The sequence below is a fragment of the Oncorhynchus clarkii genome, chromosome 6 (assembly GCF_045791955.1).
Source record: "Oncorhynchus clarkii lewisi isolate Uvic-CL-2024 chromosome 6, UVic_Ocla_1.0, whole genome shotgun sequence".
NCBI lineage: Eukaryota > Metazoa > Chordata > Actinopteri > Salmoniformes > Salmonidae > Oncorhynchus > Oncorhynchus clarkii.
Genome location: NC_092152.1, coordinates 31,263,905 through 31,385,800, shown reverse-complemented (window position 1 = coordinate 31,385,800; position 121,896 = coordinate 31,263,905). Strand labels below are relative to the sequence as shown.

Genomic DNA, 121,896 nt, shown 5'->3' with positions numbered 1-121,896 from the left:
TTATGGGACATATTGGAGTGCCAACAAAAGAAGCTCGTCAAAGGTAATGCATGTTTTATATTTTATTTTTGCATTTTGTGTAGCGCCTGCAGGGTTGAAATATGCTACCCTCTTTGTTTTCTATTCTGCTATCATCAGATAATAGCTTCTTATGCTTTCGACAAAAAGCCTTTTAAAAATCTGACACGTTGGCTGGATTCACAACGAGTGTAGCTTTAATTGAGTATCTTACATGTGTGATTTAATGAATGTTTGATTTTTATATAATTTTTGGGAATTTGTCACGCTGCATTTTCCCTGTTTTTTGCCCAAGTGGGACGCAACCGCCCCCTATACCATAAGAAGTTAATGGTATGGAATGACCTCTGACTTCTGTTCTGACTTTCTGGTTTGAGACATTGGGTGAGATTTAAATGTAATATGTAAACACTGATATTTAGGAAGAAGTTTATAATTTATCAATAGTCCTATGTGTGATTCGGACTACGAGAAGGAGAGAGAGAGCACTGACCCTGAATAAAGGGACACCTGTCTCTAGTCTAGTGCTTTACTATTGCCTTATGGGATACAATTATTTCCTTATGGAGTTATCAAGAGTTGTCATTATAATTTGATTTGTTATTCTAATTATTATTATTTTATTTTTTTATTTTTTGGGGGACGAATGAATCACAGTGTGAGTCATCTGTCCAAAGGAGGATAAGGAGTTTCATATGAAGAAGTGTAGTGTATGTTTGTTTTCTTTTTGTCTTGCTTCAATACAAATCTCACCAGATTGGGTCTGCTGGATGGTCGGGATTTCTCCTTAAGGATTAGCCCTATAACTCCCTGACCCTGTAACTCTGTGGTGAGATCGCCAAGATGATAAGGGAGTATAAACCCCCCAAAAATGGTTTCAACTGTGTTTTGTTTTTCTCTTTGACATTTGTCTTAGAAATCTGAATTAATAATCTTTTTAGTATAATTTATTTGTAATACAACAAATAATTTGTCTGGATTTACTGAATCAGAAATGCTAAACTAAACTGTTCTGGTCTGTCCGCTCTTGAGGTTATGGTGAAGGTGACCACAGATGGTATCTAGATGCATGGAAGGGATAATTTGACCAAGAAAAGTGAGCCTCGCCTCCTCCTCTGAAGTAATGGGAACAATGGCGTTCACCACTTCTACCTAAAATCTGAGTCCGAGCCAACCTGTACACAGCATCCAGTCGAAGCTATCAACTGCCTTTTCTCTCACGTCTTTTATCTCAGGACTGTGACATGAGTCCACGTGGAGTGAGCATGGAGAGAGGTCCCATCCAAACTTATCTCATGCTGCTGGTGTACTGGTAGAAAAATTAACATGACATAATGGACTGTATAGGATGGTGGTGCCAGCTCAGGTGAGAGATTCGTCTGCTTGGGAAAATCTGATTATTCCCCAGATATTGGAATCGGGACATTATCAAGGGCCATCCACTTTGAACACATGTGCCATTGAGAGGACGAACTGTAAAGCTATCTGAAGAAGAAACTGAAGAAACGCCAGAAGAATGAATGCCGTAAAGGAGGGGGTGGTCAACCACGCCCATATTTGATTTAGGCTTGTCCAAGAGGTCTGCACACTGCAAAATTTATAGTAATTTAGATTAAGAATGCATTGAGATACCAATCTGTCATTACCACAAATGGGGGCCATGATGAGAAAAGTTAATGCTAGAAATATAAGATGAATATACTGTATGTCAATGTAAATGTACATTCTTCCAGTGTCGGTGTGTGCTAAGTTGAGAGTCTTAAATTTGAGTGATAGAACCAACGTGAAGCACTAAGGACTGTCATTCTAAATTTAGGTTGGATAATTTAGCAATAGTTCTAATTATGATTTGGAAAGGCGAGGCTTCTAGAGACAGAGCGATGCCACTAATATGCGAGGAGAGCTGCTAGATTGTAGCTTGGGTTAACCCCAAACTCATTCTTATCAAGGTTGGTGTGAAACTGGTATAATGTGTTCTCTCTCTTCCCTGTGAAAGTCAATATGGTTCCTAGGTGGTGTGGAACATGTGAGGGATCATTGTTCTAGGTGAGTGACTGTTGGAAACAGACACATTTTTTGTAACAGACTAATTGACTTGAACAAGTTTTTAGTATGTTGATAACTATATAAGTGGAGCAATTAATGTATTATTGGTTACATGGAATGATTTATGTGCAAATGTATTTGTGGCCGGAGACAAAGTACAAAGGGGGCCTGATTCTGAGACAGAATGTTTCTATAAGGGTGAGGGAAGTCCCGAGCCAAAGGGACCAACACAGGCCCGGAGTAGTGGCACAGAAGATGGTAATCGTAGAAAGAGTCATGAGCCAAAGGGACCATTGCAGGCCTGGAGTGGCCCAGAAGTGAACTTTACTATTGCATTGGCAGGAAAAATGCCTTTTATTAAGACTATGACCAACAATGTACTATGGATCAAATGCTTGCACTATTGGGTTTGTGGTGACAGCTATGAGAACCGTTCCAAACAATAAGAAGGATTTGAAGGCTCTGTTTAAAAGACTACAATCCTCCTGGAATGAGGAGATAAGAGGTCTCTGGCTGACATCACTCAAACACAGGCACTTGTCTCCAGGTTCTTTGGTGTGTTTTTCCCTGGGTATGGAGTTGAATGTGTCCTAGACCAAACTCTAGACACGTAGAGAAAAATGGCAATGCTACTCAAAATGCCCTGGAATAATTGAATGAGGAACTAAAATAATTGCATATTTTGGCTCTGCAAAACAGACTATTTTGGCAGATCAAGGGGACACTTGTGCAATCATTGGCGATGAACGTTATACTTTTGTCCCAGATCACTCTTCTAATATGACTGATCTCACCAAATACTTTGCCACTGTTGCTAAAAAATAATTCCCCACAACCAAAGTGGGCACTTGCAACTTGGTTGGAATCCCTGTTTAGAAGTTGGGGATCCAATTGGCAAACACTGTACACTTAGAAAATAATTAGATATATTCTGAACAATAAATTATCAACATTTGATCAAATCTGGCAGCCTTTCCTCTCCTACTTGGACGAGTTGGCGCTGTGAATTTGTACTTATTAACGCACTCTCAATTGTAATATTTTAATCTACCTTTGGGCAGCATGTGATGGCCCTGCCACCCGAGCAGTTGGGAGGGGGGGGGGGGGACGGACGGACGGACGGACAGACATCTTCCCTCTCTCTTTCTACGTGTCCTTGTTTTGTATGTCGTGTTTTGTATTATTTGTTCTGCACCCAGAACTCTGGGTCTTGTTGTTCCTGTATGCTCTTTTATGTTTAGATAAGAATTGTATTCCTGTCTTGTATACCTATACACCATTCTTGTGTGTGTTTAATAAAAAATATTTGAAACAGAAGTTGGGGATCCCAAATAGCCAAATGGGCTGCAGCGTGTGTTTTTTGCTTAGTTTCTCTAATTGTATTATTAAATAAATTCACTCCCGCTAATATAGGTAAAGCCTTTATTATGATGATTCATTTACTATACTAATTAGACTGTATAACCCAGAATGAAGGGTTTGGATGTGTCTATCTCATAAAAAATGTAACGATTATTATCACAGAAGTAATAAAAGTAGGGAATGTGGAGGAAAAATGTAGTCTGGAGACAGCCTTGAATTGTACATATTGTCTCATACAGTCATTGGTTCCTGTAGGTGCTGGGTAGAGATATGAGGGAGAGACGGTCATGACACCCTCCTCAGACCTTTTGGCAGAGCGCCCAGAATATGTTCTATAAATTAAGATAGGAGATGGGGCCAGACACATATAGGAACCAACCCTATGAACCAGGCCTATGTAGCTTGTCTGTGTAAGAGGTGTATAAGAGAACTAACGGGACTGTCCTGGCAGAGCTCACGTCAGACCGGTGCTTTATGTATCTACGTTTGACTGTGACCTTTCCAGCTTGCTGTCAATGAAGAGTGATTCATTTAAGATTGACTTCAGGTGTTGCTGGTGAGAATTTCCACAACAGTGCTTTAACAAAGTATTGAGTAAAGGCTCTGAAGACATACAGTGCCTTGCCAAAGTATTCGGCCCCCTTGAACTTTGCGACCTTTTGCCACATTTCAGGCTTCAAAGATATAAAACTGTATTTTTTTGTGAAGAATCAACAACAAGTGGGACACAATCATGAAGTGGAATGACATTTATTGGATATTTCAAACTTTTTTAACAAATCAAAAACTAAAAAATTGGGTGTGCAAAATTATTCAGCCCCCTTAAGTTAATACTTTGTAGCGCCACCTTTTGCTGCGATTACAGCTGTAAGTCGCTTGGGGTATGTCTCTATTAGTTTTGCACATCGAGAGACTGAATTTTTTTCCCAACTGGTTGACTGAAGTAGGGAAATATGTGTTCCAACAACGAGCTGCAGTTTTGGAATAATTGTGCCACGTCTATTTTCCTGCTCAGGATACTTTGCAAACTGCTAGTGCCATTTAGAATTTGTTAGCCTAGGCTATAACCCTCCTAAACATAGACAGGTTCCACACTGAAAATATGCAATAAACGTTTGATACAGACTAAGCCTACTCCCCAAACTGATGTTCACCAAACTAATTCATTACCATGCAGTGTTCAATGTGGAATTATTCATCCATTTAGAAAATTACAAAGAACTAAATTGAACATCTGTATTCATTTAACTAGGAAAGTCAGTTAAGGACAAATTCTTATTTTTCTTATTTTCAATGACAGTCTAGGGAAAGTGGGTTAGCTGCCTTGTTCACAGGCAGAGCAACTGATATTTATTTACCTTGTCAGCTTGGGGATTTGATTTTGCAACCTTTTGGTTACTAGTCCAACACTCTAACCACTACTCTACCTGCCGTATAGCATAAAGAAGACCGATCTTGTTCTGTAACCCTTAATTATTTTTCTTTCGACTCACCAAATTGAGCCATGTTTCAAATGATCACTCATTGAGAATATGTATACTGCATATATTGTCTATTTCTTGTTGAAACCTGGGTTGAATTTAAAACAATAGCTCTTGATGACTTCGCAACTGCTATAAAGGTGTAAATAGTACTATTGATGGATAAAGTATGGTTACATTTCTTTTGCTCTGTTAAACCTACACTTTGGAATGACTTCGATAGCAACAGTGAATCTATTTAGTTATTAAGAGATCTCTCAGTAATCATTCTCACGATAGTACATTGGTATTTGTCAGTGACAAATATCAGAGCCAAGTAGGGCTGGGCTTCGTTAAAACCCTGGATGGGAGACCAAATGGAAAGCTGTAGATAGAGTAACTCTCCAGTAGGAGGTGCTGCCCAGCCTATCGTTTTTTTCTGATTGTAGATGTAACATTGAAGATCTGACATTGTTTCAAGGTTTGCCTATGTTGGAAAATGGTTACCATGATGACATAATCCTATGGTTGAAATTTCACCCTCAAAACAACACTTGATGACTTTTTTCAAATCCAAAGTATTTTCCATATAGATTTCACGTCACAATATGTTGACAAATTACGTTGAAACAATGTTGATTCAACATGTTTGTTTGTTCCAGTGGGAGGCTACACCACTGCTGTAATCCTTACTGCCAAGTGTTCATTCAAATTGGATCATCTTTGGATGCCGACAGCAGTTGCACCATTGGAAGACAGCTTGAACTGTAGCCTACAAAAGGCTATTCCTCCTCTTTTCCCGCAATCCATCAAATGCAGTTGGTGCGTCATCATAGTGGTCTCTGACTTGTGGTCAGACTCACACAGGCGGAATAAACTTAACACTTTCAACTTTTTCAATGCTGATTTGAATGTCACTGAGAAAACAGAAAGTAGTCCAAATAGTCCATGGCTCACTCCGTCAGAAACAGGGAAGGTGACAAATAGTCCATGGCTCACTCCGTCAGAAACAGGGAAGGTGACAAATAGTCCATGGCTCACTCCGTCAGAAACAGGGAAGGTGACAAATAGTCCATGGCTCACTCCGTCAGAAACAGGGAAGGTGACAAAATAGTCCATGGCTCACTCCGTCAGAAACAGGGAAGGTGACAAATAGTCCATGGCTCACTCCGTCAGAAACAGGGAAGGTGACAAATAGTCCATGGCTCACTCCGTCAGAAACAGGGAAGGTGACAAATAGTCCATGGCTCACTCCGTCAGAAACAGGGAAGGTGACAAATAGTCCATGGCTCACTCCGTCAGAAACAGGGAAGGTGACAAATAGTCCATGGCTCACTCCGTCAGAAACAGGGAAGGTGACAAATAGTCCATGGCTCACTCCGTCAGAAACAGGGAAGGTGACAAAATAGTCCATGGCTCACTCCGTCAGAAACAGGGAAAGTGACAAATATGTCTAAATGAGGCAACATTCAGCTTCTGTTCTCTGTCTGTTTTGTTCTTTGAATTTAGAAGCGTCTTACTTTCTCAAAATATTTTGTGCATATTCCCAAGCTATCTGCATTTTCTTTCTCATAGAAATCTATACAGAACCTACCTGTCACAGAAAATTATTAAGAATAAATAAATCTACATGAAATTAAAGGAATTTACACCAAAACCTTGATCGAAGTAAACTTTTTGAAAATCAAGACTTTAAAAACAACAACAATAAACAATAACATGAATATAAAACATAGCCTTGATATAAACAACCTTTTTTTTAGATCAAAATAAATACACCACAATGATTTAGATCAGGGTCAGTATAGGTCAAACTTACCCATAAAATCAGAAAGGGAGGCTTCCCCTCCTGAGTCTGGTTCCTCTTGAGGTTTCAAGGTTTACCTTGCTCAGCTTTGTAATTAGTGTAGTAAGATATATTATAAAAAAAATGTTTTTTTTAAAGATCTGACTCCTGTCATTTTAGACAATCAATCTTAACTGATGCAATCAATATTCACTCTCTATCTTAACGTCCAGTGTCACCTTTAGGAAATGTTAACTGACTAGATAACACTGTGGGAATTCGTTGTGGCTCTACATGTACGTCCTACAGTAGAATCATGACCTAAACACATGACACTTGTGTCTTGACCTACTGAAACACATGACACTTGTGTCTTTGTTTTGGCTCCTGCAGTGTAACTGAAACCCATCCTGCTAGTTGGGGTTTGTTTCCCTACAGGAAATTGCACTCTGTCAGTTTGTTTAGCATTGTCTGGGACACTGGTGAATTTATTTGATGCTAAGAATTCTGTGGAAATCCAAGAGGCATCTCCTAATGCTGCTGTGTAATGTAAACAACCACACATCTCTTCCTTCTGGCTCAGAAGCACTGCGGATTAACACTGAATTGCTTCCGACTGACCTGACCACGTTAGAAGTTACACTTCCCCCCCTCATAGCTCTGCAATAATATCAGCTGAGTGGAAAACATTTTCACTCTTCAGTATCAGATGCAGTATCAGTCAAATTCAAAGAATTCTGATTCTTTCCCACAACTTCAATGTCAAAGATATTAAAACAAAAACACAACAGTAAATACTACAGTAATGTCCCCAAAAACACAACAGTAAATACTACAGTGTATACTACAGTCAGCAAAAACACTACAGTAAAAACTATAATATACAACAGTCAGCAAAAACACTACAGTAAATACTATAATATACTACAGTCAGCAAAAACACTACAGTAAATACTACAATCCTCAAAAACACTACAGTAATTACTATAGTATATACACGACTTGATTTTTACCTCAGTATTTATACTATAGTAAACTGTAAATACTACAGTTTTTGACTGTATACTACAATTAATACTACAGAAAAGTATGCTAATAAAAAAACAAAGGGAATACAATAGTATTCCTACCAAAGTATACACTATAGTATTTTTTCATGTGGGAAGACAGTTCTCTGATTGGCCACTCTTGTCCTGTCTAGGATGTGTCCCAAATGGCACCCTATTCTCTACATAGTGCACTACCTTTGACCAGAGCCCTATGAAACAGGGGGTGAGCTGGCTCATGTCACCTCCCGTCTCCTCCTGCTACATTCATATCTGTCATCCTGTGAAGAAGAAGGCAAAAGGCCACTGGAGTTCACCTGATCAAACTACCCAATCACAAGGAAGCCTAGATGAAACAAAGTAGAAAGTGTCATAAAATAGAAAGGGTAGTAGTAATCAACCTACCCACACCAACCAAACACATCACCACAGCTATGTCTACCCACACCAACCAAACACCTCACAACTATGTCATCATTATGTTATTCCATCATCCTACACCCCCATATAATTTTCTCTGTTTTCTTGTGAACAAATCAACCTTCTTTGAGTGGTCCTTTGAGGATGGCTGGTAGATTCACGCCCCCACTTCACCAAAGTTCTCATTATTTGGAGATCAATCAATCGGGCTCCTCCAGAGTTCAGGCATATTCAGCTGCTGCCGCCTGCCTCCAGGCTTCAGATAGAACCCCTGCTTCCCACTCAATCAGGGGGAACATGAAAAACACATTAATCTAGTGGCCCTAAGAGCACTCAGTCACTCAGGACTGTTAGCAGCAAACAGACAATTTGCCATCTCAAGGATGCATGGAGAGGACTGGAGAGGACACCTCCCATCACCACATAGCAAATAGGAAAATATGGGTACTCTGGGTGAACAAGCTTGAAATGTTAAATGCAACATTGATTTTCAGATAAGGAAGACATCAGTCTGTAAAAGCCCATGTAAAACGTTGATATATGCACATGTAAATTGGGCCATACACTGAAATGAGAGTAGTTACCTTACTTTTTGTATCTCTCACATACAGTCCACAGTTCTCAGAATTTACTTGGGCATACACACTACAGCATCCTCAGCAGGGAGTCATGGAAATTCAGAGTACAAAATAAACGGAAGACCATGTATTTCTTGTAAAAGGAAGGAAGCCCTAGTGAAGCGTTGAGCTGTGCCCTCATCATCAGGAAGTGAGCTCTATTTTAGGCCCGGCTCGTTATGTACAGTGCATTCGGAAAGTATTCAGACCCGTTGACTTTTTCCACATTTTGTTACGTTACAACATTATTCTAAAATGTATTCCATTGTTTTTTTCCCCTCATCAATCTACACACAATACCCCATAATAACAAAGCAAAAACTGGTTTTAAGACATTTTTGCGCATTTATATAAAAAATTATACTCAAATATTACATTTACATAAGTATTCAGACCCTTTACTCAGTACTTTGTTGAAGCACCTTTGGCAGCGATTGCTGCCTCGAGTCTTCTTGGGTATGATGCTACAGTGGCTTGCGAATGTATTCACTCCCCTTGGCATTTTTCCTATGTTTTTGCTTTACGCCCTGGAATTAAAATGGATGTTTGGGGGGTTTGTATCATTTGATTTACACAACATCCATACCACTTTGAAGATGCAAAATATTTCTTATTGTGAAACAAACTAGTAAAAAACAAACAGAAAACTGTCAATACTTTGTAGAGACACCTTTTGCAGCAGAGCCACCTTTTGCAGCAATTACAGCTGCAAGTCTCTTGGGGTATGTCTCTATAAGCTTGACACATCTAGCCACTGGGATTTTTGCCCATTCTTCAAGGCAAAACTGCTCCAGCTCCTTCAAGTTGGATGGGTTCCGCTGGTGTACAGCAATCTGTAAGTCATACCACAGATTCTCAATTGGATTGAGGTCTGGGATTTGACTAGGCCATTCAAAGACAATTAAATGTTTCCCCTTAAACCACTCAAGTGTTGCTTTAGAAGTATGCTCAGTGTCATAAGGTCATTGTCCTGCTGGAAGGTGAACCTCTGTCCCCGTCTCAAATCTCTGAAAGACAAACAGGTTTCCCTCAAGAATTTCCCTGTATTTAGCGCCATCCATCCATTTCTTCAATTCTGACCAATTTCCCAGTCCCTGTCTATGAAAAACATCCCCACAGCATGACGCTGACACCACCATGCTTCACTGTGGGGATGGTGTTCTCGGGGTGATGTGAGGTGTTGGGTTATCTTTGGTCTCTTTGTTGCCTCTGATTATTGCCCTCCTTGCCTGGTCCGTGAGTTTTGGTGGGTGGCCCTCTCTTGGCAGTTTTGTTGTGGTGGCATATTCTTTCCATTTTTTAATAATGGATTTAATGGTGCTCCGTGGGATGTTCAAAGGTTCTGATATTTTTTCATAACCCAGCCCTGGTCTGTACTTCTCCAAAACTTTGTCCCTGACCTGTTTGGAGAACTCCTTGATCTTCATAGTGCCGCTAGCTTGGAGGTGCCCCTTGCTTAGTGGTGTTGAAAACTCTGGGGCCTTTCAGAACAGGTGTATATATACTGAGGTCATGTGACACTTAAATAAAGTCCACCTGTGTGCAATCTAACTAATTCTGTAACTTCTGAAGGTAATTGGTTTCCAAATCATGCACCATATCTTATTTAGGGGCTTCATAGCAAAGGGAGTGAATACATATGCATGCACCACTTTCAATTTTTTTTGTAACAAGTCATTTTTTTCATTTCACTTCACCAATTTGGATTTTGTGTTATGTCCATTACATGACATCTAAATAAAAATCAATTTAAATTACAGGTTGTAATGCCAAAAAATATTTTAAAAAATGCCAAGGGGGGTGAATACTTTTGCAAGGCACTGTACAAGCTTGGCACACCTGTATTTGGGAAGTTTCTCCCATTCCTCTCTGCAGATCCTCTCATGCTCTGTCAGATTGGATGAGGAGCATTGCTACACAGCCATTTTCAGGTCTCTCCAGAGATGTTCGAACAGGTTCAAATTCAGGCTCTGGCTGGGCCACTCAAGGACATTCAAGAGACTTGTCCCGAAGCCACTCCTGCATTGTCTTGGCTGTGTGCTTGTCCTTGTCCTGTTGGAAGGTGAACCTTCGCCTCAGTCTGAGGTCCTGAGCACTCTGGAGCAGATTTCATCAAGGATCTCTCTGTACTTTGCTCCATTCATCTTTGCCTCGATCCTTACTAGTCTCCAGTCCCTGCTGCAGAAAAACATCCTCACAGCATGATGTTGCCACCACAATGCCTCACCATAGGGATGGTGCCAGTTTTCCTCCAGACGTGAAGCTTGGCATTCAGGCCAAAGAGATCAATCTTGGTTTCATCAGACCAGAGAATCTTGTTGGTTGTCATGGTTTGACAGTCTTTAGGTGCCTTTTGGCAAACTCCAAGCGGACTATCATGTGTTTTTTACTGAGGAGTAGCTTCCGTCTGGCCACTCTACCATAAAGGCCTGATTGGTGGAGTGCTGCAGAGATGGTTATCCTTCTGGAAGGTTCTCCCATATCCACAAAGGAACTCTAGAGCTCTGTCAGAGTGACCATCGGGTTCTTGGTCACCTTCCTGACCAAGGCCCTTCTCCCCCCGTTGCTCAGTTTGGCTGGGCTGCCAGCTATACAAAGAGTCTTTGTGGTTCCAAACTTCTTCCATTTAAGAATGATAGAGGCCACTGTGTTCTTGGGGACCTTCAATGCTGCAGAAATGTTTTGGTACCATTCCTCAGATCTGTGCCTCGACACAATCCTGTCTCGGAGCTCTTTGGACAATTCCTTCGACCTCATGGCTTGTTTTTTGCTCTAACACGCACTGTCAACTGTGGGACCTTATATAGACAAGTGTGTGTGCCTTTCCAAATCATGTCCAATCAACTGAATTTTAGAAACATCGCAAGGATGATCAATGGAAACAGGATGCACCTCAGCTCAATTTCGTGCATAATTCTAAAGGGTCTGAATACTTATGTAAATACGTTTTCTGTTTTTAATTTTTAATCGCTTTGTCATTATGGGGTAATGGGTGTAGATTGATGAGAAAAAAACATTTAATCCATTTTAGATTAAGGCTGTAACATAACAAAATGTGGAAAGAGTCAAGGGGTCTGTATACTTTCCGAATGCACTGTATACACGTCCCAAAAGTCTAAAAGGGAACAAACAAAGATTCCGCAGTAGCGCTCTGTAGAATCTGGCCTTCTAAAGCTCATATCTGCATGTGGATAGTTGTTCATATAAATAAACTAAATATGCTTATTTAAAAATGCTATATTAAAGCTGTGAGCATAAGGGATACCCGGGATTCTTTTAAAATAGGTTGAGCATATGCTGCTGGTCTACTGAATTCAGCCACTACTTGATACTACAAATAGTAAAGCACCCATACTCAATCCAGCACCTCTCCTCTCCTCCTCCACTTTGTCAACCCAGGTCTCTGATGAGTGAGCACCAAGCCTTTGGACTGGATTTTTTTCTTAGATATTTGCATTGCAACATGTACTTTTTCAAAGGTTGTTGCATTCACAAATTACATTACAACATTCCTTACCAAGAAATGTACAGTTAATTGCACATGAAAAGGATGGTGGTTATAGCATCATTATCAGGAATAAGAAAATATGAACTAGCTGAGGTAAGCCATGTACTTTGACGTGTACATTGTGCTTTTTACAACACCTACTGTACGATACACAAATAGAAACTGCTCAAACCCAAGCAATGTTTTCTCGTAGAAACATAACGGGAAGTGATGGTAATACATGGAGTACATGGAAGTGATGGCAGTACATGGAAGGTCAGATGATGACATCACTTTACCACCCCCTCCATGTCCAGATGTATTTGGTTCCACAGGGTGGAGGGCTTAAATGTAACACCAGCACATTCATTCATCTGTCAGAGCCACATCAGCAGCCTCACTCACTCTGCACATAGCCACATGAAGATGTTTGGGGGGCAAGAATGTCCCTGGCATTTATTTTAGCCCAGCAAATGATTTGCTGCTTTGAAGGACAAGAAAATAAATTGAGATTTATTGTAACAGAGGATAAAAGGAAGACTCTATTACAGACAGTACTTCTGAGAGAAAGGAGTGCTGGGCAGACACATTTCATATTCTTATCTTTATAGTTTAGCTCCAATAGGCTCTTTAAAACACAACCCACACAATGACACATCATTGTCAACACAGACCAATGCCTCATTATTATCATTAACAGTTAATCAGTTCAGCCACAGCAAACCTTTTGGCTTATCACATTGTGGATATGAAGGTCATGATGATCCTCAGCCACCCCCAAATTCACATCTTAAGTGACATGTATTGTTCTGCCTTCCTTTGCAGAAACACTGTTTGAAGATAATCATTCGCCATAATGGCAAACATACAGTGAGTGGCAGGATATAGCAGTGCTGCCCTCCCTGTGTCTGTCTGTCACTGGGAAAGATACGTTTTAATTTCATTTTTGCTGATCTAGTCTTCCACAGGGAGTGAACCCTGTGATTGCACACAAACACAGTACTTCTCAAATACCTGCAGTGTTGCTGTGAGCCTTAGATTGGATGGAAGGACCCAGGTGAATAAATACTACAGTTTACTTTAGAATACTAGAGTAGTTACTATAACATTCTGAAGTAAACTGTAGTATACTCTAGAATACTATATTACACAATGTAGTATCCATCAATCATGTATAGTACTTACTATAGATGTGTGTACTATACTATAGAATACTATAGTAAATACCACAGTATTATCAGCAACAACAAAAAACATTGTAGTAAAACTACAGTAATGTCTGCAAAAACACTAAAAACATTTTTTAAATGTTTAACGTTTTTTAAACTATAATAATACTACACTATTTAATTTGCATATACCCTGCACATTCCCCTCCCCATATCTCAATTACTGACACCCATAAGTGATAAACCTACTGTACATGCCAAGAATAGATAATATATTGTGTTCCTTGTAGGTTATAGAAAATAGCAGACCCAGCAAACAAAAACTGTCCATTTGTGCTGATGATTGTACAGTGTTTCTACAAAACTTTTGCCTGACGTAGCAAGAACATTCCCAGAACACATTTAGTCTGTTCTCAGAGAGTTGTATTATGTGGTGGGCAATGTTCCCTAAAGGACTCTCAGACCAGGAGATTCTCTGGTCTGATAAAACCAAGATTGAACTTTTTGGCCTGAATGCCAAGCGTCACGTCTGGAGAAAACCAGGCACCACTCATCACCTGACCAATACCATCCCTACGGTGAAGCATGGTGGTGGCAACATCATGCTGGATGTTTCTCAGCAACAGGGACTGGGAGACTAGTCAGGATTGAGGCAAAGATGAACGGAGCAAAGTACAGAGAGATCCTTGATGAAAACCTGCTCCGGAGCACGCATGACATCAGACTGGGGCGAAGGTTCACCTTCCAACAGGACAACAACCCTAAGCACACAGCCAAGACAACACAGGAGTAGCTTCGTGACAAGTCTCTGATTGTCCTTGAGTGGCCCAGCCAGAGTCCAGACTTGAACCCAATCGAACATCTCTGGAGAGACCTGAAAATAGCTTTGCAGCGACGCTCCCCATCCAACCTGACAGAGCTTGAGAGGATCTGCAGAGAAGAATGGGAGAAACTCCCCAAATACAGGTTTGCCAAGCTTGTAATGTCATACCCAAGGCTTAGGCTGTAATTGCTGCCAAAGGTGCTTCAACAAAGTACTGAGTAAAGGGTCTCAATACTTAAGTAAATGTGATATTTAATTCGATTTTTTAAAATAAATTTGCTAAACATTTTGGGGTTTTGTGTGTAGATGTTTTTGAGGGAACATTGGTTGTGGGAACAGTCTGGTGGGAACATTGTAGGGTCATCACAAAAGATACAGTATCTTGCCAAAACACAAAAAATGGTCCAGTTGTGCAGATTATTATACGTTTGTTTGTTTAAAAAAAAGCATTGTATGCAAGGGAAGCCAGCAAGCATTTGGCATCACATGATATATTTTCATAATAATCAATTAGCATTGAGCTAAACTGAGTGAGCTCAACTGTGAATGGTAATGGCGCTCCAAAAATAAAAAGTGTCAATGGAGTTCAGTTTTGATTTCACTTCACTCCAATTACATCACATCGAGAGCAATACGTCATTGACAGAAACAACTGGAATTGTAGCATCACCGATGGCTAGCCAGCTTTCGAAAGTTGACTTTTTCCAACATTTTCCATGGATGGAGATAGGGATTTGGACTTGTAGTTTTACTTAATTCTCCGTACTGGCCAATGATTATATTGGCGATTTTGACCCAACCATAAAGTCATAGAGGATGGAAGTTCAATATGTAGCTAGATGTAGAAGGCTAATGTTAACTAGCTAACGTTGCGCATGAAAGGAAGTTAGGCTAGTGAGCAAGCATTCTTTCCAGGTAGAAAATAAAAGTGTGTACTCTATGAAAGAGAGGAGGATGGCATTGGCGTTTCTCTACAAGTAGGGTGAGTAAAAAAAAATACTTGCACACACACACACGCAGTATCTGGTGTGACCACCATTTGCCTCGCATAATGTTGACCAGGCTGTTGATTGTGGCCTGTGGAATGTTATCCCACTTCTCTTCAATGGCTGTGCGAAGTTTCTGTATATTGGCGGGACTGGTACATGCTATCGCACACGTCGATCCAGAACATCCCAAACATGCTCAATGGGTGACATATCTACTGAGTATGCAGACCATGGAAGAACTGGGGCATTTTCAGCTTCCAGGAATTGTATACAGATCCTTGCAACATGGGGCCATGCATTATCATGCTGAAACACGAAGTGATGGTTGCGGATGAATAGTTTGACAATGGGCCTCAGGCTCTCGTCACGGTATCTCTGTGCATTCAAATTGCAATTGTGTTTGTTGTCCGTAGCTTATGCTTGCCCATACCATAACCCCAAAGCCACCATGGGTCACTGTTCACAACGTTGACATCAGCAAACCGCTCACCCACATAACGCCATACACGGTTTCTGCCATCTGGACAGAAGAGTTGAAAGCGGATTCATCCATGAAGAGCACACTTCTCTAGTGTGCCAGTGGTCATCAATGGAGAGAATTTGCCCACTGAAGTCGGTTACGACGCCAAACTGCAATCAGGTCAAGATCCTGGTGAGGACGACGAGCATGCAGATGACCTTCTCTGAGACGGTTTCTGACAGTTTATGCAGAAATTCTTTGGTTGTGCAAACCCAGTTTCATCAGCTGTTCCTCCCGGTGGCTGGTCTCAAACCAAAACGCATGTGAAGAAGCCTGATATGGACGTCCTGGGCGGGAATGGTTACACATGGTCTGTGGTTGTGAGACCTTGGAGGTGGCTTATGGTAGAGAAACATTCAATTATCTGGCAACAGCTCTGATGGACATTCCTGCAGTCTGCATGCCAATTGCATGCTCCCTCAAAACTTGAGACATCTGTAGCATTGTGTTGTGTGACAAAACTGCACATTTTAGCGTTGCCTTTTAGTGTCCCCAGCACAAAGTGCACCTGTGTAATGATCATGTTGTTTAATCAGCTTCTTGATATGCCACACCTGTCAGGTGGATGGATTATCTTGGAAAATATGAATTGCTCACTCACAGGAATGTAAACAAATTTGTGAACAACATTTGAGAGAAATAAGCTTTTTGTGTTTATAGAACATTTCTGGGATCCTTTATTTCAGCTCATGAATCAGTTTACATGTAGCGTTTATATTTTTGTTCAGTGTAGCTGACGTTGATTGGACTAAATCGTTATTGGTATCTTTTAGTTGTCAGTGCAGATGAAGCAGAGGTAATTTGATGATGTTGAAATGTTGAAGTTGAAATGGTGCTGGAATTGTGGGGGCAGCTCCTGTTTTCTTTGTGACTTGCGGTAACTCTTCGTGGTTCTAAATCAATAGTTGTTTAGTAGTATGAACATTTCTGAAATATTAACTTGCTTGACCAAGCTGTAGGTCTTGTAACTATTTGTTACATGCAATATGCTTTGTGGACTTCACCGGACAGAGGTTGCGCTTCGGTTTTGTGAATAAACAAAGGTGTGGTTGAATATTTTCTGCCACTGCTTGTTCTTATTGTCTCGGCCTTAGGTCTATATATCACAGTTGCAAGGCATATGAACTATCAGGTTGAAGATCAAACAAAGCAATTATCACAACAAGTTGTAATATGGCTTTTCTTTCTGGCATGTCTTCAACAGTGATTTTACCCACGCACCACTACTGACTTTCCACACCTGGATTGTGCATCATTTGACCATTATTATTTTCAAAATTCTTCACGCTCTGTTAAATTGGTTGTTCGTCATGGCTAGACAACCATTTTCAGGTCTTGTCATAGATTTTCAAGTAGATTTAAGTTAAAACTATAACTCGGCCACTGCTGAAAGGTGCCTTCATCTCCCAGTGCCTGGTGGAAAGCAGACTGAAGCAGGTTTTCCTTTAGGATTTTGCCTGTGCTTCCATGTATTTTCTTTATCCTGAAAAACTCCAGCCCTTAACGATTACAAGCACACCCATAACATGATGCAGCCACCACTATACTTGAGCTTGAAAATATGGAGAGTGGTGCTCAGTAATGCGTTATTGGATTTGCCCCAAACATAACACTGTATTCAGGACATTTTTTGCATTATTACTTTAGTGCCTTGTTGCAAACAGGATGCATGTTTTGGAATATTTGTAGTCTGCACAGGATTCTTACTTTTCACTCTGTCAATTAAATTAGTATTGTGGAGTAACTACAATGTTGTTCTAGCTTCAGTTTTCTCATATCACAACCATTAAACTCTGTAACTGTTTTAAAGTCACCATTGGCCTCATGGTGAAATCCTTTAGCGGTTTCCTTCCTCTCCGGCAACTTAGAAAGGACTCCGGTATCTTTGTAGTGACTGGGTGTATTTATACACCATCCAAAGTGTAATTATTAACTTCATCGTGTCAAAGCCCTTATTTGCAGGTCATTGGAAAACCTCCCTGGTCTTTGTGGTTGAAACTGTGCTTAAAATTCACTGCTCGACTGATGGACCTTACAGATAATTGTATGTGTGGGGTAGAGAGATGAGGTAGTCATTCAAAAATCATATTAAAACACTATTATTTTGACACAGAGGGAATCTTTGCAACTTATGTGACTTGTACAGCAAATTTGAACTCCTAGACTTATTTAGGCTTGCCATTACAAAAGGCTTGAATACTAATTTGTAATATTTTGAAAAATATAATTCCACTTTGACATTATGGTGAATTGTATGTAGGCCTGTGACAACAAAAAAAATACATTTAATCCATTTTAAATTCAGGCTGTGACACATTTTGAAAAAGTCATAGGGTGTGAATACTTTCTAAAGGCACTGTATCTCTGTCAACATCAGCTGAATATTCCAGGAATGTTTTTAGAACCACTTCTATTGCTCCAACATTTTATTACTGAGGTATGTTCAGGGAACGTTATTAGAACCATCAAGTTATAATGTTGCATTATAATGCAACCATTGTAGGAATATTCCCGGCTTATTGTTATTTATGGGTGTTTTGAATAACATATTCATCAACATTAGCATAACATTTCTGCAATGTTTCCTCAGAACCACTTCTATTGCTCCCACATGTCGTTGAGGCAGTATGTTCTAAGAACAATACCGGAACATTGTGAGAACCTTAGTGTGAGAACCTTAGTTGAATGTTCTGTGATAGTTTTTACAGATGTTGTGAACAACATTTTAGTGAATGTTAGTAGAACATTCCGAGGATATTTCAAACATTTTCTTCAAAAAAAAAGTATTTGGTGATCAAAAGTCTTCTTGGAATGTTTGTGGGATGTTATCATCCTAATGTTCTCACACCCTGACTAGAACTTAATTGGAATGTTAGCTAATGTTCTGGGAAGGTTCCCGGTTTGCTGGAATGTTTGTTGTTATCAAAACACATAATTGGCTGGTTAGGCCTATACGGGACCTTAATTTGACTTGGGTAATTGTCTCAATATCATATAATTGTTTTCAATTAAAATGATCAAAAAGAAACAAAAATAGGTCCTTAGCAAAGAGACATTTCTCAAGCAAGAATTTAGCTAGGACTGTTTTGAAGTGGTCTGAATGGGGAAGGGAAAACTGAGAACTAGCTGTTATTGGCAGAGAAGTTCAGAACTATTTTTTTCTTAATTATAAACGTTAGAAGCCTTATTAAACCTCAAATACATTATAAGATCATCTATAGTAAATACTGCAGCAGGGGTTTTCAAATCTTACCCTACGACAGGGGTGTCAAACTCAATCCCATTGAGGGCCGAGTGTCTGCAGGTTTTTGTTTCTTCCTTTCAATTAAGACCTAGACAACCAGGGGAGGGGAGTTCCTTACTAATTAGTGACCTTAATTCATCAATCAAGTATAAAGATGGACCGAAAACCCGTAGACACTCGGCCCTCCATGGAATGAGTTTGACGCATGTGCCCTACAAGGTCCAGACCACTGCCGTTTTCTATTCTACCTGATAATTCATTGCACACATCTGGTGTTCCAGCTATTGATCTAGCATCCCCGCCAGCAGTAGTGACCGCGATACATTTCTGTTATGAAGGGGGCAGGAAGGTGGATATTGATCACAGTACAGGCCTATGGCACAGACCCTGCTGAATGTTCAGAGAACTGTACTGCTCCATTGTGAGGCTAATTAACTTAACACTCTCCAAAGGTACTGCATTTAACTAGACTCTGACTTCCACTCTTCTCTGCTCTCCCATGCATGCACAGATCTGTGCCTCCTGCAGAGTGCAATAAAAATGTCTCAAAAGAAGAATGAAACCCGATTTGTGCTTAATTGTAAAAAAAAATATTCGACCAATCAGAGAAATTAAGATTTTGTGGGTGCATAACTCTAAGCAGTTAGCCAGATACATTGTTCTGCATTCCCAATCATAACTATAGTATACAGTATTGGTCTAAAGTGTGGAAGAATTTTCCACTAGCTTCCGAGGTACGCTATACTATAGATTTACAGCTAGACATTTGTTATGAGTATAAACACTAGCTGGTAGTTATCACCTGTATACAAGAGACAAAGTGGTTGAGTGAGTTTTGCAGGACACCACAGCGATAAAAAAATCTTCAAATGTATACCTTTTCCAAATTTCAATAACATAAGTTAACTAGCTTGTAATGACGAATCATAGACATTTGTACTGGCCTTGGTGGCAACAAACCACTGACCTGAGCTGCATGTTACTGTCTGCACTGTGCCGCCATCTAGAGTTATGTTCTTCATAACAGACGCATTATTGATGAATTGACAGGGCTCATGAAAACCAAGCCTATTTGGCAATAATGTTCTTTATTGACACATACCACTGTGCAATAAACACGTTTCAGATTTTGTAAAGACAGCAAGAAAGAAACTAATCAAACTTGTGTAAAATTTCAAAAGGAGAGACAGCAACTGTCTCAAAAGCATAATGAGCATAAACATTTATACCATTAGATTAAAAGGCATCACACAGAGTTAATGCAGAAATAGTGTTTGTTATTCAATAAACCACTTAGCTTGATACAAAAACAACTACATTGTAAAATAAATGTAAATATTTGGTCTAAATGTAAGGTACATGAGAACAATTAAAAAGAATACGCAGCAGTAACCTAAAACTAAAATATTTTGAGATGCCAAAATAACAAAGATTCAAAAGTTTTTCAATATTATGTCTACTAATCTCTGATGCGACACCATTGCTAGAGTATAAGGAACATAGAATCCAGGTGAAATCCTTATCTATAAAATAAAACCACCAGAGAGAAAGTATACTTTTACATTCCCCAGAAAGAAAACCAAATAATGTCACTCAAACAGAAGGGGGGACTTACAAAGAGTCACTGACAACAATCAAAACGAAACAGGTGGGATTTCAGGAGTCGTTTCTGAAAGACACTCATGGGGGTGTCCACTGAGAGTTGACTAGCAACAACTGGAACCTAAAAGACACTCACCATCAGTGCCCACTAAATTTGCCTAAGAAGAGGCAAACTAAAAGAAAAACCCACATCAAACTTAAAGACAGGACGCAAACCAAAAACGTGGAGCATTCGCCCAACAATTTGTAATGAGATGTTCAATGAAGAAGGTATCCACATACTTTTGGTCCTGAGCTGCCCCTCAGTCCGGAGCTGCCTCTCAGTCCGGAGGAGTTTGTTTAGTGGAGTGGGGCCCTTTAGTAGGGTTGCCAGTCCTAGGTTGGCGGCGAGGGTCACCGTTCCTAGGAGGACACTAAAGCGGACAAAGACTATGGTGGAGTGGGGTCCACGTCCTGGGGGGGGGGGGTTACTGTCACGTTCTGACCATAGTTATTTTGTGTTTTCTTTGTTTTAGTGTTGATCAGGACGTGAGCTGAGTGGGCATTCTATGTTGTATGTCTAGTTTGTCTATTTCTATGTTTGACCTGATATGGTTCTCAATCAGAGGCAGGTGTTAGTCATTGTCTCTGATTGGGAACCATATTTAGGTAGCCTGTTTTGTGTTGGGTTTTGTGGGTGGTTGTCTTCTGTCTCTATGTACCAGATAGGACTGGTTTCACATTTGTTGTTTTGTAATTTGAAGTGTTCAGTTTGGATTATTATTATTATTATTAAATAAGATGAACACTAACCACGCTGCGCTTTGGTCCTCTCCTTCAACAGAAGAAAACCGTTACAATGACGAGCAGATTCGCCTTCGTACATTTATTTAGCATCTCCCATGTAGGGTTTTCCAAAATGCTTCCAACTTAAAGTCAATGGCTTTAATTTTAGAAGCCTGTGTGTTCATGCAACTTTATCGTCAGGTGGATGTCAGTGACAGACAACTCTACCACAAAAGTGTATTTTGAACACTCAAATGTCTAGGCACAGCAGAGCTTCAGAGTAGGTGACTAAAGCGACTACCATACTCATAGGAAACAAGATCCCGGATGGGCCCCCTCTGTGTTACTTTGCCCAGCAAGATAAAAACAAATAGTCGCTCAAACAGAAAGGGAACTAACAGAGTCACTGACTACAATCAAAACGAAACGGGTGGGATTTTAGGAGTCGGATATGAAAGAAACTCATGGGGGTGTCCACTGAAAGTTGACTAGCAACAACTGGAACCTAAAAGACACCCACCATCAGTGCCCACTAAATTTGCCTAAGAAGAAAAACCAACACCAAACTTAAAAACAGGACGCAAACCAACAAAGTAGAGCAAAACAAAAAAACATAAGATCAGATAAAGTATTGTTTGTCTAGAACTCAACTAAGGAGCCCAAATTAGAGGTGTTAAACCTTTACCTCTTTCAAGACCACTGGTGCACTGAGCCACCCACTCTTATATAGCACCTGGGCCAGCACAGGTGAAACACCTTCCCACTAACAAGATGGCAACCAGCACAGGTGCAACACATACTGACTAATGAGGTGACACCAATCGGCACGCCCTACGTGCTTAAGTCCAACCTCAAAACATAAATGGAAAAAACAAAGCCTGTAACAATACCAGACTACTAAGAGTACTGTTCACCACTGTATTGTAAAATTCTACAGAGGCTAAAATAATTTGAGCCATCCTCCCATTGCTAGGGCAACAGAGAAGCAATGTGACATGTTCATTTTTTTTACAGCATATTCAAAATGATAAAACAAACCAAACAACTTGTTATAGCTTAACAAAATTGTATAAGGCATGATCAGAGCCATGATTATCTTTTTAATCTGCTATTGTGGTTTGTGTAATTGTAGAAAAATATATGCTTGTCATCATAAACATAATTTACTAATTGTAATTTGTGAAAACAAAATGCTGTTTGTCAAACAAACAGGCACAAAATACACTCTTAATAGCTCACTAAATGTGAATAGGATCTTGTTTTATATCAAAAGAGAGTAAACACACCTCTAAAATATATATTTTGTGCATTTGTAAATTATACTCAACCTGGTTTGGTGATATTCTCTATGATATTTTGGGGGGTATCTTCATCAAATATTGATCATGCAAAAAAATGATTTTTTTTTGATACAGGACACAAGGCCAGTGGCAAAGTTATCTACACTTAGTCACTATACCAAATTGATCTTATAGATAGATGGGTTAGCTGACAACGTCACAAATTACGCACCCGTGTCGATGGGGCAGAAGTCTGTGTGTTGTTATGATTCTGGACGGTCAGATAGCTAGCAACAATGACAAGAAGCTTGTTTTAGATCATTGTGTATTGATACCATGTCTTGTTTTGAGGTGTTTTACTCTTTTCACGTCTATGCTAATATGGCTAAAATTACAAATGTAACAATGTATTTGAGAGACAACAAGTGCTCATTGTGCAAATGTATTTATGTTTTCAATAAAGATTTGGAGAGGAAATATAGTTTAAATGTTGTCAACAATCCTTTGATTTTAAGTCAACCTGACTGTTTTGCTCCACAGTTGCGCATGCATTGGTTTTGTTGCTAAACAACCCACCCGTCTATATATTTCTGTGACCCCTCAAAAGACACCCCATTGTAAATTCAGTCGTATAGTCCAAAGCCACTTCCAATGTCATTGGATCTTTTAGTGACAAAAGGCACTCCTGGTAATGCTGAGCTCCAATTGTCATTGTTGCAAACAAACATGACATACGACAAAGGCCCAGACTGTGGCAGAGCAATTCAAATAGAAAACTTCAACCAGAACCCTTAAGACTTCAATGATACCATGTGTAATATAGTGTAATAAAGCAGATGAATAATGACAGAACCCTCGTCTTTCCCTGCTAACAGATGTCATGGCCACTGGTGGAAAAGGTACACAATTGTCATACTTGAGTAAAAGTAAAGATACCTTAATAGAAAATGACTCAAGGCAAAGTCACCTAGTGAAATCCTACTTGAGTAAACATCTAAAAGTATTTGGTTTTAAATATACTTAAGTATCAAAAGTAAATGTAATTGTTAAAATATACTTTAGTATCAACATTTAAAGAAAAAGTATAAATAATAAAAAATTCCTTATATTAAGCAAACCAGATGGCACCGATTTAATTAATTTTTAATTTATGGATAGCCAGGGGCACGCATCAACACATCATTTGCAAATTAAGCATGTGTTTAGTGAGTCCGCCAGATCAGAGGCAGTAAGGATTACCAGGGATGTTCTCTTGATAAGTGTGGGAACTAGACCATTTTCCTGTCCTGCTAAGCATTCAAAAGGTAACGAGAACTTTTGGGTGTCAGGGAAAATGTATGTATCTTTAGGAATGTAGTCAAAGTTGTCAAAGTAACGCAAAGCACAGATACCCAAAAAACAACATAAGTATTTTTACTTAAGTACTTTACACTACTGGTCATGGCAACACTGCAGTGGTTCCCCTCCTTACAGTTATCAGTAAAAGGCACACCATATAACCGCCATACATCTAATTGCATATTATCTTTCTAGGAGAGGAATAAATATCACATGCATGTTTCTATATTAGACCAGCCTGGTGTTTGTTCAGTCAATCACTGAGTTCACTATTCACATGAGCCTCAAATGAACCTCACGGTGTGAATAAAAACTTTGAAACAGCCACAAGATGGCAATGTTGGTTCAAAGAGGTACTCTGCCAAAGATCTATCTGGACCATTGAGGTCATGGAATTCAAAATCAAATTGGGAGACAAAATATGTTATGTCCAGGGGGAGAGGTGTTGGTTGAAGAGATTACCAGAGGGACAAGGGTAAAATACGTAAATATGCTATTTACATAAACTGTAAACTACCTAACAACCCACACCTCCCCATACCAATAGAGCACTCACAGTCACACTGACTCACGCACGCAAGCACTTAGACATACTGGCTGTGGTTACAGAGGAGTGATGATAGACAAGAAAACAGACTCCGGTGTGTCTTCGCTCTGCTCCTCTGGTAGATGGTTGACAGGATCCAACTCTATTGTAGGAGTCACAGCTGTTTTTATTCTCTGGGGGCACATAGAATATATAGAAGAACAGGTTAAGAATCACATAAATAATTTAATTTCTTATGGTGTCTGCTGATGCCCGGACTGCACTTTTGTTATTTATATGACTGTCATGTGGGATAAAACGTACAGTATCAGTACAATGTGTGTGCGCAGTCTGGTCTCGTATACTATACGTAACATAGAAATAGTAAATCCAGGGCATTCAAATGAGTATGATATGTTACGCTTGGCATGGTTACATTAGACAGATGGTTACTTAAGGCAAAAACTAAAGTAGTGTGGTTGATTGGGAGGACAGGTTGGCATATAACGCAAACGTCTAGCAACCCAAAGGTTGCGAGTTCGAGTTTCATCATGGACAACTTTAGCATTTTGGACTTTTCAACTGATTAGCATGTTAGCTAACCCTAACCCCTACCTTTTATCCTAACTCCTAAACTTAAACCTACCCCTAGCCTAGCTAACTTTAGCCAGCTAGCTACGTTAGCCACCTAGCTTGAATTTCAAATCACTTTATTTGTCACATGCGCCGAATACAACAAGTGTCGACTTTACCATGAAATGCTTACTTATAAGCCCTTAACCAACAGTGCAGTTTAAGAAGAGTTAAGAAAATATTTACCAAGTAGACTAAAATAAAAAGTAATAATAAAAAGTAACACAATAAGAATAACGAGGCTATATACCGGGAGCACCAGTACCGAGTCAGTGTGCGGTGGTACAGGTTAGTTGAGGTCATTTGTACATGTAGGTAGGGCTGAAGTGACTATGCATAGATAATAAACAGCGAGTAGCAGCAATGTACAAAAGGGAGGGTGGTGTCAATGTAAATTGTCCAGTGGAAATTTGATTAATTGTTCAGCAGTCTTATGGCTTGGGGGTAGAAGCTGTTGAGGAGCCTTTTGATCCTAGACTGGCGCTCCGGTACCGCTTGCCGTGCGGTAGCAGAGAAAACAGTCTATAACTTGGGTGACTGGAGTCTCTGACAATTTTATGGGCTTTCCTCTGTCACCGCCTATTATATAGGTCCTGGATGGCAGGAAGCTTGGCCCCAGTGATGTACTGGGCCATTCGCTCTACCCTCTGTAGTGCCTTACAGTCAGATGGCGAGCAGTTGCCATACCAGGCGGTGATGCAACCGGTCAGGATGCTCTCAATGGTGCAGCTGTGGAACCTTTTGAGGATCTGGGGACCCATGCCAAATCTTTTCAGTCTCCCGAGGGGGAAAGGTTTTGTTGTGCCCTCTTCACAACTGTCTTGGTTTGTAACATATTGTACGTTTTGCAAATTTCTAACATATAATACGAATTGTAATTCGTAACATATTATACGAAATGAGCTTTGGACATCCACAAATTAATACATACCATACGAAACGTAATATATCATACTAAATGGTGTGTCTCGGATTTTGGTACAGAATAATAAGAAATGGTCTGAGACCAGGATGGGGTGTTTGTGTGTAATACGAATACAATGCATGTATGTATAATACGAATACAATGCATGTATATATAATACGAATACAATTCTAATACGAATACAATTCGTATTATACATGCATACATACACACACACATACATACATACACACACACATACATACATACATACATACATACTAGTATATAAGCAGAGTATGTATGCATGATGCTACAACAGAATCTGTGAGCTATATTTATGTAAGTATCAGTATGGGTGTTTGTTTTGGTTTACTGAAAGAATGCTCACCTGCAGCAGTGAGCCCTTATTTCTGCAGATCTCTTGCAGGGCTCCCAGTGGAATCCACACGATGGAGACCAGGGAGATTCCCCAGCCCACCACCTCTGCCCAGACAGGGTATGTGTATGACTTCCCATAGCGAGCTGGCGTGTACTGGATGATGCTGGAGATCAGAATGCACTGCAGGGGAGGATAGGAGAGGCAAACAATCTCACTTTAACTCACATGGAGCAGGTTAGACTTGGATGAAACCTCTAAGCCTTACGACAATCACTACTACAACGACTACAAAAAGTAAAACACCACAAATAGAAAATACATTAAATCCACATCACCATCATAATTATGCTAATTGTACTCCTCCTCATCGTCAGCCAGCCAAAACACTCACCAGGACCAGCACAGGGGAGAAGACCATCCAGCAGGAGCGGAAATAGATGTTGGGAGCCTTTCCCAACATTCTCTTGATCATGATGGTCATCCGACGCAGTCCTGTAAAAACACATTGCATTATATACTTAAATTAACTTCGAGACATACAGTACATACTGTATATAGAGCAAAGTGTATGTGGATACATGCTTGTCGAACATCTCATTCCAAAATCATGGGCATTAATATGGGTATCCCCTTTGCTGCTATAACAGCTTACACTCTTCTGGGAAGGCTTTCCACTAGTTGTTGGAACATTGCTACTTGCTTCCATTCAGTCATAAGACCATTAGTGAGGTCGGGCACTGATGTCGGGCGATTCGGCCTTGCTTGCAATCGGCATTCCAATTCATCCCAAAGGTGTTCGATGGAGTTGAGGTCAGGGCCCTGTGCAGGCAGGTCAAGTTCTTCTACACTGATCTCGACAAACCTTTTTTTATGGACCTCACTTTTTGCACGGGGGTATTGTCATGCTGAAACAGGAAAGGGCCTTCCCCAAACTGTTACCACAAAATTGGAAGCACGGAATTGTCTAGAATGTCATTGTATGCTGTAGAGTTAAGATTTCCCTTCACTGGAACTAAGGGGCCATGCCCGAACCATGAAAGACAGCCCAGACCATTATTCCTCATCCACCAAACTTTACAGTTGGCACTATGCATTAGGGCAGGTAGCATTCTCCTGGCATCCGTCAAACCCAGATTCATCCATCGGCCTGCCAGATGGTGAAGCGTGATGAATCTCTCCAGAGAATGCGTATCCACTGCTCCAACACTTGGCATTGCGTATGGTGATCTTAGGCTTGTGTGCGGCTGCTCGGCCATGGAAACCCATTTCATGAAGCTCCCAACGAACAGTTCTTGTGCTAACGTTGCTTACAGAGGCAGTTTGGAACTCGGTAGTGAGTGTCGCAACCGAAGACAGACGTTTTTTACGCGCTTCAGCACTCGGCGGTCTAGTTCTGTCAGCATGTGTGTTTTCCCATTTCGTGGCTGAGACATTGACAAACTGACTTGTTGGAAAGTTGGCATCCTATGATGGTACCACAATGAAAGTCACTGAGCTCTTCAATAAGGCCATTCTACTGCCAATATTTGTCTCTAACAATTGTATGGCTATGTGCTTGATTTTATACACCGGCCAGCAACAGGTGTGGCTGAAATAGCAGAATCCACACATTTGAAGGGGTATCCACATACCTTTGTATATATAGTGTATTTTTCTTGTATAAATAAAGTCCTCTAAGATCTAACTCATAATCAGGATGTTACGTGTAATCAAATACTGTAAGACCAAAATCCTTTCGAGGCTGTTGAATGTCATCAATAAGGGTAGAGAAGGGGCTGGGTATTACCGAAAACCCAGCAGACAGCGATGACTTCAAAGAAGGACAGGAACATGAGCGACACCACAGCAGTGTAGTGGTCCATCAGCTGGAACACATACATGCCCCCCTGTGGAGACAGTCGTTTTAGTCGTGTACGGATAAAAACCAAAATACAGTGCCTTCGGAAATTATTCAGACCCCTTGACTTTTTCCACACTTTGTTACATTACAGCCTTATTCTAAAATGGATTAAATAAAAGCATTTCCTCAGCAATCTAGACACAATACCCCATAATGACAACACGAAAACAGGTTTTTAGAAATGTTTGCAAATGTATGAAACATAAGTAAATAAGGTATTCTGTTTATTAAGTATTCAGACCCTTTGCTATGAGACTCGAAATTGAGCTCAGGTATTGGTATTTGTATTTATTATGGATCCCCATTAGCTGCTTATAGGCAATTTATACCATTTTTAAAAACATTACAATACATTCACAGATTTCACAACACACCGTGTGCCCAAAGGCCCCTACTCCACCACTACCACATATCTTCAGTACTAAATCCATGTGTATGTATAGTGCGTATGTTATATACATACTTTGAGTAAAGCCAGTGTCAGTGGCATGCCGTTAGTAAACATTTTAAAAAGCAAGGGGCCTAAACAGCTACCCTGGGGAATTCCTGATTCTAACTGGATTATATCTGAGAGGCTTCCATTAAAGAACACCCTCTGTGTTCTGTTAGACAAATAACTCATTATCCACATTATAGCAAGGCGTGTAAAGCCATAACACATACGTTTTTACAGCAGCAGACTATGATCGATAATGTCAAAAGCTGCACTGAAGTCTAACAAGCCCCCAATAATTTTATCATCAGTCATTTGTGTAATTGCTGTGCTTGTTGAGTGTCCTTCCCTATAGCATGCTGAAATTCTGTTGTCAATTTGTTTACTGTGAAATAGCATTGTATCTGGTCAAACACAATTTTTTCCAAATGTTTACTAAGATTTGCATCATGTTTCCATTGATCATCCTTGAGATGTTCCTACAACTTGATTGGAGTCCACCTGTGGTAAATTGATTGGGCATGATTTGAAAAGGCACACACCTGTCTATATAAAAGGTCCTACAGTTGACAGTGCACGTCAGAGCAAAAACCAAGCCATGAGGTCGAAGGAATTGTCTGTAGAGCTCAGAGACAGGATTGTGTTGAGGCACAGATCTGGGAAAGGGTCCCAAGAACACAGTGGCCTCCATCATTCTTAAATGGAAGAAGTTTGGAACCCCCAAGACTCTTCCTAGTGCTGGCCGCTCGGCCAAACTGAGCAATCGGGGGAGAAGGGCCTTGGTCAGGGAGGTGACCAAGAACCCGGTGGTCACTCTGACAGAGCTCCAGAGTTCCTCTGTAAAGATGGGAGAACCTTCCAAAAGGACAAACATCTCTGCAGCACTCCACCAATCAGGCCTTTATGGTAGAGTGGCCAGACGGAAACTACTCCTCAGTAAAAGGCACATGCCGGCCCACTTGGAGTTTGCCAAAAGCCACCCAAAGACTCTCAGACCATGAGAAACAAGATTCTCTGGTCTGATGAAACCAAGTTTGAACTCTTTGGCCTGAATGCAAAGCGTCACGTTTGGAGGAAACCTGGCACCATCCCTACGGTGAAGCATGGTGGTGGCAGCCTCATGCTATGGGGATGTTTTTCAGGGGCAGGGACTGGGAGACTAGTTAGGATCGAGAAAAGATGAACAAAGCAAAGTACAGAGAGATCCTTAATGAAAACCTGCTCAGGACCTCAGACTGGGGCGAAGGTTCACCTTCCAACAGGACAACGACCCTATGCACACAGCCAACGCAGGAGTCACTTCAGGACAAGTCTCTGAATGTCCTTGAGTGGCCCAGCCAGAGCCCGGACTTGAACCCAATGGAACATCTCTGGAGAGATCTGAAAATATCTGTGCAGTGACGCTTCCCTTCCAACCGGAGAGCTTGAGAGGATCTGCAGAGATGAATAGGAGAATCTACCCAAATATAGGTGTGCCAAGCTTGTAGCATCATACCGAAGAAGACTTGAGGATGTTATCGCTGCCAAAGATGCTTCAACAAAGTACTGAGTAAAGGGTCTGAATACTTATGTAAATGTGATAGTTTTTTTATTTGTAATACATTTGCAAACATTTCTAAAAACCTATTTTTGCTTTGTCATTATGGGGTCTTGTGTGCAGATTGATGGGGGGGGGGGGATCATTTAATCCATTTTAAAATAAGGCTGTAAAGTAGCAAAATGTGGAAAAAGTCAAGGGGTCTGAATACTTCCCAAAGGCACTGTAAACAGGTCCAATCATGTTCATACAGTCTACGTCAGAGAAAGAGAGAGGAGGAGGGGTGGGGATTACCCCATGAATAGTAATTATATCTGACAGGATTACCTTACCTTAGTGATGTGAGGAATGCCTAGAAGGAAGCCCATAACACAGACGGCCAGAACGATGACCTCCTGTCTCTTCAGGACACGCAGCACCTTAGGGCCGAAGCCATCTATTATGGACGTCACCGCCACCTCCACCATGGCAAACTGCAGTGCACAGTACAGCACAGTGGACATTTACACTGTGGGTGTGGTGTGGGTAGTGTGATGTAAATACAGCAAATGTTGATCGCTCTCTCACTCAGTTTAGAGGTAGAATTGGTTCCTGTGGATTCTGTTCTCTATTTGCTATTAAAAAAAACAATAAAATGCACAAGCACCGCCTGTACCAGAATTTGGTTGAGTGGTAACACTGCCAACTCCAGAGTACATGCGCAGTCAGGGTTAAATTCCTTGGTCAGGCATTTCTACACTTCCTTTCTTCCCTCCTCTGTCTCGTTCTCTCCTACCATGAATCAACATTTTAAAAAGGTATTGTAATTGTTCATGAGCCAAAATGTTGTATGTGTCTAACCTGGCTGTCCAGTCCCAGACAGAGAAGCATGAAGAAGAATAGAGGAGCCCACAACTGTGGCAGAGGCATAGTGGAGAAGACCTCTGGATACACCACAAACACCAAGCCAGGACCTGTGGCATGAAAACACAAACATACCATAGAATGGTACTTTGTTGAGAACATTTTAGAGATAAATGACACCAGTGGTTATTCTCAACTTAAACAAGGAAGTCAAAGCATTCAATAATAAAACAAGGTACATGGGACACCTTTTCCACCCTCAAAACACTTCAATAATTTATGCAGTTGACCACATCCGTAACTTGACCTAACAAAAAACATTAGAGCACAGAAGTGCTCTTCATACAATCATGAAGGGAATGAAACCGAGACAGATCATATAGAATGTCCTGAACACCTCACAATCACCTGACTGTATACAGCCATTACTTCACAGTCACAGAACAAACTATCTAGTCAATAATTTGAGAGCTAGGGACTAAGGTTCTCTGCATTTTTGTCAAAATGTAGTTGTTGACATAGCCTTGTTCTATTCAATGTACTTTACCTATTTAGTACTCTAAATAGCCCAATTTATGTTGTTACGTTCAAACGAATACATGATCAAAAATGGCTGACATCACTCAAACTAGTGAGGGTTTGGAACTTTAAAGCCAATTATCTCAATTTCCTCTTTTTGCAAATAGAACCTTAAAGAGTCCCAAGCTCTTGAATTTCCATACACCAGATGTCAGTCGGTGTAGAATTGTCAGTCAGCAGTGAGACAATTGTGTGTTTCAAAGCCGGTATCTGAGACCATATGTGGGACTGAGCCAAGCCTGAGCAGGTGGTCATAAGCAGTGCCTGGCAGGCACACTGGTTAATCCCTACTTTACTTTCTCCAAAGGTCCTAATTCACCGTGTGAACAATTACACGTTTTGCTGTTTCACCTGAAGTTCACCTTAAGATAATCCAAGTTTAATTCACCATTCATTTCAATTAGATAGCTCTATCTACAGTGAATTCTGAAAATATTCAGACACCTTCACTTTATTACGTTACAGCCTTGTTCTAAAAATGTATTATATTATATCATGTATCTGAACTCAATTTGACTTCTATGGGTATCATTCCCAGGAGTTCACAATATGTGTATACTTCAAAGTGACATGGGTCATGTTTGACCTCCTTCCATACATACCCACTAAACATCTGTCAATGATGGGAGGAGTTGTTTGGTCAACCTATTGACTATTACAAATTAACACTATTCAAGGTATTTACAAACTTAGTGCTGAAATAAATGTGATGAATCATGATGCCCTGGACCATGAGAGGAAGTTTTAGGAGATAACCCATCAATTAGACATTTAATAGCTACTCTGGAAATAAAAGTCATATAAGTTGATCAGTGGCAGTCAGTGCAGTTTTACATGAGGGAGGACTTTTTTTTTTAATGAGCATGGCTTTATTTCTATTACAGCATTTGGATGATTGTCATTCATATTCCATTAACCCAGTTCAATGTAACGACGATAGGTTTAGGTTACCACATGATTCTAACATTTTCCCTATACCCATCATGAGGATGCTACAACCTAGCCTATGAATGTTCAACTATTGTCTTGCTCTCTCTTTGAGTCAAATACTCACCACATTTTATGCACTGCACTGCAGTGCTAGCTGTGATGTATGCTTTCAGTACTAGATTCATTCTCTGATCCTTTGATTGGGTGGACAACATGTCAGTTCATGCTGCAAGAGCACTGATAGGTTGGAGAATGTCCTCCGGAGGTTGTCATAATTACTGTGCAAGTCTATGGAAGGGGGTGAGAACCATGAGCCTCCTAGGTTTTGTATTGAAGTCAATGTACCCAGAGGATGGAAGCTAGCTGTCCTCTGGCTACACCATGGTGCTACCCTACAGAGTGCTGTGGAGGCTACTGTCAACCTTATTTGCAAAATAGTGTGTTTTTGTCAATTATTTGGTGACGTGATTATATTTAGTATAGTTTTATCTAAAAAGGATAACTTTTTGAATGTTTAAAAAATATATATTTTTAATGAAATTCACTGTGGAGTACGGTCCTCCCCTTCCTCCTCTGAGGAGCCTCCACTGAAGTAGATGGATGAACAGCAATCAAATAAGTCCCACTTAAACAGGAAGTACTTACCATCTGTGGCGATGTTGTCCACTGGGAGGTTGTGGACATGAGCCATGTAGCCGATTGCTGAGAATATCACAAAGCCAGCCAGGATACTGGTGGCCGAGTTAGCTAAAGAGACAATCAATGTGTCCCTAGGGGAGGACAAGAAAACAAACACAACAGTCAGACTGATGGGATTTCTCAGAGTCAAGTGGATCTCTAAGGAGAACACTTAGCTCTGAGGGCTAAAACTAGCCATTTGGTTTGAAGGACAGTCTGTGGTGAGTAACTACAGTAACTGGCCAGGGACAAGCAACATGGTTGGTTGCTTCTGAGGAGTAACCAAGCACTTGTGTAACAACCAGTTCCACTGAGGCTTTACGCCTTCGTCAAAGCTAATAGTGTTCTCAATTCTGAAATACCATTTTAGTCTGCAAAACAACATCCTCATTGCACATGCTACGTCTATTTAGCTATTCTCACAGAACTAAGATAGAATAACACTGATTTGAACTAGATATGACTTTAAAAGGAGGAGCAGCAGTGCCTCCCTTAGAAGAATGTATGGAGGGGTTTTAGACATTGATAACATTACATGCTCACACAGGGATCTTTTGTGTTTACATTTTTTATTGATACCAATCATGGGAAACAGCACTACAGTGTACAATGGCACATTTTTAAGGTCACAATTCGGGAATGTATTAACGGATCTGTGGATGTGCAAAATATGGTGGGACTGTGAGAAGACACAGTTAACTACTCTTAGTCACCATGAGAGGCAGCAGTGGGACGTCTTCGTGGTTGCCAAGGGAAAATCAGGCTTCCCCCAAAAATTGACTTTTTTTTAATGAAAAATAAAACAAATGTATATTTCGTCTCTGTGTTTCATAATTTTCTCTCAATTCACAAGAGGCTGAATGTATCTCACCGGAGAAAGCATCCGAGCGAGTGAAACAGCTTCCCTCGGTCTCTGTATGTGTAGCGCATCTTTCTGATGCCATCTGGTCAAAATTAGTATGATATTGATGCCGCCGTAGCATTGAATTCAAGGGAAGCCAGTGAGCATTTGGCCTCTGTTGATATTTTTCTTCATACAATAGCCATTCAGCGTTGAGCCAAACTGAGTGAGATCAACTGTGAATAGTCCTGGCGCACAACAAAAAAAAGTATCAAGGGAAGGATTTGGCTTCGCGCCAAACGTAATTTGACAACAAAAAAATTGAATTGATGCTTTACGTTGTGTTGTTGTCCTCCGGTGGCTAGCTAGCTAGCTAGGTAAAATTGTCCTTTTACTAAATTAGCCATGAACGGAGATTTGGACTTGTGGTTTTACTTACGTAATTCTCCGTACTGGCCAATGATTATAACAACGATTCTGATCCAACCATAAATTCATACATTGTGCCTCTGGCTTGAGAGGATGGAAGTTCAATATGTAGCTAGACGTAGTAGGCTAATGTTAACTAGCAAGTAGTTTAGCCAGGTACCTTAGGACAACACAAACTAAAAGTGTGTACTGTATGACAGCGTCAAAAACCGTTTCAGCAACATGAGAGAGGAGGATGGCATTGGCGTTTCTCTACAAGTAGGTTGAGTCAACATGTTTTTTCTACTTACGCATGCACACACACACACAAATCAGTACCACATGATATTTAGCTTACGTTGAATAGACTAAATAGTTTTTGGAATCTTTTAGTTGTCACTGTATTTATTAGACTAAGCAGAGGTGATTTAATGATATTGAAATGGTGCTGGAATAGTGGAGGCCGCTCCTGTTTTCTTTGTGACTTGCGGTAACTCTCCAGTGTTCTAAATCAATAGTTGTTTAGTAGTCCAAAAATGTCAGAAACATGAAGTTGATTGACCATGCTGTAGGTTATGTAACTGTTTGTTACGTGCAATATGTTTTGTGGACTTCACCGGACAGATGTTGCTCTCTGGTTTTGTGATGAAACAAAGGTGTGGTTAAATTTATTCTGCCAATGTGTCTTCTTATTGTTTCGGCCTAGGCCAAAATATCACATTGTCAAGGCATATGAACTAACGTGTTATAGAGCAAACAACGCAATTATCAAAACACATTGGTTGTAATATGGTTTTTATTCCCAAAATTGTCTTCCCCAGTGATTTTACCCACGCACCACTACTGAGAGGCCTTTATTATTTTTTAACTATAGAATTACACTGTGGATCTGCAGACCATCATGGTAAAGACAAAGTGGGACTGTAGTGGTTGGTATAGGAGACTGCATGTCTAACCTAAGGATGTTATTGTTGAACTTGTTGTAACTGGCCATGGAGATCATGGAGCCAAATCCAATTCCAATGGAGTTGAATACCTGGGCTGCAGCGTTAACCCACACCTGCAGAACGGCAGAGGTGAGCGGATAAAGGTGAGAGAGGGACACAACTTCTTTACTCATACTGTAAAACAAGAACACAAATACACTTCTAGGTGGTTTCCCAGTAACAGATTAAGCCTAATCCTGGACTAAAATAATTTTTCAATGTTGTTTTAGAAAAAAAAGTGCCATCTAGAACCTAAAAAGGGTTCTTAGGCTGAACCCATAGGAGAACCCTTTGAAGAACCCTTTTTGTTTCAACAGAGGGTTTGACATGGAACATAAAAAGATTCTCCTATGGGGACAGCCCTAATGTGTGTCCGGGAAACCACCCCTTAATCCTCATTGATCCTCTCCTACAGTATGTCAGACCTGAACTTCAAGCAGCTTGCTCCACTTAGGCTTCAGGAAGTAGAGCATCCCATCCTTGGCCCCGGGAAGCTGGACATTGTTGATGAGCAAGGCGAACAGAATAAAGTATGGGAACGTGGCTGTGAAATAAACAACCTAAAGCACAGAGAGTGAGAAGAAAAAATATTCATTAAGTATAATATTAAGATTAAATGTATTGTATTTCTTTCTTATTTTATTAGGATCCACATTAGCTACAACCAAGCTGCAGCTACTCTTCCTGGGCTCCACACAAAACATATAACATGACAAAATACATAACATTAATAGACAATTACAGCTGAAGGACAGAACTACATAAAATGACAATGCATAACATTAATATACAGCTAATAGATCATTTATTCTCCCTGTGCTACTTACGACTATTATTGCCTTATCATACCGGAATAATAAAGCCCCAGTGCACTCAGTTTGTGGAAAAAATAAATACTAAATATATAAATTCTGATTTATCAGGGGGTGCTGCAGCACCCTCAGCACCCCTACTTCCCGCGGCTATGAATGTCACTGACGACTATTTAGGTCTTCTCATACAGGAGTAATAAAACAACAATGTCAAATATACTAATTCCTCTAGCTAAGGCTTTAACCACAGTTTTCACCCTAGCAACTGTGCCATTCAGTTCATAAACGAGCAACAGGTAGAGTTTCCTCCCCCCTAAGGCTTCAATCTAATCCTTCACCTCAGCAACCGTGTTGGAGTTTTCTGCAGCTTAACTTTCAATTGAATCCTTCTCTTTAGCTACATAAGTTCCCTTTTTAGAGATCCATCACTCCACTCCGTTCAATAAATTGACCAGAGTCATCATCATCAGATGGGGTTCACTTACGTCCTCTTGTGCATAGAAATGAACTAAACATTTACTGTGCTACAGTCTACCACCCATAAAGGGTTAATTGAGGTAAAGTGTAATGGTTTTCAGTCTACTGCCCGTAAAGAGGTAGCTACGGTATAGTGCTTAGCCTTTGGATTTCTTCATAAAATGAATAAAGTCTCCTCGATATGGAGTTTCCTCTGGTTATGTTATGGGAGTTTCCTCCGGTTATCTTATGGAGTTTCCTCCGGTTATCTTATGGAGTTTCCTCCGGTTATCTTATGGAGTTTCCTCCGGTTATCTTATGGAGTTTCCTCCGGTTATGTTATGGAGTTTCCTCTGGTTATCTTATGGAGTTTCCTCCGGTTATCTTATGGAGTTTCCTCCGGTTATCTTATGGAGTTTCCTCCGGTTATGTTATGGAGTTTCCTCCGGTTATCTTATGGAGTTTCCTCCGGTTATCTTATGGAGTTTCCTCCTGTTATTTTATGGAGTTTCCTCCGGTTATCTTATGGAGTTTCCTCTGGTTATCTTATGGAGTTTCCTCAGGTTATCTTATGGAGTTTCCTCTGGTTATCTTATGGAGTTTCCTCCGGTTATCTTATGGAGTTTCCTCTGGTTATCTTATGGAGTTTCCTCCGGTTATCTTATGGAGTTTCCTCCGGTTATCTTATGGAGTTTCCTCTGGTTATCTTATGGAGTTTCCTCCGGTTATCTTATGGAGTTTCCTCCGGTTATCTTATGGAGTTTCCTCCGGTTATCTTATGGAGTTTCCTCTGGTTATCTTATGGAGTTTCCTCCGGTTATCTTATGGAGTTTCCTCCGGTTATCTTATGGAGTTTCCTCTGGTTATCTTATGGAGTTTCCTCTGGTTATATTATGGAGTTTCCTCTGGTTATCTTATGGAGTTTCCTCCGGTTATCTTATGGAGTTTCCTCCGGTTATCTTATGGAGTTTCCTCCGGTTATCTTATGGAGTTTCCTCCGGTTCTCATAAACGTGTTTTGCATTTCCATTTTCAACCCCCGCACCACACTCACATCCAGCAGAACCCACCAGTCACACACAAAATAAGAATACACTTCATTAAAACTTTGCTCTACTGACTAACATCAGTAATCTGATAATATGGAGCAGGACGCCCTTACTCTGAGGCTTTGCGTACAATTGCTTTCTCTGAGTAGGCCCTGATATCCTGATGCCAAGGGCATATCTTATCTTTAACCCAAACACCAGCTGTGCTCGGGAGGGAGATGCTACAGCTATTTAGGTCAGAGGTGTTGTGCTGTGATGTGGTGTTTTATTTGTTTTTTAAAGCTACTTTTGCAGCTTGCTTACTCAGATTTCAGATGGCAAGGAGTTCCATGCTTTGCCTTGAATTCATTTTGGCTTTAGGGGATATGAAGAGACCTTTAGTTGCATGCCTTGTGGAATATGAATGTCTGTCAGAGCTACACTATATATACACAAAAGTATGTGGAAACCCCTTCAAATTAGTGGATTCGGCTATTTCGGGCACACCAGTTGCACAACATTTTAGACAAACATTGGCAATAGAATGGCCTTACTGAAGAGCTCAGTGACTTTCAACGTGGCATCCTATGACGGTGCTACCTTTCCAACAAATCAGTTTCTCAAATGTCTGCCCTGCTAGAGCTGACCCGGTCAACTTTAAGTGCTGTTATTGTGAAGTGGAAACGTCTAGGATCAACAACGACTCAGCCGCAAAGTGGTAGGCCACACAAGCTTACAGAACGGGACTGGCGAGTGCTTAGGTGCGTAAAAATCGTTGCAAACCTCACTATCCAGTTGCAAACTGCTTCTGGAAGCAACGTCAGCACAAAAACTGTTAGTCGGGAGCTTCACGAAATGGGTTTCAATGGCCGAGCAGCCGCACACAAGCCTAAGATCACCGTGCGCGATGCCAAGCGTTGGCTGGAGTGGTGTAAAGCTCGCCACCATTGGACTCTGGAGCAGTGGAAAGGCGTTCTCTGGAGTGATGAATCACGCTTCACCATCTGGCAGTCCGACTGACGAATCTGGGTTTGGCGGATGCCAGGAGAATGCTTCATGCCCCAATGCATAGTGCCAACTGCAAAGTTTGGTGGAGGAGGAATAGTGGTCTGGGGCTGTTTTTCATGGTTCATGCTAGGCCCCTTAGTTCCAGTGAAGGGAAACCTTAATGCTACTGCATTCAATGACATTCTAGTCGATTCTGTGCTTCCAACTTTGTGGCAACAGTTTGGGGAAGGCCCTTTCCTGTTTCAGCAATGACAAGCAAGGTCCAGAAATGGCTTGTCGAGAGCAGCGTGGAAGAACTTGACTGGCCTGCACAGAGCCCTGACCTAAACCCCATCGAACACCGTTGGGATGAATTGGAATGCCGACTCTGAATGTAAGCAAGTCCCCGCAGCAATGTTCCAATGTCTCATGGAATGCCTTCCCAGAAGAGTGTAGGCCGTTATAACGGCAAAGGGGGGACCAACTCCATAGTAATGCCCATAATTTTGGAATAAGAAGTTACACATACTTTTGGTCATGTAGTTTATATGTTAGTTGATCGAATAGACAGTTTGGAGTTAACACATTAATATTTTTGATCAAAATGTAAAAGAAAATGTATGAAACAACAGAGGTGGAACAGACTCTCCTCTAAACTCCAGGAGGAGAAACATGATATTTGACAACCATCAGTGCTCCTCCCACTCCCACCACAATGTAGGCCACCCAAGGTAATGGAAAGCCCTTAAACATGTATAATGATTCCACACTAACGAGACAGCCTGAGAGAGTGTTCTATACGTATACATTTAAGGACTAAGAGTATCACTGGTGAGTGCAACCATTTCAAATGAACCAACAGCTATACACTTCAGTTAACCTATACCACAAATTACTAACACCAAATAATCTACACTCTTTGAAAAAAAGGGTTCCAAAAAGGTTATTCGGCTGCCCCAATAGGAGAACCCTTCTTGGTTCCGGGTAAAATCCTTTTGGGTTCCAGGTAGAACCATTTTGGATTCCATGTAGAACCCTCTGTGGAAAGGGTTCTATATGGAACCCAAAAGGGTTCTTTCTACATGGAACCAACAAGGGTTATCCTATGGAAACAAACAAATAACCCTTTTAGGTTCTAGATAGCAACTTTTTTCAAAGAGTGTACTACTCTGAGGAGGACTAACAATAAGCAGCTTCCGATGTGAGGGAAGAGAATGCACTCTGACCTTGCCAGTGGATTTGACGCCTTTGAAGATGCACAAGTAGACTATGACCCAGGCCAGGATGAGGATGCCAAACAGCTCCCAGCGTAGTCCTCCTGCATCCTCAATACCATTGGTTATCTCCAGAACCCTGTGACTGAGAGAGGAAGGAAGGGTCAGGATGGGAAACAAAGCTAAAGAAACCTTCATAGCTTATCATACTGTTATCATTCAATAACACAAAATCCCTGACTTTACAGTAATCTGTCCTCCTGCTCCAACTTGGGGTTTTCATTACTTTTCTCACCATATGATTACCCAAAGAGAGTACAAACCCGCTGCGATAAAAACAAGCTATAACAATAACCACAAGAGTCCTGAGCCCTACCCATGTCTGCGACTTTCAGGTCCTACCACTACGTCAATAAAAAAAAACATTAAATTAAGATTCCCAATGAGATTTCAACCTTTATTAACCAACTCAAAAAGACAGCCAGAAGTTTGTTGAATTCCCAATGTGCTTTCAACCATCTAAAAGTACAACCAAATTCCAATGGAAAAACAATGTCTGATTTTTGGTTTAGTGATCATCTAAATGTGTTATGGCTGCGCTTTCAACCATTAAAAAGCAACAACAAAGATCAAATGGGAATACAATGTCAGATATTTTGAATTAACACAATAACTTAATGTGTTATCACTGTGCTTCATCTAATATCACAACCACATGACAAAGTACATAGTGCAAGTGATCGATGCTGTTCAAGATTCTGCTATCTTTGCATTTTATCTTGAACATGCACGCTTTCTATGATCACATAAAAATACATTTATAGTTACATTAGGCTAACCTCAAAATGTGGCCATGGATGTGTTACTCAGGTTGAATAACTACTGTTACATTAGTTTGTAAGATAGCCCTAACTTTACACTATTTACTGCATTACAAAAATATTATTGAATTGTGTTTGGTTGACAATGAATCCAAATGTTAACATTTAAAGAACATCTAACGCTTGAAAAGTTCTCAGTCACTGGTTTAATCTTATTCTTTAACTTTTCATTTTTTGTTTAGTTGGAGACTTAAAGTTAATAGGCAATTAACCATATTGCAAAGGTGATATTAATTTATAGTCAAACTGGAATTTGATCATTTATATGTTGGATTCATATCTCCATCTCAAACAATAATCTCAAACAAGTTAAAGAATAGGACTAAATTACATCAAACTTTATTTAAAGTGCATTTAAAGTTATATTTAGTACTATTCTTTAACTTAGATTTTTTTGGGTTGAAATGGTGACATGAATCCAACATATAAATTATTTATTTATAGACTGGAATTAAAAAGACAGACAGTCAGTGGCACAGATGGAACTATCCAAGCAGAAAATACAACTCCTTCAAATGTTGATATTTGGTTGTGTTGACAACCAAACACAAACCAATATCCAGTTTGTCTACAAATTAATCATTTAATTGTTGGATTCCCGTCTCCATCCCAACAACAACAAAGAACATTGAAGTTTAAGAATAGGACTAAATCAGATCAAACTTTAAATGCCCTTTAAATAAAGTTTGATTGGATTTAGTCCTATTCTTTAACTTAGGCTGTTGGTTGAGATGTGAATCCATCATATTAATGATTCACTTGAAGATTACATTTGACGTCAAGAAAAGCTTGAAACCGTAGGCCATATTTGTTTTTTCTTTGTTTAACAATAGCTGCTGATGACTTTGCAAATGCTATATAGGCTTAAATAGTATCCTTGTTGATATGACTTATAAACTATGGTTCCATTTCATTTGCTCTGTTAAACCTACCCTTCTGGAATGACTGATAATAATTAAATGTATTCACTGTTGCTAAGAGGTCACTCAATAATCATTCTCACAATAGCACATTGGTAGTAGTCAGTGACAGATATAAAAGATAAGCATGGCTGGGCTGGGTTAAAACCCTGGATGGGAGACCAAATTAATAGCTGTAGATCAACTCTTCAGTAGGAGGTGCTTCCCAGCCTAATGTTTGTTTTTTTGATAGTGGATATAAGGTTTGAAGATCTGACGTTGTTTCAAAGGCACAAATTCAACATATTTAATACAAAGGTTTGTCAATGTTGAAAATGGGTCACCATTAGGACATAATCCTGTGGTTTAAATTTTACCCTCAAAACAACAGTTAACGTTAATTACTTTTTAAAATACAATGTATTTTAAAAACAGATTCCATGGCAATACGTTGACAAATTACAATGAAACAACGTCAATTCAACCAGTTTGTGCCCAGTTGGTCAGTGCTTACTCAAAGTACTGCTGACTGGCTGATTGCAGGTGGGTGGCGTTTCCAGGGAAACCGCTGGAGCAGTTACCCACGGCATTCCAGGTGTTGTTGCAGGACTGCCAGGGGAAGATGGCTCGGAATGAGTTGAAGAAGTAGTAGAGTGCCCAGCTCATAAGAACGTTGTAGTAGGTGCAGAGCACAAAGGAGATCACGACTGTGGCAATGCCCACACCTGTAGAGCGACAGGGAGGGCAAAGAGGACAAAGTAAGATGCCTGTCCTACAGTGGTGATGGCCAAGCAGCAGTAGCTACTTTCTCCTCTGGTGTCTCTTGTGTATGGACCTCCTTCGGCAGTGTACTGAACTGTATGTGGATCTGTAAAGGTAGGCCTGGGTAAACAACAATGGTAGTGCTCCCATTAACAATTAGCTGTGGACAAAGTTTTTTTTTTAAAGATACTGTACAAAGGTGGTAGACTTCCTGTTAGTGTGGTACTAGGATAAATTCATCCAGCAAGAAAGTGAGGTTCTAAGAAAGATTAATAGCTGCTATGATAGGATTTTAGACATGGATGTTGCTACAATCCAACTAAACTAGCGTAGCATGCGTAAAATAAATGCCTGAGCGGTGTTTCTATCTTTCTGGTCGGGGGAAGGTTCTCTTCTGCACTGTTCAACCAATCCATTAAATGCAGAGGAGTCGTTCAGATGCAATGTTGCCCAAAAGCGTAAGTCGCGTCCAAAAGCAGATCGCGTCACAGGCTCTCTTTCCATTTCCCCTGAAAACTGGATGCATCCGGTTATTACCAACCCGTTGAGTGTGCAATCCGACAAACACTTTCCAGGAAAGCCAAAGCCCTTGTACTTGATTGATTGAGGTCACTAATTAGTAAAGAACTCCACTCACCTGGAGGTCTAGGTCTTAAATGAAAGCGGGGAAAAAAAAAAAAAAAAAAAACAGCCGACACTAGGCCCTACATGGAATGAATTTGACAGCCCATCCCAGCTTTCTCTAATATATAAAAAAAAAGGTTCAGTAACAGGACCCATTCAAAACCATGCAAACCATGAAAACCAGAGGTGGGAAGAGAACGCAACATTGGCCATAACCGGGTCACAACTAAATACTGTAGGCCAGCAGTTCCTAACTTAGAATAATAACTAAAGAAGAGTCATATATTGACATCCTGTTCCAGGCCTTTTGGCATCCGTGGATATATTGAGTTGGGATTTCATTTGCGACACAGTCCTTCAACAACAGGACAACATATTTAAAACACAATAGAGATATATCTATATAAATAAACAATAGTACGCAAGTATAAACACCATGGGACCACGCAGCCATCATACCGCTCAGGAAGGAGACGCGTTCTGTCTCCTAGAGGTGAATGTACTTTGGTGCGAGAAGTGCAAGTCAATCCCAGAACAACAGCAAGGACCTTGTGAAGATGCTGGTGGAAACAGGTACAAAAGTATCTATATCCACAGTAAAACGAGTCCTACATCGACATAACCTGAAAGGCCCCTCAGCAAGGAAGAAGCCACTGCTCCAAAACCGCCATAATAAAGCCAGACTACGGTTTGCAACTGCACATGGGGACAAAGATCGTACTTTTTTTTTTTTTGTCCTCTGGTCTGATGAAACAAAAATAGAACTGTTTGGCCATAACGACCATCGTTTTGTTTTGAGGAAAAAGGGGGAGGCTTGCAAGTTGAAGAACACCATCCCAACCATGAAGCACGGGGTGGCAGCATCATGTTGTGAGGGTGCTTTGCTGCAGGAGGGACTGGTGCACTTCACAAAATAGATGGCATCATGGAAAAGAAAGAAAATTATGTGTATATGTTGAAGCAACATCTCAAGACACCAGTCAGGAAGTTAAACCTTGGTCGCAAATGGGTCTTCCAAATGGACAATGAACCCCAAGCATACTTCCAATGTTGTGGCAAAATGGCCAGGACAAGAACGTTTAAGGTATTGGAGTGGCCATCACAAAGCCCTGACCTCAATCCCATAGAAAATGTGTGGGCAGAACTGAAAAAAAGCGTGAGCGAGCAAGGAGGCCTACAAACCTGACTCAGTTACACCAGCTCTGTCAGGAAGAATGGGCCAAAATTCACCCAACTTATTGTGGGAAGCTTGTGGAAGGCTACCCAAAACATTTGGCCCAAGTTAAACAATTTAAAGGCAATACTACCAAATACTAATTGAGTGTATGTAAACTTCTGACCCATTGGGAATGTGATGAAATAAAAAAAAAGCTGAAATAAATCACTCTACTATTATTCTGACATTTCACATTCTTAAAATAAAGTGGTGATGCTAACTGACCTAAGACAGGGATTCTTTACTAGGATTAAATGTCAGGAATTGTGAAAACTGAGTTTAAATGTATTTGGCTAAGGTGTATGCAAACTTCCGACTTCAACTGTACATACACACACAACATTGTGTGAGGCTGCTCGGCCATTTCATAACAAACAGTTATTGTGCTGAAGTTGCTTCCAGAGGCAGTTTGGAACTCGGTAGTGAGTGTTGCAACAGAGGACAGATGGTTTACACGTTACGCGCTTCAGTACTCGTAGGTCCTGTTCTGTGAGCATTTGTGGCCCGCCACTTCGTGGCTGAGTCGTTGCTGCTCCTAGACAATTCCACTTCACAATAACAGCACTTACAGACGACTGGGGCAGCTCTAGAAGGGCAGAAATGTGACTGACTTGTTGGAAATGTGGCATCCTATGACAGTGCCACGTTGAAAGTCACTGAGCTCTTCAGGCCTAATGATTAAAGCAGTTCAGGTTCACTACCCGGACTTGACCTGGGTCCCCTGCTGTGCTGGGTCAAGTGTCTCTCAGTTGAACACTGAATAACCAAACATTGTGCAATTTTTCATAAGGCATCACCGAAAGCTGGGCTTAACTGTCAGAAACTGTGTTGAGTTTCTCTTCTCTGAATAGTTTTGATTTTAAAAAGTCCTTATCGCCTAAAATATGTGGAGACAACACTTTAGCAGTAGTGTCTTAATGACTGTGTATACTGTTCATAAATCTTTCCACTGGGACTCTGCATTACAGAATATACATAAATGTACTCCAAGAAGAACTGAATCTTTACAAACAAACCTGTGAGGTTTCAAGTTTTAATGTCATGTGGACCAGTACAGTGAAATGCTCTAACCCCAACAATGCAGTAATCAATAACAATGTAATACTAAAAATAACATAAGGTATAACAAAAAAGCACAAATAAAAATAAGAAAAATGTGCAAGGATACTGGAGTGATAGCGGTAGATATGTAAGGCGACTAGGCATCAGGCTGATAAACAGAGTAACAACAGCGTATATGATAATTGTATGTGAGTGGGTGTGCGTGTGTAGAGCAGCGGTTCCAAAACTATGGGGTCAGGGGTCGCCTGATAAGAATATGGAGTAGAGGGAGAATTTTCCAAAATCCTGAAGAATAATTGCTTTTTTTAATATAATATCGTCTTTGTATCTCAAAATCATTGTAATGTGGGAAAGGGCAACACTTGACCATTGCACTTGAATCATTCCCACGGTGAATGACTAGGTCCGCTACGCTATGCAACCACACATTATTTCAGAGACTTTGATATTACCGGCCGCAATTGATATGGTGAAAACAAAGTGTGGGGAGGCAGGTGCACAAAAACTCCCATCAATACCTTTGTCAATACCTTTGTCAGATATCACTGTTAAATGAAGAATTGCTATTGCTAGCAATACAGAGGAAACGGACTGAAATGACTCAAACTCCCCCAGCTTACGCTCTCCAAATGGATGTTAGCTTTGAGGGCTAAGATGCCCATCTATTGCTTTTGTTTGCTATACATGTCGGGGGATGCCATTCCTGAAGACATCCTGTTCCGTTTCACGAGAATGAAAGGGCACAGAGGATGTTCAGTGTGCTGTGGCTGTATTGATGAAAAAACAGATTCCATGGGATGGAATGGTGGCACAGATGGGGATCTAGAGCATGACAATGTTCTATTTCATACCGAGGCTTGGTGGGTATCGAGGGGAGAGTGTTGGAAAGATTTTTCGCATTGTAGAGGGGAACTGTTGTCATTCACAATGGATTTAAAAATAAAAACAAATTAAAGACTTGGTTGACTGTGTGTAATGAATACATTTTCGTGGACTACACAGAAAATGTAACAGACATATTTGGAAAACTGAACGGCTGTTTGCAGTGGAAATACAAAGACATTCTACAGACGAGTGACTGAATCAGTGGATTCAGAGGAAATAATTCTTATTGGAGAGTCTTTCAAAAGCAAATCATGCCCGCTTCCCTCAGCTGAACATATTTCTAACAGAAAAAAGCATCAGTAACTGTCCCATCGCTTGGAGGAGCACTTTGGGACCTACTTCCCAATCCGTTTGACTGTGATCCTGGCTCAGTTGACATGCCAGTAAGTGATGTGACTGAATGCATTCACAGGTCACTAAAGAGGAGTTTTGATTCCTGACTCAAAGGTAATAATACCCTGCCAAACTAAAAAAAATGTAAGCTCCGAGTAGGAAAAAACGTCTTGAAAAGGTCATCCAACTCAGAATTCAGACTCGGGCCTCTTTTTAAAGCTCAGACTTTCCGACCTGAAGATCACGGACGTCATGATTTGACCGCGTATTTTTCCCAATTGTCTTGAAAGCGCCACACCATAAAACCCATGGTAGCCTTTGTCAGCTCATATCTGTGTGAAGCTGGATTCAGAGCTCTCGTCTGCATTAAAACCAAATATTGATCCAGGTTGGATGTGACAGCAGAGATGAGGCGCGCACTGTCGACCACGCCCCCTGACTTTGAGAAGCTCCGACGTGACATGCATCAAGCACACCCATCTCATTAGTGGTGGTGAGATAAGATACATTATGTCAGACTAATTTGCAATTGACGGTCAACTACTTACTTTTAATGTATGTGATGGTGAGTTGAGAAGACAACCAGAAATACTGTTAGAATGTTTTTCAATTGACTGCCATAGCACCAAATAAAAAAGTAAACATCGGCTGTTAATTACATATTTTTTTTCACATTGTTGGGGTTCCGAGAATTGTCAGATATCAACATGGGGTCATGGGCCCAAAACGTTTGGGAACCCCTGGTGTAGAGTCAGTATAAATGTATGTGCATATTATGTGTGTGTGTTTGTGTGTAAGCAAATTATGAAGTGAGTGTGTGTGTGTTGGAGTGTCAGTGTGCGTAGGGCCCTGTGAGTGTATGTAGGGTCCTGTGAGTGTGCATAGAGACAGTGCAAAAATATAAATAAAATTAAAAACACAAGGGTCAACTCTGATAGTCCATGTAGACATCTGGCTAGCTTTTTTAGCAGTCTTATGACTTGGGGATAGGAACTGTTCAGGAGCCTGTTGGTGTCAGACTTGATGCACCGGTACCGCTGCCGTGCGGTGGCTGGTCTATTTAACGATTTTCCCAGGCCTTCCTTTCACATCTACTGATATAGAAGTCCTGGATGTAGTGGGCTGTCCACACCACCCTCTGTAGTACCATGCAATCGAGGGTGCTGCTATTGCCATACCAAGTAGCAATGTAGCCAGCCAAGATGCTCTCAATGATATAGCTGTAGAACTTGATGATTTGAGGGCCCATGCCAAACTTCTTCAACCTCCTGAGGGGGAAGAGGCGCTGTCGCGCAATCTTCATGACTGTGCGGGTGTGTGTGGACCATTAAGTCCTCAGGGATTTGGACACAGAGGAACTTGAAGACCTCGACCCACTCCACCTCAGCCCCATCGATATGGATGGGGGCGTGCTCACCCCATCATTTCCTGTAGACCATGATCAGCTCCATGGTCTTACAAACGTTGAGGGAAAGGTTGTTGTTCCGGCACACCACTGCCAGGTCACTGACCTCTTCCCTGTAGGCTGTCTCATCTGTAGGCTGTCTCATCGCTGGTGATCAGGCCTACACTACCACCGTCAGGAAGTCCAGGATCCATGTTGCAGAGGGAGGTGTCCAGTCCCAGGGTCCTAAACTTGGTGACGAGCTTGGAGGGGACAATGGTGTTGGAACGCTGAGCTGTAGTCAATGAACAGCATTCTCACATAGGTACAGTATTCCTATTATATGGTGGGTGAAGGCCGTGTGAAGTGCAGTTGAGATTACATCATCTATGGATCTGTTGGGGTGGTATGAACATTGGAGAGGATCTAGGGTGTCTGAGATGGAGTTGATGTGTGACATAACCAGCCTCTCAAAGCACTTCATGATTACAGATTTGAGTGCTACAGGGCAGTAATCATTGTGGTATGAAGCCTGAAGAGTTCTTGGGAACAGGAATGATGGTGGTCATCTTAAAACATGTGTGGATTACAAACTGGGACAAGGAGAGTTCAAAATTACAGTGAATATGCCTGCCAGCTGTTCTGCACATGCTCTGAGGACCCACACTGGGGTACCGTTGGGCTCCACGGCCTAAACGGGTGTTGACCTGATTAAAGACCTTACTCACGTCGACGAGATCACCTAGTCCATTGGGACGGTGATGGCCCTCACACCAAAGCGTGCATAAAATGCATTGAGTTCGTCTGGTGGAGAGGCATATTTGGGCAGGTCAAGGCTGGGTCTTCCTTTGTAATCCGTAATGTAGCCCCTGCCACGTGGCGGGCATCAGAGCCTGTGTACTATGATTCCACTTTCCCTATATTGTCCTTTCGCTCGTTTGATGAATCTGCGGAGGTCATAGCGGTTCTTCTTGTACTTATTCCGGTCCTGAGCCGTAGCCTCAGGGTTGTCTGTGATAGCCATGTCCTTTATTTTTCCTTTATTTAACTAGGCAAGTCAGTTAAGAACAAATTCTTATTTTCAATGACGGCCTAGGAACAGTGGGTTAACTGCCTTGATCAGGGGCAGAACGACCGATTTTTACCTTGTCAGCTCGGGGATTCGATCTTGCAACTTTTCGGTTCCAAGTCCAACGCTCTAACCACTAAGCTACCTGCCGCCCCAGTTTAATGTCATCCTCAGTGTTAATCCAGGGCTTTCGATTGGGGAAGCAACATGGTCGATGCATTTCCTAATGAAGCTGGTGACGGAGGTGGTTAGCTTGTTGATGCTATCTGGTTCCAAGTCCAACGCTCTAACCACTAAGCTACCTGCCGCCCCAGTTTAATGTCATCCTCAGTGTTAATCCTGGGCTTTCGATTGGGGAAGCAACATGGTCGATGCATTTCCTAATGAAGCTGGTGACGGAGGTGGTTAGCTTGTTGATGCTATCTGTGGAGTCAAAACATATTCCAATCAGCCCTAACAAATCAGTACTGTAGAATAACCTCTGATTCTGGGTGATAATTTCTCAATGGAACGAGTCACGAGTACTTCCTGTTTGAGATTCTGCTTGTAAATAGGAAACAGTACGGATACATGATCTGATTTTCCGAATTGCGGATGAGGAAGGGCCTTGTATGCTTGCTTGTGGGTAGAATAACAGTGGTCTAAGTCTTTTATCTCCCCTAGTGGTGAAGGAGACGTGTTGATGGATGTTGGGTATCACGTGTCTTAATGACGCATAATTAATATCACCGGCAACCAGAAAAGCAGCCTATGGAGGTACGTTTTCCTGCTTGTAGCCTCATACAGTTTGTTAAGTGCATTGTTATTTTCTTGTCCTGAAGTGGAATGGATACAACAATCACAATAACAGCTGAAAATCCCCTGGGAGGTAGAAGGGTTGGCATTTGACCATCTGGTATTCCATGACAGGTGAACAATGGGTCGACTTTTCTACCGCGCTCGAGTCAGCAAACCAGTTGTTGTTGATGAAGAGGGAAACCCCTCCCCCTCTTGATTTCCCTTACTCCACTGTCCTGTCCGCACGGTTAATGGAGAATCCATTGCGTTGGATAGCATCTTGTCCGAGAGCCACGTTTCAGAAAAGCAGAGAATATTGCAGTTTCTAGAGTCCCATTGGTTGCTAATCCGCGATCTGAGGTCATCATTTTAGGCCAGTAAAAAAATGCAGGGAAGAGGTGGCCGGTTTCCCCTTCGCCTTAATCTCTCCAGGATGTCTCTTCCCTCTGTAATGCCAGAATTTCCTCTTGGGTAACCCGAACATTGTGTTGGAATTACAGAAAGAGCCCAGGGCAGATGAGTCGAAGTCAAAGTTGAAGCCGGAATTGAGGTATGTAACTGCCGATTTGATGTTCAAAGTTATTGAAAGAAATGATAGTGGATACATTTAGTGAAAATAAAGTACAATTTGGGTCGGAGCTTGCAAAAAGGCGGACATCCAGTACGGCGCCATCTTGAGTAAGGTCAGGTCATGTTTGGTGCCTCACAAAAGAAAACAAAATATTTTGGCATTGTTAGCAGAGAAAGAATTATGGAATGCTGCTGACAATATGGAGGGGTGGGCTGGAAAACACCTATATCAACACAATGATGGAGCCCAATCTAACCCCACTGATCTCCCGGATCAGTTGGAACTACTACACGTGGTACACCATAAGCCTCTTCTTTTGTCATCCATCCCCGAGTTTGCTCTTTCCCTTCAAGCTAATTTATTGGCTCATCCTAACACACCCAGAGTGGCGTAATGGTGTTTGCGTTCTCCCTGTCAAAATGAGTTTCATCTACAGTGTTCAATAACAACCCAGCGCCGCTATACTGCAGACGAGGAAGAATTCTGTGGGAGTGGTCAAAAGCATTGGAATATTTGAAGAGGAATTTGCTTAATTGTATGTACTGCAAAACAATAATATTGTGAATTGTAAGGGATCAGGGGTTGATCTCCAAAAGCACAGTTACTGTTATCATTTTGTCAAGAAATAACTAAGTAAAATCAGGTCAAATACATTCTCAGTTTACTCATCTAAAGCTAGGGAACCTCAAAAGCCAACACATTCTTTAGTCCAGTAGCCGATCTCTATCTTTCACGACAGCAAGATTGCAACATATTGTGGGATGATATTGCCAGCAAGGAAAACCAATTGGCTGAGTTTACGATTTGAGAAACACAAAGGCTCTTCTGATGCAATGCTACTTGTACACCTATTATTCAAATGTTAACCCTTTGTGTTAATGTTAACCTTTTCATGACCCAAGTCTCCCTGTGTAGATTCTGCTACTGCACCTGCAAAACTGATAAGTCTTGGTGATTTCACCTGACATGCCCAACAACAAAATAGGCACATAGGTCATCTGATTGTGTTGAAGAAGAATAGGTTCCACCAGATTGAATTAAGAGTGCATTTTTTAAATGTGCATTTACATGCCATTGTAGCGACATGTCATTTTAATGTCATATGTTGAACAATGATGAACATTTTATTTAACTAGGCAAGTCAGTTAAGACCAAATTCTTAATTACAATGACGGCCTACACCGGTCAAACCCAGACGATGCTGGGCCAATTGTGCGCTGCCCTATGGAACTCCCAATCACGGCTGGTTGTGATACAGCCTGAATACGAACCAGGGTGTCTGTAGTGACGCTTCTAGACCTGAGATGCAGTGCCTTAGACCGCTGCACCACTCGGGAGACCTAAACATACTTTTACTGTCTGTCTAGAATGTTGAACTGTTATGGACTACTGAGTTCCTTCCTCCAAGCGCACTCTCTCTCTAAGACAAAGGGTCAGAAAAGTGGCCCTTCACACCTAGGTAAATACCATGTGACCTCACAGGACTACAAAAAGGACCCTGCTGTCTCCCCCTTTTAGCCTCTTATCCTGCTGGACCTTCATCGATGAGGGAGAAGACCCTCCATCTTCAGTAGGCTGACCACAAGGAAGGACCTTCGCCTTAAAATGGCAAGAACTGGTAAACTGATAAGTTAGGAAAAGTACATTTATAGAAATTGGGACGGAACAGCCCATGCACTAAACAGTCTCAGATGGAGTTTTCATTTAAGCTAAACTTCTTCAAAGAAAGAAAGATAAGATCATTTAGAGCACAGCCTCTGCAACTCAAAGGAAGAGCCATCAGGTAGAACAAGCAGGGACAAAACCCAAAGAGCAGTCCATGAGGGACCATCCAAACTCAGAGGAAAGGAGCAAGAAACCACCACCAAGGAACCCCTCAACTCAGAACAAATGAGGACACACTGCACACTTTCCTTTGTTCACCTCCATATGGCCTAACCAGAGCCAAGGACAACAGACTATCACATCTTTAAATATTAAGATAGAATGAAAGACAAGAGACCTCAATATATTTCCTACCTTTTCATGATCCCTCTCATTATGATTGTAAATATCTTGATTAGAGTTATTATACACTACATGACCAAAAGTATGTGGACAGCTGCTCATCGAACTTCCCATTCTAAAATCATGGGCATTAATATGGAGTTGGTCCCCCCTTTGGTACTATAACAGCCTCCACTCTTCTAGGAAGGCTTTCCACTAGATGTTGGAACATTTCTGCGGGGACTTGTTTCCATTCAGCCACAAGAGCATTATTAAGGTCGGGGCATTGATGTTGGCCGATTAGGCCTGGCTCACAGTCGGTGTTCCAATTCATCCCAAAGGTGTTCGATGGGGTTGAGGTCAGGGCTCTATGCAGGCCAGTCAAGTTCTTTCACATCGATCTCAACAACCCATTTCTGTATGGACCTCATTGTCATGCTGAAACAGGAAAGGGCATTCCCCAAACTGTTGCCAAAAAGTTGGAAGCACAGAATTGTCTAGAATGTCATTGTATGCTGTAAAGTTTAGATTTCCCTTCACTGAAACTAATAACAGCACCAGACCATTATTCCTCCTCCACCAAACTTCACAGTTGGCACTATGCATTGGGGTCAGACTGCCAGATGGTGGTGTGATTCATCACTCCAGAGAACGAGCTTCTACTGCACCAGAGTACAATGGCGGTGAGCTTTACACCACTTCAGCCGACGCTTGGCATTGCGTATGGTGATTTTAGGCTTTTGTGCAGCTGCTCGGCCATGGAAACTCATTTCATGAAGCTCCTAACAAACAAGTTATTGTGCTGACATTGCTTCAAGAGACAGTTTGAAACTCTGTAGTGAGTGTTGCAACAGAGGACAGACGATTTTTACACGCCTCAGCACTCGGCGGTCCCATTCTGTGAGTTTGTGTGGCCTACAACTTCGTGGCTGAGCCGTTGTTTCTTCTAGACGTTTCCACTTCACAATAACAGCACTAACAGTTGACCAGGGCAGCTGCAGTAGGACAGAAATTTGACGAACGGACTTGTTGGAAAGGTGCCATCATATGATGGTGCACGCTGAATGTCACTGAGCTCTTTAGTAAAGGCATTCTACTGCCAATGTTTGTCTATGGAGATTGCATGGTGGTGTGATCAATAGTATACATCTATCAGCAACTGGTGTGGCTGAAACTGCCGAATCCACTCATTTGAACGGGTGTCCACATACACTATATACACAAAAGTATCTAGAATGTATAAAGAGCTTGTGTTTGTCTTGTTATTCTGGGAAAGAACTCAAATTAATTCTCAAAGAATTTATACCTTCAGATTCATCTATGTATTACTATTAATCTAATTTTGGTCATGCCTTCTTAGACAAACTCTCTGAGGAATTACAAGACACATCTCAGGGACACCAGGATACCAAGGAGACAATCAGCCAAAACATACAGTACACGTGAGGCCGCTCAAAGTATAAATAAAACAAAGCAAATCTTGGTCTAACAAACAAAATACAATATGTGTGCCCAAACCAGTGGGTTTTTAGACATAGGAAAGCATTTAGCAAAGGAAGAACTGTCGGCTCAGTTTGAGCTGCTGTGAAACTAGAGAGACGTAGTTGTATAGAATGTGAGAATATGAGTTTGGTGTATGATAAAATCCACAAGGCCATGTGGAATAGGATGTGGAAAAGAATCACATTAGGGGTCAACAGGAATATGCTGCATTCTGTATCCAAGCTCAACCACAAAAGGGACAAATTGTATATTACTCTATGGAATTACAAAATGACATTACAAACACAACCCACAGATAAAAGGTACAATGGTGGGTCAGGAGAGGAATGGGGTAGAGGATTTTACAATGACACATTCATATACTACTGAGTAAGTATACTGTAGGCATTAGTCCAGAGTGAAAATTGTGTTGGTTGAGCAGAGGAGAAGTTTGTGGGGAATTGATTGGGAGAACTGATGACAGAAATATCACAGTTACTATGTGTGGCATAGTAATATAAATTAAAAAGATATATACAGAAAGAACTACCTGCTTTTGGCCTTCGCTTAGCACAGAGCCATTACCAGGCTGAAATGAGCGATAAATCAAGGGACGGACCCAAAAGTTTTGACCGGGTAGACTATCTCTGTCTTTGAGGAGATAAAAACTATGGAGAAAAGTCTGAAGTTAGAACAGGTGACAGAATACCTTATTGATTCAAACCCAAGATAATCAATGGCTGTTGATGGCTGGGCCTTGTACATTGAGGGAGCATTAGGTGACCGCTAGTGTTCTGAAGATCCACACATTCCATGGTCAAAAATAGTGCAATCTTCCAGACTACCAGAGTCAGGGGCCATTTGGTGTTCAAAGGCATTTGTATTTAACCAATCAGAATTCTTCAGTATGATTTGAAACATATTCAACTCTCTAAATAGTGAAAGTTGTATTATCTAACAGTGTCCCTACTGGACTGCAGAACGAGATCCAGGCAGAAAGTTTGAAATCTTTAACTTAGATGGAAAGTAGTACCCTGCAGTTGACACTAGAAATAGAACATCTTCTCTCAAAACACTGAGGACTTTGAAAGGATTTGTTTCGAGCCACTGATTCTGATCCTATAAGCTTATTTGATGTTTCAAAAGTAAATGTGTCAGGTTTTTTTCTGATAAAAACAATATGTTGTGAATCTGTGAATATCAAGAACACATGTTGAATCACCCATATTTGATTCCAAATTAAGATTAGAATTTGCTACTTTTATATGTTCAGAATGTACACCGTTTCACTCCTTTAGTAATTTTAACATGTGTCAACTCAAAAACTGTTTCGTAGTAGATTTTGATCAAAACATCTCTTCCAGAAAGCATGGGCCAAAGAATTTGAGAAACTAATTCAGGCGCTACAATGTAAATTGTACAAGGGCTCAGCCATCAACACAGCATCTGAAATCATTTGGTTTTGTGACAGATGTTTTATTCAATACAATACACATAATTGATTAAACAAGCAGGCGGCACAGGCAGTTCTCAGGATAACGTGTGTTCCTACTACCACAGTCCAGCAAAATGCCAAATGAGTGCTTTCACAAAATCAGAACCTAGGGAATCTCTGTAAAAAAAAATGTTTTACCATGATGAACAGTAGTTATTGTAGAGTGGCTTCTGACAAACTATCTTTCAAACCTTGTTGATTGATGAGGAGGCAGGACTTCTGCCATTATTTATGAGGCGGGCATGTCCAGAGGTAATCATATTAGGTAAATGAAATGAGATAACCAAGGGGTTTCAACCATTGTAAACATCCGGTTTGTGGCGGACGGATTTGGAAGGGATTGGTAATTAGGTTTAGTTATGTTAATTACGACTATAAGTTAGAGTGAATTAGGTTTGTGTGGGTGTTGTCTGTGATTGATGTCTTTTGATGTCTTTTCATATCATATGGCATAATGTCAGGTAGAACCTGACCCGGGAGTCGTGATTTATGACCACAGATGTCAAATCTGGGATTAGGGAGAGATTTTTTATAGAAGGGTATTTGCACACGACTCCCAGGTCAGGTACTATTATCATATGTAACATGTAAAATACTATTATAATAAATGTGTAAGATCATTGAAGATCTCTTGCACATATGAATATAATTATATCCACGGATGCTGCAGACAACAGTTTTCAAGAAGTTACATTGGTGATGGAAAATGTCAGATATTCAAAGACCATCACATCTTTCACATTGCCATCAGTGAAGCTTATGTTAGGAACTCAGTCCTGCCAGTGATTAATTGACAGGTCTTAATCCCGCAGGGCTCCCTGTTAACCTTCAAGTGAATAGACCACTTATCCCAACAGAGGTAGGGTGAAAAATTGGAGAGAAATTGGTATAAGGGAGGTTGGGGTACTTTTTGGAATGGTCTTTTCACTCACGGGATACAGTAGCTCACCCCAAGAAACCTTTGCAAGGGTTAAATCTGCATAAACATTGTTGATTTACTGTTACCTTAAGATAAGACGGGCCCTCTCTAGACCCGTTTGTAATTAAGGTGTGGTGTGTCTCGACTTGTAGCCTGGTTGTGAGTCTGGGTGGTAGATGTAAATGGGGAGAAAGTGGGTGACATGTTAAAGTGGATATTGTCGGATGGTACTAATTTGATAAATTCAAATTCTGGGTTTACATAGAATTGATATAAGGGTCTGTGTACACACATTTAACATATTACATTTAAAATATTATTAGATCAGATTTGTGATCACAAAGGATCTCTCTCACACAACTGTATCCACCAGATGCTGCATGCATCTGTTTTCATCAATTAAGGATTATTTTACATCCCATACACTAATATTGGTCATTTAAATACAGTTTGCAATAGCTTGGTGGTAGTTGAACTAAATTCAAATTTTGGTAGTGTTTTCAGTGGTTAATGACTTTTCCCCCCACGTAGCGGTGTAGGTAACTATTGAAGCTACACACTATTTTTTTTGTCGCTAAAATAAAATGTGTGAAGTAGGTGAAGTAGGAAAGAATGTCCTTTATCTTTCGGCATCAGAGCTGCTTAATTTACACTGGACTCCAGAGTGATCCGTTCTTGCTATTTGTAGTCTCTGACATTTCAGACTTAGATGTCATAATTTGTCAAAGTAGTTTGGATGTAGTGAACAACTTTTCAATCTAGCTTTAGTTAAGTCAATTACAATACCCCATAATGATGAATCAAAAACAAGTTTTTGCTTGTTCATAACAAATATAAATCATTGTTTAGTGTTTCTGTGTCAAATCAAGTCATTTGGGGTCATTTTGACACCAACCAAAAACACCTAATTCTGCTTATAGTAATTTGAGAAAATATAATTTTCTGGAGACATGATAGATGAATAATCCATACCACCAGAAGTAGAGGGGGCCCTTTATCAGTGACTCTTCTAAGATTGTACTTTTCTATACCATGTATCATATGACCATGTACAACAACAAAAAATTACTTTACATATACATTTAGTTCCAGTCAAACCAGCTCATAAAAGTCTGTTAGTGCTATGAATACGTTAGAATGGTAATACAGAGAAACAATTCTCTGAATGTACACACATATTGGTGTGTACGCTCAGAATTTTTTTTATTTTACCAGACTTCCTATAATATCCTCCAATATTCTATATGTGCAACTTGATATGGTATTTGGGTTGCTATAACATTTGACCTGAAGTGACATTGAGGATTTGAGCATGCTTTTTGAAGCATCCTGCCATTGGCCCTACCACGCTTATTGTTTCACTAGCAGCGATGCTAATGCTGGGCAAAGGTAAGTAAATCGGGATCAATGGATGAATCACTTTGTTAATAAAATTAAGTAAATGTAAAAATGTTGGTGTACCACCCCTTTAAATGGCAGTAGTTTTTACCACAAGACATAATGACATCATGAACACGTTACTTTTTTTACCACATTAGCAACAACCATTTGTGTGAAGATTTAAATTTACTAGTGATGGGGATGGAAAATCTATGTAAAAAATGTTTTGATACGATGTGGATATCATTAGGTATGTAGGTAAGTATGCTAGGTTGAGGGCCTTTGAGAAGGTCTGTAAGATAGTCATGTTATATACTGTATATAGTCAGTGTTAGGAGAAAAGTACTCTGAACATATATTTTACCAAGCTACCAATTACAGTACCAGTCAAAAGTTTGGACACACCTACTCATTCAAGGTTTTTCCTCTTTATTTGTATTATTTTCTACATTGTAAAATAGTGAGGACATCAAAACTATGAAATAACAAATATGGAATCAAGTAGTAACCAAAAAGAAAAGTGTTAATCAAATCAAAATATATTTTATATTTGAGATTCTTCAAAGTAGAATCTTGATGACAGCTTTGCACACTCTTGGCATTCTCTCAACTAGCTTCATGAGGTAGTCAACTGGAATGCATTTCAATGAACAGGTGTGCCTTGTTAAGAAAATTTGTGGAATTTCTTTCCTCCTTAATGCATTTGAGCCAATCAGTTGTGTTGTGACAAGGCAGGGGTGGAATAGAGAAGATAGCCCTATTTGGTAAAAGACCAAGTCCATATTATGGCAAGAACAGCTCAAATAAGCAAAGAAAAACAACAATCCATCTTTACTTTAAGACCTGAAGGTCAGTCAATATGGAACATTTCAAGAACTTTGAAAGTTTTTCAAGTGCAATCACAAAAACCATCAAGCGCTATGATGAAACTGACTCTCATGAGGACCGTCACAGGAAAGGAAGACCCAGAGCATAAGTTCATAAGAGTTATCAGCCTCAAAACTGGGAGAACTAGAAAACAGGAACTAACAAGAAACAGGAGTACGGGGGAGAAAACAGCTGGTAGGCTTGATGAGACAAGACGAACTGGCAACAGACAAAAAGAAAACAGGTATAAATGTACAAGGGATAATGGGGAAAATGGGCGACACCTGGAGGGTGATGGAGACAAACAGTAGACAGGTGAAACAGCTCAGGGTGTGACAGCTACCACAGAATTCTGCAGCAATACGCCATCCCATCTGGTTTGCGATTAGTGGGACTATCATTTGTTTTTCAACAGGACAATGACCCAACACAACTCCTGGCTGTGTAAGGGCTATTTGACCAAGAAGGAGAGTGATGGAGTGATGCATCAGATGACCTGGCCTCCACGATCTCTCGACCTCAACCCAATTGAGATGGTTAGGGATGAGTTGGACCACAGAGTGAAGGAAAAGCAGACAACAAGTGCTCAGCATACAGTGGGGCAAAAACGTATTTAGTCAGCCACCAATTGTGCAAGTTCTCCCACTTAAAAAGATGAGAGAGGCCTGTAATTTTCATCATAGGTACACTTCAACTATGACAGACAAAATGAGGATTTTTTTTCACCAAAAAATCACATTGTAGGATTTTTAATGAATTAATTTGCAAATGATGGTGGAAAATAAGTATTTGGTCCATAACAAAAGTTTATCTCAATACTTTGTTACATACCCTTTGTTGGCAATGACAAGGTCAAACGTTTTCTGTAAGTCTTCACAAGATTTTCACACACTGTTGCTGGTATTTTGGCCCATTCCTCCATGCAGATCTCCTCTAGAGCAGTGATGTTTTGGGGCTGTTGCTGGGCAACACGGACTTTCAACTCCCTCCAAAGATTTTCTATGGGGTTGAGATCTGGAGACTGGCTAGGCCACTCCAGGACCTTGAAATGCTTCTTACGAAGCCACTCCTTCGTTGCCCGGGCGGTGGTGTGTTTGGGATCATTGTCATGCTGAAAGACCCAGCCACGTTTCATCTTCAATGCCCTTGCTGATGGAAGGAGGTTTTCACTCAAAATCTCACGATACATGGCCCCATTCATTCTTTCCTTTACACGGATCAGTCGTCCTAGTCCCTTTGCAGAAAAACAGCCCCAAAGCATGATGTTTCCACCCCCATGCTTCACAGTAGGTATGGTGTTCTTTGGATGCAACTCAGCATTCTTTGTCCTCCAAACACGACGAGTTGAGATTTTTCAAAAAAGTTATATTTTGGTTTCATCTGATCATATGACATTCTCCCAATCTTCTTCTGGATCATCCAAATGCTCTCTAGCAAACTTCAGACGGGTCTGGACATGTACTGGCTTAAGCAGGGGGACACGTCTGGCACTGTAGGATTTGAGTCCCTGGCGGCGGAGTGTGTTACTGATGGTAGGCTTTGTTACTTTGGTCCCAGCTCTCTGCAGGTCATTCACTAGGTCCCCCCGTGTGGTTCTGGGATTTTTGCTCACCGTTCTTGCGTGGAGCCCCAGATCGAGGGAGATTATCAGTGGTCTTGTATGTCTTCCATTTCCTAATAATTGCTCCCACAGTTAATTTCTTCAAACCAAGCTGCTTACCTATTGCAGATTCAGTCTTCCCAGCCTGGTGCAGGTCTACAATTTTGTTTCTGGTGTCTTTTGACAGCTCTTTGCTCTTGGCCATAGTGGAGTTTGGAGTGTGACTGTTTGAGGTTGTGGACAGGTGTCTTTTATACTGATAACAAGTTCAAACAGGTGCCATTAATACAGGTAACGAGTGGAGGACAGAGGAGCCTCTTAAAGAAGAAGTTACAGGTCTGTGAGAGCCAGAAATCTTGCTTGTTTGTAGGTGACCAAATACTTATTTTCCACCATAATTTGCAAATAAATTCATTAAAAATCCTACAATGTGATTTTCTGGAATTTCTTTTCTCAATTTGTCTGTCATAGTTGAAGTGTACCTATGATGAAAATTACAGGCCTCTCTCATCTTTTTAAGTGGGAGAACTTGCACAATTGGTGGCTGACTAAATACTTTTTTGCCCCACTGTATGTGGGAACTCCTTCAAGACTGTTGGAAAAGCATTCCTCGTGAAGCTGAGAATTCCAAGAGTGTGCAAAGCTGTCATGAAGGCAAAGGGTGGCAATTTGAAGAAATATATAAAATACAAATATAAAATACATTTTGATTTGTTTGACACTTTTTTGGTTACTACTTGATTCCATATGTGTTATTTCATAGTTTTGATGTCGTCACTATTATTCTACAATGTAGAAAATAGTCAAAATAAAGAAAAACCATTGAATGAGTAGGTGTGTCCAAACTTTTGACTGGTACAGTACTTCATGCTGGAAGAAGTTAATCTACACTAAAGCTTACCTTAAAATGCTGACCATACCGCTCCCATCGCATGTTACATGTTATTCAATTATTGAATCAACACTGCTCACACGCGCCAACGAGCGTGTGCGTTGCCAAGCGCTTAAGTAGAAGTCAGTTCTATTTGTGACGCTGAAGGCGGTGCAAGTCCTGCCTCTCCCATCTCCTCATTGGTTAATAGAAGCAGATACCCACATGCCATCTCCTCATTGGTTATACCCACGTGGGTAATTGAAAGATGAACTGAGTTCGGTCAGTCGTCGTGGTAACTATGAAAATTAGATGCCAATTGCCACATAAAGTCCAAAGAAGAAAAAGCCTGGAAGGAGGAGAGTTGACTTGAAACGATTCGGTTGACCGTTTCATGTGTGGATTAATTGTCGGAGTAGAGGACCTTGTCCATTTCATATAAAATAACAACTCAACATTTATATCCCAGAACTAATTATCTAGAAACAGCATGCTATCTTAATAGGACAAATTAGCTAGCAACTGCAAGATAGCCAACTAAATTGCCATAAATGTTTAATGCTTTTCAACCCTTCCCCAAAATAACAATTGGTTCAGAGTTTGTTTTGATATTTCTACCTGCGTGTCGTGATCGTGTTTGGTGTGTGGGGACAAAAATAAATTTGGGCACAATGGTGCGTGGCCGGTTTGGATATGGTGTTAGAACATATATTGGACTTAACTAAGGTAAAGACTCATGTGAAGGCCTAATTACAGAGGAGGAACTTCTAGATGCAATTAAAGTCTTATAGTCCGGGAAAACTCCAGGGCTTGATGGTATACCAGTTGAGGCATAACAAATATTTTTCGATGTACTCAAACTACCATTATTAAGATGTTATTACTACTCCAATAAAAATGGTAGATTATCAGATACTCAGCAAGAAGGTCTGATTGTACTATTACTGAAACATGACCCAGGTTCTAAATATAAAGATTCAGTCCACCTAAAAACTGGGGACCCCTTACACTTAAGTGTTGTGATGCCAAAATTCTAGCAAAATGCATAGCGCAAAGAATTAAAAAAGGTATTGTCGGATATTATTTATCCTAATCAGACAGCTTTTAACATGGACGATACATTGGAGATAATATAAGACAAGTACTAGAAACAATAGAACACATTTGAGAAACCAGGTCTGGTATTCATAGCCGACCTTGACAAGGCCTTTGATAAAGTACGACTGGAATTTATATATAAACGCCTGGACAATCTCTTATACAATGGGTTAAAGTTTTGTATAGTAACACTACGTGTAAAATAGTAAATAATGGCTGCTTCTCAGAAAGTATTAACAACTGTCTAGTGGAGTAAAACAAGGATGTCCACTGTCAGCAAATCTATTTATTATGGCTATCGAAGTGTTAGCTATTTAAAATAAATATATATATATACATAAAATGTATATAGTTGAAGTCGGAAGTTTACATAAACTGAGTTTAAATGTATTTGGCTAAAGTCTTTCACAATTCCTGATATTTAATCCTAGTAAAAAATCCCTGTTTTAGGTCAGTTAGGTTCACCACTTTATTTTAAGAATGTGAAATGTCAGAATAATAGTAGAGAGAATTATTTATTTAAGCTTTTATTGCTTTCATCACATTCCCAGTGGGTCAGAAGTTTACATACACTCAATTAGTATTTGGTAGCATTGCCTTTAAATTGTTTAACTTGGGTCAAACATTTCGGCTAGCCTTCCACAAGCTTCCCACAGTAAGTTGGGTGAATTTTGGCCCATTCCTCCTGACAGAGCTTGTGTAACTGAGTCAGGTTTGTAGGCCTCCTTGCTCACACACGCTTTTTCAGTTCTGCCCACACATTGTATATGGGATTGAGGTCAGGGCTTTGTGATGGCCACTCCAATACCTTGATTTTGTTGTCCTTAAGCCTTAAGCCTCCATTTGGAAGACCCATTTGCGACCAAGGTTTAACTTCCTGACTGGTGTCTTGAGATGTTGCTTCAACATATACACATAATTTTCTTTCCTCATGATGCCATCTATTTTGTGAAGTCCACCAGTCCCTCCTGCAGCAAAGCACCCCCACAACATGATGCTGCCACCGCCTTGCTTCACGGTTGGGATGGTGTTCTACGGCTAGCAAGCCTCCCCCATTTCCTCCAAACATAACAATGGTCATTATGGCCAAGCAGTTCTATTTTTGTTTCATCAGACCAGAGGACATTTCTCCAAAAAGTACAATCTTTGTCTCCATATGCAGTTACAAATTGTAACCTGGCATTTTATAGTGGTTTTGGAGCAGTGGCTTCTTCCTTGCTGAGGGGCCTTTCAGGTTATGTCGATATAGGACTCGTTTTACTGTGGATATAGATACTTTTGTACCCATTTCCTCCAGCATCTTCACAATGTCCTTGTTGTTCTGGGATTGATTTGCACTTTTTGCACCAAAGTACGTTCATCTCTAGGAGACAGAATGCGTCTTTTTCCTGAGTGGTATGATGGCTGGGTAGTCACATGGTGTTTATACTTGCGTACTATTGTTTGTACAGATGAACATAGTACCTTCAGGCATTTGGAAATTGCTCCCAATGATGAACCAGACATGTGGAGGTTCTACAATTTTGGCTGATTTCTTGGCTGATTTCTTTTCATTTTCCCATGATGTCAAGCAAAGAGGCAATGAGTTTGAAGGTAGGCCTTGAAATACATTCACAGGTACACCTCCAATTGACTCAAATGATGTCAATTAGCCTATCAGAGGCTTCTAAAGCCATGCCATCATTTTCCAAGCTGTTTAAAGGCACAGTCAATTTAGTGTATGTAAACGTCTGACCCACTGGAATTGTGATACAGTGAGTTATAAGTGAAATAATCTGTCTGCAAACAATTGTTTGTCATGACAAATTAAGTGTCATGCACAAAGTAGATGTCCTAACTGACCAAAACTATAGTTTGTGAACAAGAAATTTGTGGAGTGGTTGAAAAACTAGTTAATGACTCCAACCTAAGTGTGTGTGTGTATATGTATATGTATATATATATATATATATATATATATATATATATATATATATATATATATATATACATACATACATACATACACACATGGGGGCTTGTGAATTACGCAGACAATTGAAATGATAGAAGCCACAATTGTCACGCCCTGACCTTAGAGAGCCTGTTTAATTCTCTATTTGGTTAGGTCAGGGTGTGATTTGGGTGGGCATTCTAGTTTTCTATTTCTTTGTTGGCCGGGTTTGGTTCCCAATCAGAGGCAGCTGTCTATCGTTGTCTCTGATTGGGAATCATATTTAGGCAGCCTGTTTTCCACCTGAGTTTGTGGGATCTTGTTTTTGCACAGAAGCTGTTTAGCCCTGCAGAACTTTACGTTCATTGATCTTTTGTTGGTTTTGGGTGTTCATCTAAAATAAAGTTAGATGTACACTTTCCACGCTGCGCTTTGGTCTCATTCCGACGACGGACGTAACAACAATCTGCAAAATTAAAGTCTACCCCCCCTCTACTAGTATTAGTGTATGGGATGTAAAAATGTGGATATAATTGTGTGTGAGAGATCCTTTGTCATCTTAAAAATCTGATCAAATAATATTTTAAATGTAATATGTTCATAGTACATCAATCAATTCTGTGAAACCAGACTTTAAGGTTATCAAATTGGTGCTATCAGACAATATCCACTTTAACCTGTCACCCCGTTTCTCCCTACTTACATCTACCACCCAGACTCATCTACATCTACCACCCAGAATCAACTATGTTTATGCAGATTTAACCCTCGCAAAGGCTTATGCGGGTGATCTACTGTATCCCGTGTGATGATGTAGATCTTTGAACATCAGACATTTTCCATCACCAATGTAACTTGTTGAAAACTGTTGTCTGCAGCGTCAGTGGATAGAATTATATTCATATGGGCAAGAGATCGTCAATTATCTTACAAATGTAATAATATTTTAAATGTTACATATGTTAATATGTGTAACTATCTTTTTGTGAGTACAAACATCCTTCTATAGAAATCAGTCCCTAATCCCAGATTTGACATCTGGAGTCATAAATCATGACTCCCAGTTCAAGTTCTACCTAACATTACGTCAGATGATATAAACAGACATTAAATCACAGACAACACCCACACAAACCTAATTATAGAGTCTTAATTAAACATAACAAAACCTAATTACCAACCTCCCAAATCATGGGTGAAACCACTTGCGTCTCATTTAATTACAACTGGACACGGACCCTTCAAATCATGGCGGAAGTCCCACCCCCCTATTCAATCAATCAAAGAGATGTGAAAGATAGTTTGACAGAAGCCAACCTACTATAACTACTATGAACACATACAAACACTTCACTTCAATTATCTGCTATGAAGCAAGTGTAAGAAATATGGAAAACATGGCACCTGTAATTACCATTAATAACAGTTTGTCAGCTCATAAAATAATAATATAATAAAATATTGTTAATACACATTCAGCAATTAGGTTGGATAACATAGCGTGGATGTGTCAAGGAAACAGAAAAATGTCATTTGCCACAAACTTGCATGAACAATTCTAAATGGTCAGAAAATGCACCATGAAATTTCTATCATGACAAATAGTTCAAAGTGAAGTGGAACTACAGTATAACCTGAAAATGTAGTGCTTAATTACTATTCACTATTAATAAAATTGTGTTTATTAATCTGAAACAATTTGTGGTTGGTCTTATTTGTTTGTACATTGTCACCCTAAACAGGAAACTGCTTTTGAGCGGTCTTTTGTGCAACATGTTTAAATGACTTACCCCTCTAAGAAAACCACTGCATTGTTGTTACTTCTATTGACATTGTTCTAATAAGGGATGATACTGATGCCAATGCCATAAAATGTACTGTTGATATATCAAACATTAACTTCCATCCCAACTTCTTAACCTGAATTTAAGGACAATCCACTGGGCATAATATGTCATTTCTAAGTGGATAATTGGGTAATATTTGGTTGAGACGTTGATCAATGAGATTGCAACCTAGACTACCGTTCAAAAGTTTGGGGTCACTTAGAAATGTCCTTGTTTTTGAAAGAAAATACATTTTTTTGTCCACAGAGTTCCTCTGTCCAGTGTCTGTGTTCTTTTGCTCATCTTAATCTTTTATTTTTATTGGCAAGTCTGAGATGTGGCTTTTTCTTTTCAACTCTGCCTAGAAGGCCAGCATCCCGGAGTCACCTCTTCACTGTTGACGTTGAGACTGGTATTTTGAGGGTACTATTTAATGAAGATGCCAGTTGAGGACTTGTGAGACGTCTGTTTCTCAAACTAGACAGACACTCTAATGTACTTGCCCTCTTGCTCAGTTGTGCACCGGGGCCTCCCACTCTTTCTATTCTGGTTAGAGACAGTTTGCGCTGTTCTGTGAAGGGAGAAGTACACAGCATTGTACGAGACCTTCAGTTTCTTGGCAATTTCTCGCATGGAATAGCCTTCATTTCTCAGAACAAGAATAGACTGAGTTTCAGAATAAAGGTCTCTGTTTCTTCCCACTTTGAGCCAGTAATCGAACCCACAAATGCTGATGCTCCAGATACTCAACTTTTTTATATCAGCACAACAGTTTTTAGCTGTGCTAACATAATTGCAAAGGGGTTTTCTAATGATCAATTAGCATTTTAATATATTTAAGCTAATCCAGGTTTATCAACGTGCCATTGGAACACAGGAGTGATGTTTGCTGATAATGGGCGTCTGTACGCCTATGTAGATATTCCATTAAATATATATTTTTTTAAATCAGCCGTTTCCAGCTACAATAGTCATTTACAACATTCACAATGTTTCCACTGTATTTATGATCAATTTGATGTTATTTTAAATGGACAAAAAAACATGTATTTTCTTTAAAAAATAAGGACATTTCTAAGTGACCCCAAACTTTTGAACGGTAGTGTATATTCACCCACTCAAAAAGACAACCAAAAGTTAGTTGGATTTCCAATGTGTTATCACTATGCTTTTAACAATCTAAAAAGCACAACCAAATTCCAATGGGAAAACAATGTCATATTTTTGGTTTAGTTGTCACCCTATCAATGCGCTTTCAACCATTTAAAAGCACAACCAGGTTAAAATTAGAATATTTTGTTTATTTATATAACAGATTGTGTTATCACTGGTCTACATTAAAAGTATATGGTGCAACCATCTCCCCAGACTTTTGCATGCTATCTTGAACATGCATGCTATCTTGAACATGCATGCTATCTTGAACATGCATGCTTTATGATTACATAAGGAATGTATACAGTTACAGTAAACTCAAAATGTGGCCATGGATGTGTTACTCATTTTAAAAGGTTGAACGTTACATTAAGATTAACTTTAGGGTATTTACTGTATTACAAATGTAATATTGAACTGTGTTTGGTTGACAACGCAACCAAATATTAACGGAGTCACTGGCTTAATCCCATTCTTTAACTTGTATTTTTGGTTGAGTTGAAGACGTGAATCTAACATATCTAACTTGATATGGGCTATTTATTGTATTTTAAAAGTGATATTGAATTGGGTTTGGTCGTCAACGCAACCAAATATCAACATTTGAAGGAGATTTATTTTCTGCTTGGAAAGTTCCATTGACTTAATGATTTAATCTGGCTTTAATATCTTCTGCTTGGATAGTGCCACTGACTTAGTCTGGCTTTAATTCCAGTTAGTCTACAAATTAATAACTGATATGTTGGATTCACGTCTCCATCTCAACCAAAAATCTAAGTTAAAAAATAGGACTAAATCAAATCAAACTTTAAATGCACTTTACATTCTTTAACATAGATGTTTGGTTGAGAGGAAGACATTAATTCAATTTTTTCTGCAAATTAATAATTTATAAATTGGATTACGGCAGACTGTCAGTGGCACAGATGGAACTATCCAAGGCGTAGTTACAGTACATCCCTGGGTGGGATCTCCTTCAAAATGTTGATATTTGGTTGTGTTGACATCAACGCATCATCACGCTGTAATGCTGAACTTCAGTTGATTGGAATTGAAAGGCTATGTTCCCTCGTTCGCGGAGACCACATTCACAGTAAACGCTGCATTCAGGGTCTTCAGAAAGTATTCACATCCCTTTTCTTTTTCCACATTTTGATGTGTTACAGCCTGAATTTAAAATTGATTACATTTAGATTTTTTGGGGTCACTGGCCTACATACAATACCTCATAATGTCAAAGTGGAATAATGTTTTTCAAAATGTATACAAATTAATTAAAAATTAAAAGCTGAAATGTCCTGAGTCAATAACTTTTTCAATCACTTAATTATGGCAGGCATAAAGTTCAGGAGTAAAAATGTGCTTAAGAAGTCACGTAATAAGTTGTATGGACTCACTCTGTGTGCAATAGTGTTTAACATGATTTTTTTATGACTACCTCTTCTCTGTACCTCACACATACAGATAATTGTAAGGTCCCTCAGTCAAGCAGTGAATGTCAAACACTGATTCAATCATAAAGACCACAGAGGTTATCAAATGCCTTGCAGAGAAGGGCACTTATTGGTAGATGTTTTTAATTTTTTTTAAATTAAAAAGCAGACATTGAATATCCCTTTGAGGATGGTGAAGTTATTAATTACACTTTGGATGGCGTATCAATACACCCAGTCACTACAAAAAGTACAGGCATCCTTCCTAACTCAATTGCCGGAGAGAAAGGAAACCGCTCAGGGATTTCACCATGAGGGAGAAAACTGAGGATGGATCAACATTGTAGGTACTCCTGTACAGAATAAAAATATTAAAAAACAAGCATCCTGTTTGCAACAAGGCAATAATGTAATACTGCAAAAAATGTGGCAAAGCAATTGACTTTTTGTCCTGAATACAAAGTGTTATGTTTGGGGGCAAATCCAATCCAACACATTACTGAGGACCACTCTCCATATTTTCAAGCATAGTGGTGGTTGCATCACGTTATGGGCATGCTTGTAATAATTTTTCAGGATAAAAAAAGAAACCAAATACCTGGTTCCGTCTGCTTTCCACCAGACACTGGAAACCCAAAATACAAGGCCAAATCTACACGGGAGTTGCTTACCAAGAAGACAGTGAATGTTCCCGAGTGGCCGAGTTACAGTTCTGACTTAAATCTACAGCAAGACCTGAAAATGGTTGTCTAGCTATGATCAATAATCAATTTGACAGAGCATGAAGAATTTGGCTGTAAGAAAAAATGTGGAATAAGTCAAGGGGTATGAATACGTTCTGAAGACACTGTAAGTAGGCTCCATTGGAAATTTAAAATTGGGAAATCTGTAACGCTTCAGTGATACCTGATATTTAGATTGAATCGAGCCCTAAATATCATTACATTTCGCTAGGCCTTTTGTTTGTTGAATTCTGCGTTGAATTCAAACAATAGCTGTTGATGACTTTGCAAAGGTTATATAGGCCTAAATGGCATCATTGATGATTAATTTGCTCTGTTAGACCTACTCCTTGTAAAAATAGCACATTGGTAATAGTCAGTGAAAAATATCATAGCTAAGCAGGGCTGGGCTTGGTTAAAACCCTTGATAGGAGACCAGAGGGTAGCTGTAGACAAATCAATTCTCCAGTACATTGTTTTAAGGTACAGATTTAACATATTTTATACAAGGTTTGTCTTTGTAGAAACTTGATTACCATGATGACATAATCATGTGGTTAAAATGTCACCCTCAAAACAGTTGATTACTTTTTTCAAATACAATTTATTTTCCACTTAATTTGTATAGTGATGTGCAATCTAAGTTTGTCAACGTATAGTTTGGGCAGTTTGTGCCCAGTGGGAAGGTTAATTCTATGTTTTTTAACCTGTGCACTTGGATTCCTGTTTATCAGCACATCCCCTTATAATACCAAACGAAACTGGGCATAAGTACACACACACGAGAGGTTTCCTTTTGAACTAATTAGGCCCACATTGTAGGATCACTCCTTTCACTGTGAAGTGAAGCCAAAATGGGGCAAACATCATGTCAGTGTACTATTTAACTAGATGGAAAGAAGACTGGCCAACAGTTAATTGTCACGGATGAAAAAAACTCTCACAAATGTGGATTTTACTCTGTATTGCGTCACATTTGCACCTGTTCTTTTCAGAGGGGCCGGAGACATAAAACATTGAACATGAGGTTAAGAAGGAATATGATTTTATTCACTCCAGAAAATAACAGGTGCAAACCCATCTAACCAAAATAAACTGAAACTTTAAAGAATTACTTGATACAATTCATCCCATTTCTCCTTAGTTGGTCTATAAGGATGGGTCTGTTACATATTACTTTGTACATTATTGGTAACGTTTAATTTCTAGTGGCATCAAAAACCTTTCCGATCAACGTTAACAACAAAATGAAAACGTATAACATTATGATGTGTGATAAACCTCCATAACAAGTTACAACAATGATTTAGGCTTTGTCCATACTAATAATGATATTTGGAAATAGTTCATTTAAAAATAATCCATCAGGCACTATGTGTACTGGAAAGCTTATGTATGACACATGAAGTGTTACCCATGAACAGTAGGTATGAAAACTGAACATGTGACAGATGAAAAAACACACAAAAAAAACAAGCTGTGAACAAGCACAGCTTTTAAGAAACAATCTTATTTATAAAGGACTGTTTGTACAAAGGCCATTCCTTTTATAACTTGTAGCACGTGGGCAGGAGTCTCTAACGTGGGAAGGAGAGCTTAAATTAAAGCTAAACAACAGGGTGCACCTTGTTTTTGAAAAAAAAAGTGAATTAGTGAAGAACACTTAAAGGTGAAAGTAATGGTGCAAAATGATTGCATGGGTGGTATAGTGTAAATACTTATGAGTGGCAGTTATTTGCATAAATCCTTCTATTATTATTTTATTCTGCGAACACCTAGTATAAACCCAATAGGCTATTCATGTGTAATGTCTAAATAATTAATAACATGTCAACAAAGATGTAGACTATTGTTTAAAGCCAATTTTGAGTCATATGACATTGTCGAGTAACACCGGATCCTGATAACAGTTTATTAAACCCTTCTCCTTTTGAACAAAGGAGCAACCTGAACCTCCACATGTTAATCCCTTTACCCGTGCCAAGTAGGCCTACTGTACATATGTGCTCATTAAAATATCATTGTCTCTTTGCTGGACTCTTCCAGGTTGGCTAAAACCAACAGAAAATGGTGGATAAAGGCTAAACATGTGAGGCTTGGGAACCATAGGCCTGTGGATAATACTCACCTTTGAACAAGGGGCAGATTGTGGCTAGAGCATGCACCGGTCCCAGACGGGTGTACTGCCCAATAGCAAACTCCATGAAGAGAAGGGGGATGCCACACAGAAACAGCATGAGAAAGTAAGGAATGAGAAAGGCACCTAAACGAAGGGAGATATGGAGCCAAATAGATTAGTAAAACAAGAAGTGTTCAAGATAAACAATAAATGTCTTGTTTAATTTGCAGTTTTTCTGGACCCCCGCAAGGCCGGAGTTTGTTAAGCCTAACATTTCACAAAGCTATACACAGTGTCACAAATTGCTGGCTGGTGGCAATAACATATGTTGGAAATTCAAACATTGCTGATTGTAAAATAAATGTCTGATGCAACATACTAATCAGCTACCAATACATATTTTTATTTTAATATACAACTGTCCTGTATAGGCTACTTGAACCTGCATGACATGAGTCGTCCTCACGCTACCTCCCAGCGTGTATAGAAAGTTGTTGTGCGTGTGTACAATCTATAGCTATATACTGTATTTGGCTGCTATTTATACACTTTTTTTTAAATGACACATGAAACACACAACCAAACAACAAGGAAAAAAAAGTATTCGGCTTGAGGATAAATTCAGCCATTATTTATTGTTGAACTCTGCAAATTTTGTCTGGCTAATAGCCAACACAAATGGGCTGCAATATTCAAGGTAAATTCAATGAAATCAAATTAAATCCAACAAGAGAGACTTCCCGGTCTTCTGAAGTCCTCCTTTTTTGTGTGCAAATGTTTTCCCTACGGCCTGTAGGTCAATTGCGCTGCACACAACTTAAACTTAGTCTTGAATGATGCGTGCCAAGATACAGCGGCTTTGGAAAGTATTAAGACCCCTTCTCTTCATCCACATTTTGTTACCGTACAGCCTTATTCTAAAATGGATTACATTATTTTTTCCCCCACATCAATCTACACACAGTACCCCATAATGACAAAGTGAAAACAGGTTTAGACATTTTTGCAAATTTATACAAAAATAAAAACAAATACCTTATTTAAGTATTCAGACCCTTTGCTATGAATCTCGAAATTGAGCTCAGGTACATCCTGTTTCCATTGATCATCCTTGAGATGTTTCTACAACTTGGAATCCACCTGTGGTAAATTCAATTGATTGGACATGATTTGGAAAGGCACCCATCAGTCTATATAAGGTCCCACAGTTGGCAGTGCATGTCAGAGCAAAGGAGGCCCGTGATATGCGCTTTTGAACACCTGGGTAAGCCCAACTCATTGCACTGGCGCCGTCGAAGCCTTGACCACGGCATTTCACACTGATATCCCCTTATACTTTCAATCAGTTTAATTTTGTATTTTTCAAGGCCTGAGGCCCAAGAAACAATGAACTCTCAATGTTGGTTAAATTCAATTGAAACTCGACCCGGGTAGTGCACCATCAACTATTGTCTACTACTACCACCAATACAGCATCTCCGTTTACATAGCAGATCCACCCTATCTCAGTAACTGGATAGAGGTCTGGACTGCTAGCCCAGGAAACGGTCATATATGGTAATTACCATGACAGATAGCTTAACACCAAGGAGGATGAATAGGCAACACATGGTGTGTCTTACTGTAATAAAATCAAGACAGTCTTAATTCCCTAAACTACAACTAGAAATGTCCTTATACTTGTTTTAAGCTCTCGGGTGAGGGAATGAGATGCAGTCCCCTTATTGTAGTTGTCACAGACAGGATTTGAACCCTGGTTCCTCACAGGAGAAACATTCATCTTGACCATTAGACCAAGAGGCAATTCCCCCACGAGATTATAAATCCAATTTATGTCTGCTACATAAACCAGGGATGTGAATGAATGCCAGATTAATTTAGTGCCTTCTAAGTGCCTGAGCAAACCAGTGTGATGGTATCTGTCAAGGTAGCACATTTCTGTTATACAGTGAGGTCCGTGGCAAAACAGGAGAAGAAGTAAACTATTTGTATTTATTTTATTTAACCTGTATTTAACTAGGCAAGTCTAACGAGGAAATACATCAGAACACATAATCATCCATGTCTGTTGTTTGGGAAGGTCTGATGTTTTTCCGAGTCACACATGCCTAGATCTCAGCTGTGCTGTAAGCCAAGGCAATGCAAAGTCATGATGATGATGATGCAACAATAAAGGACCAGTGCAGTAAAAAAAAATATTTTCCTATGATATATATATATATATATTTCCACCTATGTGGTTTGAATAACACTGTAAAAATGTTAGTGTAAGAGCTGTTCGAAAAGATAGAGTTTGGGATAGAGTTTTTGCCTGCCTCGTGATAATTCCTTAATAGAACAATACAAACAAGAGTTCAAAACCTCTTCCAATAACAGCTTGTTTTCAGTTTCCCCCTCCCCACTTAGCCCACTCCAAGACAGTCCCAGCAAAACTAGTGGTGTGGCTCCTGGCTCCTTCAAGAAGTCCAGTTTATATTCATAACATCTTGACGTTAATCTCAACCTGAAAGTCTTCTTTTGTGGTGTATTTCAGAGGATGTGGCAGACAGAATCCCTGAGATCCAAGTTTCAACATTTTATTAAAAACAGAATCCATATGGCATCATTTGGCTCAATCCTATATTCTATAAAAGGCATGCAAGTAAGATTAAAATCAGCAAGTAAGATTAAAATCAGCAAGTAAGATTAAAATCAGCAAGTAAGCAAAATGTCATACATCTTCAAGAAACAAACATCTAACATAAATGAACATATTATCTTTATTCTGAAAGCAACCTTGTTATTGCAGAGTGAAAAGGCGTCTCCTTTTTTAATTAGTAAGGCTATTGTTCAACCAAAAGGCACATACACCACAAGTAAAGTTTATGTAGGCTACATCACAGATTGATCATACCTGTTGGCAGGTAGACTAGCAGTTAGAATGTTGGTCCAGTAACCAAAAGGTCGCCAGTTTGAAAGCCCCGAGCCTACAAAGTGAAAAGTCTGTTGATGTGCCCTTGAGCAAGGCACTTAACCGTAATTTGCTCCAGGGGTTCTATACTACTATGGCTGACAACAACACATTTTACTGCACTTATCATGTGTATGTTGCAATAAAAAAATGCAACAAACAGGATTGCAAACTTCATGTGACTGTGCTCAGTAATTACACTCGTTTCTAAATTAAACAAACCGAAAAATCTTTCTGAATGTATACTTCCACATATACATGCTTACCTCCACCGCTCCTGTAGCAGAGGTATGGAAAGCGCCACACGTTCCCAAGTCCCACCGCGTACCCCACTGACGCGAGGACGAACTCAAGGCGGCGACCCCAGGTGGCCCTTTCTGCTGTCGCGTGCCCCACTTTGTTTGATAACATAGCATTCACGTTTAAGGGTGCTTTCGAGGCAATATCAGTCTCCTCTTTGTAGACTCCCTTGGTGGTGGATGATGTCTTTTCGGACCCCACTCCCATTGTAAAAGTGTAATAGCCTTGACTCTCACCAACAATTTCAATTAAGTTATGGGCTACTATGCCACTTACTAACAGATAACAGTCGAAGTTTCAGCTTAATCAATAGGCTAAATGTGACGAGAACCTTTATAATAGAATAAATCAGTAGGATAATACTGAATATTATGAACAAAGCCTATAGCAGGAAATATATAATAGGCGCACGAGTAAAATGTCTAAACCAAATAGGCTACAGACAATCTGGACAACTCAATTCCCTTATGAAACACAATTATATTGGTATACTAGCTTTAGCCTACAACGTGCGCTATCTTACTGTAGGCATCAGATGATACCTCATTCGACGACTGCCTGACATATCACAACTAATGCCCCGATTTACCATCAATTCACATGCAGGATAATATGCACTAAACTCCCGGTAACCTACCCGTTCTTATTATACCTCAATGAACCCACCGAAACATTGACCTAAAAATGTTCATTCTACCTGCTTATGTACTGTCATAAAAAAAAAATCGGGAACCCGCCCCTACGTGCCGTAGTTTCCTAGCAATGCCCTTGTTGTGGGGTTTCCACTAGTTACCACAGCCACAAACTACAATTGGCAGTCAATATGAATGAACACAAAAATGGTCTTAATTTAAGGTTAGGGTTAGGCATAAGGTTAGCAGTGTGGTTAAGGTTAATATTTGGTTTGAGTCGAGTGTGATGCAATCATGTATATAATCCCTGGATTGCCGATGCTATGTGTTGGCCATTGACAGGCTCTGAAGCCACCGGTCGGCCATGTTGGCTCTACCCTGTAGGCGCAGTCCTCCTAAGAATGAATGAAATTCCACAGTATTTCAATTAAGTGTCACATGTATTTACAAAATTATATTCAGTTTTTATTTTGTTGTAGTGGGGACGACCGTAACATTAGTAGTCTCTAATAATTATACTTTAGGGGAAAGGTTTTTATATATTTTTTCAGGTTTTATTTTTATGTTTAGCTCACATTATATAATTTAAAAGTATGCATTAAGGGGTCTTTAATATAATAAAACGTGGCAAAAACGAATTAAGACATTAATAAATGCATTTCTATAGCTCCAAAATGTGTTTTACGACAGTGAGGGAGTGCCAAGATGGAGGCGCAGGGGCTTCAAAACAGTGCCCTTTATAAATCATCAAGTGTAAATATAAATCATTGGTGCGATGTCTGACGTCACTGTTTTAAAGGCTGCGTTCATACAGGCAGACACATTTTTTTCACTAATTGGTCTTTTAACAAATAAGATCATCTCTAAAAAGCGCAGACGTGAAAAGATTGCATGTGTTTGGTCAAAAGACCAATTAGGGGAAAAAAATATCAGAATTGGGCTGCCTGTGTAAACACTCAAATCAAACCTTTTCAGTTGATTATCTTTCATTATCACTTGACTTGTAAAGGATTTAGATGCGATTCTTAATAATTTTATTTGGAGGAACAAGCCTCACTATCTAAGGAAATCAATTATCAGTAGTACCCAGAAACAAAGAGATCTTGTGGTTTTAGATTTCAATATAGGGTGAATTCAGAAAGAGTGGGACATATAAACTGGGAGAGTTTAAACGCCCACAACATTAGAAATCCACTTTTTCGAGTTGAAAGATGGTCAGAGCTTACCCATGATGTTGCACAATGATGTAAGTCAATAAGTTAGCGTTTTAGTCAAAGTATGATATATTTGGGCTTAAAGTGGCAAAACCGAACTACCTGCTTCATGCAAAAGTGTGCCAATGACGTGTCTTATGAAATTACGTATAAATAATTTTTCGCCTATGTTTAATTGAAGGCTGGGTTTTATTTGATTGGTACCACCCACCAGCATGGCTTTGTTTATTAATCAGAAACATATGCAAAGTTTGAGTCGCTGCTGAGCAATATTAAAGTCCGCCACAGCGGACACGTCATAATACCTATAAAACTTTTACAGATGCACAATCGAGAGCATCCTGTCAGGTTGGTGCGCGGTCCAACGCCTGGTACGGCAACTGCTCCGCCCACAACCGTAGGCTCTCCAGAGGATAGTGAGGTCTGCACTGTTGGTGGAGCACAGAAGGCTATACGGCAGGCAACAGTTGGACCGCGCACCAACCCCCAACTGGCACACCATGATAAGAGGGAGGTTGACGGCCAGCAATTATGGAGCAGTGGTTAGGGCCAAGCGTGTTACTCCTTCGTTGCTAAAAAGGGTCCTCAGATCAGTCGTTGGATGGGGTGTCTGTATAGTGGGGCACAGATAATGACGAGGAGGGCACCAGACCATCCAGTGAGGCTTCAAGGCAAATGGCTACAGGGATGGGTGTGCAGGAGTTAGGGCTTTGGGTCACGAGATCTGGGATCCTGGGTGCCTCACTGGACGGTCTGTTGGGCACCACAGCCGTGGTGGAGGTCAAGTATCCCTATGGTGCAAGGGACCTTACCATTTGAAGAGGCAGTCAAGCCGAAGAATTTCTATTTCGAGGAGAAAGGGTCTTACAGCCTCCGTGAAGATGATTTTTACTGCTCGAAGGTCAGTTCCACATCACTGGACGGGACACCTGCTTCTTCATTGTGTGGACCACCAAAGCCAACATCAGCATGACGACCTCTGACAAACTCGTATTGCTCCTCTTGTCAGTACCTGTTTTCAGGGAAGCCAATGGTCCAAAATTATTCCACATAGTTCATACACACACTAGGCTCCCAGAATAGGTTATATTAGATACAGGTTTTGTTCAAAGCAGCCAACCACAGTAATGTAGTTAACGTAAGTTAAATCACAAAGGCTGGTCTGAGTGCATCTCCTCAGTTTCATTCAGTAGTACATCACAATTCACATTGCATTTTATCATGGTCACAGTGGGAATTTATACCTGTGATGTTCAAATGATTTCTTACCCTGTGTCTTACCCCATTCATCCCTGCCTGTACCTGACATTGTTGAAAAACAAGTGAACAATAAATAAAAATCATACACAAACAATAGGCTTTTAGATTATATTCAAGTTTTGCTCAAAGCAGTCAACTAAAGTAATGTAGTTAACATAACGTAAGTTAAATCACAAAGTTTGAGTGCATCTCCTTAGTTTCATTCAGTAATACAACACAATTAGAAACACAAGCAATTCGCTGCACCTGAAATAGCATCTGCAAATCTGTGTACTGTATGTGACCCAAACTTTGAATTGAATAATAAATGAACTAGTTTCATCATAAAAATGTTGATAAGACCTTAATTAATTGAAACAAACATCACTTGGGTAGCGGTAGATTGATTTTTTTTAAAAGTGCCCCAGACTCACAATGGCTTCTTCTAGCGGCTTGGTTTGGAGTTACAAAGTATTCAGTGTGATGGTTGAAACCATTTTGGTTGATTAGTGTCAGTTGTGTTTTGGCCCAGTTTTTCAAAAGTTATGTCTATCTAGAGGAATAAATGCATTAAAAAATGATGAACAGAACGGACAAATAATTTACTTGAATGGGGACTCCTGTTCTATTCATTTTATTTCTATGCCTTTAATCCTATCTGATAGGCGAAATCCAGATATACTGAACAAAAATATAAACGCAACATGTAAAGTGTTGGTCCCATGTTTCATGAACTGAAATAAAATATCCCAGAAATGTTCTTTATGCATAAAAAGCTTATTTTTCTCAAATGTTTACATCCCTGTTAGTGAGCATTTCTCCTTTGCCAAGATAATCCATCCACCGGACAGGTGTGGCATATCAAGAAGCTGATTAAACAGCATGATCATTACACAGTTGCACCTTATGCCGGGGATAATAAAAGACCACTTTAAAATGTGCAGTTTGTCACACAACGCCACAGATATCTCAAGTTTTGAGGGAGTGTGCAATTGGCATGCTGACTGCAGGAATGTCCACCAGAGCTGTTGCCAAAGAATTGAATGTTCGTTTCTCTATGTCGTTTTAGAGAATTTGGCAGTGCATCCAACCTGCCTCACAACCGCAGCCCCAGGACCTCCACATCCAGCTTCTTCACCTCCGGGATCGTCTGAGGGGGAGCTGAGGCATATTTCTGTCTGTAATAAAGCTCTTTTGTGGGGAAAAAAACTCATTCTGATTGGCTGGGCCTGGTTCCCAAGTGTGTGGGACTAGGCCCACCTATGGCTGCGCCCTTGCCCAGTCATGAAATATCTCAAATATAAATATATTTTGATTTGTTTAACACTTTTTTGGTTACTACATAATTCTACATGTGTTATTTCATAGTTGTGATGTCTTCACTATCATTTCTACAATGTAGAAAATAGAAAAAATAAAGAGAACTTGAATGAGTAGGTGTCCTAAAACTTTTGACAGGTATCCACTCCACCAAACCGTAGAATAGTAGCTATCCTGTGTGGAGAAATAAAGTGAGATCCCTACTTTTTGACAGTAGATGGTGCTCCCGTTTCAGTGCAGTAGTGGATATTGGCCTGTGGGCTCTCCAATTATTTTCTCCTGTTCCAGGTGTTGCTGTTTGATTCGTTCCGGTCTCCGTACAGGAATTTCAACTGCATGACGTCATTTATCCTGCTAACAAAGTTAGGCTACTGCAAAACTGAGCTGGGATATTAACCTTCCTTGGAAAATGTGACGAGATTTAGCGGACAATTTCCCTAGAAGTGGATTTTAAGATTTTTGGATGTGTAGAATGAAAACACCCCATTGTAACTCATGCTGGATCACGATGAGAACTTTCTGAGAAGAAAAAACATCGACGACACACAGAAATTAGCTATATGGAGGAACTGGAAGGTGAGCGGTCTAAACTTTTTTTCCCATTAAATTGTTAATTTGCTTAGCCTACATGTGGATAACAATGTGGATTTAAAAATATATATTGTTATATATCAACAATATTTGGTGTGTAAAGGGAAGCCCAAGTTACATCCAGTAGGGGGGACGCACTATTTTCTGGACTTGGTCAATTTTCGACCAGATAGTGTTTATGTCAAATGAGAACTTGCTGCAATGTATCTGATAATCGGGACATACACAGTTACTTTCTAACAACGGCAATGACTCTGCCATCAAAGTTCAGCTGATTATGTTGACTTATACTATGTATTCTACTGCGAGTCCAATTCACTACCCACTTTATATTTGTAAATATAGTCAATTATTACTGTGCATACTTACTTGTTATTTTGTACTTTTCTGTTATTGATTAATGTAGGCTACTGCATTGTTGAGGGAGCTAGAATTTTGCTGCACGTTTTATACCTGCTGTAAACTGTTGAAATATGAAGAAATAAGATTTTACTCAAACTTGAATTTAGCTTCTTGGATTCATTGGGCTTGTTTGAGTGGTAAAGCTGAAGCAACCAATCATTTACATATACACTAGAATTAATGATGGGGGCGCTGTGTTGAAGCCACCTTGCCTCCACTTTGGCACTCCCCCACCATTGTAAAACATATTTTGGAATCTATAGAAATCCATTTATTAATATCTACATTTGTTTTTGCCACATTTATTCTATTAGACACCATAATGCATACTTTTAAATTATATTATGTGAGCTAAAAAATACAAAATATGTAAACATTTTACTTAAAGTACATTTTTTTGAGATTACTAATGTTACTGTCAACAACAAAAACTTAAATTAATGTAATTTGTCCTTGAAGCATTTAATTGAAATACTGTATAATTCCTATGGAGTACTGCTCCTACTGGGGAGTGCCATTATTGCCAACCGGTGGCTTCAAAGTATCTCAATGGCCAATACATGTTTTATGTACCTAATTGGAAGCAACCTACTTCAGATGAAAGTCGAGGAGTGGAGTTGAGGTAGGTACATCTGTGACTGCCGAAAGTCGGACACTGATTGGTTTATCAACAGCAAGGCTCAGTGCAACATGGCAGTGTTGCCATTGTTGATTAATCTTTTCTTTGTAATGTTGAAATGTCTCCAAACACTATAAATATGTGTGTACATTGTACTATCAATTAGGGAGAGAGGGACTCAAATATCAATCATTTGTACACTGTATACATTGCGGCAAAGTTGCTTCCTGTTTCAGTCACGTCCTGTTCGCGTGGGTCAAACAAAAACACTTGAATGATTGGTTGACAGTTATTGCCTCCCACAATGCAGGTGATGGCTGCAAATTGCAGCTGGTGAGGGGCAACTGCAGAAAATTGCAGTCGACTTCATGACCATTGATCACATGGTTGTTGTAAAGTTCATGCAGTCGACAATATTTATCCCCATAATGCAACATACTTTGAAAGGTCACCGACTTGACAAAAGTGAGCTGCTCGAACACGCCCACTCATTTCTAAATCCCCCAGTTTTCACACCATATTCATTGCATAGAGCTTGCTAGGGGTGTATTCATTACAGAAACATTTTTAAGAAGCAAACAGAGGAAACAGGGAGGGACTTACCTGAATTTGTCCAATAAAAACTCTTGTTTGTGTTTTACATTTGGAGTAGGTCCCGTGTGGCTCGGTTGGTAGAGCATGGCACTTGCAACGCCAGGGTTGTGGGTTTGATTCCCATGGGGGACCAGTATGAAAAAGTATGACAATGTATGCACTCACAACCCTGGCGTTGCAAGCGCCATTGTAAGTCGCTCTGGATAAGAGCATCTGCTAAATTCGATAAAAAAAATAAAAAACTTTTTATGGCTACAGGGGCAGTATTGAGTAGCTTGGATGAAAAGGTGCCCATTGTAAATGGCCAGCTCCTCAGTCTCAGTTGCTAATATATGCATATTATTATTAGTATTGGATAGAAAACACTCTAAAGTTTCCAAAACTGTCAAAATATTGTCTGTGAGTATAACAGAACTGATATTGCAGGCGAAACCCTGAGGAAAATCAAAGCAGGAAGTGGCTTCTATTTTGAAAACTCCATGTTCCATAGCCTCCATTTGCTCCATTTAAAGGCATATGAACCAGATTCCTTTTCCTATCACTTCCTCAAGGTGTCAAGTCTTCAGACATAGTTTCAGGCTTTTATTTTGAAAAATGAGCCAGAACGATAACATCGCGTCAAGTGGTCACATGAGTTTTGCTCACGCAACAGAGTTTGGATAGGTATTGCTTTTCCCTCTCCTACTGTGAAAGACATTTGCGGTTGATATATTATCGATTATATATTATAAAAACAACCTGAGGATTGATTATAAAAAAACGTTTGACATGTTTCTGTGGACATTATGGTAACTATTTCGAATTTGTCTGCGTTGTCGTGTCTGCTCTTTCCTGTGGATTTCTGAACATAATGCGACAAACAGACAGAGGTATTTTGGATCTAAAAATAATCTTTATGGAACAAAAGGAACATTTGTTGTGTAACTGGGAGTCTCGTGAGTGAAAACATCCGAAGCTCATCAAAGGTAAACAATTAATTTGATTGCTTTTCTGATTTTCGTGACCGAGCTACCTGATGCTAAGTGTACTTAATGTTTTATCGTGCGATCGATAAACTTACACAAACGCTTGGATTGCTTTCGCTGTAAAGCATATTTACATGATTTACACGTGGATTAACAAAAGACTAAACTGTGTTTTCCTATATTGCACTTGTGATTTCATGAATATAAATATTTATAGTAATATTTATTGTATGTAGCGCTATGCTATTCAGCGGTTGTTGATGACACAGCCATAACAAGTTTTAATGCGTAAACGGTTTCTGTTGCAAAATGTTTTGCAACAGATGAAGCTTTGCAACAGAATATGTGTAATGATTTCATCCCAGCTTGTAGTCCTAAAAACCGGAAACGAGTTACTCCTGGTTCGTTCAGCCAGTCCTATGGGGGAAATTAATGAGGTCTGAGGTTAACACAGGCTTAGGAGATCTCTTCAGTAAGTTAACATTACCTTTATGAAGCCTTTATGTGCTTGTTTTGTTTACATAAATGCTTCAAAATTATTAACATTTTACTTCAGCTGATGATGATTATCTCCTAAAACAAAACGTATAAGATCTCCTAAGCCTGTGTTTACCACAGACCTTATTTTCGGCGTTTATCCCCCCCAAAATTGATTAATTTCCCCATAAGCTTTGGCCAGCGAGCCATGGCGGAGTTAGTGCCTACAAAAAGACGGCATTACTATTGCTCTCTATTGGAATGGAAGCGTCGTGAGTGCAGGCTTTTGTGAGAACAAAACTTTGGGAAAAGCTCAATGAAAGATCTTGTTTAAGAATGATACGCAGGCTTGTCTGAAAGTTTTCCTTGTTAGACGATTCTTAAACTCTTTCCGTGTACCAACGTTTGTCCAGTGTAAAGGCACGCCTTTGTTTGTTTAATGAAATTTGTGGTTTTTGATAAAAGTATAATTTTCTGAACCTCTGCCAAGGTTCCATTTTTGGGATCTCTGTCAAATCCAAATGACAACTCTAACAATCAGGGCAAGCACAGGTACAAGTATCAATCAATCAATCAAATGTATTTATAAAGCCCTTTTTACATCTGCAGATGTCACAAAATGCTATACAGAAACCCAGCCTAAAACCCCAAACAGCAAGCAATGCAGATGTAGAAGCATGGTGGCTAGGAAAATCTCCCTAGAACGGCAGGAACCTAGGAAGAAACCTAGAGAGGAACAAGGCTCTGAAGGGTGGCCAGTCCTCTTCTGGCTGTGCCGGTTGGAGATTATTAGAGTACATGGCCATTAAGGCCAGATTGTTATCAAGATGTTCAAACATTCATAGATGACCAGCAGGGTCAAAGAATCACTGTGGTTGTAGAGGGTGCAACAGGTCAGTACCTCAGGAGTAAATATCAGTTTGCTTTTTATAGCTGAGCATTGAGAGTTCGAGACAGCAGGTGCGGTAAAGAGTCGAAAACAGCCGGTTCGGGACAAGGTAGCATGTCCGGTGAACAGGTCAGGGTTCCCTAGCCGCAGGCAGAACAGTTGAAATTGGAGTCGCTGCACGACCAAGTGGACTGGGGACAGCCAGGAGTCATCAGGCCAGGTATTCCTGAGGCATAATCCTAGGGAGCATACTTAAATTCATACAGGACACCAGAGAAGACAGGAGAATTACACCAGATGTAACAGACTAATAACCCTTGCCCCCCGGGACATAGAGTATTGCAGCATAGATACTGGAGACTGAGACGGGTGGTTCAGGGGACATTGGGCCTGTCCGACGATACCCCCGGACAGGGCCAACCGGGCAGGATATAACTCCACCCACTTTTCCAAGCACAGCTCCCACACCACTAGAGGGATATCAACAGACCACCAATTTACTGCCCTAAGAAGAGGCTGAGTATAGCCCAAAAATATCTCCTCCACCGCACAAGCTCAAGGGGGCGCAAAACCGTCTGTAACTCAACCCACTCAAGTGACACACCCCTCCTAGGGATGGCATGGTAGAGCACTAGTAAGCCAGTGACCCGTAATAGGGTCAGAGGCAGAGAATCCCAGTGGAGAGAGGGGAGCCGGCCAGGCAGAGACAGCAAGGGCAGTTTGTCGCTCATGTGCCTTGCCGTTCACCTTCGCTACCCTGGGCCAGACTACACTCAATCGTAGGACCTACTGAAGAGATTAGTCTTCAGTAAAGACTACAAGTGGTAGTGCCAGCTTGAAGTCGTAACTTCCTACTCCATTGGAAAACAGTGGGTTATGGGGCATAGTTTGACAGATCACATAAAATGAATCCCAAACTACGGATTTCAGCAAACGAAATGCACGCTTTTACACAGGACAGACATGGGTACACGGTAAGCGTTTTAAGAATTCACATTTTTGCAAGTATCGACTGACTGCGACACGATGTAGTCGGAGGTACAGTTCGCCCACACTCTTCAATTCCACTCCATTGATGTGATGTACAGTGCCTGCAGAAAGTATACATACATCTTGACTTATACCACATTTTGTTGTTACTACCTACATTTTTTTTTTTAAACAAGTAAAACATTTATTCTCACATCTACAGACAATACCTCATAATGAGAAAGTGAAAACTTATTTTAAGAAATGTATTGAAAATGAAATACAGAAATATCTAATTTGCATAACATTTCACGCCCTTGAATATACAAGTTAGAATAACCTTTGGCAGCAATTACAGCTGTGAGCATTTTGCACATTATAAAAACAAAAAATATTACATTTCTGTCAAGTTGGTTGTTGATCCTTGCTAGACAGCCGTTTTCAAGTCTTGCCGTAGACATTGAAGCAGATTTAAGTCAAAACTGTAACTAGGCCACTCAGGAACAGCAACTCCAGTGTACATTTGTCATTGAGTTTTAGGTTATTGTCCTGCTGGAAGGTGAATTTGCATGTGCTTAGCTCTATTCCATTACTTTTTAGCCTAAATAACTCTAGTCCTTGCCGATGACAAGCATACCCATAACATGATGCAACCACCACCATGGTTGAAAATATGAAGAGTGGTGCGCCGTGATGTGTTGCGTTGGATTTGTCCCAAACACAATACTTTGTCTAAAGGACATAAAGTACATTTCTTTGCCACATTTTTTTGCAGTTTTACTTCAACGCTTTATTAAAATCAGAATGCATGTTTTGGAATATTTTTATTCTCTGCAGCAGGGTTCCCCAATTTTGTGGTAGTACTTGGCCCCCCAAGTTTTCATATTTTTTATTTATTTATTATTTTGGGGGGACATAAGACTGTAAAAACACCAGGAAATCAGCTCCAAGTGATTTTAATTTAGGGATTCTGTTCCCAAGTATTCCCACGCATAAGAGAGAGACGTGATCGTAAACAAATGTAAGACATTTTAAAATAAATGTCAAATATTATAAATGTTTGGACTTCTTGCAGTCAATTTCCAGTCTACAAATGATTTGTAATTGTGTTCCAGCCCCCTGACCATCCGCTCAAGAAAAAAATAGACCCATGGTTGAATCTAGTTGATGATCCCTGCTCTACATGCTTCCTTCTTTTCACTCTGTCATTTAGGTTAGTATTGTGGAGTAACTACAATGTTGTTGATCCATTATCAGATTTCTCCTATCAAGCCATTAAACTATTTTAAATGTTTTAAAGTCACCATTGGCCTCATGGTGAAATCCCTGAACTGTTTCCTTCCTCTCCGGCAACTGAGTTGGGAAGGACACCAGTATCTTCATAGTGACTGGGTGTATTGATACACCATCCAAAGTGTAATTAATAAGTTCACCATGCTCAAAGGGATATTCAATGTATGCGTTTTTATTTTTACCCATATACCAATAGGGGCCCTTCTTTGCAAGGCATTGGAAAACCTCCCTGGCCTTTGTTATTGAAATTCACTGCTTGAATGAGGGACCATACAGCTTAATTGTATGCTTGGGGTACAGAGATGAGGTAGTCATACAAAAAATCATGTTAAACATTATTACTGCACAAAGAGTGAGTCCAGGCAACTTTTTATGACTTGTTAAGCAAATGTTTACTCCTGAACTTATTTAGGCTTGCCATAGCAAAGGGGTTGAATACTTATTGACTCGACATTTCAGCTTTGTAAAAAAAAATCTAAAATCATCATTCCACTTTGATGTTATGTGTGTGTGTGTGTGTGTGTGTGTGTGTGTGTGTGTGTGTGTGGTGTGTGTGTGTGTGTGTGTGTGTGTGTAGGCAGGCCAGTGACACAATCAACATTTAATCAATTTTAAATTCAGTCTAACACAACAAAATGTGGAAAGAGTCAAGTGCTGTGAATACTTTCTGGAGGCACTGTACATTGTGGATTAGAAAAACACAGCAAAAAAAAAAAAAAACAGTACACCTATAACCATGGTATTTGCAATTACTCAGAATTGCAGATATTTCCCTATCTTCTTATTTCCTTAAGAAAAATGTGACTATGCAAAAAGAGTAGCTAAAATGTTATTTGTCACATGCTTCGTAAACAACAGGTGTGGACTAAGTGAGATGCTTACTTACAGGCCCTTCCCAACAATGCAGAGAAAAATAATAGCATGATAAATAAATACACAATGAGTACCGATAGCTTGGCTATAAACACGGGTACCAGTACGAGTCGATGTGCAAGGGTACGAGGTTATTGAGGGTGGTATGTACAGTTGAAGTCAGAAGTTTGCATACACCTTAGCCAAATACATTTAAACTCAGTTTTTCACAATTCCTGACATTTTAATCCTAGTAAAAATTCCCTGTCTTATATCAGTTAGGATTAGAGGTCGACGGATTAATCGGAATGGCCGATTTTTAATTAGGTCCGATTTCAAGTTTTCATAACAATCGGAAATCGGTATTTTTGGGTGCCGATTTTGCCATTTTATTTATTTTTATACCTTTTATTTAACTAGGCAAGTCAGTTAAGAACACATTCTTATTTTCATTGACGGCCTAGGAACGGTGGGTTAACTGCCTTGTTCAGGGGCAGAACGACAGATTTTCACCTTGTCAGCTCGGGGGATCCAATCTTGCAACCTTACAGTTAACTAGTCCAAAGCTATAACCAGCTACCTCTCGTTGCACTCCACAAGGAGACTGCCTGTTACACGGATGCAGTAGAAGCCAAGGTAAGTTGCTAGCTAGCATTAAACTTATCTTATAAAAAACAATCATAATCACTAGTTATAACTACACATGGTTGATGATACTACTAGTTTATCTAGCGTGTCCTGCGTTGCATATAATCAATGCAACGCTGGGGGAGGATTTAACAAAAGCGCATTTGCAAAAAAAAAAGCACAATCGTTGGTCGACTGTAAGTAACCATAAACACCAATGCCTTTCTTAAAATCAATACACAAAGTACATATTTAGCTAAAAGAAATCCAGGTTAGCAGGCAATATTAACCAGGTGAAATTGTCACTTCTTGCGTTCATTGCACGCAGAGTCAGGGTATATGCAACAGTTTGGGCAGCCTGGCTCATTTCAAACTAATTTGCCAGAATTTTACGTAATTATGACATAACATTGAAGGTTGTGCAATGTAACAAGAATATTTAGACTTAGGGATGCCACTCGTTAGATAAAATACCGAACTGTTCCGTGTTTCACTGAAATAATAAACTTTTTGTTTTCTAAATTATAGTTTCCGGATTCGACCATATTAATGACCAAAGCCTCGTATTTCTGTGTTATGTTATAATTAAGTCTATGATTTGATAGAGCAGTCTGACTGAGCGATGGTAGGCAGCAGCAGGCTCGTAAGCATTCATTCAAACAGCACTTTTGTGCGTTTTGCCAGCAGCTCTTTGCAAGCACAGCGCTGTTTATGACCTCAAGCCTATCAGCCTAATGGCTGGTGTAACCGATGTGAAATGGCTAGCTAGTTAGCGGGGTGCGCGCTAATAGCGTTTCAAACGTCACTCGCTCTGAGACTTGGGGTAGTTATTCCCCTACTATATTAAGTACAACCTAAAACATCTTACCTTGGAATATTGAAGACTCATGTTAAAAGGAACCACCAGCTTTCATATGTTCTCATGTTCTGAGCAAGGAACTTAAACGTTAGCTTTTTTACATGGCACATATTGCACTTTTACTTTCTTCTCCAACACTTTTTGTACATTATTTAAGCCAAATTGAACATGTTTCATTATTTATTTGAGGCTAAATAGATTTTTATTGATGTATTATATTAAGCTAAAATAAGTGTTCATTCAGTATTGTTGTAATTGTCATTATTACAAATACATTTTTAAAAATCGTCCGATTAATCGGTATCGGCTTTTTTTGGTCCTCCAATTATCGGTATCGGCGTTGAAAAATCATTATCGGTCGACCTCTAGTTAGGATCACCACTTTATTTTAAGAATGTAAAATGTCAGAATAATAGTAGTGATTTTATTTCAGCTTTTATTTCTTTCATCACATTCCCAGCGGGTCAGAAGTTTACATACACTCAATTAGTATTTGGTAGCATTGCCTTTTAAATTGTTTAACTTTGGTCAAACGTTTCGGGTAGCCTTCCACATGCTTCCCACAATAAGTTGGGTGAATTTTGGCCCATTACTCCTGACCAAGCTGGTGTAACTGAGTCAGGTTTGTTCATAGGCCTCCTTGCTTGCACACGCTTTTTCAGTTCTACCCACACATTTTCTATGGGATTGAGGTCAGGGCTTTGTGATGGCCACTCCAATACCTTGACTTTGTGGTCCTTAAGCCATTTTGCCTCAACTTTGGAAGTATGCTTGGGGTCTTTGTCTATTTGGAAGACCCATTTGCGACCAAGCTTTCACTTCCTGACTGATGTCTTGAGATGTAATATATCCATATAATTTTCTTTCCTCATGATGCCATCTATTTTTGTGAAGTGCACCAGTCCCTGCTGCAGCAAGGCACCCCCACAACATGATGCTGCCACCCCCTTGCTTCACGGTTGTAATGGTGTTCTTCGGCTTGCAAGCCTCCCCCTTGTTCCTCCAAACATAATGATAGTCGTTATGGCCAAACAGTTCCATTTTTGTTTCATCAGACCAGAGGACATTTCTCCAAAAAGTACGATCTTTGTCTCCATGTGCAGTTGCAATTTTCTTTTTTAACCTTTTATTTAACTAGGCAAGTCAGTTAAGAACAAATTCTTATTTTCAATGACGGCCAATGAACAGTGGGTTTAACTGCCTGTTCAGGGGCAGAATGACAGATTTGTACCTTGTCAGCTCGGAGGATTTGAACTTGCAACCTTCCGGTTACTAGCCCAACGCTCTAACCACTAGGCTACCCTGCCGCAATCCGTAGTCTGGCTTTTTTATGGTGATTTTGGAGCAGTGGCTTCTTCCTTGCTGAGCGGCCTTTCAGATTATGTCGATATAGGACTCGTTCTACTGTGGATATACAGTGGGGCAAAAAAGTATTTAGTCAGCCACCAATTGTGCAAGTTCTCCCACTTAAAAAGATGAGAGGCCTGTAATTTTCATCATAGGCACACTTCAACTATGACAGACAAAATGAAAAAAAAAAAAAAAAAAAACTTATCTCAATACTTTGTTATATACCCTTTGTTGGCAATGATAGAGATCAAACGTTTTCTGTAAGTCTTCACAAGGTTTTCACACACTGTTGCTGGTATTTTGGCCCATTCCTTCATGCAAATCTCCTCTAGAGCAGTGATGTTTTGGGGCTGTTGCTGGGCAACACGGACTTTCAACTCCCTCCAAAGATTTTCTATGGGGTTGAGATCTGGAGACTGGCTAGGCCACTCCAGGACCTTGAAATGCTTCTTACGAAGCCACTCCTTCGTTGCCCGGGCGGTGTGTTTAGGATCATTGTCATGCTGAAAGACCCAGCCACGTTTCATCTTCAATGCCCTTGCTGATGGAAGGAGGTTTTCACTCAAAATCTCACGATACATGGCCCCATTCATTCTTTCCTTTATACAGATCAGTCGTCCTGGTCCCCTTGCAGAAAAACAGCCCCAAAGCATGATGTTTCCACCCCCATGCTTCACAGTAGGTATGGTGTTCTTTGGCTGCAACTCAGCATTCTTTGTCCTCCAAACACGACGAGTTGAGTTTTTACCAAAAAGTTATATTTTGGTTTCATCTGACCATATGACATTCTCCCAATCTTCTTCTGGATCATCCAAATGCTCTCTAGCAAACTTCAGATGGGCCTGGACATGTACTGGCTTAAGCAGGGGGACACGTCTGACACTGCAGGATTTGAGTCCCTGGCGGCGTAGTGTGTTACTGGTGGTAGGCTTTGTTACTTTGGTCCCAGCTCTCTGCAGGTCATTCACTAGGTCCCCCCGTGTGGTTCTGGGATTTTTGCTCACCGTTCTTGTGCTCATTTTGACCCCACGGGGTGAGATCTTGCGTGGAGCACCAGATCGAGGGAGATTATCAGTGGTCTTGTATGTCTTCCATTTCCTAATAATTGCTCCCACAGTTGATTTCTTCAAACCAAGCTGCTTACCTATTGCAGATTCAGTCTTCCCAGCCTGGTGCAGGTACCTATGATGAAAATTACAGGCCTCTCATCTTTTTAAGTGGGAGAACTTGCACAATTGGTGGCTGACCAAATACTTTTTTGCCCCACTGTAGATACTTTTGTACCTGTTTCTTCCAGCATCTTCACAATGTCCTTTGCTGTTGTTCTGGGATTGATTTGCACTTTTTGCACCACAACCTAAGTGTATGTAAACTTCTGACTTCAACTGTACATAAATACTACGTGGTCAAAAGTATGTGGACCAACCTTCAAATTAGTGAATTTGGCTATTTCAGCCACACCAGTTGCTGACAGGTGTATGAAATCGAGCACACACCCATGCAATCTCAATAGACAAACACTGGCAGTAGAATGGCCGTAAATGAAGAGCTCAGTAACTTTAAACGTGGCACCTTCATAGAATGCCACCTTTCCAACTACCGTAATTGCTGGACTATTAAGCGCACCTGAATATAAACCGCACCCACTGAATTATTAAAAAATATGTATTTTGTACATTAATAAGCCGCACATGTCTATAAGCCGCAGGTGCCTACCGGTACATTGAAACAAATTAACTTTACACAGCCTTTAAACGAAACACGGCTTGTAACAAAAATTAAACAGTAGCCTACCAAGAAAGTCATTGGTCACTATCTTCCTCCTCCTTTGCACTGAAACCACTGAAGTCATCTCCTTCGGTGTCGGAGTTGAATAGCCTCAGAATTGCTTCATCCGATGTTGGATCGCTGCCCCCTTCAACACGCAGCGGTCCAGCCTTTCGAAACCCGTTGATGATAGTGGATTTTTTGACAATGCTCCACGCTGTCAGCAGCTCTATTTCCTTTTCCAAAAGCCAGATCGATCGCCTTCAACTTGAAAGCTGCATCATATGCATTTCTCCGTGTCTTTGCCATGATGAGGGTGACAAAATGACTACCGTAATCAGAATGATGGGAAGTTTGAGCGCGCTCGATTTACGTCACATTATGTGACAGTGCTCAGTTTTTTGGCGGCATGAATCTTGTGAAAGCGGGAAAAATCCATAAATTAGCCGCGTCATTGTATAAACCGCGAGGTTCAAAGCGTGGGAAAAAAGTAGCGGCTTATAGTCCGGAAATTACGGTAGTCAGTTTGTCCAATTTCTGGCCTTGACTGGCCTGCACAAAGCCCTGACCTCAACCCCATCGAACACCTTTGGGATGAATTAGAATGCCGACTGCGAGCCAGGCCTAATCGCCTGACATCAGTGCCCGACCTCATTAATGGTATTTTGGCTGAATTCAAACAAGTACCCGCAGCAATGTTCCAACATCTAGTGTCAAGCCTTCCCAGAAGAGTGGTAGCTGTTATAGCAGCAAATGGGAGACCAAATCCATATTAATGTTCATGATTTTGGAATGAGATGTTCGACAAGCAGGTGTCCACATACTTTTGGCCATGTAGCGTAGGTAGGGGTGAAGTGACTAGGCAACAGGATAGATAATTAACAGTAGCAGCAGCGTATGTGATGTCAAATAGTGCAAAAATTGTCAAATAGTCCGTGTAGCTAACTATTTAAGTGTTATTGCTTGGGGGTTCAGGGGTCCTTTTGGTTCCAGACTACATCAGTGCCGCTTGCTGTGTAGTAGCAAAACAGTCTATGACTTGGTTGGCTAGAGTCTTTGACAATTTTTAAAGGCCTTCCTCTGAAACCACCTGGTATAGAGGTCCTGGATGGCAGGGAGCGCTGCCCCAGTGATGTACTGTGCCGTACGCACTACCCTCTGTAGTGCCTTGAGGCCAAATGTCAAGCAGTTGCCATACCAAGCGGTGATGCAGCCAGTCAAGATGCTCTCAATGGTGCAGCTGGAGAACTTTTTGAGGATCTAAGGGCCCATGACAATTATTTTCAGCCTCCTGAGGGGAAATGGCTCATATCAACATCATGACTCACATGTATGAGCCACACCTTTGTTCAGTCAACAAAACATATTCAGAAATTCGTAGCTAATGTGATATGACTTTTATGGATGGATAGAGTATGCTTTTCCTTTAACGAAATCCTTGAACCCTACAGGTACACATGGACGCCACTGTGCGGGTTGCGGAGGAGTGATTCAAGATGCATTCAATGTGAAGGTTCTGCAAGGAACTTGGCACAATACCTGTTTTCAGTAAGTCATACTTTTAAATGTGGATTTCAGTTATATTCACGGTTTTATTTAATTGACAATTTATTGTAGGAATCACGTTCTGTTTGCACTACGCATTAGAACTGTTTTGACATTAAATAAGCAGCATTGACGTCAACAATGGACTGTTTTGCTGGTCAACATACAGCTTTTGACAATTTCAGGGATTCTTTGGGGTGAAACTGTATGCACATGTTTAGAAATGGACTTGTGGGTAGTCCTATAGAATTCTACCTGTCTTGTGAAATGTTTTATCATCATTTTCGGCAGGAATGTCTCTGTTCAGTGTTCAAACTATTCTACAGTAACACAGAACTCCATTACAGTACTTATTGAAAATCTAGTCACTCAAATCCCATTTGCTGATACCACCATTCTACTTTTTTTCTTCAAACCATTGTAATTAGAAGTTAGTACAACAAGTTAACAACTTTAAGGTGGTAGCTATTTGTTATCCTTTTGCCTTTTTAAATGTGGAAAATAATAGACATGAGGCATTACTCGCACATGAATTTGCATGGGTCACAGGGACAGAGAATCCCCCCACCTCTCTCTCTGGCCTTGTGGACTTTTGCCCTGGCAGTTTCTCTTCGTCCTGTGGCTTAGTCATTGTCAGGATTGAGACTGTCTGGCATTCTCCGGTCACTGGCCCCCAGTGATAACCCTCTAGACTTGGGCTGAACAGAGGTCAATATGGTAGGACCTATGTACAGACGCTCAAACAAAAACAATTTTTAGCTCCCAAAGCTCTCTTTGTGAAATACGATCACTCCGGTTTTCTTTTCCCAGAAGAGAATGTATAGATATGATGATGGTGCTTCAGTTAGATAAGCAGTCCAAGAGTCATGGTCTAGATGATGATTCGCCCCACAGCGTTTTTGTGGAATGGGAAGTTGGGATTGAGGGCAGAGTCACAGCAGCTCTGTTCATATAATCCGGAGAGGGAGTGTATTTCTGACACTCACTGTGCCCATCCAGCACACAACGTGACGTAACACGAATGAAAGAATAGAACTGATGAATAGTTGAATGGAACTGAATAAAGTAGAGCTGTTTTTCTAGAGCTCTGAATGCCCCCTGAATATAATAAATGAATTAGGAATATAGCCTAAGAGGACGCCAAATTCACGTCATATCATTTCAGTAGTCTCCATTGGGTAGAAGGGGCTTGAAATCTGTGTGTTCCTTAGCCCAAGCACTCAAATTTCAAACAAAGCTTTTCAGCAACAGTGTCCTTATATAACCCAGGATTTGGGTCTCTTTCTCTATTTCTATAATGGCTCTTTTATAGAACCACGGAACCTTGTGTCAGTTCAAAAGCCAAGTCCTTGATACAGCTGTGCAATTCTCACTCTCTCGCTGTCAGTCTGTCTGGGCATTTCCATGTAAAAAGCCCCATGAGAACTTAACATGCGAAGTTCATCCAATTTGGTGAATAATAAAAGCTAAGAGTCTATTAAGGCATATACATTGTTCAACCATTTTCCATACTAAAAATCTTGATTATGTAAAGGCTTTGATTTCTGGTCTAACATATGGAAAAGGGGTCTGAGAAAACATCTAGCAAAAAGTCAAATTTCACATTTCTCTCCCTCGTGAAAAGGGAGGATAATGGAAGTTCACAGAAGTAACAAGGTAGACCTACTAATTAGTTATTGATTTTACTGATACAGTTTGGTTTATGATTTAAAATGAGTCGTTCTGTTACTAAATCGGTAACTCTCTCTCCCTCTCCCCTCTCTCTCGTTAATATCACTGACACCTACCCATGAGCCTCCTCTCTTTCCATTTACTGTAACCAGCCCTCTCACCCGCTGAGCTCTGACCGACACCGGACGTCCATGGACGTTGAGAAGTTGCAATTTGGTCAGTCCAAATTTTAACCAGGCATAGACTGTTTCACAAGTTTGTAAAGAAAAGTATAGTACTGTACAGTGAAGAGTGGCGTATCGGTTACTACAATACTGTAGAGTTTAGTACAGTAGAGAACACTAGAGTACTGTATATTTTACTGTACTGAACGATACTTTACTCTACTGTTATGTACTCTGCTGTGCTGTACTCTGCTGTACTGTGATGTCCAAACCTTTTAAATAGAAAAATCAGTCTCTGCGTCATTCTGTTACCGTGGAATTGCTCCTTTGTCTCTCTCTCTCTCCCCCTCCTCCTTCTCTGTTCCTGCCCAAGACCACCTCAGTCATTTTCTATGAAATTAACACTTTAGATGGAGCATCTGCTTTGGGAAAAACCGCCATCGAGCCAGACTACCGTACTGACGCTCAGCCAAGTGTGCTGGAGTTTAGCCCTCAGCAGTCAGACCCCCTGGCCCCAAATCTGCCCATTTTCTGGTACTTTGAGATGACAAAAGCCCTGTTTTTGTAAAATGTTGTACACAAATTTCGTCCATGGAGTACACAATTCCTTTCACTCTCCGTGTGGGACATTGTCTAACTTTAAAGCAACTACAGTAGTTTCCTTTTCCATGTTACCCCCTGCTCTGTTCTATTGTGTACACAGTCCTGCACCTCCCCCAAGTTGTGCAGCATTGTGAAAGGCTGACGTTATCCCTGTTCCAGTAAAGCTGACATTCAGACGAATGTATAGGTAAAGACTAGACTAGACAGTGTGTGTGCCCCGCTGCCGCATTCCTAGACAGCGATTCAGAGTCGTGGGCCGGCTGCTCCCGACACTGCACAGAGTCCTTTGTTTTTCCCAGGGAAAACTGGATTTTGGGTTGTCCCAAAGGACTGTCCTTTATGAGTCGATGTTAGTCCTCTTAAAGAGTTGAAGCCTTCTGGCTCAAGTCATAATGATAGTACTTTCCCCTTGTTAATTGTCTGTGGGGTCCAATAATGTAACGTTGATGTGTTTGACTTGAACTTTTACTCTCTGTTCACATTGGTTGCCTTCTGAAATGAAGATGTGCTTTCACTTAGCCACTGCTCTGGCTGGTTTGCTTTGGTTTGGTTACTCATGAGTCCCTTGATAACAGCCAGACCTGCATTGACCAATACCAACCATGATTGCAATGTGTGCTATTGTGTTCTTGATATGTTGTTATTAAATCGGATCTTAGTTGGCTAACATTGAAAGTTGTACATGCAGTCCATTAATACATATGATAAAGTTTGAGAGGTTTCAGGTTAAGTTCCGTGTTATGGCATCTTGAACTAGTGTTTCTTGTTTGCATTACTACGACTCTGCTTCCCCATAGGCCTAGTGCTTAGTGTCCGTTTTCATCATAGAAAACTTAAGTATGGACTCTAGTACACTACAACAAAAGGCATTAAAGTTGGCCTTCCACAGGTATAGTGGAATTGAGGAAATGGAATAAGTCATGTTTGCCCATTGGTGTTTGTTCATAGCATTGTTGGAGGACCAGTCCTTCCTCTCACCTGAGACAGATGTTTCTCTTCTTTTTTCTCCCTTCTTGGATAAGAAATGGCACCCGTGTTGTTTACTCTGCTGATTGAGGTGTTTGTAAGGTCAGATAGTCTAAAGACCAAAACAATGATTATTTCTTCAGGGACATGACTGTGTAATCTTCAGTTATCGGTCATCCCCTACACTGGGATTGACAAAAACCAATGTTTGTCATGAGGTATTGGGTTGTTTTGCAATGACAGGGAGGGAGGACACAGTGACTCAACAGGGACCAGCCAAGGTTACTTTGTTCAGTTTTACAGTGAAAGTTGTTTTCCCTGCAGCATACCTGGAGCCCCTGAGAGACTCGTCTGTCCAAGGCACGACATTCTTCACACTTGTCGCGTGCGTGTTTGTCAGTGTAGTTCGGCGTTGCCTTCTGTTTCTGTTTGTTTTCGTGACTGTTATAAAAACACTCACAATGATTGCAGTGGGGCTGCTCACAAATACTCACATACAGTGCATGCCTAGCAAACAGACAGCCATGAGTACACAGGCAATATGCAGGTAGGACACTACTACTGACCACAGATTGGCTAGCAGACTAAACTGTTGCTCACAGAGGAGAGTATAGAGGAGGAAAAAGACTAGTGTTTTTAAAATGCACTTCCTTTTTTTTGTCACTTGTTTAGTCTCGTTTCGTAACCGGGGCGTATTGTCTCGTAACCGGGGCATATGGTCTCGTCAACATTCTGTCAGAATGTTGATCTTTATCTGGACAGCCTTTCAGACCACCTCTGCTTTTCCACATAATCCCTCTGTGCACAGGAAGGCCCGGAAACCTCCTTTCCACTCCATTCCTGCTTACCTATTCTTGCTTTCATTTCTGTGTGTGGGCTGCATTTCCTCACACAATGTACCAGAAGCTATTAACCACCTCTATAAGGTTTACCCAGTAATAAACATTGTGTTAAAGAATGAACCATTGTAAAAAGGGAATTGACTTTCCTAATCTCCAGGAGTGGATTGTCTCTCCAAAGGCTGATCAATTGGGATTAGCTCTACTGCAGGGTTCAGAGATCACTGTGATCCACAGACCCAGGCCAGCAGTGGGCAAAACTACAGCAAATCCCCAGACCGGCAGGTGGTTGGCATATTTGTTAACTGTTACCTCAGTGTTTGTCTGTTGCCAGTGCACTGACTGTTCTCCATATGAATATCAGTCAGTATGCAGAACTGGCAAACTCTTCTTCACAGGGAGCTGTCTGTGGAAGTGGGTTGCCAGTTTAGTGGCTTCATCTCTTTGACAGAGGTGTAGAATTGATTGTGTGCCTGACACAGCTTAACCTGGTGCCACCATTTTGCATAACCTGTGAAACTTTGGGAAGGTGCGCTCATAGCCTGAAGGTGCTCTCTCTGCAACTTCAGCATTCCTAACTCTGAACGTTTCGTGACTAAGTCCGAGCCATACTTTTCTGCCTGATTTGCCAAGTTTCACTCCAGTCAAGTATGTGGATCAATCCGCTCTTGAGTAGTGGCATGGCAGGATAATTGGTCTAATCATTGTATTAACCACAATTTAAGTTGATACCCCTTCACCGGGCTGTAGATGGTTGTCCGGGTTTCTGTCAGAAAGGTGCTGCAGAAACATCTGGAACACATTAAGATGCTGGAATGTGGCTGTGGACGGGGAGGCCAGTGTTTGGTGTTGGTTGCTGGTATTTAGTACCAGGTTAATGACCATTGTTTCCCATCGTCTACTGCTTATCGCTTCATTCTTCTCTGAAACCACATCCCTCCGGTAGACACTGTGTGTGTGTGTAGTCACTAGTCACCCTGTTCTCAGTGTTGCCCACCTTGTGCTGGAGCACACCAATGAGGCGTGACATGTCTCAGGAACAAGGTAGCCTACTTCTTCATCGTACCTGACGATCAGAGACGAGTACATACCGTCCTTCTAAAGAAAGGCCTGAAGCAACCGCTGCACTCCAGTGCAACATGGGAGTGGAAAGTATTATGTTCACCAGTGTAATTTCTCACACAATGAATGGCTTCTGCTGCACTGTGTCTAATATGCCAGTTCCTCTCATTAAAGCATACTTTCACCTCCACACTCACTTTGTTGGTTGAGGTTTGGTTGAGGGAAATTTTACAGACAGGTCTGGTTAACTGTTAACTGTTGGTTAAACTATTTCCAATGTTACCTGACTTCGATCGCACACTAAACATATTTGTCTTTGTCAAATTCTGTTTTCTTTTCAGGGTCTTTTGCAAGGTATTTCTGCTCTAGCTTTGTGTCTTGTTTATTTGTTTCTATATGTGTATGTCAAATCTCTCAGCTCAGTCAATACGTGAACGCTCACAGACTCCTTCATTGTTTGAGAGTGGACTCTCTGCTCAATTGGAATCTTTCAGGAATCTAACACAAGCCTTTGAGATTGTCAACTTGTCTTTGAAATGATGCACCCAGGCTTTGTAGTGAGTCTCCTTTGAATGGCCTTGAAACAGATTGCTTTACGCTTGATATGGTCTCCACTGAAAGGATTTGTCTGTCCACTCTACTCCCTTCATTTCCTGCAGAGGTCATGAAGTGTGTTTTCCCATCCACAGGTGCTCGGAATGCTGTGACCACCTGACCAACTGGTACTATGAGAAGAATGGCAAGCTGTACTGCCGTAAACACTACTGGGAGAAGTTTGGGGAGCTGTGTCACGGCTGTTCTCTGCTCATGATTGGACCTGCCATGGTAAGTTGCCCCGTGTGAAATCAAGATGAACCCTGGTTGGCCCAGGATCCAGAGTATCAGGTATTATGATGCAGTAGGCTTCTAGCTTGGTTCACTTGGATCTCATGGAACATGAAGAGGACAGTGTTGGCGAAGAACCGTTATTAACTGTGTGGTTCCAGCCCTGGTATGTCAGACCATATACCCCGGGTATGACAAAACATTTTATTACGTTGTTAACCAGTTTATAATAGCAATAAGGCACAAGGGGTGTGGTATATGGCCAATGTACCGTGGCTAAGGGCTGTATCCAGGCACTCCGCAATGCGTTGTGCCTAAGAACAACCCTTAGCCGTGGTATATTGGCCATATGCCACACCCCTTGTGCCTTATTGCTTAATTATAAACTGGGTGGTTCGAGCCCTGAATGCTGATTTGGCAGACAGCCGTGGTATATCAGACCGTATACCACGGGTATGACACAGCTTTTATTTTTACTGCTCTAATTACGTTGGTAACCAGTTTATAATAGCAATAAGGCACCTCGGGGGTTTGTGGTATATGGCCAATATACCACGGCTAAGGGTTGTGTCCAGGCAATGACAAAGCTGTACATTTAATATAATATTTGAATAATAATTCACTGTCAAGGTTACCATTGTATTCAGAGGTTAGATGTGTAGGGCCATACTCAAATAACACCAGTTCACAGTGAATCACTGTTCTTTTGATGTGAGTTCAGGGGGTTGTGGACTAATAGGATCTGTTTTTCCTCTATGTACACAAATGATGGAACTGTCAGCTTTACCCCTGTCCCCTTGCCCCTCATCTGTGTTGTAACAAACATCTCCTTGGTGATTGAGGTCAATACTTATGTACAGAAGAGGTCATGGGGGCTGGGCTATGGCTCAACAAGTAATCACCCACACAGAGCAGCCATACTTTGCATCCTGGTTGCTTTGAAAGATAGCCGACTGGACCTGAACCTTCTCTCTGAATCTGTGGAAGTTAGGTTCCCCATCACAATGTGTGTATTAGTTAGGTCCCCCATCATGGCCCTGCTCTGGTCTCTGTATAGTCTCCACAGTTCACTTCCTCCAGCACAATCTTTGGGGTGAAAACCGAGAACATGGAGTGATTTTGGAGCCAGTCCATCACCTGATTCGGTCCACTGCGGTGGAAAGGCAATGGATACTACGCACACTGCACCACCAGACCACCACACTGTTTATTGGGGATGGTTTTTGAAAGATCGACTATCTGTTATTAAGGGAAGGTTAGAATGGTTATGGTCGACTGCATTTGTCAAATCTATATTTATCTTACAGGATTAGACCATGAGCTCATGGTTATGATATGGAAGAGTCACTGAAGGCTGGATATTGGTTAGCTTTCTTGTTGTTTCATCAGTGCTATGGAATGCCCATGCCTCATGCATGGGGTTGGAGTGCTGTGGAACTTCATTTTAACAGTGTTATTGGCCCAATTTAAATCAGGTCTAAATTAAACTGCTGCTGGCACAAACAATTGCTGGTCACAAAAGGATGCTTTCTCTTCAACTGGATTAAAGGGGGGTCCCAAAATTATTCTTTTTTTAGAGCAAGAAGTTTGCCAGTAAGCAAAACACACAATGGGCCTTTCTATTTGTTCTTGGCCACATTGGCTCTGAAAGCGAGATGCCAAGTATTTCTGGCAGAGTTGAATTGGCAGGCTTCTCTTAGATAGCAGCCGAACCAACACGGCGTAAAATCGTATGGCTGTTGGGTCTTTCAGGAGAGGAGAGCAGTGTGGAGCAGGCCGCTACTTATGACCGTTGTGTGTTTGATGGGCAGGTTACGGCACAAAACTGCATTCAGTTCTCCTAATTAGGAGATCGTGGCATGACACTTGTTTTCTTCAGTTTTGCTTACTGTAAAACACGTTTCACAGTTCTGACACGTTGTAAATCTGACACGTTGTAAGATCCTTCTTTTTGTTCCCTTTTATTTGGATGAGATGGGAAAATGAACTCAAGTGTGTTGTGTAAGAGACATTTCCTCTGGAGTCATGTTGGTCATACACACACACACACAAATGCACACCAGCCTAGCCTCCCCTCTGAGAGAGCCTGCACACACACAGCCACCTATGGACTATGACACAGCCATGTGTGTCTAGCTGTGGCTCCTTCAGGCTGTTTCTGACTGGGGTCAGTGTGGTAATGCTCCAGCCTGGAGGGTGGGAGGCACAGCCACAGATGCACACATGGCTTACATCACCCAGCCTAATCTCACTGCTGCCTGCAACGGCAACAATATCCTTTCCCAACAGTCTTACTCATAGCAGCATACAATGAACAGCAGGGGGGTAATGGAAAAGGTTATCCTACTTCAAAGACTACAGGTTTTCATTAATATCTTCACATTCCTTATAAGTTATCCCTCTTTGAATTCATCTGGGGAAGAGCTTGCGTCTTGGCACAACAGTCGTAAGACTCCCCTGGAAGTCTTAATACTGTAGATTATCTCCCCACACTCTCCAGGCCTCATATTTAGGTTTTCCAGCTGCCTGCCCAGCCTTAAAAATAAAGAATTGGGGGGGAGCGGTTGAGGTTTTATTGTCACATACACCAGAAAATTGCAGTGAAATGTGTTATTTTACAGGGTCAGCCATAGTAGCACAGTGCCCCTGGAGCAAATTAGGGATAAGTGCCTTGCATAAGGGCACATCAACAGATTTTTCACCTTGTCAACTTGGGTATTCAAACGAGCGATCTTTCAGTCACTGGCCAAACGCTACAGTGCATTTGGGAAATATTCAGACCCCTTGACTTTTTCCACGTTTTTTTGTTGTTACAGGCTTATTCTAATATGGATTCAATTGTGTGTGTGTGTGTGTGTGTGTGTGTGTCCCCTCAAATCTACACAAAATACGCTATAATGACAAAGCAAAAACAGGTTTTTAGAAATGTTTGTAAATGTATTAAAAATTTAAAAACGGATCATATTTACATAAGTATTCAGACCCTTAACTCAGTACTTCATTGAAGCACCTTTTGGCAGCGTTTACAGCCCCAAGTCTTCTTGGGTATGACCCTACATGCTTGGCACACCTGTATTTGGGGAGTTTCTCCCATTCTTCTGCAGATCCTCTCAAGCACTTAGGTTGGATGGGGAGAGTTGCTGCACAGCTATTTTCAGGAACCCCATCGAACATCTCTGGAGAGACAAGTCCGCGCTCTGGCTGGCCACTCATGGATATTCAGAGACTTGTCCCGAAGCAACTCCTGCATTGTCTTGGCTGTGTGTTTTGGGTCATTGTCCTGTTGGAAGGTGAACCTTCGCACCAGTCTGAGAAGCTGCTCCGGAGTGCTCAGGACTTTATCAAGGATCTCTCTGTATTTTGCACCGTTCATCCTTCCCTCGATCCTGACTAGTCTCCCAGTCCCTGCCTCCAAAAAACATCTCCACAGCAGGATGCTGTCACCACCACCTTTTGGCAAACTCCAAGCGGGCTTTCATGTGCCTTTTACTGAGGAGTGGCTTCCGTCTGGCCATTCTACCATAAAGGCCTGATAGGTGGAGTTCTGCAGAGATGGTTGTCCTTCTGGAAGGTTCTCCCATCTCCACAGAGGAACTCTGGAGCTCTGACAGAGTGACCATCGGGTTCTTTGGCACCTCCCTGACCAAGGACCTTCTCCCCCGATTGCTCAGTTTGGCCGGTAGCCACATCTAGGAAGAGTCTTGGTGGTTCCAAACTTCTTCCATTTAAGATTGATGGAGGCCACTGTGTTCTTGGACCTTCAATGCTGCAGAAATTGTTTGGTACCCTTCCCAGATCTGTGCCTCGACACATTCTTGTCTCGGAGCGCTATGGACAATTCCTTCGACCTCATAGTTTGGTTTTTGCTCTGACATGCACTGTCAGCTGTGGGACCTTATATAGACAGGTGTGTGCTTTTCCAAATCATGTCCAATCAATTGAATTTACCACAGGTGGACTCCAATCAATTTGTAGAAACATCTCAAGGATGATCAATGGAAACAGGATGCACCTGAGCTCAATTTAGAGTGTCATAGCAAAGGGTCTGAATACTTATGTAAATAAGGTATTTCTGTTTGTTATTTGTAATACATTTGCAAAGATTTCTAAAAACCTGTTTGTGCTTTGTCATTATGGGGGGTTGTGTGTAGATTGTTGAGGATGTTTTATTTATTTAATCCATTTTAGGCCGCAACGTAGCAAAATGTGGAAAAAATAAAGGGGTCTGAATACTTTCCGAATGCACTGTATAACCTCAGGAACCTCTGCTATGGGACAGCCCCTGTTTGTACTTGTTCCTTGCTTTAGAGGGTGGATACTGGGGATCAGGTTAAAAAAAATCAATACAGTAGAGTTTTGCAATTTTTACAATTTATTTTTGACGATATTATATTGATTCTCCCCTCAAAAAAAGGTAGTTTTTGCTAGGTAGTTGACGTTAGCTAGTCGGCTGTACCTGTGCTAAAACTTCAGTATTTCTTCTATAGCTTGGCCTCATTCTTCTTAAATGCTGAGGTAACATGTTTTCAGCACTTTTTTTCCCCCGTGACTTATCAAAACTCATTTTTATTATGACTCTCGATTGTCCCTCTGCAGCAGAGACATAGTGAACAATATGTTTGGAACATTGAATCGCAATTCAATCGCTGTATCAAATCGCAATACATTTTGAATCATGATAAATTGTGTAATATATAGAAGCACAATGCATATCGTATCGTGATATTGTGTGGTCCCTGGAAATTCACAGCTATAGTGGATAAGTTGTTTAATTTAACATGAGTGCAGGACCAACAGATAAGGAAGTGCGTAAGTTGTAGATAAAAAGGGAATGAGTAAGCAAGGGTGTGAGGAAAGTTAGCGAGGGTGAGAGTGTCAGCAAGAGGTGTGCTGTGATTGGAAAAGGCAGGGCTTGGGAGCTGGGAGGTAGATGACATCATAGCAGATTCCAGACAGGCTGAGAGTGGAGCAGCTGTTACTGACTGTGTTACTGCCACAAAGAGAGGACAACACACACACACAACACCATCTAGCACACAACACGGGACAACACAGAACACCACATAGTGTACAACACAGCTCAGCACAGCAGGATCACCCTGAATAATTCTCTGCTTGGACCTGGAACACCATGGGAAAGATCAAAGCCAGGAGACAAACTCACCTTTATCTGTTCTTCCAGGTGGCTGGAGAATACAAGTATCACCCAGAATGCTTTGTATGTCTGAGCTGCAAGGTGGTCATCGAGGACAGAGACACCTACGCCTTGGTGGAGCGATCCAAGCTGTACTGGTGAGGGTTGTTTTACGATCTACTGCTCACAGAGTTGTTGGTTTTATTTGTTTAGATTCTGTTTGTAAGTATGGTGTTAAGTCAGATGTTGATAGAGGCAACTAGGGAATGTGATGTTTGTTATTGCAAACCATCAACATCACTCTTTCTGGTTGATCTTTTAGGAATCTGGTGCGTCTGTCACACTAGAGTCCCCTCTATAGTCTGACTCTCTGCATACCCCTCCTTCCTGCTCTCTCCTTCTCTTCATATTTTTCTCCAATTAAACGTTATTGTTCCCCAAAGGGAAATTATTTTGCAGAAAAGTACTCAGATGGAAGTTGGAAGAAAGTAGAATAATTTGATGTTTAAACACTGATGAACACTTTTGAATACTTTAAGAACTGGTAAGAACTTAAAAAACACAATTATCCACAACAATACCCCTTATTCCTTGTTTCTTCTCTCCTCTCTCCTCCTCTCGGTGTAGTGGGAAGTGCTATAAGCAGGTAGTCCTGGCCCCCGTGTTGGAGAAGCGTTCGGCCGACTCGGCCCTGGACTCTCTGCCCCACACGGTCACCCTCATCTCCATGCCCTCTGCCACCAACAGCAAGAGGGGCTTCTCTGTCTCTGTCCTAAGAGACGTTGCCAGCGGCTCTGCGAGCGTTCAAGTCAAAGAGTGAGTGGATTTAACTGTCACACACAACTAGTGAATCTGTACACCCTTCACTATCTAGGCCTGAGTGGGACAGGGTGAGTCGTGTTCTGAAACGGATTATAGGTTTGCTGAAATAACAGGGCATTAGTCCTGATGTGTGTACATTACTAATACGATTATGTAATCTGGATTTAATAGTTAAACCCCACATCTCTTTACTTTGGTGTTTATTATAGTCTTGATCCAGGTCAGGCAAAGGAGTCTCATTAGCTGATAGATGTACTAGATGTTGTGGACAGACGGACACACTCACCTCTGTATTGTCCAGGTGCTCACTGCTGATTGGTCAACAGAACCAGCTCTCCGTTGACAGACCAGACCTATATGGAGTCATAGTTCATTCTGATACTGGTGCGCCAGACTGACATGGCTATGTGCTGTATTTCTCTCAGGGTCAGAGGAATGCATATCAGCCCGGAAGTTCGGAATGCCATCCATGTTGGTGACCGGATCCTGGAGATCAACGGTCTTCCAGTGGGAACACTGATGGAGGAAGAGGTGAGTTGCAGGATCCAGCTTTTGACAGTACACTGAATAATAAAACATTGAAACTATTCAGACTATTCAGTTGTGACCCAGTGGTGTATAAAATGTGACTATTACATAAGTATTTGTTACTCTAAAATAGATTTCGGGAACATGTGATCTTTGCATTCCATTCATTCTGCCTTCATTTAAACATTCTTTAGCTGGGAGAGGATGGCATCTGAAAGGACTCCAACACACAATCTCACAACACACCTCACTCAACCATGTTCATTCCAATGGTGCATTCACTAATTACATTTTAGTTCCCACCTTTCCTGTTTGCAACAAGGGGCATTCCAATTTTAAATTATTTGGCTTCATTCAAGTCATGTAGTTTAAGTCAATTTGATAGCTCCTTCGCGTTGTCAGGAATCAGGATCCTTTTCTCATTGGAACCCTGCCTAGTTCTAATTCCATCCTGTGTTCTATATAGGCCTTATACCAATATCTCTCTCAATAGTGTTGCTTGCTCATGTTACTATGTCAGAGAGTACTTTGGCCTAGCAGATTATGTATTCTGATTGATTTATGTTTCAGGTGGAGGACCTCATTCATCGGACCAGTCAGACGCTGCATCTGCTCATAGAGTATGATCCAGTCAGGCAGCGGTTAGAAAGGCTCAGACTGGGGTCCTCGCACAACCGCTTGGGGGTCCCCGCCACCTCCCGCATGCGCCTGTCTTCGCCCTCTGACAGTGTCCTGGAGAGGACAGATCTGGTGGATGATGCCACCCTTAAGAGGAGGTCTCTAAGGTACAGCTTAACCAGCCAACCTTGGGAGAGAGGGAGTCTAAGCATTGGGGCAAAAATTAAGAGATACAAAGTTATTTATTTGTTCCAGTAGAACCTGATCAATGTCTTACTGACCTTTGTTCCTCTCCGTTAATGGAAGGCGTAGCAACAGCATCTGTAAGTCCCCTGGGCCAGCCTCCCCTAAGGAACACCCTATCTTGACCCGGGACATCGGGCGCTCTGAATCCCTGCGCTCCTCCAGCAGCTGCTCTCATCGCATCTTCCGCCCCTGTGACCTCATCCATGGAGAGGTGCTGGGCAAGGGCTTCTTTGGCCAGGCTATCAAGGTCAGCTTTTCACTCAAAAATCAACTTCTTTTCCACACACATCTCAATCTGTATTTCCATACCTATTTGCTATAACTTTAACCAAAGCCTAAAGGAGTGCATGTGTCCACAGGCGTAGAAGGAAGCTAAAGTAATTCCACTGCCTAAAAATAGTAAAGCACCCCTTGCTGCCTCTAACAGCCACCCAATCAGTTGGCTGCCTGTTCTTAGTAAACTGATGGAGAGAATTGTTTGACCAAATACAATGCTATTTTTCAGAGAACAAGTTAACAACTGAATTTCAGCATGCTTATAGAGAAGGGCACTCAACGTGTACTGCACTGACTCTGATAACAGCTGATTGGTTAAACATAAAGCTGTCCCGACCTAAAAAACGTATTGGTCAATTGAGTCATCTGTTCTTTCGACTCAATCGATTGGTCTACATTTTTAAATGTGCATTTTTCCATACATTCGCACCCTGTGTGTTTTAATAAAATCAACTATGCACTGCGCTTGTCTGATGATTTAAGCACACTGTTTGATGAAATGATTAAGACACAAATGACTTGAGGGAGCCAGAGATCAATAGCCCCCCTCACAATTGTTTCTGATCTGCGTGCCAGTTATGATTTTCATATGCACATTTTTGTGGAACCGTTTAATTTCAGTTATAATAACGTGTTTTTGTTATTTTGACAACGAGGTAAAACCAATTAAAAAAACAATACAAATATTGCAGGCATAAAATATCCTGATATAAATAGCCACTTAATCAAATTGGCTACGCATGCAGGTTTGTTCATGTTCTTCAATCGCATTAATCTCTCTACTCTGCCTGCCTGTCTGCAATGAAAGTGAAACATGGTATCAACTATCACCTGGGTAGGGCCTCCCGCGTGGCGCAGTGGTTAAGGGCGTACTGCTGTACTGCTGCGCCACCAGAGACTCTGGGTTCGCGCACAGGCTCTGTCGTAACCGGCCGCGACCGAGAGGTCTGTGGGGCGACGCACAATTGGCCTAGCGTTGTCCGGGTTAGGGAGGGTTTGGCCAGTAGGGAAATCCTTGTCTCATCGTGCACCAGCGACTCCTGTGGCGGGCCGGGTGCAGTGTGCGCTATCCAAGGTTGCCAGGTGCACTGTGTTTCCTCCGACACATTGGTGCGGCCGGCTTCCGGGTTGTTTAGTAGCTACTATCTTGTCTCATCGCTACAACTCCCGTACGGGCTCGGGAGAGACGAAGGTTGAAAGTCATGAGTCCTCCGATACACAACCCAACCAAGCCACCAAGCTTGGTTGGGTTGTGTAGTGGAGGACGCATGGTTGGGTTGTGTAGTGGAGGACGCATGACTCTCAACCTTCGTCTCTCCCGAGCCCGTACGGGAGTTGTAGCGATGAGACAAGATAGTAGCTACTAAACAATTGGATACCTGGGTACGGCCCGGCAACTCGCGCTAGCAAACTTGCAACATTGTATAAACTATTCTGGGCACTCAGTTTCCCACGCCAGTGACCTCTGGACAGAGAGCAGTATTTGCACAACGTATAAGAAGTAATCAGGTATTTTATGAAGTTTACACCGACAAGCATGACGCTTGTCGGTGATTGAAAGGGAGATTTTTCAAATAAATTGAGGAACTATTGTCATTCTAAATTGATGTAAAATAGACTTTGTTTACTTGCTGTTTTGCGGTGTAGAAAAACATACTTTAAGAAGCTACACAGCTGAGAATCAGAAATACCCAAATGGGTACATTTTATACATTTTACGCGCAGGCTAGGTAGCCTATAGGCCTTCGTGAATTGATAGACGCAAACAAGTTATGAAACATTGAATTGGCAGGATAGTTCAATCTGAAAGCCACACTCCCCTTCTTGACTCAACATTTTAAATTATAGGCCTACACATTATCTTCACACATACTCTAGGCCTAAGGAATACTCTCACAAACGGTGTCAGGTTCAAAGGAGTAGCCAATTATGGAAAACCAATGCAATTTCACTTATTTTCTAAATTTGCTTGGTGTGCCAAGGCAAATAAATACCCTCGCGGCACGCATGCCTGTCTTAGTGATGTTCCATTCCCGTGGCCTCCGCAATGGATTCATCCACTGAGACAGGTATGCCATGATTTAGTCTTTTTGTGACTGCTCGACTAAACAAATCTCAATCAACAGCCTATCGACCAAACAATCGGCCAGTCGACTAAATGGGGTCTAGTTAAAAGAAATGTAGTTAAAAGTTATTGATAGTTGGCCCTAGTTAAAAGAAATTGATAGTTGGAGCTCTGTTGTTAGATTTCAGTGCAGTGATGTTAATGATCATAAATTGTTATTGAAGAAACTCACTTGCTATGGCTTTCCCTGCCATCCCATGGTTGGAGAGTTCTCTAATAGAACCCAGAGTGTTCTCCATTGGAAGCTCCTCTAACAGCAGATACAGTGCATTTAGAAAGTATTCAGACCCCTTGACTTTTTCCACATTTTGTTACATTACAGCCTTATTCTACACACACACTTTTTTTTTTCTTTTTGTTGCTTTGTTTGTATTTTAAATGTGTGTGAATGTCCATGTCTGTCAGTGTATGTGATTTATTGTCATGTTTTGTTTTTTTGTGGATCCTAGGAGTAGCTGCTGCTTCCACAAAACCTAATAGGGATCCAAGTAAACAAATGACTTTCTCACATCTACACAGATGTCAGTGTTTTGTTTTTCTCCAATTTGACAGGTGACCCACAAAGCCACTGGTGAGGTGATGGTGATGAAGGAGCTGATTCGCTGTGATGAGGAGACCCAGAAGACCTTTCTAAAGGAGGTCAGTAGACTAATCTGGTTATACATTGGGCCGTGATTTATTATACCCACAAATGAGAGCTTGCCAAATGTCCCTGTATTAGCTTCATAGATGGATTCCTTTAGGCCAGCCTTATTATTTTTGTATGCATTTGCTCCAGTCCTCAGAGGGAAAAAATAAGCTTGTGATTTTTTTGCAAAGATAAAATATCTCCAATGTGGAAACTGATTACTGTGGTGATAAACACAATGTAATTGTGAAAGTTATGATAATGCCCTTGTGTAAGAGCTGTTTGGAAGAAGAAAATAATTACAGTTTCATTTTGATCTGGTGGGATGGAACTTTTGACCCACATGTCGTCACAATTTGATCTGCTTATAATAAATAGACCAATGCCTGTACATATGGGTAAGGGGGTGGGCTCTAGACCATCCTATCAGCCAATCAGAGATGTGTATGTAAATATCTTGACAATTCTTTCCTGTTGCCCACACGATCAGACTGAGCATTTCAAGGGCCAGGGAAATAAATGAAAAAAATATATTTCGGAGTTATATATGTTAAATAAACACACCCAGTGGTTTTAATAAACATACAGTGAAAATAAAATGACAAAGACTGCATGGTGGGGGCTTTAAAGGAAAACTCCACCCAAAAACTATATTTTGGTATTTGTTTCATTAGTCCATTGTTGACATGGTCCCAAAATGTAGCAGCAATCAAGTTTTCAAGATATGTAACTTTCAAAATACAGAAATCCTCCCAGTATGATGCATATGTCATATGGGGATGATTTCTGTATTTTTGAAAGTTACATATCTTGAAAACATACCTCTTTCTCTCTCCCCAGGTCAAAGTGATGAGGAGTCTGGAACATCCCCACGTGTTGAAGTTCATCGGCGTGCTATACAAGGACAAGAGGCTGAATTTAATAACCGAGTTTATCCAGGGAGGGACACTGAAGGATTTCATTAGAGACATGGTGTGTTTCAACTAGTTAAATTCACTTCACTCTCTTTATGTTCTTTATGCTCTTTACGCCTCCAAAATAGCATTAATGTTGGCCTTGGGTTTGCTGTTAGTGTTTTCCTTAAAGGAGAAGTAATTTTTTACAACCAGATCTAAATATTTTCTGTAAATGGTATGTTATAGAAGGACTTTTTATTTTTTATTTACTTACCCCAAACAGCGAATCACTTCCTCATTCTTGTTGTGCGGTATAGGGGCCTGTAAAAAATGTGTACATGGGTTCCAAAAACACCCAAATGCGTCCTTTTGGAAACAGCAAAGCTCTCAGTATATTGATACGGGTCTTTTAGATGTTATACACATGAAATTGTGTCATTCCTAACTTTATCCGCAACATTATATTCAAGACCTGCATCACTATACTGAGAGTTTTGCCGTTTCTTGTAGGACGTATTTCAGGGCCCCCATACTACACAACGAGGGTGAGGAAGTGAGTCACTGTTTGGGGTAAGTTTATCAAAAACAAGTGATATTGCAAAAAAAAGGTGTTTGGACCCTAAAATGCCATTTACATAAAAAATTGATTTGGTTGGAAAATAAAATTCAAACTTTTCCTTTTATGGGCCTGTGCTGTGTGGGACTGGGACTCACTGACCTCAGCTAAAGGCTGTTGGCTCAGTGGTGGGCTGGCTGGCATGTCAACCAGCAGACCTATTCATTTAGTTCTTTCTTCTCTGGGTTGTTATAGGACCAGTTTCCATGGGAGCAGAGGGTCAGCTTCGCTAAAGGTATTGCTTCTGGAATGGTGAGTTGGTGCCTTCCAGGGATATTTACCATTGGCGGTAAAACACTGTCCATATAGACACTGTCTGCTTTTTTGTTCAGCTGGACTAGCCTCCAATATGTATGGTGGTAGTTTAACACAATGCACTTAAAGGTACAGTACCTGAAGTGTTTAATTCCAAAATGCTATGTATCCATTTACAGAAATGTTTGAACTAGCTTTTAATGTTTAAAGAAGTTATGAAAGTGTAGTTGTCGTCCCCCCCCCCCCCCCATCTAATCATGGAATGAGGTTGTTAAATAACAGACATGTACAGTGCCTTCAGAAAGTATTCATACCCCTTGACCTATTCCACATTTTGTTGTTAAAGCCTAAATTCAAAATGTATTAAATTAATTTTCTTTCCTCCCCCCCACAACACCCCATAATGACAGTGAAAACATGTTTTAGAAATTTTGGCAAATTTATTGTAAATTAAATACAGAAATATCTAATTTACATAAGTATTCACACGCCCTTGACCATCCGCTCAAGAACAAAAATTGTCCCGTGGCTGAATCTAGTTGATGATCCCTGTTCTACAGGCTTCCTTCTTTTCACTCTGTCATTTAGGGTAGTATTGTGGAGTAACTACAATGTTGTTGATCCAGCCTCAGTTTTCTCTGATCAGTCTTTAAACTGTAACGGAGTTTAAATGTATTATAATAAAATCTATTTCTTTTTTTATAAAAGAATGTCTTAACATAATTCCATATGACTTAAGGTGTCATGTGTGTGTAGGCCAGTGACGCAACATTTCAATTTAATACTTTTTTTAATTATTTTTTTTTACTTTTATTTTTTTGAATTTGACCCCTTTTTCTCCCCAATTTCGTGGTATCAAATTGTTAGAAGCTACTATCTTGTCTCATCGCTGCAACTCCCGTACGAGCTCGGGAGAGACGAAGGTCGAAAGCCATGCGTCCTCCGATACACAATCCAACACAATCCAATCCGGAAGCCAGCCCCACCAATGTGTCGGAGGAAACACCGTGCACCTGGCAACCTTGGTTAGCGTGCACTGTGCCCGGCCCGCCACAGGAGTCTTGGTGCGTGATGAGACAAGGATATCCCTACCGGCCAAACCCACCCTAACCCGGGCGACGCTAGGCCAATTGTGCGTCGCCCCACGGACCTTCCGGTCGCGGCCGGTTACGACAGAGCCTGGGCGCGAACCCAGAGTCTCTGGTGGCACACCTTAACCACTGCTCCACCCAGGAGGCCCGTTAATTTAATACATTTTAAATTCAGGCTGCAGCACATCAAAAAGTCAAGGGGTGTGAATATTTTCTGAAGGCACTGTATTTGTTTGAAATCTAGCCTTTGACGGTTTCGTTTCAGAGACAAATAATCATGTTTTGTTGCAAAATACTATACATATTTCAAAGGTTTGGGTTCAATTCGAAATGTCATTGTTTTTGAATGAAAAGCTAAACATTTTGTCCATTTGTGCTAACATAATTGCAAAGGGGTTTTCTAATGATCAATTAGCCTTTTAAAATTATAAACCTGGATTAGTTTACACAACGTGCCATTGGAACACAGGAGTAATGATTGCTGATAATGGGCCTTTGTACGCCTATGTAGATATTCCATTAAAAATCAGCCGTTTCCAGCTACAATAGTCATTTACAACATTAACAATGTCTACACTGTATTTATGATCAATTTGATGTTTTAATGGACAAAAAAAAAATTGCTTGTCCTTCAAATACAAGGACATTTCTAAGTGACCCCAAACTTTTGAACGGTAGTGTATATCCCACCTTTACACAAGGTGATAAATAATTACATATTTTAATAAAGAACTGTGCAAATGATACATTTGTGACATCAATATTCTAAAATCTGGGTCATACTGGAGTGGTTGGGGCTGGGCAGTGACCACTCATATGCTCCAGAGACCTTACTGTCTGTCTTAGCCAACAGTGGCAGGCATAGGCCTGCATGTTTCCCTGGAGACCAGCTCAATGCTGACAGTAATCCTAATTTTCTTTCCTTTTCCACAGTTCCACCACAGAAACACAACTATGTGGGGCAACAAAAACAAATTTAGATTTTCCTACTTAAGGAATTGTCAAATGATGAGGTTTCTGTCTCTAATATGGCGTGTTTGCTTCCCTTTGTGGATGATTGGTTTGTTTGACTCATATTTTTTCTTTATTTCAGGCCTACTTGCATTCAATGAGCATCATCCATAGAGATCTTAACTCTGACAACTGCCTGGTGAAACTGGTAGGTGACCTGTCCTGAATTGTACATTGCATGCAAACTCAGAAATAGATGTATAGAGGAGCAGTGATCCCTTTCAATTTTCCTGATTTTAATTTACAGAAACACCATAAAGATACTAATCCAGACTCATTATCTCAAATGAATCATGAAGTCATTGTTTCTCTCTTATACCAAAGTGTTTGGCTCCTAAACAGTTAAAGCTAGATGTACCTTGGGCGTAGGTTATTGTTTCAGATGAGCCTGGGGGCAGGGTGTTCTAGAGCATGTTTTGTTGTTGTGACAGGAGTCTGTTACTGAGCCAGTGCGTTCTTGTCGATACAGGCCAGGGTCCGGTAGAGCTAGGTTCTATTGTAGCAGCCGAACACAATTTACAACAACATGTTGTGTAAGTAGTAAAGTACAGGCTTATATAGATCTTCACAGATCTTTCACTGTATGGCAACACTCAATGAGGTGTAATGAGTCTTGTCTGTTATTTCCATTGAGGTGGCATCTGTATAATTGTCTCAGTTCAGTGACGTTATATACAGGAAGACAACTCATTGTTTAAATTTGATACACATTTCTGGTCATATTGCATTGTGATTTATTTTATTTTTTTGTCAATGACTTTACACACAACAAGCAAAATCCATTGAACAATCTTATTTTATTGTTGACCCATATTGATTGAGGTATGAACAAAACACCTACCACTATTACATTGCCACTTCATATGCTCTTGACCTCTGACTTCTGACCCCTGTCCTCCTTTAGGACAACACGGTGGTGGTGGCAGACTTCGGCCTATCCCGGCTCATGGTGGAGGAGAAGGTCAAGCACCCTCCCCCAGAGAAATTGGCCAATAAGAAAAGAGTGTTCAGGCGCATTGATCGTAAGAAGCGCTACACAGTGGTGGGGAACCCCTACTGGATGGCTCCAGAGATGCTGAACGGTGAGCAGAGCAGGAGGACCCAGCGTGGAGCTGTGGATCACACGGATCAGTCACTTCAACACGTCTTTATTCACTCTATGCTGGTCAGTTAATTATCTTTCTATTTTGTCATCCTCAGGTAAACGCTATGATGAAAAGGTGGACATTTTCTCCTTTGGAATTGTGCTTTGTGAGGTAAGAATGACATTTTTAAAGTCTTGCTTTTTATATTGACAGTTTTAGGCTATGAGCTGTATGTTGAATTGAAGGATACATTTTGTGCTTCAAAGTTAGGCTAATATAGATTCAGTATCATTTTCATCAGTTTGATTTGTCCAGTGTTAGTCAGATACTGTAATCTGGAGTGTGGATCCATTCTTAACTCTGTCTCTGTTGTAGATTATTGGGCAGGTGAATGCCGACCCAGAGTGCCTTCCAAGGACCTATGACTTTGGCCTCAATGTAGACAAGTTCATGGAGAAGTTCCTTCCTGATGACTGCCCACAAGCTTTCTTTGCATTGGCTGTGGCTTGTTGTGACCTCATCCCCGAAAACCGGTGAGTTTTATACAGTATCTTATGGCTTTTCACTCTGAGTAATGTATTACAGTTGAATCTGTTGTATTATCTAGATTATATTTGTATGCTAGTGACAACAGCTATAGTAGGCATGTTTACAAAAGGGACACTCCCTCATCCTGACCTGCCTGCCTAGCTACATTCCTGGTTGTAACCTCTAACCCCCCCTCCGTGTCTACCCCCACTCCCTCCCCAGGCCTGCCTCCCAGAAGCTGGAGGACTGTTTCGAAGCCCTGTACCTCAACCAGGAGATGGGTATCCCTCTGCCAGCTGAACTGGAAGAGCTGCACCAGAGACTGTGTCGACTCCACCCCCCCAAAGACAGCTCCTCTCCGTCCCAGTCCACACCCCCAACGCCAGCCCCTGCTGAGGATCCCAGCCTGGCTGACAACAGCACCTAGCCCACCTTCCAGGACCACCGTCTGGACTGCTGCACTGGATGAGGAGTGGGGAAGACGGACCTAACTCGTGCCATCTGGGAACTTGATACCCTGAGCTAGCTGGACAAAAAACCCAAACACCAGGACATGCAGGGTACACATCTATTTTTACCATATTACCAGAACATGTTATGTGGTGCACTGTCTCTATAAAATGAGGAATCATATTGAGAGTGATCTCTCCACAGCATTTAATATCAATCCCCACGTGAAAGCTGTTGTGTTTTTCACTGGGTTGTTTTTTTGGGGTTGGTCTGAAGTTGAAGTTTGCTGAGTGTGGAATGTAGAGATGAGACCCAGCCCATGAGAAGACTCCTTCAGCAGGCAGGCAGCAGCAGAGAAAACAGAGATGTGTGACAGACTGGCTTGATTGATGACTAGCTCAGAGTTAATGCAAGGCAGGGAGTTTGGAGTGAAGTTTGTTAACCATCAGGAGGACATGTCTAAGGACAAAACGAACACTCTCTCTGAGGAGGCCAAGTCACATCAGTCAGAGAAATATGTGGAGCTGTGTCAAATGAATGTTATGAGCTCACCGACCAGAAAAATAGTTGTTGAACAGTGCTTCACCTTGAGGTGTGACTCTCTGAGGTCCTTGATCTTAGAGAGAACTTTCAAACTGATGGAATCAGATCCACTCTACAACCGTAAAGTGTAATCATGTGCACTCATCCTTTAGTCTTAAGGCGTCCACATGCATTCCAGCCAAAACATTTCGGAAGAGTTTGTGCATATATATATTATGACATTTTGTGACATTTGGTGAGGTTTTTTTTCAGATGTTCAGATGTGATTGGTCAAAGGTAGGGATTCTTCAATAAAGTCTTTGTTGTCATTCAATGAGAGACAACGCGTTTTCATGAAAATGTTGTCATTAAGAAATACAGCTCCAAACATCTTAGTTAGATGTAAAATTGTGCAACTAAGATCTCCTAAGCAAAAACATCAAAATGAATGACAGATTTCTTGAGTTACCTTAGATTCATTCGGACTACTTTGATGAAGTGTATACTGGCTACGGCGTCTCAAAATGGGCAAACGGTACTATTGCCGCTTTTCTTCTTGTTTTTCAAGCGAGTATGCGAGCACACTTGGTTCACCTAGCCGACTTCAACTAGCCAGCCAAGCTAAAGCATGCTGATGCCTTTGTCAGTGGAGGGTTTATGGGGCATCTACCAACTTCAAGTTACTGTAGAGGGTGGTAATGGTTGTGCATAGATTTTCTTACCATTCGCTAAATGTTTTCATTCCACTTTATTAACTCCATATGACTTTATCTGTTCATGTGCAGTCATGGACAGATTTTAAATTGAATTGTGATTTGGGGATTTTTAGAGCTATTGACTGATTTGGAGTTTATAGAATGAAATGAATATGGTTGTTTTCACATGTAGCTAAGCTAGCACACTTTCAGAACCAGACCGGTACCTGGTGCTTGATGTTAAAGGCCCAATGCAGCCATTTTTATATCAATATCAAATCATTTCTGGGTGACAATGTAAGTACCTTACTGTAATATAATTCCATTAAAATGGGCAAAAATAGCTTTTTAGCAAAACTATTTCTCAAGCAAGAATTTTGCTAGAACTGTCTGGGAGTGGTCTGAGTGGGGAGAGGAAAACTAGCTGTTATTGGCAGAGGTTTGGAACTCATTTAACCAATTTACTGCATGATGTCACCATGGAAAGCTGAAACTCTCACCCATGCAAACCTGCTGATTAGAAGGTTCTGTGTAGATTGTATTTTCAACCAGGAACTATCAGGAAATAATATTGATCACATTTTTTCACACTTACTGTGTTCATTTCAGCAGCTGAAGGACAATTATTCAAAACACAGGAAAAACAGAATTTGGACTGCACTTGGCTTTAATGACTACTCAACACAGCTCTGTATGTGCGTCAGAATCTCAGCTGCTGATTAGACACTGAATATGTGTAGTAAATGGAGCTCTGCTCTCAAAGGCATTGTACAACTTACTAAAAAGTGACTTGTATAAATAAAAAAACTGGATTTATTTGTTTTTGTGAAGTTTGCTATAAGAAATGTATATGAATCTATCTGAGAATCAAGGGTTTATATATTTTGTTTAGACATTTTGTACAATATGAAGATTTAATAAACTTTGAGGTTTGTTTGATAGCATAATCTTTCTATGGTACTGACTTGTACAAATTGTAACCACTATCATTTATATCACCATAGTGTTGAATTAATTTAATGAATTAAACAATAGCATTTTGAAAGGAGTTTCTTTTTTTTGCCTATGGTGCTAACTTTACAAACAACATTATTTACTTCAGTGGCACACACCGAAATCCTCCCCTCCCCTTGTAAATGGAGGTAGATGACCACTAGAGGGTGGTTTTGTGTAACTTTGCGTCTCTGATAGTCTAATTTAATTCCCAGTGAGCATGACTCATTCTCTTAACAGGAATAGCAGGTTTCAGCTAAATTACGTTTTAAATTGAGAGAGTTGTGATGAATTGGGATTGTGCAGCAGAGCATCATGGGGGATGTATGTGTTGAGATAATCACGTTCTATATAAATGTTTGAACTGCATTTCTGTCTTCCGTCTCATCATTATTGAATTGTTTTTAGACGTGGTTATGAAACCCATGAGACAAAACAAAAGATCTGTACCTACAGTTTTTACAAGTTTAACATTTTCCGTGGTACAAGAATGTGTAGTGCAATTTTGTTTTAGGTGAAGGAACCACAGTTGAAAAGTTGAATAAGCCTTTCATTATATACTGAACAAAAATATACACGCAACATGTAAAGTGTTGGTCCCATGTTTCATGAGATGAAATAAAAGATCCCAGAAATGTTTCATATGCACAAAAAGCTTATTTCTTGAAACGTTTTTGCACAAATTTGTTTACATCCCTGTTAGTGAAATTATGTCATTGTCATTTGCCAAGATAATCCATCCATCTGACAGGTGTGGCATATCAAGAAGCTGGTTAAACAGCATGATCATTACACAGGTGCACCTTGTGCTGGGGGACAAAAGGCCACTCTAAAATGTGCAGTTTTGTCACACAACGCAATACCACAGATGTCTCAAGTTGAGGGAGCGTGCATTTGGCATGCTGACTGCAGAAATGTCCACACTTGCCAGAGAATTGAATGTTCATTTCTCTACTACAAGAGAAATTAACGTTTTAGGAGAATTTGGCAGTACGCCCAACCGGCTTCACAACCACAGATCACATGTAACACACCAGCCCAGGACCTCCAGCTTCTTCACTTGTAGGATGGTCTGAGACCAGCCACCCGTACAGCTAATGAAACTGGGTTTGCACAACCAAAGAATTTCTGCACAAACTGTCATCGTTTTCACCAGTGTCTTGACCGGACTGCAGTTTAGCTTTGTAACCAACATCAGTGGGAATGGTCACTGGCACTGGCACAATGGAGAAATGTGCTCTTCACAGGATGATTCCTGGTTTCAACTGTTTCAGGTAGTGGCGTCATGTGGCCGAGTGGTTTGCTGATGTCAACGTTGTGAACAGAGTGCCCAATGGTGGTGGGGGTGGGGTTTGTTGTGGGCAGACATAAGTCTTCGAAAGCCAAGTTAACAAACAGATCACCGACCATTTCAAATCCCACCATACCTTCTCCGCTATGCAATCTGGTTTCCGAGCTGGTCATGGGTGCACCTCAGCCACGCTCAAGGTCCTAAACAATATAACCGCCATAGACAAAGACAATATTGTGCAGCCGTCTTCATCGACCTGGTCAAGGCTTTCGACTGTCAATCACCACATTCTTATCAGCAGACTTCGCAGCCTTGGTTTCTCAAATGACTGCCTCTCCTAGTTCACCGACTACTTCTCAGAGTTCAGTGTGTCAAATCGGAGGGCCTGTTGTCCGGACCTCTGGCAGTCTCTATGGGGGTGCCACAAGGTTCAATTCTCGGGCCGACTATTTTCTCTGTATACATCAATGATGTCGTTCTTGCTGCTGGTGATTCTCTGATCCACCTCTACACAGACAACACCATTCTGTATACTTCTGGCCCTTTGGACACTGTGTTAACAATCCTCCAGACAAGCGTCAATGCCATACAACACTCCTTCTGTGGCCTCCAACTTCTCTTAAATGCAAGTAAAACTAAATGCACGCTCTTCAACTGATCGCTACCCGCCCGCCCGTCTAGCATCACTACTCGATTCTGACTTAGAATATGTGGACAACTACAAATACCTAGGTGTCTGGTCAGACTCACAGTAAGCATCTCCAATCCAAAATAAAATCTAGAATCGGCTTCCAATTTTGCAACAAAGCCTCCTTCACTCATGCTGCCAAACATTCCCTTGTAAAACTGACAATCCTACCAATCCTTGACTTCAGGGATGTCATTTACAAAATAGCCTCCAACACTCTACTCCGCAAACTGGATGTCGTCTATCACAGTGCCATTTGTTTTGTCACCAAAGCCCCATATATTACACACCCCTTCGACCTGTATGCCCTCGTTGGCTGGCTCTCGCTTCATATTCATCGCCAAACCCACTGGCTCCAGGTCATCTATAAGTCTTTGCTAGGTAAAGTGCCACCTTATCTCAGCTCACTGGTCCCCATAGCAGCACACACCCGTAGCACGCACTCCAGCAGGTATATTTCACTGGTCATCCCCAAAGTCAACTCCTCCTTTGGCCGCTGTTCCTTCCAGTTCTCTGCTGCCAATGACTGGAACGAATTGCAAAAATCACTGAAGCTGGAGACACATATCTCCCTCACTAACTTTAAGCATCAGCTGTCAGAGCAGCTTATCGATCATTGCACCTGTACACAGCCCATCTGTAAATAGCCCACCCAACTACCTCATACCCATATTGTTTTGTTTTTTTTGCTCCTTTGCATCCCAGTATCTCTACTTGCACATTCATCTTGCACATCTATCACTCCAGTGTTAATGCTAAATTGTGATTATTTCGTCACTATGGCCTATTTATTGCCTTACCTCCCTAATCTTACTACATTTGCACACGCTGTATATAGATTTTTCTATTGTGTTATTGACTGTACGTTTGTTTATCCCATGTGTAACTCTGTGTTGCTTTATCTTGGCCAGGTCGCAGTTGTAAATGAGAACTTGACCTCAACTGGCCTACCTGGTTAAATAAAGGTGAAATAAAAAATAAATAAGCCACGGGCAACGATCAAAATTGCATTTTATCTATGACAATTTGAATGCACAGAGATACTGTTACGAGATCTGAGCCCATTATCGTGACATTCATCCGCTGCCATCACCTCATGTGCCAGCATGATAACGCACGTCCATGTCGCAATGATTTCCTTATATGAACTGTAACTCAGTAAAATCTTTGAAATTGTTGCATGTTGCAATGATATTTTTGTTCAGTGTAGAATATGCATATAACGCAACCTCTGCCTATGCAGAGTTCTATTTCATGGGAACATGCATTTAGATCTTCTTGAATTACTGTTTCATGAGCGTATTAGAGCAGATGGTGTTAACAAACTATTGGCCTTTCTTGTATTTTGGTTTCATTCAAGGCATACTGTATATTCTGCCTCGTGGCGCGCTCTGTTGAGTTTTGACACACACTAAAAAAATCTTCAGCTAACCATCTGTCAAGAGAATTTTCAATCCCAATGATAACTAACAATCAATAAGCTTTGACCAATTTCCCCCTAGGTTGTAAGCTAGGGTTAATAAGAATTAGGCAAAGACTTTGTTGTAGTTTATTCATGAGAGCACTCTGATGTCCATAATACAAAGACATTCATTTTATAACTTGCTCCCTACTTACGCACATACCTACACACAAACAGTAGATATCCTACGCACATACATACACACGAACAGTAGGTGAGTTCTCACCACTGTTTATCACTACCAAGCCGACAGTTCCATTCCCCTGAGATTAGAGGAACCTTGAAAAGGACTCCCTGTCCTATCATAAGTTTCTCAGAGTTCTAGCCAGATCGGGTCAAACACAGTTGAATTGTTCTCTGTATTTTCTTAGACACACACACACACACACACATTTCTCTACCAAACCTTATTGGACTTACGTTTAGTACTTTAATCATTCATTATACATGCTACATAAACTAATAATCACTAATTAGTTACGTTTCAGGGTGGGATTCTTTAGTCATTACCTTTAAGCATAATTCCCTTCTCAATATCCTAAAATCTCATTAGAAATGAGGTGTTATTAACAATAATAAGTGATGAGTATGACTATAAGGGACAGGCAACAGATCTTGATGAGATCTAATTTTAAGAGATTGGAGTGCACTTTGTGATGTGATGATGTTAAAGAAAATGAACCAACTTCCTGAAGGTTAGCTCCGCCATTCGGCCAGTTGAGGGGAAAAAAAACAATTACCAGTAGGCCTATAGACTAATAGGCCTATGACTACGTGGTATAGCTATTTGTAGGCTATAGCCTAGTGTTAAAACAAGTACATACACACTACATGACCAAAAGTATCTGGACATCTGCTCATCGAACATCTCATTCCAAAATCATGGGCATTAATATGAAGTGGTCCCCCCTTTGCTGCTATAACAGCCTCCACTCTTCTGGGAAAGCTTTCCACT

At 40.7% G+C, this 121,896-nt stretch overlaps 2 protein-coding genes across 2 annotated transcripts; one reads left to right on the top strand and one right to left on the bottom strand.

Moving 5' to 3' along the window:
- Positions 1 to 24,022: 24,022 nt before the first annotated feature.
- On the bottom strand, positions 24,023 to 75,280 carry LOC139412024 (sodium- and chloride-dependent GABA transporter ine-like). The gene is made up of 13 exons (XM_071158807.1): positions 74,614 to 75,280; positions 71,407 to 71,541; positions 42,343 to 42,553; positions 40,061 to 40,193; positions 35,978 to 36,112; positions 35,523 to 35,626; positions 33,285 to 33,409; positions 31,128 to 31,240; positions 30,620 to 30,760; positions 28,204 to 28,303; positions 26,809 to 26,909; positions 26,427 to 26,597; positions 24,023 to 24,692 (listed from the first exon to the last, which is right to left on the bottom strand). Exons 1-13 carry the CDS (start codon positions 74,852 to 74,854, stop codon positions 24,576 to 24,578), a joined length of 1,827 nt encoding a protein of 608 aa, XP_071014908.1. The 5' UTR covers positions 74,855 to 75,280; the 3' UTR covers positions 24,023 to 24,575.
- Positions 75,281 to 79,342: 4,062 nt separating this feature from the next.
- On the top strand, positions 79,343 to 118,154 carry LOC139410970 (LIM domain kinase 2-like). The gene is made up of 16 exons (XM_071156710.1): positions 79,343 to 79,628; positions 92,758 to 92,854; positions 98,846 to 98,981; positions 104,164 to 104,273; positions 104,743 to 104,931; positions 105,363 to 105,468; positions 106,036 to 106,250; positions 106,390 to 106,576; positions 109,283 to 109,369; positions 110,199 to 110,330; positions 111,066 to 111,122; positions 113,310 to 113,375; positions 114,132 to 114,309; positions 114,428 to 114,483; positions 114,688 to 114,845; positions 115,063 to 118,154. Exons 1-16 carry the CDS (start codon positions 79,613 to 79,615, stop codon positions 115,265 to 115,267), a joined length of 1,995 nt encoding a protein of 664 aa, XP_071012811.1. The 5' UTR covers positions 79,343 to 79,612; the 3' UTR covers positions 115,268 to 118,154.
- Positions 118,155 to 121,896: the final 3,742 nt, after the last annotated feature.

Coding starts and splice junctions, on each gene's coding strand:
- LOC139412024 (XM_071158807.1), bottom strand. CDS start 74,854: ATGGGAGTGGGGTCCGAAAAGACATCATCCACCACCAAGGGAGTCTAC. Junction 42,554..71,406: donor AATCTGCCCCTTGTTCAAAG/GTGAGTATTATC, acceptor GTCGCTCTACAG/GTGTGGGCATTGCCACAGTC. Junction 24,693..26,426: donor ATAAGGGCTCACTGCTGCAG/GTGAGCATTCTT, acceptor ATGTGCCCCCAG/AGAATAAAAACAGCTGTGAC.
- LOC139410970 (XM_071156710.1), top strand. Junction 110,331..111,065: donor AGGATTTCATTAGAGACATG/GTGTGTTTCAAC, acceptor GGGTTGTTATAG/GACCAGTTTCCATGGGAGCA. Junction 114,484..114,687: donor TTGGAATTGTGCTTTGTGAG/GTAAGAATGACA, acceptor TCTCTGTTGTAG/ATTATTGGGCAGGTGAATGC.